The 144,179-nt window shown below is 45.8% G+C and overlaps 1 protein-coding gene across 1 annotated transcript; it reads left to right on the top strand.

Annotated features, from left to right (window-relative positions):
* Window positions 1-25,202: 25,202 nt before the first annotated feature.
* Window positions 25,203-133,174, top strand: PCOLCE2 (procollagen C-endopeptidase enhancer 2). Its single transcript, XM_075338601.1, has 9 exons — window positions 25,203-25,424; window positions 39,933-40,041; window positions 53,194-53,449; window positions 54,560-54,684; window positions 79,833-79,969; window positions 85,874-86,028; window positions 120,168-120,251; window positions 124,059-124,226; window positions 132,568-133,174. The coding sequence occupies exons 1-9, from the start codon at window positions 25,342-25,344 to the stop codon at window positions 132,696-132,698; spliced, it is 1,248 nt and encodes a 415-aa protein (XP_075194716.1). The 5' UTR covers window positions 25,203-25,341; the 3' UTR covers window positions 132,699-133,174.
* Window positions 133,175-144,179: the final 11,005 nt, after the last annotated feature.

Raw genomic sequence — 144,179 nt, 5'->3', positions numbered from 1 at the left:
AGGAGGGGGAATAACGGACGCCAGACAGCCCGCCCCCGTGACCATAAAAACACATTTGCATACAAAAAGGTAAGACTTCATAAAGTATTTTTGTAGGTCTCAAAGGGGGCACAATAACAACAGGAACCTTTCTAGAAGCAGCCCAGGAGCTGCAGAGGGGAATCTATTACTTTCATTGTGAAATTTCTGCTGACAGGTTCCCTTTAACTGGTAGGGGAGCCAGGATAAAGCAGAGCTGAAGCTGTTGGGAAGCTAGGACCCAGCAGCTCTGCTCCACAGGCAGGAGACCACTGATCGGTAATAGAAGTCTGCAGATGTCACTCTGCATAGGTTATTGTCACTGCTATCTGCAGGAGAGATAAGCGCTGATTGCACGGTCTCCTCAGCTTCCTGATTCCCCGCGTGTCTGCAGCAGTGAGAAGCCGCACACGGGGAATCAGAGAACAGCTGCAGACAAACGCAGGCTCCGGGACTGGGGGGGTCGGCTCTGGTGCAGGGGGGGGTGGGGGGGGGCTCTGCTGCAGGGGGGGGTCGCTCTGCTGCAGGGGGGTCGCTCTGCTGCAGGGGGTGATTCATACCTCAGCAGCAGTCACAGGAGTAGGTGCGCGCTCGGCTCTGTAATGAATAGTAGAAGGGAGAAACAGCGAGGCGGGGCTACAGTGGGTGGGTGGAGCCGGGACAAACAGCCTCACGGGCGGGACCCGGGATCAAAGGCTCAGAAGAGGGACTGTCCCGCTGTATCCGGGACGGTTGGGAGGTATGCCTTCCTAGCACTTCTTCTTTCGGATAACCCCCGACTTGAAGTATAGGGGATTCATCTAGGGAAGTCGCATCTGCCTTTTCTCCCCTTTCTGGCCCTTTTGCTGACAGCGTGGACCAAGTAAAGATGGCTTCTTGCCCTATCTCACTTATGGGCCCCCTCGTTGCTGCTGATGCTGCAGACTCTGAGTTGTTTGGTGAGACACCTGGAGTGCCCTCACCAGCAGATTTTAGCAGACCACTAAATGGATGTCTGCCTCTAGGGACCTGTTCCCGTGCGTGCCTGGTCTACCAGGAGTCAATCACCCCGCTTCTTCCTGAGGTGTCTTTCAGGCTGACTGTGTGGCAACCGAACTTCCCCGCAAACAGCCACTACACTTGCAGGGTCTGACTAGCGTGTTTGCGTGCCCGCTCTCCGCTTCAGACTGACATGTGTCCTCCTCCACTGCTCCTCTCTCTTGGACTGCCACTGCATTACTCCTTCCAGCTTCTCCACCACACCACTATGTGAAATGTGGAGGCCATGCCCCCTCCTGGGTCTGCCAAGGGGTCCTCTCTAAGGTGTGTGTGAGCCCTGGTTAAAGTGTGTCTGTGTGTCCACATCCTATTCAGCCTTTGGGATTACCTGTTTGTACTCACCCAGCGTGGGTGCAGTACTCAGTGGTGCCTGACCAGGTCAGGGGTGCCACATTTGCATACAGGAACAATGACCATATAGGAAACTAATATCTTCCAGCAGGGTTGCAGTTAATCAAAGGAATATAGTTTGGTAATTTAGCAATGGTTAATCACAGACATAATAGAAAAGTAAATTGAGTGTGGTGTGTTCCAGCAGAGAAATGTTTAATACCATCAATGTATGCAATCAGTAATGGGTGCGAGGAAATGTTTCACCACCAGATAGCTTTGTAGTATAGACTGGACATCCGCTGAAAGAGATGCCTTAAGCCCGCTTTACACGCTGCAATGTATCTTACAATGTGTCGGCGGGGTCACGTCGTAAGTGACGGACATCCGGCATCGTAAGGTACATTGCAGTGTGTGACAGGTACGTGCGATTGCGATTGAACGGTAAAACATTCATCGCACGCACATCGTTCATTTCTCTAGAATTGAACGTCAGATTGTTCATCGTACCCGTAGTTGCACACATCGCAGTGTGTGACACCCCGGGAACGATGAACAGATCTTACCTGTGTCCTGCGGCTCCCGGCCAGCAATGCGGAAGGAAGGAGGTGGGCGGGATGTTTACGTCCCACTCAGCTCCGCCCCTCCGCTTCTATTGGCCGGCTGCCGCGTGACGTCGCTGTGACGCCGAACGTCCCTCCCACTCCAGGAAGTGGACGTTCGCCGCCTACAGCGAGGTCGTATGGACGGGTAAGTACGTGTGACGAGGGTTAATCGTTTGTGCGGCACATGAAACAAATTGATCATGCCGCACATACGATGGGGGCGGTTACGATCGCATACGATATCGTATGCTGGATTGTAAGGTGTAAAGCAGGCTTTACATTGATACTTTGGTTGCAGGGAGATTGTTATTAACCTTTTAAATAGTGTTGTCAATCACTGATAGCGGTATTTAAGTGCCATTATCTGGCCCGAGCATTTGTTTGGTTACCAATCGGCCATCTTACAATGCAATCAAGAGAGTTCATGGGTTGCTTGGACAGTTTAGATCCTATTAAAGGCCCTGCAATTTCTCCTGTGATATTCAGCCATATGTTGGAAGTCATAGGAGACATTAATTTTTATGATACACAGGAATACTGCATGTATTGTCAGGGGCAGATTACCATTGGTGCAATTTGTGCAGCCGCACAGGGGACTCTAGGGTAAGTGGAACCACCTTCACCTCAAAAAACAGCAAGTGACTTCTGTCTCAGACACATTATTGGACATCAGAGGGCCCTTTCTGTCTCTGTCCATCCCTGTGTATGGCTATATATAGTGATTGCAAATTCAAGTTATCTCTGAGAGCTACACAATAAAGTGAACATTTTAAATAACATTTTTACAAAATATTGAAGCAAAAAAGTGTAAATCAACCGCTTTTTCCTGAGTTTAAAATATAGAAATGTGCTGTCCTCCTATCCTCTCTGGAGGTTATAGACATTTCAGGGACACATATTTAATGTGATATGTCTTGATTTATTCACTTTATCTAGTTATTATAGTGAAAAGTGTTTGTTATACTTTACTGCCATCTACTGGCCATTGTTATAATATGTTTTTCATGTATTGTAGCTGTAATGTCCCATAATGCCTCTCTCTCTGTAACTCCTCCTATTTTGTTTGCTCACATGCTTTCTTTTTGATAAGTTCTATCTTGGCAGCACGTCCATAAGGACTGAAGAGAAGATTCTTCTGTAATCTCTATCCTCCATGTTGTATCCCTGTCACACAATGTTTTGCGCTAAACTCATCGAGTGTAATGGCGGTGTCGCGGGCGGAGGAGGGGACGCTGCGCTCTCCCACTGCTCGGGTCCGGCTGTTGCTGCCGCTGCTCGGTGGTGGCTCGAGCGGTGGGCCGGATCCCGGGGACTCAAGCGGCGTTCCTCGCCCGTGAGTGAAAAGGGGATTTGATTGAGGGAATTGGATATTGTCCGTGACGCCACCCACGGTTGTGGTGATATTGGTGACACCACCGCTGCTCTGGACGGGGATCCCGGGAGCGATGACAGGGAGCAGCTTTGATGTTAGTTCTCCCCTCCGTGGGTAGGGGGTTGGTTGTCCCGGGGCCCGGTGATGGGGTAGAGATGGATGGCAGGCAGGTTACGGGGCCTGGTGAGGTGCAGGGTCGCAGGGGCAGCGCTGTGCCGCACGGCACGGTGGTACTTACTCAGCCAATGATGAGGACACAGTTCTCGGTAAAACACACGGCTGGATGGACGGGTCCCACAGACGGCTGCGGTGTTGTTTCTCCTGGCAGGTTGATGGTGACTGCCTTTCCCTGCACCTATGTAGTATAATGGTTCCAATAGGTTCCCACCGGTAACCCGCTCCTCGGCTTGGATGTGGGCCGGAGGAGCCCCTTTTGCCCGCAGGCTCTGGCCCTGGGAACGGTAGCCTTGGCGGTGGCTGTGTTTCCCTCTCACGGTTGGGCTGTTGCCTTCTGTCGGGACTTGGCTGCTGGGAAACCCAGGAGGTTCCCTTTGCTAACGAATTTGGCAAATTCACGGCGACTCCTAGCCTTGCCGGGGTCCGTAAGCCCCTGCCGGATGGTGCTGGCTTCTCTTTGCGTACCGGTCTGGTACCGCCGGGCCACCGCCCGTCCACGGTCTTTACGGTAAACTCCGATAGGCCACTCCTGCAGACGGTCACCACCGTCTGCCAACCTTGCTGATCCTTCCGGGCCACACACCCGGACCAACTTCAGGCTGCTTAACTGCCACTTTTCTCCTCTCACTTCCACTTCCAAACTACACTCTCTCTACTCCTCAACTCATCTCTTGCTTTTCACGCCTCCAGGACTGTGAACTCCTCGGTGGGCGGGGCCAACCGCCTGGCTCACCCCCCTGGCATAGACATCAGCCCCTGGAGGAAGGCAACAAGGGTTTGTGTCTGACTTCAGTGTGCCTGACCGGGAGTGTGGGGTGTGTAGGTGTTGTTCTCTGTGGCCCCTGGCTTGTCCAGGGCGCCACATTCCCCCTTAGTAAAATGCAGACCGTCCGCGGGCTGCCCGTCCATCACCGGTTTTATTTTCACAACTGAAAAGATAAACAGTAAAACAGAGATTACAATTAAAATAACATCTTCCCACATCGGGAGGTACTCTTACTTTAACGTTGCAAAACGGTTCCGGCTTCCGCTCTCTCCCATTCAAGCAACCTGGCCCTGATGCTGCCCCTAAGCAAACAGGCAGCACCCCTTGACCCCAGTCCAGCACAAGTTGCCCGAGCGGGTTCTGTCCTTTTCAGGGGACCCACGTCCATGGGGAACCCCTGAAACCCCCAGAGGATCGCCACCGGTTCCGGTGGTGGCTGGGCCCCTGTTACGAGGGGGACCCGGGGAAGCGTGCCAAGATGGGAAATGGACAGCTTCCGCCGGTCAAGGTCCACTGTGCGGTGTAAGGGACCGCCGCTATGGTGGGTGAAGAGTGAGCGGGTTGCTGCTAGCGATCGTCTGGAATGTCACAGACGATCTATGTACACCGATCTGCCCTAACCCGTGAGGGTTGTATGGCAGGGATCTCACGGCTCGGTGTACCTGTTGCACGGGGAAGCACAGAGGTGCCCACGCACGTGTGCCAGTGGAAGTCACGAGAATATGGCACGAGGGTAGCACAGAGGTGCCCACGCACGTGTGCTTTCAATAACCAGGTGAGTCCGGTGGAGACTCGAGGAGCTCACCTGGGACAGGAACACGGCCTGTTGAAGGGGATACTGCCGGAGCAGCAAGGCAGGAACACGGCCTGCAAACGAGGTACTGCCGGAGCAGCAAGGGCCAAGCCCACAAGAGACAGTAATGCCTGAGCAGTGGCGTGGCAGCACGCTGCCAGACATCCAAACATAGAAGGACGGTCGCGCGCCGCCATGATGGCAGGGGGAGCTTTTAAGGAGGTGCAGCTCCACCCGGAGGGCGGGCGCGAGGCGGAGATGACGGACTTGACCCAATCAGGGTCCACGACGTCCCAGCCTGGCCAGTCAGGATTCACCACGTCACCAGCCTTGTCATCAAGCCGTGTGACGTCAGTGAGCGAATCAGGACCCACCACGCATTGCACATGCTCACCCTCCTGCCTCTGGGAAATAGAGGCGGGATCCTCGGTCTCACAATGTGCAGAGATAACGGGAATCTCACTGCTTCCCTGAGCAGTAAACCTCTGCACATTGCGCAGCCTCGCAGACCTTCGGGGCCGCTGAGCAGGAGAGTCTGCGGCAGGCCAGGAATGGGAGACCGCTTCACTCCTTGTAACAGGAGAACCACTAGGTGTCACCCTTCTGCTGCCTCTCTGAGAAGGTATCTCCTGCACACTGCGCAGTCTGGCAGACCTTCGGCGCTGCTGAGCAGGAGTGCTCGTGGCAGACAAGGAATGGGAGACTGCCTCAGTCCTTGCCTCAGGAGAGCCACGAGATGTAACAGGCCCCAGCCTGCTCCACTGCGGGTCCTTCCTCCAATCTGCCTCTCCGGAGGCGGCAACGGTGAAAGCCATAAAACAACATTTTTATTTACAAGCCACAAGTTCGTGGTTGCCTTGCTAGTTCTCAGGCTTGTCCATAAGGAGTCCCTTATGCAACACTTGTAACCAGTCCCCACGGGGACAACGGTGCCGGCAACGACCGGTCTCAATCACAGTTTGTCAATCAGGTAAATCTTCGGTTAATCATTTACTTATCATTCTTTTAAACGGTACTTTCAACACACACACAGACACAATTGTTCCCCCTTTACAGAACAGTTTCCCTGTACCTAAGTGGGGGTCTACCTAGGTTGGGCCGAGTGGACCTCCGGGGTCCAGTGTCAGTGGGGACAGGCAGTGGGGCAGAGGGAACAATCAGTTCCTCTTCCCTGCTATCGTGTGGGGCAGGCGGAGGCATAGGGGAGCTGGGTACAGGTTCATCCCTGGGCACTGGCTCATGGTCGACCACTTCCATCACTTCTTCATCCACAGGTTGTGGGAACAGTATCACTGGAAGGATCACCGCACCATTCTGTGTACGCCAGTCTGCTGGAAAGCCACCCATCACGGTGTGGATTACCTCTTTTGCCTTCTCCGCCGGTCTAGGAACCTGAGCTTCAGCCGCTGCCCTCAATGCTGGTGGGCACCTCTTCAGATGGTCCCGGGAAACCGTGGCCAAAGGGCCCCCTTGGTCACGACTGATCTGGTAGGCCTTCCCATCTTCCCATCCTGTGGGCTGTATGACATATGGGGTTTGTTCCCTTTCATCATCCAGCTTGTGGGTCCTCCTTTTTTGCTTCAGCACTACATCTCTAGGCTGGAAAGGACCAGCAGACGCCTTCTGGTTGAAGCGCTGCTCCTGTTGTTCCCGACTCCGACTCAAATTCTTCTCGACATACTCCTGAATTTGTCGGTACTGCACCCTCCGCCGAGTGTCCCATTCAGCTGTCGAAGGGAGTACTTCTGGGGCTTCCAATCCGATGTCCAGATCCACCGGTAGCCGGCCGGGGCGAGTCCTCATCAGGTATGCTGGGGTGCATTTCGTTGAGCTGGAAGGGATATTGTTGTACATGTCGACTAGGTCAGGTAGCTTCTCCGGCCACAGGTCCCGCTCTTCTAGCGGCAACGTCTTGAGGAGGCCCAGGACCAGGTGGTTCATCTTTTCACACATGCCGTTGGTTTGGGCATGGTAAGTCGTGGTCCGGATTTTCTTGCAGCCGTACAACTGGCAAAATTCATGGAATACCTCCGCTTCAAAGGCCGGGCCTTGGTCAGTAAGCACCTTCTCATGGTATCCATGTGGCCTACAAAAATAAGCCTGGAACGCTCTAGCGGCGGTACGGCCAGTTAGGTCTTTGACTGGGACAACCACCATGAACCTTGAATAGTGGTCGACGATGGTTAGAGCGTAGGTGTACCCACTTCGGCTGGGGGTGAGCTTTACATGGTCCAGGGCGACCAGCTCCAGCGGTTGATGTGTAACGATTGGGTGTAGGGGCGCCTTCTGGCTGGCCTCGTCCTTCCTTCTCAGCGTGCAAGGGCCACACTCTCGGCACCAGGCCTCTACAGATTCCCACATTCCACTCCAATAGAACCGCTCTCTCAACAGCATTTCTACTTTCTTCCATCCGAAGTGTCCAGCACCATCATGGTACGCTTGCAGGACGGTGGGCACGTTAGCTTGGGGAATCACCAACTGGCGGATTTTCTCATGGGTCTTCGGGTTAATCAGCTCACGGTACAACTTCCCCTGGTGTAGAAACAGCCGGGTCCGTTCTCGCCACAGGCGTTGGGCTTCAGCTGGGGCGGCAGGGTCTATTCCCGCAGCGCCTTGTTCCACCAAGATCTTGACTAAGCGGACAGCGGGTGCCTGGTCCTGAGCTTCTTGCCACTCCTGGCTGGGCAGCGGGTCCAGGTTAACCCGTTGTTGATAGACATGCACCTTCTCAGTCGGTGGCTGATGGAATGCGGGCAGCTCAATCTCTTCGAGGTCGTCATCCTCAGGCCCTTCTTCCAACAAGTGGGGCATCCGAGAGAGTGCATCGGCATTAACGTTGGCACGGCCGGCCTTGTACTTGATGGTGAAATCGTAGTTGGCTAGGCTAGCCACCCACCGCTGTTCCAACGCGCCCAGCTTGGCGGTGTCCAGGTGAGTCAGCGGGTTATTATCCGGGAAAGCGGTGAACTTAGCCGCTGCCAGGTAATGGCGGAACCGCTCGGTGATAGCCCACACCAGTGCCAGGAGTTCAAGCTTGAAAGAGCTGTAGTTCACGGGGTTCCTCTCAGTCAGTCGAAGCCTTCGGCTAGCATAAGCAATCACTTTTTCTTTTCCGCCTTGGACCTGGGATAGGACTGCTCCTAAGCCTACATTGCTGGCATCGGTGTAAAGGATGAAGGGGTGGTTGTAATCAGGGTATGCTAGGATTTCTTCTCCGGTCAGGGCCACTCTCAGCTGACGGAAGGATTCCTCATGCCTTCCTTCCCACACCAATGGGGCTCCTAGGGGTCTACCACCTTTGGTCTGTCCCACGAGGAGGTCTTTCATGGGGGCAGCCATCTTCGTGTACCCCTTGATGAAGCGACGATAATACCCCACCAGGCCCAGGAACTGCCTCACCTCCTTCACCGTGGTCGGCCTCGGCCAGTCCTGAATGGCGGTGATTTTATCAGGGTCAGGGGCGACACCCTCTGCACCGACCACATGCCCTAGGTACTGCACTTTGGGTTTCAGCAGATGACACTTTGAGGGCTTCAACTTCATCCCATATTTGGCAAGGGACGCGAACACCTCGGTTAGGTGCTCCAGGTGGGCTTCATATGTCTGGGAGTACACAATCATATCATCCAGGTACAGCAGGACGGTCTCAAAGTTTAGATGCCCCAGACAGCATTCCATCAGCCGTTGGAAGGTTCCAGGGGCATTGCACAGCCCGAACGGCATGCTATTAAACTCGCAGAGTCCCATAGGGGTAGCAAATGCAGTCTTCTCTCGGTCTTCTGGTGCCACAGCCACCTGCCAGTACCCACTGGTGAGGTCAAGGGTGGAAAAGTAATTAGCGGTTCTCAGCGCAGCCAGAGATTCCTCAATGCGGGGCAGAGGGTAAGGGCGGCTTTGCACGTTGCAACATTGCACGTGCGATGTCGATGGGGTCAAATCGAAAGTGACGCACATCCGGCGTTGCAGTCGATATCGCAACGTGTAAAACCTTTTTGATACGATGAACGAGCGCAAAAGCGTTGTTTTCGTATCATCGCTGCAGCCTCCGACATTTCCATAATGACGGTGGAGCGACAGGTGTGATGTTGTTCCTCGCTCCTGCGGCAGCGCACATCGCTGTGTATGAAGCCGCAGGAGCGAGGAACTTCACCTTACCTGCCGCCGGCTGCAATGAGAAGGACGGAGGTGGGCGGGATGTTTACATCTTGCTCATCTCCGCCCCTCCACTTCAATTGGCCGCCTGCCGTGTGACGTCGCTGTGACGCCGCACGACCCGCCCCCTTAGGAAGGAGGCGGGTCGCTGGCCAGAGGGACGTCGCACGGCAGGTGAGTGCATGTGAAACTGCCGTAACGATAATAATTTTCCGGTAATCCACACACATCCGCATGGTGCCATCCTTCTTCTTAACCAGTACCAACGGGGCGGCCCAGGGACTACAGCTGTCCCTAATAACCCCTGCCTCCTTCATGTTCCTCAACATGTCCTTGGCACATTGGTAGTGCGCAGGGGGAATAGGCCTGTACCTCTCTTTGATAGGGGGGTGCTCACCGGTGGGGATATGGTGTTGGACCCCTTTAATCTGCCCAAAATCTAGGGGATGTTTGCTAAAAACTCGCTCATACTCCCGTACCACCCGGTATACCCCTTCTTTGTGATGTGTAGAGGTATCGTCAGTGCCTGCGTGTAGCTGTCGACACCACTCGTCTAACTCCCCTTGGGATGGGTGAGTGCTGGCAGTGGGTGGTGAGGTTGGGGGAGTGGCCTCGAGGATGGTGTGAGGATCCAGGGTGAACAGCTTGGCAAGGGTAGCGTACCGAGGAAGCCTGACTTCTTCCTCCCCGCAGTTCAGCACCCTCACGGGCACTCTCCCCTTCTTTACATCTACCACCCCTCGGGCTGCCATTACTGTGGGCCAGTGTTCAGAGGGCATGGGCTCTATCATGGCGGGGTAGTCACACCCCTGGGGCCCTACCGCTGCCCTACACCAAATCATCATCTCGCTCCTGGGAGGTACAATCAAAGGGGTAACATCCATCACTCTCACCCCACCAATCTCTCCTCCTGTCGAGTTCACATGTTGGCGGTACATCAAGGCTTGGATCTCACGCTGCACAGCTCTCTGTCGGCTCCCCGCTGCCGTGGCGGCCAGCTGCTGCAGTAGGGTCAGCACGTCACTCATACAGTGCTCCATCACGTTGGTCCCTAGCACTACCTTCGGGTTATGATCACTGGGTTCATTCATTATAACAATCATACCCTGGTGTTGCAGTTCAGCTCGCCCCACAGTCATGGCCACTTGTTTGTATCCCACCTAGGTCAATGGGAGTCCATCAGCAGCAATCAGTGTCATACTGGCGTCTGGGGGAGCCAGTTCGTTTTTTCCCCAATACCGTTGATACAGTGTGTATGGTATGGTGGTTACCTGTGATCCAGTGTCCAGGAGAGCCATCACCGGTATGCCGTCCACAGCCACGGGGATGATGGGCCGGGCCCCGATGTACCGGTCCCACCAGTCTGGGGGGCCATGGGGTTCTACTCCTGAGGATTGGCCCGTGGCCCCAGGGGTTGCTCGTTTAACGGACACCGTCGGGAGTAGTGGCCGGGTTTGCTGCATCGGTAACAGATTGGGGGTCCATTCCGTGAGTCATTGGTCCTCCTCCACTGCATCCAGGGGACATCCTCAGGGCTGTTGGCGAGCTGCATCTTCACCGGGGCCTGGGATCTGGTCGGAGGCTGGAGTGCGGCGAGGATCTTAGCGAGGTCCCCATCCATGCGGTGAACTTGAGCAGCGAGCTCTTCCATCGCTCCGCTTGGGGCTGCAGGCAATGGAGGTGCTGGTGGGGTAGGGGCCACCACGACAGGAGCAGTCTCAACCGGCCACGGGGCTGGCTCAGGAGCTTCAAATGCGGGGGGTTGCAGAGCTTTGATGGCCCGTTCCTTTAATACGGCAAAGTCCACATCAGGGTGTTCTAGGGCCCACAGCCGAAGCTGTTTGCGGTCCTCTGAGGACCTCATCCCCTGCACAAACTGCTCACTTAACATTTTGTTACTCTCCACACTGTTGATGGTGTCCACCCGCTTCAGTGTGCGGAGTGCGGTTTGCAGGCGCAAGGCATAGTCCCGAATGCTATCTGCGGGCCATTGTCGGCATTGATAGAACTGCATCCGCAACTCTGCCTCAGTACGGGTCTCAAAGGCAGTCTGCAGCTTTTCAAAGATGGTGGCTACAGAGGACCGGTCCCCCTCGGCCCAGGTCTCCGCCTCTTGCTCAGCTGCGCCGGTTAACTGCCCCAGCACTAGCGCTGCACGTTGCTTATCAGTCAGGGGGTACAGTTCTAGTAGCGGACTAAGTTTTTTCCGGAAAACCTGCAAGGCATCAGGTTTCCCATCATACTGCGGTAGCCAGGCAGCTCCGGGCACATAGGGCAAAGAGAACGGCATCACCTGAGCGAGAGCTGGGGCCGCGGCGCCCCCCGCCAGCGCGGCCGAGACCTGGGCAGGCCCATTCCCATCTACGGGTGCTCCCACGGCTGCGTCCACCGCTCTTCCAGCGGCTCCTTCGGGCGCAGACATCTTGTTTCCGTCCCCCTTAGTCTCTTTCCGGCTCCTCCTCTACAGGGGCGGGGTTTTGGCCCTCGCGCCTCCACTACTCGAGGAGACGCTCGAGCGGAAATTCTTCGCGCCCAAGATGGCGGCTTCACAAATTTTTAGGCCGGACACCTCCGGCGGTTACACAAGGCGCACTTCGACCAGTTGCTAGAACGGTAGGATCCTGTTCGTGACGCCAAGTTGTCGTGGGCGGAGGAGGGGACGCTGCGCTCTCCCACTGCTCGGGTCCGGCTGCTGCTGCCGCTGCTCGGTGGTGGCTCGAGCGGTGGGCCGGATCCCGGGGACTCAAGCGGCGTTCCTCGCCCGTGAGTGAAAAGGGGATTTGATTGAGGGAATTGGATATTGTCCGTGACGCCACCCACGGTTGTGGTGATATTGGTGACACCACCGCTGCTCTGGACTGGGATCCCGGGAGCGATGACAGGGAGCAGCTTTGATGTTAGCTCTCCCCTCCGTGGCTAGGGGGTTGGTTGTCCCGGGGCCCGGTGATGGGGTAGAGATGGATGGCAGGCGGGTTACGGGGCCTGGTGAGGTGCAGGGTCGCAGGGGCAGCGCTGTGCCGCACGGCACGGTGGTACTTACTCAGCCAATGATGAGGACACAGTTCTCGGTAAAACACACGGCTGGATGGACGGGTCCCACAGACGGCTGCGGTGTTGTTTCTCCCGGCAGGTTGATGGTGACTGCCTTTCCCTGCACCTATGTAGTATAACGGTTCCAATGGGTTCCCACCGGTAACCCGTTCCCCGGCTTGGATGTGGGCCGGAAGAGCCCCTTTTGCCCGCAGGCTCTGGCCCTGGGAACGGTAGCCTTGGCGGTGGCTGTGTTTCCCTCTCACGGTTGGACTGTTGCCTTCTGTCGGGACTTGGCTGCTGGGAAACCCAGGAGGTTCCCTTCGATACTGAATTTGGCAAATTCACGGCGACTCCTAGCCTTGCCGGGGTCCGTAAGCCCCTGCCGGATGGTGCTGGCTTCTCTTTGCGTACCGGTCCGGTACCGCCGGGCCACCGCCCGTCCACGGTCTTTACGGTAAACTCCAATAGGCCACTCCTGCAGACGGTCACCACCGTCTGCCAACCTTGCTGATCCGTCCGGGCCACACACCCGGACCAACTTCAGGCTACTTAACTGCCACTTTTTTCCTCTCACTTCCACAAACTACATTCTCTCTACTCCTCAACTCATCTCTTGCTTTTCTCGCCTCCAGGACTGTGAACTACTCGGTGGGCGGGGCCAACCGCCTGGCCCACTCCCCTGGCGTGGACATCAGTCCCTGGAGGAAGGCAACAAGGGTTTGTGTCTGACTTCGGTGTGCCTGACCGGGAGTGTGGGGTGTGTAGGTGTTGTTCTCTGTGGCCCCTGGCTTGTCCAGGGCGCCACAGCGGCATCAGAAACTGTTCCGATCACAGACTCTGACACTCCTCACTATGCTTTCTCTGCTGCTTCTGAGTTGCACAGGCAGTCTCAAGTGTCAATCTGCCGTGTGCTCATTAGCAGGGGTTAAGTTCTCCTAGCCTGTTAGTTACTCTTTGGATCATATGTTGTGCTACCCCTGTCACAGTTACTCCCTGCCTTTTTAAGATTGAGGAATTTGTCTTCCTATCCCGACTATAGCTTTTTTCTAAACGGGTCTATGTGCTGTTGTGTTCCTGTAAATGGTGATGTACAGCATGTTGCTTGATGTGCTATAGAATTTCTCCTGTCGTCTGGTTATTGCCTCCCTGCTCTTAGTTTTCCTCCTGATCATTTTGTTGTCTGATAACTCTGCTAGCTTTGGGCTAGAGTTTTGGTTTCCCCTGTTTGTCTATCACTGTTAGTGTTAACACACTCCTGTCCTCTCCCTTCCCCCACGCCCTGGGGTAGGGAGGGAAGGGCGACTAGATTCAGTGCTGGACAGGAGCAGGGTCAGGCTGGCGGCTCAGACATTTTCACCATCAGGGGTAACTTTGAGATAAAGGATAGCCAGGGCTCCACAAGTCCGAGGGCCTGTCTAGAAGCCCCGGTCCCTGCTCTCCCTCGGTCATCGTGACAATCCCTCATCCTTCCCTTCATCTTCCCTGACTTCCTACCTCATCATATCAAGGTTCTGTCAATATAATGCTCATCCAGTGCATCGTCCTTCTTGGATTTACCAAGCGCAGATGGTCAGATATAGGAGGAGAGGATAGCGAGTAACCTATCTACCATTGCTTGTATAGAGATCCGTGCTCACAATCTGCAGACTTATCTCTCTAACAAGCATCGGTGACAGAATAAGAAATCTTAAAAAAACATTCATATTTAGCATCACCGTGTCTATAAAATTTAAAATATACATTTCAATTTTTTTCATCCATATGGTAAATGTCATAAAGAGGGGAAAAAAACAATCAAAACATCAAAATGAATGTTTTTTTTGTCACTGCACCACTGACATAAAATGCAGTAACTATAAATTAAAACACAGTATGTACTCCAAAAATGGTATAAATGAAAACACCAGCTAACCACACAAAACCTAAACCCTCAGTCAGTGCAGGGAGTGCGGTTACAAACACTGCTCACTACATACTAAGCGGTGACTGAACCCGTGACAGCGCCACACTCAAGACTGGAAGCCAACTGATGCCAAGAGGAGTTAAGGTAATTTTCTCCCAGCAGAGGGGCTCTAACTGCAGGCATCGGGTAGGTATAGAATGATATTAATCCACACATTACCATATTATCGTCAGGTTAATAATTTTTTGCAGTCCACTGTTTTAACCCCTTTGGCTGTCTCGGTCTGCACTTTTTCCTGCCATGCTATACAGTGATTAGATAATATCACCATACATTGAATAATACTACAATACAATAACTATACTGTGCTAGACTATAATATATTATACTAGTACAGGATGGTTATAATGATACATGTACTTACACGACATGTAATGTACAACTCATACTATCAATGGCTTTGCACCAATATGTGACTCTCCAGTGGATTTCAATCCACAATTCCCAGCATCACTTAAAGGGGTTATCCAGCTTATTTTGAGTTTTTTCCATTATTACCCTATTGGGCTACATTGGGGCAGGTAAGTAGATAGAGAGCACTTACCTGCCCTGCTGTCAGCCCTTCTCCCCCGGCTCAGAGTGGTCATGTGACCGCTCCTGCCGCGATTTTGCTGCTTCCGGTCATTTCATGTCAACATGGGCAGGACCATGTTGACATGCAAATCTGGAACAGCATGTCACCGCCCTGCTGGGCTGTACAGTGCGTGAGTCCCCGCCCCCCATCCCTGCACCCTCCCACACATTCCCCCGCACCCGTACTCTGCCCACAACCTCCCCCTGCACTTCTGTGGGACCCGTCACCTGGGGGCGGGGCCTGGTGGCGGCTGCTGTGATGTCACCGCCAGCACCGAACCCCCTGCTCAGGATCGCACATTCAAATGTACCGGCATCACAGATCACAGATGCCGGTACATTTGAAAGCCCTGATGAGAAGCAGCGCAGCGCTGCTTCTCATCACTGTCCCTCTGTCTGTGCTCTCTTTAGCACAGCGGTGACGTCACTACTGTGCGGATATGTCCAGAGCACAGACAGCATGCGAACGTGCAGGAGCGGCGGGGACCGAGGACGGGTGAGTATGTACTCCCTACATGTGTTGCCTATGGGGGGGGGGTTGGTGCAGAGTCCGATGTGTGTATGCGGTGCAGAGCCTGATGTGTGTATGCGGTGCAGAGCATGATGTGTGTATGCGGTGCAGAGCCTGATGTGTGTATGCGGTGCAGAGCCTGATATGTGTATGTGTCGCGGGCGGAGGAGGGGACGCCGCGCTCTCCCTACTGCTCGGGTCCGGCTGCCGCTGCGGCCGCTGCGGCCTGCTGCTGCTGCTCGGTGGCTCGAGCGATGGGCCGGATCCCGGGGACTCGAGCGGCGCTCCTCGCCCGTGAGTGAAAGGGGGTTTGGGTGTGGGGATAGTTTATTGTCCGTGACGCCACCCACGGTTGTGGTGATTAGGTGTACACCACCACTGCTCTGGCTGGGGATCCCGGGAGTGATGGTATGGAGCAGCCAGTTGTTGTGTTGCCCCTCCGTGGGTAGGGGTTGGTGATCCCGGGGCCCAGTGATGGGGTTGGATGGTGGACAGGCGGGTATCGGGCCTGTGGAGGTGCAGGGGCGCAGGGGCAGCGCTGTGCCGCACGGCACGGAGGTACTCACTCAGCCAGTAAACACGACACAGTTCTCGGTAAACAAACGGCTGGTTGGACGGGTCCCTCAGACGGTTGCGCTGCTGATATCCTCCAGTTGACGGTGACGGTCTCTTCCCTGCACCTATGTGTTGTTGTTTGGTAGCGATGGGTTCCCACCGGTAACCCGCTCCCCAGCTGAGATATGAGCCGGGGGAGCTCCACTCTTGCCCGCAGGCGCTGGCCCTGGGAAACTGGTGCCTTGGCGGTGGCGGTGTCTCCCCTTAACGGTCGGACTGTTGCCTTCAAACGGGACTTGGTTGTTGGGAGACAGTCGTCCTCTTCACTGACGGATTTGGCAAATTCGGCGACTCCTAGCCTTGCCGGGATCCGAAAGGCCCCTGCCCTGGTGCTGACTAATCTTCATATACCGCTCCGGTACCGCCGGGTCACCACCCGTCCACGGTCCTTTCGGCAACCTCCAATCAGTCTCGCCTGCAAACAGTCACCGCCGTCTGCCAACCTTGCTGTCTCAGTCCGGGGCACACACCCGGACCAACTTCAGGCTTCTTTCTGTCACTTTCTCTGTTGCTCTTACTTTAGCTCCTCTACCACTTCTAACTCTTTCCACCTCCTCCTCAAAACTCTATCTTTACTCCTTCACTTCCCTAGCTCAACTCTACTCTAGCCCTCAGCTAGACTTCAACTCTATTCTAGCCCTCAGCTAGACTTCAACTGCCTGGTTCTCCCGCCTCCAGGGCTGTGAACTCCTTGGTGGGTGGAGCCAACTGCCTGGCCCACCCCCTGGTGTGGACACCAGCCCCTGGAGGAAGGCAACAAGGATTTTAGTTTTGACCTTGTGTGTATCTGCAGGGAATGTGGGGTGCGTGTGGTGTTGTGACCTGTGACCCGTCACAGGGCGTCACATATGCGGTGGAGAGCCTGATGTGTGTATGCGGTGCAGAGCCAGATGTGTGTATGCGGGGCAGAGCCGGATGTGTGTATGCGGTGCAGAGCCCGATGTGTGTATGCGGTGCAGAGCCTGATGTGTGTATGCGGTGCAGAGCCCGATGTGGTGGGGGGTGCAGAGCCCTATGTGTGTGTGTGTAGGGGGAGGGATGCAGAGCCCGATGTGGTGTGGGGTGCAGAGCCCGATGTGGTGTGGGGTGCAGAGCCTGATGTGGGGCCGTTATTTGCAATGCTGTAGTGATAAGAGGTCAGTGCTGGGGCAGAATACTGACAGGGAATGTGTGTGTGCAGTGGGCGGGCAGGGGGCGAGGCTGGACACTGGGGAGGGGCTGGACACTGAGGCCGGGCGGTGCCAGCTCTGACTGAGGTTTTGCACAGGAAGTTATCATGTTTGCTTGTGCTGAATGTAAACAAGGAGCTGCAGAGAATAAAGGAATAATTCAAGAGGAACAAAAGTTAGAAAACAAAAAAGAACAATGTAGGGGTGTTTTATATGACAATACAGCACAGATTAGCTTAAACTCAAAAAATGTTGTTATGTCGGACAACTCCTTTAATAACTGAAGACCTCAGTATGGAGACTGGTTAGAGGCAAATGCTGCTCCTGGTGGTCTTATTTCTTGTCCCTTCCTGATGGGTCTGTTCCTCTCTGCACTGTATTGTGAAAGCCTGAAATGTTGCTTATAACCACTAGATGTCAACGCAGGGGCAAAGATTATTGATTGAAGCTGCTGACCAATAGGAGGTGTTTCAGTGTATGGCCTGGACCACATGGAGTGACTGAGAACTCTGCAAATTTGGGGATTAGGGTCTGTAGGTCCCAGAGAGGCCAGTCAAACTGGGTCAGCCAGAGAGCGATGCTGGAGCCACAGAAGAAGGGTCATCTTCCTTCCTTGGTGCACATTTTTTACATGAATATGCCATTCATAGCAGTGTCACTCTTGAAAGTGACTAGGTCCCAAAGTTCCCTGAAACAAGCATGCTGATATATAGCGGCCCTGCAGAATAGTGCAGAATAGGCCCCCGTGCCAGCAGCTGGCGTTGCTCGGATCCGGATCTACAGTGCGGCTCAAGGGGTTCTCCGGAACGAGGGGTCACGCGGACACTCCGAATAAAAGGGGGACGTATTTATACGGGGTTATTTGTAAAATGTCTGTGACGCCATCCACGGTGTGTGGTGATATGTAGCACCACCGCTGCAGTTGTGGAACTCCGGGGGTGATGGTCTGGCAGCTGGATGTTAACCCCTCCGTGGATAGGGATGGATGCCCCGGGGCCCAGTGTCTCTATGCTGAGGAGGGTGATTGCAGGGGCCGGCGCACCCGGCCAGGCCGGGGATGTTACTCACGGTCAAGTAAAGCACATAAGTCTTGTGGTAAACCAAGTTGATGGTGGCCGGTTGCCGCAGATGGGTGTATCTGATCTCACACCCGGGCTGGTAGTCAAAGTCTCTCTCCTCTGCACTGAGTGTTTTGCAGATAAGACTTCTCGGTTTGAAACACAGGAGTCCGTCCCGGTCCTTTGGTTGGGAGCCGTGCCCGTCTGACGCTGACCCTTGGGATCCATGGGCCCTGGCGGTGACCTTATCCCTTTCGGTGGGTAGTTGTCTACTTTTCGGAACTTAGGTTGAGACAGGACCTAAAATCCTGCCCTCAATTGGTTAATTAGCTAGGCCGTCGGTGCTGGTCCTGGCTTCAGGGTCCAAGTACCCCCTCTGTGCACACGGTTTCCGGGTAAGTTCTCCGGTGTCAGTACCGGCGAGCTCCAACCCTGTCCCGGTCCACCTCGGATCCACCTAGCAGTCTTCCCATCTCCTGCAGACTCTGGCTACCGTCTGCCACCTAGCCAAGGTGTCAGAGTTCCAACCCTGGCACCTGTCAGTGTAGCCTGACCTCCTACTTCAATTTCCAAACTTCAACTCTATCTGACTGTTTTCCCACCCCAGGCTCTCCAGACCCCTAGGTGGGCGTGTTCCAACTGCCTGGTCCCACCCACTGGTGTGTCTGTCCTTCCCTGAGGGGGGCGTCTAGGGTTTCAGGTCGGCTGCCGTAACCCTTTGTGGGATTGGTGTTCTGCGGGGGCCTATTGGTGTATCTACCTGGTTTTCCAGGGCGCTACATTAGCAGACCTGAAGAGCTGCAGGGAATCATAAATGCATCTGGTGTACAAGGACGCCGAACGTAAGTAGAGGTAAAGAATACGGAACTCTGAAAAGCGCCTGTATTCAGTGAAGTTGCCTTCCAATTCAGTTTTAGCAATATTAAAGGTGTATTCCACTACTTGGACAACCCCTTCTTAAATACTATATTCATCTCAAAAGACTCCAGTGATATTGTTATGCCACGAGATGCTGTAGACAACCAGTGGTCACTAGAGATGAGCGAACCCGAGGTTCGGTGTTCGTACCAAACACAGTCTTTAAAAAATAACAAAAACAGAGTTTGGGTTCCGAGTTTGGGTACTTTGCATATGCAAACCACTCGCACAAGCATCGCTGTTCTCAGGTACACTCGGTGCTCAGCCCAGTGCAAGCCGCTTGCAGTGTTTGATTGCCTGTAGTGTACAGCCTCCCACCAAAAAATGGAAAAACTCTGTTTACCTGCCCCCAAAAGTAATCTGTTTATAGCTGGCTGCATGTGAGTGGAGACCCAATAAGTGACTTCCATTGTGGTTGTGGACAAGTCCGGATGCCAAACCAAACTTTATTTGAAGTCCAGCTGAACCGAACTTGCACGGGTCCACTCATCTCTTGTGGTCACTCCTTATTCACACTGCCATTGGACAAGCATCGGAGGTCTGAAGGAAGTGTGAGACCTGATTGGATGCAGCGCTTACAGGGTATTAAAATGTCCTACAAGCCTCGGAAGACCCACACCGACATCGCTGCAATGGAAGGTGAGTGTATGTTATTTTTATTTTACACGGGGAAATATAATATTTAACAAGGGCATTGGAAAGTGCCTCTAAAGGGACCCTTATGATACACAGTGGAGAAGTTGTTCCATTATAGCTCAGAGAAGAGACGCTCGCGGCTGTTATTGAATACAGTTATAAGTTTCACCATAGGTTGCAACTGTCTTAGAAGTATGTGCCAAATTCCTTCAGTAAATAAACTATTAACCGCACTGTGTGTCTGAGCCATTTGTCGCCAGTCCACCAGTTGCAGCTGTTCCAGGAGAATTGGATAACATTGTATTTTGGCCACCGCATGTTTTCAAGCTGGATGACAAAGATAAACTGGCCTGGGGTGGTCGCCTTAACAACCGGCGCACACAACGAGCGCTGCACCTTCCTGTCACCTGACATAAATCTGACAACCTGCGCTCCTTAGTCACATGATCACATCTGTGAGCTTATCTTCCCTCAGCCCCCTGCTGACACTTGTAGTCCACCCCTAACACAGTCCTTCTAGAATCTCAGCAGTTGTATAATCTGAGAGGAACAGGAATGTAAATGTATCAAGTTTCTTACATCTAGTAACCGCAGCAGATACCGTAGTCATGTGATACTATGAAAGCCCAATAAATATTCAGATTCACATGGACCTATTGAATGTACAATATAAGACCGAGAGGCTGCATTAAAGGGATATGTCAGTAGTAGTAATCTGAGGACAGCATGAGGGAGGAGCTGAAACACTGATTTCAGCAATGTTTCATTTATTAGACTGTGTGCTGTAGTTTAAATACAGTGAGTGTTTTATCAGCAGGAGATTATCATGGCTATACTAAGTGCCATGTGCATACTGTTCCAACCACTCCCCCAGCAATTATTAGTAGTACAGTATACTGTCAATATACTATGTACATAGAAAGCTGCCAATCATAGGTGTGAGCGGGGTTATCTTTCTGAGTTCTATTACATGCTACATTTATAAACTCAAATTGTGTCACAACTACTACACCCTGTAACCTAAGTGACACATCGCTGGAATCAGGGTCTCTGCCCCCACATTATGCAGCTCTTAGATGAGGTAACAAAAACCTGGTGACAGAATCCCTTTACGGATCACTCACAGGAGAGTATGCATTGGAGGAGCACTATCTGATGTTTTATCCGATAGCACTCAGATCAATGTTATTCTATGTGACAATGCTGATCAACATTCATTTTGCACATGCTCCATTTGACATGCACCCATTCAAGTCTGTGAGTGTGTGGAAATCTTCAGACTTCACTAGGATGACATTCAAGCACATTCCAATTACCGCGGACTCACACAATGGAGAAGATGGACAAATTTTGCTCTTCTCCTCCTCACAGTATGCTCCAATTCTCTCATGGATCACACTAAGCTGACACTCAGATCAGATAATATAATATAATCATTTTGATTCTCTCATATGTAGGAATCTATGCTTCTGTGACTCCAGTCTAAGGCCCCTTTCACACGTCAGTGATTCTGGTACGTTTGTGCTTTTTTTTAGGCCCCTTTCACACGTCAGTGATTCTGGTACGTTTGTGGTTTTTTTAAAACGTACCAGAATCACTGACATATGCAGACCCATTATAATGAATGGGTCTGCTCACACGTCAGTGATTTTTCACTGCACGTGTCTCCGTGCGGCGTACCCGCGTGTGCGTGATTGCCGCACGGAGACATGTCCATTTTTTTCTGGCATCACTGATGTCCCACGGACCACGCAGTGGTGTGGTCCGTGAAACACGTGCCAGAAAAAAACGTGCTTTTAAAATAAAAATCATTTTTACTCACCCGGCGTCCAGCGTTGTCCTCTGCAGCCCGTTCTCCCTGCTGCTTCTGAGCCGGCTCATTATTGTCGCGCATATTCATTATGCGCGACACAGCCGACCCGGAAGCAGCTGCTGCGGGGGTCACCGCCGGCCGGATGCTGCACCGCGGGAGCGATCAGCACCATGGAGAGCGGGAGCGTGCGCAGGTGAGTTGTATTCTAAGTGCAATCACGGGCCACGGAGAACGGAGCCCAGATTGCACTTAGACAACCCACGTGTGCCGTGAATCACGGCACACGGAGGGACATGTGCGTGTTTTACACGCCAGTGAAAAACGTCAGTGTTTTTCACTGACGTGTGAAACGGGCCTAAGCTGGTATATAGTATACGTCGGTATGAAAGATTATGGCCAAAGTAATTTGGCTAGCAAGAGGTAAAAATTAGCTGGGTATGCACTAGACTAGTGTGATGCTAAGATGTCTGCAGTAAGGCTTAGTCAACATTGGTGAGAAAGCTTTAAATAAAATATAAACATCACATAGTTAACAAATAGTTACTATTCAAGCATCATTTGGTAATGCAAATAAAAGGTATATTTTAGTATAATTTTTTCAGTTAGTGGAAGAAAGATGTCTAAATATCAAATCATTCTCCGTAAATCCATTCTTTTCTACTCTGATATGTAGATTGTTGGATACTACTTTGGTGTAAATGCCACATCCCTCACTAGATATTCAATGGACACCCTTCTTCATCCAGCAGGATAGTGGATCATGTCACAAGGTACGTCGCCTGAAGTTTGTTCCACGATATCAGTCAGTTCTATAACACAGTAAATTATTGTAACTAAGACTAAGTGGGCAACTCCTTTATATAGCTTTCTCAAAAAGTAATGCAGTGTATAATTAAGTGTACGCCCTCCCCAGAGCCTGACAAATAGTAGTAATAAAGCTGTCAGGGCCCAGTTGTTAGTTACATGTTGACTTAGCTGTGCTTGTAGTGATGGTACGGAATATCACAAAGTACCAAAGAAGAATGAGCACGTGGACATGCTCAATGTGCTATGTGCTCTATAGGTAAAACGTAACGAGATGTTACACTGTAAGTAATACATTCTCAGAGAATTTAACCTTGGAAAATATGTATTTTTAATGTACACGTCAGCATAAAATCTAAGCTTTATGGCTACAATGGCATTTCATAGAATAACAAATCGTGATATATTTGCTTACATAGACCGGGATGAATGACTCCAGCTGGAATAAATCTTCATTTTTCACATAACCCCAAGATAGCAATGATTACACTGGTATGAAAAATTTTGGTTTAAGAAAATGATTTCAAATCCAATAACTGATTCTTAGTTTCTTATGCCCTGATTTAAAAAAAAAAATAATAAAATCTATTTTTAACAATCATGTATGGTAGTAAAAAATATTGTAGTAAAAAAATGTACACAATATTATATAAATACCTGCAACTTTATTGGAAATTAATTATTGCACCTTTTCCTTTTTTCTTCAAAGGTTCTCTTGATATATTTTCTCTTATAGAAGGTCTGCGGATCTTCTTTGTGACGCATCCAAGCAGTCGTCCCCATCATGTTCACGTTCCATCTACCTTTGTATAATCTACTATCCTCTTAATATCCTGATTAAATCTTTCTCTTTACTCTTTGATAACCCCATCAAGGTTTTCAGGAAAGTGGTCCAAATGGGAATGTAAAAAATGTAACTTTAGATCTATCAGACAACTCAAGGCTTTGAACCGTTTCCATATGTTCTCCACAATGGACTTAAATTTTGGATCTTTATTGGTAACTGAAAATTTCTTCACAACTTCTTTAAAACAATCTCAAGCCCTTGTCTCCACTGTTTTCATTTTTGTTTAGTACACATCGTCCTTCATGAGTTTCCGCATATCTGGACCCTCAAAAATGCCTTCCTTCAGTTTTGCGTCTGACAGTCCCTGAAACTTGGCACACAGGTACTTAAAAGTCTCTCCTTCTTTCGGTAAAGTTTCACAAACAACTTCATCAGTCCTATCTTAATGTGGAGTGGTGGCAGGAGAACTTTGTGGGATCAACTAAACTTTATACAATTATGTTCTTGAGTCCAGATTGCAAAGATGTTCTCGTTGGCCAAGTTTTTTGGCTCCAGTGATGAGTCCTATCCCAGCTGTCCCTTTCACACAAAAAGCATGGGTACTTTGTGTATTTCAGATCACCACATATTGACCATCCTTGATCCTCATAGTTAGGTTTCTTGAAAATAAAGTCTAAATTCGCATAGCTTTAATTCAAGTGCACAGAATGTCCTACAGGCAGTGAAGCATACTTGTCGCCATTATGCAGTAGCAGCTTTCAGACTTTTTTTTTATGAATCAATATTCTCCACTCGCTCACATTGTACACAGTGTTAAATTTCTCCATCATCCCAGGAACATCACTGCAATACAATAGAGCACCGTCTTAAAAAAAGGACGGAAGGAATTCCCTTTCTCTGCTTCTGTGCCTTGAAAAATAGGTACCAGGAGCTAGCAGGTTATTTTCCATTAGTCTAGAGCCTAAAAGTTCTGCAGAATATATAGGAAGGTACAAATCCCTGACTAAATCATTTCATTCCTGCTGTAAAAAAAGCTGTGGCTCGTTGATTCTAGTGTGAAAGTGTTTGTCAGAATCCTTTAAGTGTCTATTAATTTCTAACCAATCTAATGACACCAAAACCATCCAGCAAAGGTCATGCAAAGGGGTCAAAGAAAAAGCCGATGGATTCAGTGATTATGAAAAAAATGTGTGTGATGGAATTTTTTTAATATTTTTACTGAGTTCAGTGATCAATAGTATATATACAAATCACCTCTTACTTTTCAGACCATTTTACACACTTCTGTTTGGGATTCGATTGTAACCAATCTAGTTGAAAATGTTAAAAAAAAGATGAACAAAACACAAAGAAACAAAGAGCTAAATTACTATTTTGCATGAATCCTTTTTTTGTAGAAGTGTCTCTGAACATCTGTAGAGTTCTGGGCATACAATATTTGCTGTAAATTAGAACTGTTAGCCATGATCCAGGACAGATGGTCATATATTATTATCCATTTTCAATAGACTTTAATATTTAAAAAGAAGGTGTCCATTCTACAAGGAGATGACAGTTTGGAAAAAAAAAATAACTACTACTCAAATTGAGCAAAAAAATGGAAATGCAAACATAAGTGTGAATATTGACTAATATATTTATGTATGTATATATCATGTATATTTATTAGAGCTTTTTATATATATATATATATATATATATATATATATATATATATATATATATATATATATATGTATATATATATATATATATATATATATATATATATATATATATATATATATATATAATCTATCATAGGACACTTCAAATCATCAGTTATTGACTTTGCTTATTACTTGTTCTTCATGTTACTTTTGTTACTATCGGTGTATTACTATTTAGTGCTAGACATAACAATATAGTCTAAATCACACCATTTGTAGAATGTAGAATAAAATATGCATATGCAATGGCAGATGTGAAGGAGTTAATAGTAGCCTTTCCAAAAGAAGCCAAAGGGGAGGATAGGGGAGGATCAGATTTTAGGGAGAACTGGATCCCCTCCTCCTCAGTACTACAGGAACAAATGGGATATTCATCAGAAGCATGTCTATGCCAGAGAACCTCCCAGAGGGAAATGAGTAGAGCCTCAGACTATAGGGCGATCCTCCTTATAAAGCCCCTGCAGCTTTCCAGCTCATACACCTTCCTCTAGTGTTCCAGTCATGATCCCTGGACTCCGAGTGCTGGTTATCTGCCTGCTCCTGGCTGCTCACAGCTCTGCCCAACAGCATCAGCCCAATGAGAGGTAAGGAGCCTGTGCCACACACCGCAGTGCCCTGCTCTGCCAGGCATCACTGACATCTGCTGCTCTCTCTGATCTGTTGCTGCTCTGTGTTTTTGGGGAGGGGGCATATAACACAGTGGGTTATGTTGGTACTATATAATTAGTGAATGATCTTAGTAAATGTATGATGTCTATAGTTTCTTTTATAGTTATGGAATCAGTCTATTATTGGGCAGTGTGTCATTTTGGAATCTGTTGTAGCCTTGAGTGAGCTTGTTACACAAAACAGTCCTGAGAGTTTCTTGCCACAACTTAAAAACAATTAAAATATTATGATCATTTACTTGTAAATACCAGTGGGTAAATTAATACATTATGGTATCTTAAGAGTTACAATGGTGAAGCCATCTTATATATTCATTATCTAATTTATCTGCATTTCAATATATTTACTTTCTTTTTATTTCTTATTTTTGTTCTATTTATCTTAAAAAAAAAAAAAAAAGCCTCACCGGTCAAAGGCTCTGTGTGGCTAAAACATTGCCATTTACATTTATGACTTAAAAGTTTCCCTGGACTTTTGAAAGTTTTGCATTGTTGAGTGTCACCTGCCTTCTTTATTGTTGTATTATCTGGTATTTTGGCTATAACCAGTGGACTGGCAGCTATCTTTAACCCAGAAGTTGGTGCTGTGTCAATTTTTTGTTTATCTATCAATGAACTATCTTACATCATATATACTGATTCATTTACACACATAACTTTCAATCAATATGTTATCTATAATTGCACACACGTTTATCTATCTGTCTTATTTATATCTATCTACCTATCTATCTATCTCTCTTTATCTATCTGTTTGTGTGTGTGTGTATATATATATATATAAATATATATAGTTTTATATATATATATATATATATATATATATATATATATTATTCTTTTATCTATCTATTTATGTATGTCTCATATCTATCTCTTTATCTATCCATTATCTATCTATCCATTGTCTATCTATCTATGTCTCATATCTATCTCTTTATTTATCGTATCTATCTATCTATGTCTCATATCTATCTATTCATCTATCAATCATATCTGTCTTTGTCGCCTATCTATGTCTCATAGCTATCTCTCTAATATATCTCTTATCTATCTATCTATCTATGTCTCATATCTATCTCTTTATCTATCTGTCTAGCTATCTATCTGTGTCTCATATCTACTGTATCTATCTATCTCTCTATGTATCTCTCTAATATATCTCTCTTATCAATCTATCTATCTATCTATGATCTATGCCTCATATCTATCCATTATCTATCTATGTCTCATATCTATCCCTCTATTTATCTATCTGTCTATCTATGTCTCATATCTATCCCTATATTTATCTATCTGTCTATCTATGTCTCTATCTCTCTTATCTATCCCTCTAGCTATATATCTATCTATCTATCCATTATCTATCTATTTATCTATCTATGTCTCTATCTCTCTTATCTCTCTATCTCTCCATCTCTCCATCTTATCTATCCTATCTATCCTGTCTGTCTTGTCTGTCTTGTCTGTCTGTCTATCTTTCTATCTAATATACCTATTCATTAGACACTGTCACAGGGATTTAACTTGCACCTATTTTCCCCATATGTGGGTTGGTTCTGATGCTTTGTTGTATGTATGAAATATTTGCTCTTTGCTCTCGTTCTGTCCATCATGTTTACATCCGGCAGCATCTCCAAACATTCCTTAATCAGTATCTCCACCACTTTCATTGATCTTTCCGCTCATTCTGAGCATCATGCTCTGCACATGTCTGAGTTCTGTCTGCAGAGTGTTTAGGGGGCTGCACAGGAGACTGCTCCCATTTGTAATCCGGTGGTATGCGCTCACCCATCACTGTCATTGGTCAGTGGGCTCCACTCCCTTACCTCTTGCTGAGTAGACCCTAGAATTACATGGCATCCACTGCCCTCAGCATTCAGTGTCTTGATTTGATTTCTTGAGTAATTTCAGCCTTCTTGTGAATGGTAGGAGACAGTCTTTCTGGGTTATATGATCCATTTTGGATGCTGATGTGTGAAAGCTTTTAAGCACTTGCACATTATTGTTCTCAGGCCATTGCAGTTAATGCAGTTATCTCCGCTCTTCCTGAATATCAGGCTCCTTCATGAGTTAAATAAAGGGCTGAAATTCATTTGATCTTATTATACGCATGTGTTCTCCACAAGCTTCATGTAACATGATTAAATAAAGTAGACTTTAATGCTCTGCTAACTTTTAGTATAAATTCTTTTTTGTTTGTATAAAAAGTTAAAAAGTCGATTTTTTTTATTGAGATTCCATAGTGTGATTTACAATTATAGTATTTTCCAGGGCAGCACAATACATCTTCTTTAGGTTGGTATTGTTTGTGTATCAGTTTGGACATACGGTTCTATGGTAAAGTTTTAGGCAGTTATGTGAAAAAATGATTCAAAGTAACAATGCTTCCAAAAATAGAAGTGGTTATTTTTATCAGTTGATAAAAGGGAAAGTGATTGAACAAGAGACATCTAAATCCAGTCAATATTTGGAGTGACCGCCTTTTGCATCGAAAGGATAATTCTTCTAGGTACATTTGCACAAGCCCAGGCGTTGGTAGGATTATAAAGAAGTGTATGATTAAATACTTATACCAAACAGGTTATAATGATCATCATTTTCATACATAAGTGGAAAAACAGTGAAACAGAAACAGCTGTGTAGGAGGCTTAAAACTGGGTAAGGAACAGCTAAACTCTGTTGTAAAATTGAGGTTGTAGACTAGAGTTTAGTGAAACATGATGTAGGTGGCTTCTAAGTTTGAGGCTGCATTTCAGCAAATTGAGTTGGAGATTTGGGGTCCTCAATACTAAGAATTAGGCAAATACCGTATTTTTCGTTTTATAAGACACACCAGATTACAAGACGAACCCCATATTTAGAGGCGGAAAATAGGAAAAAAGAATTTTTAATGTTAAAATGAGGGTTCGTTTTATAATCCTAGTGCGTCTTAATCCTAATGTTCACGAGGGGGAGTGGTGGTGGTGGAGCGACTCAAGAAGGTCACGGGAGACAGGGCGATGTTGCGGGCTCAAAGGAGGGGGGTTGCGGCTCAGGAGGGCCGTCGATACTGTGGGCTTAGGGGTGTTGCACCAGGCGCCATTGATCTGACTTCAGGCTCCATTGAATCCCCCAGATATGGCTTACCATGGCAACGGTGGTGGAGAAGGGGTCATAGGAGGCAGGGTCACAGGACGCGCTCGGGAGTGTCGCAGATGGTCACAGGATGCAGTGTCTCAGCGGCAGGTGCATTGAGCTGACTGCAGCCTCGTTTGACAAGATGGACTTAAAAAAAATGGCCGTGAAAGCGGCATGTGCGCAGGTAGGACTCCGTGGCCATTTTCTTGAAGTCCATTGCGTCAATGTGTGCACGCGCCACCTCCGTCACCATTTATTAAAGTCTATCTCATCAACTGTGGGCGATTCAATGGAGCCCACAGTCAGCTGAATGAACCCGCTGCCGAGACACCCCGTCCTGTGACACTCCCGCAGCCTGTCCGCAGATCAATGGCGCTCGCAGCGACACCCCCGAGTGCATCCTGTGACCCTGCCTCCTCCCCGGTAACCCATATCTATTTTAGTAAGATGCATCCCCATTTTACCCCCAGTTTTGGAGGGAAAAAGTTCGTCCTGCAATCCGGACAATACGGTACTTATCCATCATGTGATAACATCAAAGACGGTCAGATTGGCTCCAAAATTATTCTGTGCAAGGACAATGACCCCAAACATTCAGCCAATGCCATTACAAACTATCATGAAGAAGAACAAGAAGTCTGGAAGTGATTATACGGCCCCACTGAGCACTAATCTCAACATCATCCAGTCTGTGATTACAAGAAGTGAGCATATTTGCACAGATCTGCAGTTATTTCTGCAAGATGTTTGGAACAACCCCCCTGCCGTGTTTATTCAAAAACAGTATGAAAGTGTAAATAGAAGAATTGATGTTGTTTTGAAGGCAAAGGGCGGTCACACCAAAGTTTGATTTTTATTTATTTTTTGTTTATTCAATTTGAATGTATTAATTGATAAAAAATAAACTATGAAGAGTACTGTACGTCTGACAAGTAAATTCGATAGAAAACTAAAAAGCTGAGCCCTGACACTTCAACAACCCACACTGTCCCACATTGTCTTACCTACTTTCACAACTCCACAGACTTCTTCCACAATAGTTACCTGACCCAATGTCCTTTCCAGTGGCTCTCATAGGTTACAGAGGTACCTATTATGCAGTAACCAGTAACGTGAATCACGGAACACGGAGGGACATGTGCGTGTTTTACACGTCAGTGAAGAACGTCCGTCAGTGTTTTTCACTGACGTGTGAAATGGGCCTTAGGCACACGTGGGTTGTTTAAGTGCAATCCGGGCTCTGTTATCCGTGGCCCGTGATTGCACTTAGAAATCAACTCACCTGTGCGCGCTCCCGCTCTCCATGGTGCTGATCGATCCCGCGACGCAGCATCCGGCCGGCGGTGACCCCCGCAGCAGCTGCTTCCGGGTCGGCTATGTCGCGCATAATGAATATGGGCGACAGTAACCAGCCGGCTTAGAAGCAGCAGGGAGGACGGGCTGCAGAGGACTTCGCTGGACGCCGGGTGAGTAAAAATGTTTATTATTTTAAATGCACGTTTTTTTCTGGCACGTGTTTCACGGACCACACCACTGCGTGGTCCGTGGGACATCAGTGATGCCAGAAAAAAATGGACATGTCTCCGTGCAGCAATCACGCACACGCGGGTACGCTGCACGGAGACACGTGCAGGGAAAAATCACTGACGTGTGAGCAGACCCATTCATTATAATGGGTCTGCGTATGTCCGTGATTCTGGTACGTTTAAAAAAAAGCACAAACGTACCAGAATCACTGACGTGTGAAAGGGGCCTTAGGCTGTGTACGGGCTGTGTTTGTATAGGACAATTTAAGTGAGACTTGTCAGACAGCATATGGGCTGTTCCTGGAAAAATACCCCTCTTTCTAATTTTGGACAAACTATTTAGGTTCTATGCAAAATGTTATGTTGCTTGATGCAATTCTCTAGAAGCAGATGTATCTTTTGCCTTGGTTTCTGATCTTTATAGAAAATATTTGCAACTGAAGCAGGATAAATAAATTTCTTCAATTACATACTATACTATATATAAGGAAATACAAATCCAACACTCGTATCCCCCATGTGCAGGGCATATCTATGGTTATGACCACTCATAGAGCGACCGTTAGTTGCTCATGGTTGTATCTAAGCAACTGTAATGCACTGCACATGAGGTAAGTGACAGCGAATCAGGAAAACTATACTATATAATTGGAGGTATTTCCTAATAGTACTATTATTAGTACACCTACTACATATTGGGATAGGATCTTGGAGATGGGAATACCCCTTGAATAAAGGGACACAATCAACAGGATTTTCGTATATAACCTAGTGCCAGTATAGCACTGGCTTTATCAGGCTGATTCTATACATACCTGTAGTGGTCAGCTCGAATGTATAGGTTTTGAAACCCAAGAAAGTAAAGTTTATAAAATCATCAGCTTCTTGAGTGACAGCAACTGAGGAGCAGATAATATCTGGGGGGTATTCATAGTTATCCCCCCCCTTGTTAGAATTAGCATAAATAGCATAAGTGAACAGAAAAAATGTTGCTTCCTGGTATCAGCTTTGTTAGCTGAGGCCCCGTCCCTTCTGGTCACATGGGTATGACCTCACACAGGTCCTGCAAGTCAAAAATTAAATTGATTGTATAATACTTATGCTAATTATAATAGGCCTAATAGGCAGAGGGGATAACTCAGAATACCCCCCCAGCTATTATATGCTCTTCAGCTGCTGTCACTCAACAATCTGAAGATTTTATAAAATTTATTTTCTTGGATTTCAAAACTTAAAAATCTGAGCTGACCACTACAGGTATGTAGAGAATCAGCCTGTTAGTGCCAGTATAGCACTGGCTTTACCTTATATATGAAAATCCTGGTGATTTGTTCCCTTAAAGCTTTGTGACTAAAACAATCACAGCACTTTCTATATATATAAAAGGAAATACAAAAGATTTGCAGCTCCAGTTAAGCCCACTTTACACGCTGCAATGTATCTTACAATGTGTCGGCGGGGTCACGTCGTAAGTGACGCACATCCGGCATCGTAAGTTACATTGTAGTGTGTGACAGGTACGTGCAATTGCGATTGAATGGTAAAACGTTCATCGCACGCACGTCGTTCATTCCTCATGGATTGAACGTCAGATTGTTCATCGTACCCGGGGTAGCACACATCGCAGTGTGTGACACCCTGGGAACGATGAACAGATCTTACCTGCGTCCTGCGGCTCCCGGCCGGTAATGCGGAAGGAAGGAGGTGGGCAGGATGTTTACGTCCCGCTCAGCTCCACCCCTCTGCATCTATTGGCCGCCTGCCGCGTGACGTCGATGTGACGCCGAACGTCCCTCCCACTCCAGGAAGTGGATGTTCGCCGCCCACATTGAGGTCGTATGGGCGCGTAAGTACGTGTGACGGGGGTTAATCGTTTGTGCAGCACATTCAACAAATTGAACATGCCACACATACGATGGGGGCGGTTACAATCGCATACGATATTGTATGCAGAATCGTAACGTGTAAAGCAGGCTTTACAGTTCATTATTGTTAGACATCTGGCAAAATGAATTGAGAAAAATGACACCTGATAGTAACACCATGTGAATGAAAATATATGGGCAGTTTTTGACACAAGCAAAAATCTTAGTTTGGATAATAAAGACGGGACATAACGTCTGCGTGTAATTGGTTTACTGACATTTCGCACCACTTTTGTACACATGAGGGTTCAGTATACAAAGAACAGCCTGATCATATTAGTGGTAAACATAGCACATGGTAATCTAGTTCCGTATCCTTTTATGTGTGTAATAAAAAGTAAATGAAAGTATAAAAGCCACAACTGTTCAAAAAGCAGATATGTTAATATAGGGGGATTTACTGGTGAACACAGACAGAAAAGAGCCCCTGTGCAAAACAGTGCATGGGAGCTTTTCAGTCCAATAACTCATCAAAATGCATAATTCTGTGGCGCCCCTGAGGCTTCCGTCACCACAGGGTACTGCACCTCAGCCAGAGGTGTGGTATCCCATCCTGAGTAGGAAGGGGGTCATCTACCGGTTTACAGACAAAACCTGCACACACCAATTGGTAGGTCACACACCGGGTCAGGGTTTAAGGCAGTCACTCCATTAATGCTGAGAGTAGCGACCAGTATACCTGGTTATGGGGCCTTAAGTCCCATTCTCTGGCCTAAGGGGGGTGGAGCCTAGCGAGGGGGAGTGTGGGAGGAGTCAGGGGAGTGGTGAGAGGAACCAGTTAGTTCAAGTTAAAAGACAGTCAGAGAGAGACGAGGGAGAGAGAAGGAGTCGAGGAGCGTGTGAGGTGGGCTGTCAGGAAAGTGACAGCGGACAGAAAGACCAAATCAGAAGGAGGTTCCTGGTGGAGAACCTGGGGTCTTGCTAGGCCCAGGTGACACCAATAGAAGGGATTCCAGGGTGCCACGGAAATACGAACGTCCTGAGGACCTGTTCCACTAGAAATACCGGGTGGAGGGATCAGGCTGCAACTCAGGGACGGTCCCTAGGCTGAAAGAAGGAAGACATTATTTTTAGCGAAACCGAAGGCCCGGGAGATCGCTTCAGGCGACCGAGACCACAACCTTCCACAGATCACCTGCAAGAGGGACCAATAGAAGACCTAGGTCAGCCACCCTTTGGACAGGCTCGGTGGAGGAGGCGCAGGACAGCCTAGTGTAGTTCGGCGATAGCGAGATAGCTAGAAATGACACATTGAGGGGTGCATCGGTACTGACCTATTGAACTATTCGGGATCGGCGGAGGCCCATGACGGCGGATCCTGGCATACCTCGGGTAACCGGTTAGCTGCAGTGTTGACACTAACAGTGAGTAAACATCTTGATTGAAAGTTCCGTGTCGTCTGCTTTGTCTTGCACCTCGTCAACAAACACCATAGACTTTTCCAAAGGTTGCCCCGGGGTACCCGCTCCACCTGTGGGGAGCAAGAAACACCTCAGCTGCCACAACATCAGCCCCGGAGGTCCCTTCCAGTAGCTGCAGCTCCGTAGCCGCACAATTCCACAGGTGGCGTCACGAATTTCAATAAACTACAACTCCCATCATCATCTCCCCCATCTGCCATTTTAATTGACTCCGCCAGGGTCACGGAGTCGGGCCCCGCCACCGCTGACTACCCCGGACTGGTCCGGCCCGACACCGAGTCACCTAAGGTCCTTGGGCGGGCGAGTCAATTCCACCTGCTTTAAAGGTAATGGGCCCCCTTAGCTCTTGAGCCCCTGTGAAGCCGCACAGGTTGCACCAATGATATGTCCAATGATTCTTGGGTTTTGCATTCATAGTACTGCAAAGATATAAATTTCATCCGTTTGTAATAAAGTATCAAAAGGTCACTTCTCAGAGTTTGTAACTCGCACATACATACTCACTTGTGATTCAGCAAGTGGCAGGGCGGCATCAGATCCCATAATAGTGGCTGAGCAAGAGAAAAGTGCTTTGTGTTGTAGAGCATGAGAACTGTAAATTACTTGTTACCGTATTGAGAACGTTCTGAAGACAGTATGACAGTGACTCGCCTGGTCACCTGAGCATTGTGTGGTGGTATTGACAATTTAAGGACACAGGATGCTTGTGCAAACGTAAAAACCCAAGTGTTACAGGCATAGCAGTAGAAAGCTCTCAAGAGACCTTTGCACATCACCTACAGAAATCAACACGTTGCACTAGTCATGAACCTTGCCATCTGATACAAATTCTGTGCATTTTTTCAAGCAACATTGGAAGATGATATCGCTCAGTGATGAGGCAACCTTCCACTCAAGTGGAAAGGTGAACCATTACAATTTCCAAATATGGAGAATGGAAAATCCAAATGCAAGTGTATAAATCAAAAGAGAATCTCCAAAAGTAAATATTTTCTGTGCAATTTCGAAAACAAAGATGCACGGACCCTTTTTTGAATGAAAAGACTGTGATACGTACAGTTATGGTTTTTTCTGCAACTGATAATTGATACCAGAATCATCATTTTCCAACAAGATGGAGCTCCACCACTGGCATTCAGAGGTGCGTAGCTATCTCAACAAGGAACTCCCAAATTGGTGGATTGGGCGCTGTACTGGTGTTGGCTCTTCAGATGGCTCATCTCCCGATCTGACAGTGAGGGACTTCTTCCTTTGCTATAGACATTGTTTACGTGCCCCCTTTGCCAGCAACACTGGATGAGCTCTGGGACTGCATTACTGCCACTCTAATGACCATTGATGTGGACATGCTGAAGTATTTTTGGGTCAAACTGACTTACTACATAGATGTCTGTTGTGTGACAAAAGGAGGACACAGAACGTTTGCAAACATAATGTGCTAAACTTGGAGAGTTTATGTTCGTTATCATGTGCCATTTACTTTTGTGCATGTACTACATTTTGAAATATACCTCTTTGAAACCCAATGTATCTCTTATACGCACCCTGTACAGTTATGGCCAAAAGTTTTGAGAATGCTACAAATATTAATTTTTACAAAGTCTGCTGCTTAAGTTTTTCTAATGGCAATTTGCATATACTCCAGAATGTCATAAAGAGTGATCAGCTTAACAGCAATTACTTGCAAAGTCAATATTGGCTAAGAAAATGAACTTGAACCCCCAAACACATTTCAACATCATTGCATTCCTGCCTTAAAAGGAGCAGCTAACATTGTTTTAGTGATTGTTCCATTAACACTGGTGTGGATGTTGATGAGGACAGGGCTGGCGATCAATCAGTCATGATTAAGTAAGAATGACACCACTGGACACTTTAAAAGGAGGCTGGTGCTTGGTATCATTGTTTCTCTTCAGTTAACCATGGTTATCTCTAAAGAAACACGTGCAGCCATCATTGCTCTGTGCAAAAATGGCCTAACAGGGAAGAGTATCGCAGCTACAAAGATTGCACCTCAGTCAACAATCTATCGCATCATCAAGAACTTCAAGGAGAGAGCTTCCATTGTTGCCAAAAAGGCTCCAGGGCGCCCAAGAAGGACCAGCAAACGCCAAGACCGTATCTTAAAACTGTTGCAGCTGCGGGATCGGACTACCAGCAGTGCCGAGCTAGCTCAGCAATGGCAGCAGACTGGTGTGAGTGCTTCTGCACGCACTGTGAGGCGGAGACTGCTTGAGCAAGGCCTGGTTTCAAGGAGGGCAGCAAAGAAGCCACTTCTCTCCAGAAAAAACACCAGGTACCGACTGATATTCTGCAAAAGGTACAGGAAGTGGACTGCTGAGGACTAGGGTAAAGTCATTTTCTCAGATGAATCCCCTTTTCGATTGTTTGGGACATCTGGAAAACAGCTTATTAGGATAAGAAGAGGTGAGCACTACCACCACTCTTGTCTCATGCCAACTGTTAAGCATCCTGAAACGATTCATGTGTGGGGTTGCTTCTCAGCCAAGGGAATCGGCTCACTCACAGTCTTGCCTAAAAACACAGCCATGAATAAAGAATGGTACCAGAATGTCCTCCAAGAGCAACTTCTCCCAACTGTCCAAGAGCAGTTTGGTGCCCAACAATGCCTTTTCCAGCATGATGGAGCACCTTGCCATAAAGCAAAGGTGATCACTAAATGTCTCATGGAACAAAACATAGAGATTTTGGGTCCATGGCCTGGAAACTCCCCAGATCTTAATCCCATTGAGAACTTGTGGGCAATCATCAAGAGGCGGGTGGCGAAACAAAAACCAACAAATTCTGGCAAAATGCAAGAATTGTTTATGCAAGAATGGACAGCTATCAGTCAGGATTTGGTCCAGAAGTTGATTGAGAGCATGCCAGGGAGAATTGCAGAGGTCCTGAAGAAGAAGGGTCAACACTGCAAATATTGACTTGCTTCATTAACTCATTCTAACTGTCAATATAACCTTTTGGTACTCATAATATGATTGCAATTATATTTCTGTATGTGATGTAAACATCAGACAAACACAATTAAGAACCAGAGGGCAACAGATCATGTGAAAATATAATTTTGGTGTCATTCTCAAAACTTTTGGCCATGACTGTACTGTTTAGAGTGTTAGATTCCCATGATTTATAATGTTTAATTACATTATAAGCATAGATACATATTGAGTTATTAGAAACATTACCTCTGTTCCTTTTATATCCATTTATATGTAGTATACAATGTCTTTTGTCATTTATAGCTACTTTTTCTTCTAATTAGGATTAAAAGAGTCTTTATGCTACCATATAGAAAGGAGTGGAAAGTTTTCCATCACTTATATGACAAGCATGCGTGGATTTTATGAGATTCTGAGTGAGTCTTACATCCAGTGCGGTGTAAGATGATATATGCTGCCTGTCTATGAGATCTTGTCTTTTTTAGCACTGAGTCACAGTTTGTGGGTTCTGTGATGAGTTGTCTGAATAGTTTTGAAGACTGTGCTGATTGCAAGCGGTTAGGACGGTATACACTGTACCTCACGATATTGTATACCGTACATAGTGTGGCAGAATGCTGATTATTTCTAAGTATAATCCGTTCTATTGAAGAAAGCATTATTCTCAGGAAGTGAATTGTTTTTTTAGCATTTTCTTAAAATCTAATGTATCAGACAATTTGTATCCATGAGCACCTAACTGGGCAGGTATGCGCTACGTGCTGACAATGTCACTGTCGGTTTCAGCTATGGACTTTATTCATTACTCTGTAAAGCATCTCTCTCCTCTGCTCCTATGACTATTATCTCCAAAAATTAACATAATTCAAAATAAATGCATTTAAAATAAGGCAATGGCCTCAAAAAATAAATGGATTCACTCCTAACGGTGATCTGTTTTATGTATAATCTTTCTTTATTAAACAACAAATCAACATATACAAGTCTAGACATGGCTGACTGCAAGACATCTCGACTGTTATCTTACAGTATAGTAATGATTGCCACGGAATGCTTTACAGATTCCAACAAACATCAATGTGCAAGAAAGTCAACATGTAAACAATACAAATTTTAGAATTTTTATGATTTACTCCCACTCAGCAAGTGGAGTGAGACAGGTCTATACCACAGACAGGATAGAGAGAAATATAGAAAAAAAAAAAAGGAAAAAAAGAGGAAAAGAAAAGAAGGGGGGGGAGAAAGGGAGGTAGAGTACAGTAGCGGTTATTGTAGAATACTGGGTCCATCTTATGCAAGCTTGTAGCAAGCTTACAAACCAAACAGATCTTGATAATCACTAGTGTCTTTGAAGAGAATACAGGGGCTGCCAAACCTACAAAAATGTTTCGTTATCCCCCTCTGCTTCAGCTGACAGATCTGCCATGTAATAGATAAATGTTAGTTCCTGTAGCGATTCCCATAAAGAAGGAACTACCAATGTCTGCCGGTATCTAGGTATTACTCAACCTCAACAAATCACTCTTCTGGGAACTAATAGAGTCAGGAAGTATTGATAATAGGGATATCTGAGGAGAAGGACTCACTATCTCTCCAGTGATTTTAGAGTATGTCGAAAAACCACCTCCCAAAAAGGTTGAAGCTTAGGGGTACTTTGTACGCTGTGACATCGCTAGCCGATTGTAGCAATGCTGAGCGCGATAGTCCCCTCCCCCATTGCAGATGCGATATCTTGTGATAGCTGCCGTAGCGAACATTATCGCTACAGCAGCTTCACATGCACTTACCTGCCCTGCGACGTCGCTCTGGCCGGCGACCCGCCTCCTTCCTAAGGGGGCGGGTCGTTCGGCGTCACAGCGACATCACACGGCAGGCAGCCAATAGAAGCGGAGGGGCAGAGATGAGTCGGACGTAAACATCCCGCCCACCTCCTTCCTTTCTCATTGCAGGCGGGACGCAGGTAAGGAGATGTTCCTCGCTCCTGCGGCTTCATACACAGTGTTGTGTGCTGCAGCAACAACATCGTACCTGTCGCTGCAGCGAAATTATGGAAATGACCGACACTACACAAATCACCAATTTTCAACGCTTTTGCGATCGTTTATCGGTGCTTCTAGGCTTTACACGTTGCGACGTTGTTACCGGCGCCGGATGTGCATCACTTTCGATTTGACCCTGACGATATCGCAGTAGAACGTGCAAAGTACCCCTTAGTGCAATCCCACCAGATATGGGTCATAGATCTCACAGCGCCAACTCATCTCCGACATTGTGGGGAAAATTCTGTGAAGTGTCACCAGGCATCGGTACCACCTCACTAGTATCTTATAATTCTTTTCTTTAGCATAACCAGCTGTAGACATTTTATGTGTGAATAAAACCCTTTCTGCTTTTCCTCATCTGTAAAGGTAAAATAAGAGAGATATAGAGGTAAGATAAGAGAGATAACAGATATCAAATGGGGGGTATGGTGTCCTGTAAAGGTGATCCATATTATAAAAGAACGTTTTGCACAAAGCATCTCTTTAAAGAGTCTTTATTTCTTTAATAGTATAATTTGCTATAAAACAGGTGTTTTTTCATCCTTGGATTTGATCATTAGAGCTGGTGTATCCTTCTGTGATTCTCTTGGAACTGAATATCCGTGGGGAATGTTGGGCACATTATCCATAGATCTGTGAAGACTGGATGTGATAATGCTTTTGGAACGCCTAGTTATGGGGGCTTCATCTTTCTGTATTACTGTATTCAGTGTGACTTCTTTGTTACACTTTTGATTTACTTTGTATCTCCTGTAAAGAAAAGGAAAACTGAACAAAGTATTTTGAAAAATCTATTTTTTTTAAACTTTTAAATAAAAAGATATGTTCCCACATATAGATTTATTTCAGTGCTTGAAAAGTAGACAATATACATTTTCCACAATTATGCAATCTTCAGTTACTCTGGCATTGTCTATAAGCTTATTTGAGAATATGTTAAACTCTCTATGAGCTCCCCTCCCCCACAAAAAACCTCTATCAAAACATTTCATCTTAACACATATGGATGATGTTTATTTGTTTGATTTGTTTTCTATTTTCTTCTTGTTGTCTACCCCTAACCATGTCGGTTAGGATTTCCTGGTGATGTCATGAGCGTTGGGTTTGCAAGTTGAAAGTACAATGAGTGCTGTGTCCCTTCTTCATATCCGAGTTATGTTGGGAGGTCTTCCATATTAAACAATCCCTGTGCCACTTTTCTATGACAAAGAAATGTCTCAATGAGGCTTCAGGCACATTCACAGAAGATTTACAAAAAAAAAAATCAATGCCAGGTCCAACATCCAGCCTCGGTGAGAGAACATCTAGACATACTGCCATTTTTAGGTTGTTGACACTGACCAAGCATCCTATAGTTTCACCCAATTTATTGTATTCTTTGGAGCATTAATGTATGTTTTTATAGTAGATGTACTGACTTTTGTTTTGCACAGGTACACATTCAATTGTGGTGGAAATCTAACCGGAGATACAGGAGTACTGGGAAGTGAAGGGTTTCCTGGAGTCTACCCACCTAATAGCAAGTGTACATGGAAGATTACAGTAGGTTAATGTTTCTTCTCACATTCATTTCCTTGATTATTGTAATTTGTTTTGGGAGGGATATTTTTTGGGTACAGAAGCTGTAGTGTCCTCACCCATAGAATAAGGGTTTTTAAATAGAAACTTCCAAAAGAACCACAAAGTTAAGTTGCATCTTCAGTTCTAAGAACCTCAGAGCTACAGTGTCTATACACATTGGGTTAACATTGCTGAAAATGGGCAATTACTAACCAATGTAAGTTGTTTTTTCATAAGATTTTTACTATTATGCCCAGGGGACTGTAATAAAATTATTTTAAGAAAAAATCTATAGTCACCTCCTCGAGGAGCACCCCTCCTCCGCTAGATTTCCAGGATCAACGTACTCCTGGGATGTCACAAGGTTGTTGAGAAGAGTGCCATCTGACTGGCTGCAGCCACAAAGTGATGTCCATCTCTGAATGTTGATGTCAACAGTTCAGTGGTGAATTACATTTTTTTTAAATTTTATTACATCCCCTGGTCTAAATGAGATTTGGTTAACATCCAATGGAAAACCACTTTTACAACAAACTGTTTTAGCCAAGGGCTGACATTTCGTAATCGTCTGGAGAGGAATTGGATAAGTTTACATTTTTCATCAGAAAGTTGATTAACATTAATCTAATGTAAAGGGAACCTGTCATGTCATGCTATTAACCTGCAGATGTCGGGTTAATCTTCAAGTTAAACCGCATGCCATGTAGTGACTGACAGCAGGCTCAGTAAGTACCAGGGACGCGGTTATACCTGCCGCTCACTATGCACAGAGTGGTGACTAAAATTGCACTGGCCCTCCCCCTTATGACTGACAGCAGGCTCCGTCAGTGCCAGCGGTGCAGTTACATCCTCCTTTCACTATGCACAGAGTGATGACTGATATTGCACTGGCCCTCCCCTATAACTGACAGGAGGCTCCGTCAGTGCCAGGGGCACGATTATACCCTCCGCTCACTATGCATAGAGTGGTGACTGAAATTGCGCTGGCCTATTGTTCATGAATGGGTCATGTAACATGAACATGTATATAGTCTTATTAATAAAAGTATAGCAATTATTAGATTATTCATATGTAAATGAGCCAATCAGATCTACAACCCATTTCCAAGAGAAAATAATTATTCATAGAATGCCATAAACAGATATGCATGGAAGAAATGACAGATCGGATGATAACTAGACGCTGACAATAAACAGCTATCAACAGGAGGGTTTTTTTCAGTAACCTACTAAGAATTGAAAGTTTATAAAATAGATATATTTAAGTAAATTATGATATGTTACAGAGAGCACAATGTGCAATGCTTCTGCAGCTTCATTCCTCTTGGTTTGCAGGCTGTTAGTCACAGGAGGGTCACTGATGGCTCGGCTGCCTATTCCACACAGTGTAATGACTACATATTCTACAGATAAGAAAAAATCTGTTTTTGCAATCATGAACCAGTTACTAACATGAACCCCATGAGTCATATCTGTAGGAGAGCGCAGTGCATGTCTCCCTCTGTCTTACCATCTGGCAACATTGTGCAATTGAATGACTTTGTGGATACCGAATTAAACAAAACAACTGCAATATATTGAATTAATATGAAAAAATTAATCTAATTCCCTATGCCACTGAGTGCGTCCGTGGGAATGGGGGATTATTGTAAGATATCTAATGATTCATGAATAGACAATTGGAAACATTATATAGATAATATCACAGATCTGTTTGGCTGGGTGTACACAGTGATGTGTGTCGCACAACGGCACTTAGAGAAGACACGTGACCAAAGACATCTGTGCAACTTGTTTGCCACTTGCTGTTGCACATCTATCTCAGAGATGAGGATTTGCTATAAGAAATGTCCAAATTGCAGACAAGTCGCACATAGGTCGTAGTTGTATGTGACTTGGATCAGGGGTGGACATATCATTGGTGCAACCTGTGCAACCGCACATAGGCCCTAGAGCAGAGGTCCCCAACTCCAGTCCTCAAGGCCCACCAACAGTGCAGGTTTTTGGGATTTCCTTAGTATTGCACAGGTGTTAATGTAATTACCTGCCCAGGTGCTGGTTCCAACAGCAGTGCAATGCTAAGGAAATCCTGAAAACATGCACTGTTGGTGGGCCTTGAGGACTGGAGTTGGGGAACCCTGCCCTAGAGGTACGGGGACCTATTTCTACCTCCAAAGCAGGTGAAATTATGTATTTTGATGAGCTCTTGGGTTGTAAAGGGCCCATATATTGTTCTTGCATAGGGGCTCTCTTCTGTCTGTGTCCACTAGGGACTTGGATTGAAGCATTTTTGGCATGTGGGTCACATGGGGCAACAGAAAATCCAACACAATTGGAATCAAGAGCGACTTCTGTTGTAGTTCACAGTTCACCACCATAGGAAATCATTACAAGCAAAGTCACAATCAAAACTGTGATTTGAGTGTCACATGGCACATCTCACTGTGTGGCCCCAGACTAAATGAACTGATTCTATTCTTATATTGTTCTCTTTATCTCTTGCTAATGCCAACTATAGTTGAAGAAACAGATCAGTTGGTTAAGGTGGTTAAGGTGGGCTTACACTACCTGATTCTGCTGCATTAAATGACCACTGATCGGTTCATAGCCCATTAATACAGTGAGACCTGCGCTTATTAATGCACACTATCTGTAATAGATCATTCAGAGCCCATAAGTTGCTAGTGTTCTCGGCAGCACAAGTCTTGTTTACATAAGATGATGCACTGCCGAGGGTGATGAGCTTTTTCGCAGCACAAAAGATCATTGCTCCTAATCAATGGGTGTTTTGCTCTTTTAATTGGTGATTGACATCCTGTTTACACTGCAATAATATAAACATATCATAGCTGTCGGCTACCTATCCGGACTCTCCCATATACAGGAACCCTCGGCTTACCTTTCCTACGTTCTCTATGAGGGGTCTGGCAGCAGCTTATATCAAGGGAGAATAAAAGGATCATTTATTGACATTCCAAAGATCAGGTCCTTCTTTTCTACATCATGAAATGTCGGGAATTTGTTGGGAGGCCCACACTTATTAGATGGTCAGATTTTATCTAATGTGTGTGAGGGCCTTAAAGAGGTCTTCCACTACTAATGTGATCCCCTTTCTTTTATTGTAACTCTTCCTAACTAACACTTTTCTAATATACTTCTGTCTACTCTGCTCCTGTAAACGTTTCTCTAACAGGCTCGTAAATACCTTTATTGCTGTTGTAGCTTTGAGCCTTCTGGTCTGAAGACTGGAATCAGACCAACTGAGCAGGGCAAGTCACTGAGGAGGGCAGGGATACCTCTCTGTTAGTGACAGCAGTCTGGGCACACATGCCCAGATCACACTTCACTCTCCTCTCTGCCTGCTTTACAGTGCGGTGTTTTGATGTGATAAGCGCAGCAATGCAATGTGCAGATCGTGAGCTGTGATATGCTATCTAATGATCGGCATATCGCAGCGCACTGAAAGCAGGCTGAGAGGGGAATTAATGTGATCTGGGCATGCGCACCCATACTGCTGTTCTTCACAAAGAGGTAACCCCACCAGTGATGTGCCCTGCTCAGTTAGTGCGATTCCAGTCTCCAGATCAGAAAGATCAAAGCCAGAACATTAACCTAGGAATATAGGAACTGCAACGAGATCAGCTTACAGGAGCACGGTAGGTAACAGAAGTATATTAGGAAAGTGTTATTTAGGAATAGTGAGGATAAATGAAAGGGGATCACATTAGTAGTAGAAGACTCCTATAAGGGATAATTAAAATTGTATGTATATGTGTTTCAGTACCCTTAGAATTAATTAGAGATGATCGAATACCTCAAATATTCAGCTTCACGAATATCCGACGAATAGGTCGCCGATATGCGAATATTCGATGCGCAATGTAAGTCTATGGGAAGACCGAATAGTTCCGAATAGTTGTTATTCGGGTTTCCCATAGACTTACATTGCGCATCGAATATTCGCGAATAGTCGAATAACGGCAAGGTATTCGACAAATATTCGCGAAGCCGAATATTTGAGGTATTCGATCATCCCTAGAATTAATTAGTCCATGCATGGCTCACCAAGGGCCAAGGGTGATATTTTTGTGTTGTAACATTGGTGGCATCATAGGCATCATATGGCTAATCAGTCCATGATAGTTAGCAATGTGATGCAAGAGGTAATCAAGGAAGTGGGGGCCAACTACCAGTCTTAGGGTGAAAATGTTTGTTACATCAGGGTATAACTTCTTATTTTTAGGTTCTTTCTCTTATAATACATTACGTTGAGATAACTGTGGTATAGTGCCCTCAGCACTTTCAACACAATATGAGTGGTTTGGGGCTATTAATATGAATATTACATAATATGCTTTTTTTACCAGAGCTTAATTAAGGCGAACAAAAATGAGAAAAATGTCCCTTTCAAAGACTAGAAGGTGTCATGAACTGAGGAGGAAATTAGCCAAGCCAACATGAAATAGAAAGATCCAGGTGTTCCCCTTCGCCCTTGGGATACTTGTTTGGCTGCACAGGTGGTATGTCGGCCTGGTCCTTATCTTTAAAAGTTTCCAGACTTTGAAAATGAAAACCCATGAGAATTTGATGGAGTCATGATTACATTAAACACCTCCTGTTCATAGAAGGATGGAGCTTTACCTTAATAGAAGAAATTCTAATCGACAACGCTATGTGTTCAGGAACGATCAATCCCATTACTCCTCAATGGTTTTTCTAATCCTTGGGTCAAGGTTTTTAAGTAAAAAATGTAAAGAGAATTTCTTTTATATTACTTCTTTCAGTTGGGATTAGAGAAAGTCTTGAAACATACAAAGCAGGCCCACGTATCTCTAAGTATCTGCTTTATGTTTCTCGGAGAATCTGATCGGGATCTGGAAACAATCTCGTCCTATTTACATATCCAACAGTGAAGTAGCATGTTGTGTGACCTGATGCAGCGTTCTGCAGGGCTTCATGGCCCTTCTTACACTAGAATGTCTGGACAGTTCTCTCTTCAGCTTTTCAAAGCTCCATTTGTTATTAGAAATGTGAAGACAGAGGACAGAGAACTTTATAGGGTTTCCGAGTATTGTTTCATGTTATGTCCTGACAGGGTCAGAAGTACACTCAACTGCAAATAAATGTGTTTCTTTTATCTTCACTTCCTTTTTTTTATTGGTATGTAGAAGAAACACGTAGCAGATGGTACATATGACAGGAATGGTCTCAATATGCTTCTTAACAATTCAAAGGAAATTATTTTGACGATACCCCACAGCAGTGTGTGCGTATATATATACTATATATATATATATATATATATATATATATATGTACACAGTATATATATATAGTGCTCTGAAAGGTTTTAGGTAGCCTTTTTTTATATATATATATATATATATATATATATATATATATATATGCACACACGCACAGTACTGGCAAAAGCTGTAGGTAAGCCTGGTAAAAATGGTGTAATGTAAGAGTGCTTTCAATAATTGAAGTGTTAATAGTTTATTTATATCAATTAACAAGATGCAAAGTGTATGACTAAAAGAGACATCTAAATCGATCAATATTTGGTGTGACCACACTTGTCTACAAAGCATGGATTCTTTTAGATTTTAGATACACTTGCACATAATTTTTAAAGAACTAAGCTAAGTAGTGATGGGCGAACCTGAACTGCAAAGTTTGGGGTCCGTACCAAACACATGATGTTCATGCACACAATCCCGAACACGAGCTTTCCTGGGAAGCTCGGGTCCCGTTCATGTCCAGGGGCTGTAAAAACAAGCACATTATTAAAAAACATTATGATTATACTTACAGGTCCCGCGACACGTCCTGCAGAACCGCTTAGCTGCTGTCTCCTGGCTGCTTCTGCTTCCGGGTCCGATCATTAACTTCTGGGGGGATTCACTGCACTGCTGTCACTCGGCAGTCTTCAACTGTTTTCGGCCGTGTTCGCAGTGACATCAGGCTTCACCTGAGTCCATGGCTCATGGATGCGATTGAACTTTGACTTTCACTGTGCGAGTCTCACATTGCATCACCCCGCATGGGGCACAATCACCTGACAGGAGCGGGTCGGCTGCATGTATTTTCATGCAGCTGAGGCGCTCCTGTCAGGAGAGTGTGCACCGTGCGGGGTGATGCAATGCAAGACTCTCACGAGTCATACGCAAGTGGAATCATACCCTCAGTGTCAGTCTGTTTCTTGCTCTGAGAAACACTTGTCTGTACAGAGTGATGAAGCAGAGGTGACATTGCTTTCACTACTTCTCACTCTGTAGAGACACGTGTCTGTACAGAGCTATGAAGCAGAGCTGACATGCCTCTCCCTGCTTCGCGCTCTGGAGAGACACCTGTCTGTACAGAGCGATGGAGCAGAGCTGACATTGCTCTACCTGTGGACTAAGTCGGACTAAGGATTTTTTTATAATAAAGATGGAGACTCTAAATGTTTTTCTGTTTTATTTCTAATAAAAATATTTTTTTGTGTTGTGTTTTTTTTTACTGTTTACTAGAAATTCATGGTGGCCATGTCTAATTTGGCATTGGCATGACACCATGAATTTCGGGCTTAGTACAAGCTGAAAATACAAAGTTGGTATTAACCCCTTTATTACCCAGCGTGCCACCGCCATCAGGGCCGCTGGACGAGTCGGGTAAAGCGCCTGGAAATGGCGCTAAGAAACAATGTGCCATTTCCAGGGGCGGCTGTGGTTTTTAGTGTGGTGGGCCCAGAATGCTTGGGTCTTATCACACTGAGAATCCGAGCCCACAGCTGCCTGGTTTTACCTGACTGGCGATCAAAATACGGCAGGAGCCCACGCATTTTTTTTTTTATTATTTTTTTAAATAATTAAAATAAAATTAATGGGCTTCTTGTATTTTGATTGCCAGCCAAGGTAAAGCAAGTCAGATAGGGATGGCAGCCCGTAGCTTTATATGTGCTGAGAATCAAAAATACTGCTGAGCGCTACATCATTTTTTAAAATTATTTATTTTTATACTACTATATGTGTGAAGGACCCAACAGGCAATCACAGATGCTGTCATGCAAAATGGGCATCTGTGATTGGCTGTTGGAGTAACCTGGATTCTGCCCATACATTCTAGATGCTAGAATGTATGGGCTGATTTCAGGTTACCCCAGCATCCAATCACAGACGCCCACTTTGTGACAGCGTCTGTGATTGTCTGTTATTTTATCAGTAAAATAAAACAACAACACAGAGAAAAAAATATTTTATTAGAAATAAAACAGAAGATGTTTAGGACTCCATCTTTATTGCCCAAAAAAAACCCCTCCAATGTAGTCCAAAGGTGGGCGAGCATCTTCAGCTCTGCTACATCTGTGCAAGGAGACAAACACAGGTCTGCTCACACAGACTCAGCTGAGAGCAGTCAAGAGACTTCACCCAAGTGCATAGCTGAGGCCGGTCAGCTGTTCCGCCAGGTAACCACCGCCTTCGACGCAGAACATGAACTTTATAAAATGTTTGGGTGAGGCTCCCGATCGCTCATCACTACAGCTAAGGCCTCTTTCACACGTACGTGCCTCCGGTACGTGTTTGGCAGTTTTCTCATGTACCGGAGACATGTACACACGTAGACCTATGTATTTCTATGGTTTTGGACACACGTAAGTATTTTCGCACGAAACGTGTGTCCGTTCCGTACTTACGTGTGTCCGTATGTTTCTCATGGCAACATGTCCGTTTTCTCTCCAGCATCACGCATGTCACACGGAACGCAAATGTGTCACACGTAATGCATTTGCATTTGACACGCACCGGAGAAAAGACATGTGTCTGTGAGAAAAAAAAAACTTTACTCACCTTCTCCAGCCCTGCAGTCTCTGCTGCTGCTGTCACTTGCTGCCGACCGCCGCTCATTATGCTCATTGAATATTCACTTCAAGGTGGCCGGAAGCTGCAGCAGCGGGGAGTCGGCAGGACCGGAGACCGAAGATCAGCACCACGGACAGCGACGCCAGGGACAGGTGAGTAGAAAGTTCCCGTTCTCCGTGTGTTATCACGGAAAACACACGGAGAACACACGTGTGCCATACACACAGCACACCGAGGGCAATACGCACCTTTGACACGTCCGTGAAAAATGTGCGTGATTTTCATGGACGTGTAAAAGAGGCCTAAGAGATTATTCCAAACATCTTGGAGAACTAACCACAGATATTTATGGATATAAGCTTTGGAAAATCCTTCTGTCTCTTCATGTAATCCCAAACAGACTTGATGATATTCATATCAGGGCTCTGAGGGGGCCATATGACCACTTCCAAGACTCCTTGTTCTTTTGTATGCTGAAGATAGTTAATGGCTTTGGCTGCATGTTTGGGGTCATTGTCCTGTTGCAGAGTCAATCTGGAGCCAGTCACATTGATGGTATTGAATGATGGATAAGTTTCTGACTCATTTGATTTCAATTCTAAAAAAAAAATAATAAAAAATAAACTACACTTATGTTTTGAAAGTTTTCCTTGCAACATTTGTTCCGCACAAAAACCTGCCTAAAACGTTTACTCTTTAATGTATGTAAATAGAAATATCTGTAGGAACAATTCATTGTGTAAAATAACATGTTTTACATGCTTTAGATGCCTCTTTCACTTAAAAGGAACCGTTCACTTGATTCATGCTGCCCAAATGGTGGTACTACCGGTAGTTGGCTCTCTGGCTATGGTCCTTGGTTGGATCTTTGAAGTGTGCGGCCATTCTCTGCTTCATGAAGCTTGAGGATTGAGTAGCAGGGATCAGGTGACAGGTTCCCTTTTTTATTTTATAAAAATAGATTTTGATAGGATATGCCACCACTTTGTATTTAGTGGGGGTCTGACCTCTCAAAATCCACACGGATTCTGATAATGAAGGGCATAGCAGTACGTAACATCACTATTTTCTCTGTACAGTGCAACCTGATGAGCCAAGGTCCCTTCAGGACCATAGGAAATCTCAGTGGTGAGCCCACAACCAATCATAATGTGATGGCACAATGTATCCTAGTGATATGCCATCAGATTATAAAATGAGAAAACCTCTGTAAATGGAGTTGATTGTTGTATACAATTTCTTTTAGTTAGAAGGGTCGGCATACAATAAGCAGCATTTCTTGCTGCTGCGATCCACAGTGATTGGCAAGAGCCTGGCAGGAAGGCCTTGGTTCCACATGTGTTTTGCACAGACGAGTGCAATCCGATAAAACATGATAATACATCAGATTGCCCTATCACCAATGCAAAACTATGGGACAGTGTCCACCTGCAATTGATTTCTCATGCCATATTTCCATGAGCAATGAATCGCAGCATGCTGAATTTGGCAGCGAATCTTGGCTCGCACGCACCCATACAAGTCTATGGGAGTGTGTGAAACATTAGACTGCACTCGCATGTCATCTGACTGCAGTGCGATATACGCAGAGACAGGCAGCGGAGGAAGGGGAGATGTGATCCGATTGCAAGATCGGCTTACACTCGCAGCAGAAGGTCATTAGCATATCGCTTCCGATGCACTCGCATCGGAAGGTATGCACAAGTGGAACTGAGCCTAAGGCGGGCTTTGCACATTACGACATCGCATGCCGATGCTGCGATGTCGAGTGCGATAGTCTCCACCTCCGTCGTACGTGCGATATCTTGTGATAGCTGCCGTAGCGAACATTATCGCTACGGCAGCTTCACAAGCACTCACCTGTCCTGCAACGTCGCTCTGGCCAGTGAACCGCCTCCTTCCTAAGGGGGCGGGCCGTGCGGCGTCACAGCGACGTCACACGGCAGGCGGCCAATAGCAACGGAGGGGTGGAGATGAGCAGGATGTAAACATCCCGCCCACCTCCTTCCTTCTCATAGCAGCCGGGATGCAGGTAAGGAGATGTTCCTCGCTCCTGCGGCTTTACACACAGCGATGTGTGCTGCCGCAGGAACGAGGAACAACATCGTACCTGTCGCTGCACCGGCATTATGGAAATGTTGGAGACTACACCGATGATACGATAACGACGCTTTTGTGCTCGTTCATCGTATCAAAAAGGTTTTACACACTACGACATCGCAAGTGACGCCGGATGTGCGTCACTTTCGATTTGACCCCACCGACATCGCACCTGCGATGTCGTAGTGTGCAAAGCCGGCCTAAGTGTTCAGCTCACCAGCAGCAATAACATAAGGAAAATAAAGCATTACATGGTGTGTATTTACATCTATGTATTGTATCTGCAGCCCCGGACAAGGCAGGTCCTCCAGCCAGAGACGCTCTTTCTGGCTGCTGCCCACCGCAGATTATAGGTGAAGACGTTCGTGTTCGGTCTTCTACTACCACAGAATTCTCTAATAGGATATTTGACCTAGAATGTATTTTACTTCCAAGTTCAGAGCTCATCTGCCATTACATCAGCATAATCCTTCTGTGCCGCCCCAGTGCTAGCAGTCGGCGCTGCTCGGTTCCGGGGCCTACGGTACAACTCGAGGGGTTCCCCGGACCTGGGGGTCGCGCGGACACTCCGAATAAAAGAGGGACGTATTTGTACGGGATTGATTGTAGAATGTCTGTGACACCACCCACGGTGTGTGGTGAAGTGGGACACCACCGCTGCTGTTGTGGGATACCCGGGGGAGGTGTAATGGCAGCCGGATGTTAACCCCTCCGTGGGTAGGGATGGTTGCCGCGGGGCCCAGTGTCTCTGTGCAGGGTATGGCGACGGCAGGGCCTTGCACGCCCAGGTGAACCAGGGGAAAGTTGGTTACTCACAATTGAATGAATCACACGAGTCTTTTGGTAAACCAAGGTGCTGGTGGCTGGCCGCCGCAGCCGGTTGTACTCTGGTCCACTCACCCAGGCTGGAGTTCTCTGTCCTTTCCTCTGCACTGTTTTGTGTATTGTGGGCTGCCTGGTTTGGAACTCAGGAGTCTGCTCCCGGCTTTCTGTGTGCCTATGGATCCGTGCCCACTGACGCTGACCCGTGGGATCTATGGGCCCTGGCGGTTGCCCTATCCCTCTCTGTGGGTGGTTTTCTGCTTTTGGAACTTTGGTTGGGACAACACCTGTAATCTGTCCCTCAATCGGTTAATTAGTTAGGACGATGGTTTCGGTCCTGGCTTCAGGGTCCGAGTACCCCCTCTGTGCACGGTTTACGGTGTCGGTACCGGTGGGCTCCAACCCTTCTCCGGTCCTCATCGGATCTGCCGAGCCGTCTTCCCATCTCCTGCTGACAGAGACCACCGTCTGCCACCTAGCCAAGGTACCAGGGCTCCGACCCTGCCACCGTTCAACTTGAACTTTCTCTGCTGGAGCTACACCTAGCTCCAGCCCACACTCCTCTCCACTTGAACTCTAAAACTGAACTAAAGCTTAACTGAAACTTAACTTCTTGTTTTCCTGCCCTGGGCTGTCTAGACCCCTAGGTAGGCGTTCCCTAACTACCTGGTCCCGCCCACTGGTGTGCCTGTCTTGCCCTAAGGGGGGGTGACTAGGGTTTCAGGTCGGCTGTATGTCACCTAGGTGAGGGAAGGTGTTGTGCAGGGGCCTATGTGTGACTACCTGGTTTTGCCAGGGCGTCACACTTCTACACAGCGTGCAGACTTATTAGGCAAATGAGTATTTCGATCACATGATACTTTTTATACATGTTGTCCTACTCCAAGCTGTATAGGCTTGAGAGCCAACTACCAATTAAGTAAATCAGGGGATGTGCATCTCTGTAATGAGGAGGGGTGTGGTGTAATGACATCAACACCCTATATAAGGGGTGCATACTTATTAGGCAACTTCCTTTCCTTTGGCAAAATGAGTCAGAAGAGAGATTTGATGGGCTCTGAAAAGTCCAAAATTGTGAGATGTCTTGCAGAGGGATGCAGTAGTCTTGAAATTGCCAAACCTTTGAAGCATGATCACCGAACAATCAAGCGTTTCAAGGCAAATAGCCAACAAGGTCGCAAGAAGCGCGTTGGGCAAAAAAGGCGCAAAATAACTGCCCATGAATTGAGGAAAATCAAGCGTGAAGCTGCCAAGATGCCATTTGCCACCAGTTTGGCCATATTTTAGAGGTGCAACGTTACTAGAGTATCAAAAAGTACAAGGTGTGCCATACTCAAGGACATGGCCAGGGTAAGGAAGGTTGAAAAACGACCACCTTTGAACAAGAAACATAAGATCAAACGTCAAGACTGGGCCAAGAAATATCTGAAGACTGATTTATCAAAGGTTTTATGGACTAATGAAATGAGAGTGACTTTTGATGGACCAGATAGATGGGCCAGAGGCTGATAAAGTAAAGTAAAGGGCAGAGAGCTACACTCCGACTCAGACGCCAGCAAGGTGGAGGTGGGGTACTGGTATGGGCTGATATCATCAAAGATGAACTTATGGGACCTTTTCGGGTTGAGGATGGAGTGAAGCTCAACTCCCAGACCTACTGCCAGTTTCTGGAAGACAACTTCTTCAAGCAGTGGTACAGGAAGAAGTCGGTATCGTTAAAAAAAAAACATGATTTTCATGCAGGACAATGCTCCATCACATGCATCCAACTACTCCACAGCGTGGTTGGCCAGTAAAGGTCTAAAAGATGAAAAAATAATGACATGGCCCCCTTGTTCACCTTATCTGAACCCCAAAGAGAACCTGTGGTCCCTCATAAAATGTAAGATCTACAGGGAGGGAAAACAGTACACCTCTCAGAACAATGTCTGGGAGGCTGTGGTGGCTGCTGCACACAATGTTGATCGTAAACAGATCAAGCAACTGACAGAATCTATGGATGGTAGGCTGTTGAGTGTCATCATAAAGAAAGGTGCCTATATTGGTCACTAATGTTTTTGTGCAGTTATATTGGTTTACGTTGTCAAAATAAACAAGTGAGATGGGAATATATTTGGTTTTTATTAAGTTGCCTAATAAGTCTGCACAGTAATAGTTACCTGCAAAAACAGATATCCTCCAAATCTAAAAAAAAACCATTCCAACTTCCAAAAATATTAAGCTTTGATATTTATGAGTCTTTTGGGTTGATTGAGAACATAGTTGTTGATCAAAAATAAAAAAAATCCGCTAAAATACAACTTGCCTAATAAGTCTGCACATGGTGTATAGTTGATTTCATCCATCAGTGTTTCATTGTTTTTTACAGGTACCCGAGGGTAAGGTTGTTGTCCTTTCCTTCCGCTTTATTGATCTGGAGAATGACAATCTATGCCGATATGACTTTGTGGATGTTTATAGCGGACACAGTAATGGACAACGTATCGGACGATTCTGTGGCACGTTCAGGCCAGGTGCTCTTGTATCAAACAGCAATAAGATGTTGGTTCAGATGGTGTCAGATGCCAACACAGCAGGGAATGGCTTCATAGCAATGTATTCTGCAGCTGCACCCAATGAAAGAGGTATGGTACAATATTCCTGCACTATATGCCTATTTGCCTATAGGTCCTAAATTAGGATGATTATCATGTTTTTAACATATAACATCGATGTTTCCTACATATTTACTTTGGTTGCCAAAAGAAAATGTCCACATAGTTGTCTTTCCTATTGTGATTGCCTGTTAAAACAGGGGAATGGAGAACACAAGCAACAACTAGGACTAGTGTAGCAAGTAAGGTATATAGCTGGGGATGTGACGTCCGTTTTCACACATATGGGAGATACGGACACACATAGACCCATTAAAATCAATTGGTCTGTGGACATATCCGTGTTTTTGACATGGTCTTTCCGTGTGGAGCACATGCGTGTCCATATGCTCCACATGGCGACATGTCCATATTCTGCAGGCAGCACGGGTGACACACAGACCGCACACTGATGTGATCCGTGTCACATCAGTGTGACATGTACCGGAGAAAACAGAGGTCACATAAAAATAAAGACTTTTTATACTTGCCAGTCTCTGGCACTGCTGTCTTTGCCTCTGCTGTTGCTTCCGAGTCGGCTCATTATGCTCATTGCATATTCACTGCACTCACCGCAGACCCAGAAGTAACAGCATCGCGCGAGACAGCAGCACCAGGGACAGGTAAGTATACCAGGTCATGCTGTCCGTGTTCTATCCAGATGTAACATGAATAGCACAGGGCCAGCACATGTAAAACACCCACATGCACACAAGCAAACACATACGCACCTTCACTACGGACCGTGCAAAACATTAGTGGTTTTCACAGACGTGTAAAGGAGGCCTAACAGGTAGTCAAAATCAACTATGAAAGCTGACAAGCAACAAGGCAGCAGGCAAGAGGATAAATAAGCTGGTTCAAGATCAAGTTACATGGGTCAGAGTCAGAGGCCACCAACTAGATAACTATGAGAAGGGAAGTTAGTTTTAACAGCTGTAACAGACGGCCTGTTGCCAAAGGCAAGTGTACGAGAGAGTGTTCACTTCATTCCTTTAAGCTTTGATTGTGTAAGAAGCACAAGATGTCCAGTATTGTAGATGACCAAATAATAGTAGGGTTAATTCAGCCTAAAATCCTAACTGACCAGTATAATTGCAGGTGATCAGTACTGTGGAGGCCGATTAGACAAACCTTCTGGAACTTTTAAAACACCCAACTGGCCCGATCGAGATTATCCTGCTGGGGTTACATGTTCATGGCATATTGTGGCTCCAAAACATCAGGTGAGATAAAAAAGTTATTATGGTATACTTCTTACCATTACCCCATCACCTTCCTTGCCAGTGATTGAGAGGCTATGTTAAAAGCAAGGAGGAGTCCAACATCTGGCACCAGCAATGGAGCTGTGGTGTCCTGCTCTGCTGCACACTTCCAATTACTGAAGCTAGTAACAGCTGATCACTAGACGTGCCGGATGTAAGACTGGGTTGCCATCTGTTTAGAAATTCCAATGCAATTCATAAAAATAGGGACACTTTTTTGACCTGTTCGTAAAAATAATTTAAGGCATCCATGATTTTTTTAAGCTGAAAAAACTTACATAGATTTTCTTCCTTTAATAATCCTTATTTTACAGTTTTCAGTAAATGCAGATATCATCTTCATATCAGTATTATGGGCTGTAGACATGTATCACTTGTAATCATAATGACTTATAGTCTTCTAATAAGTTCATAACAAACATTGTCCATGATTTTTTAATAATCTGGCCAGAAAAAAATAAAAAGTCAAGTTGGCAATTAGATCCGCTTTAGGAAACTGAGATGTGACTATGTAAAGGGAGTGGGTCACCCCCAAAACTCAAAGCACATGGTAATATAGGGGAGATAGCCAAATTAAAATGCATACCTGACTCTCTCTCCGCTTCCCTATAGGTTATGTGACAGAGCTCATTGTGTCTGCATGCTTGACCCCTGCGCTTGGCAGTATGTGTGTGCACTCCGGAGATTTCTCTTCCGGCAGTGCTCGATCTGGGCAAACAAGTGCTGTCAATTAACGTATGGGAAGGCTTGAAGGCATGCTAATTCAGGGGAGGAATGGTGTGCTGAGTGCTTGACAATACTAAGTCAAAACACAAAACGTATGCTTTTTTATACGGGCTACATCTTCTATATGACTGATGTGCTTAGTTTAATTTACTTTGGAGTGGAGAGAGAATGAAAATAAGTAGGTGTGAGGGTGCACTGAGCTGTTTTTCATATCAAGGGTGCACCAAAGTGGCTAATTCTGGAGGATAAATTCATTAGACTGGCGTTTTGCATTCCAGTTTTGACCTTTTAATGTCTTGCAATACATATTAAAACGAATAACGGCGTGCATGAGACCACTGAGCAAAGTAAAAAATATTCATGTCCCACAGTGGGACTAGGTAAAAAAGTGAAAAAAGTGAGATAAAATATATAAAAAAAAGTAAAAAGAACAAAAATTCCCCAAAACCCGTTTTACCACTAAAACTTGCAGAGTTTGCATAAGGACAAAAATAAACAAAAAAGTACACGTAATTAATATCACTGCGTCGCAACGAACCGATTGATAAAAATGTCACGTTAATTATTCCATACAGTGAACAATCTAAAAAAAATTAAAAACAATCCAAAAATGTCACTCATACTGTCGAACAAAAACATTGAATAAAAAGCGATCAAAAAAAGTCATATGCAAAAAAAAACTGGTATGAATGTATGCCTCCCCCGTGCCAGCAGCCGGGCTGCTCAGATCCGGATCCGCAGTGTGGCTCGAGGGATTCTACCGGACCCGGGGGTCGCGCGGACACTTCAAATAAAAGGGGACGTATTTGTACGGGATTTGCCGTAAACTGTCTGTGACGCCACCCACGGTGTGTGGTGAAGTGTGGCACCACTGCTGCTGTTGTCGGATACCTGGGGGCGATGGGATGGCAGCTGGATGTTAACTCCTCCGTGGGTAGGGATGGATGCCCCAGGGCCCAGTGTCTCTGTGGTGAGGGTGGTGATTGCAGGGGCCGACATACCCGGTCAGACCGGGGGATGTTAGTTTACTCACGATTAAATAAATCAGACAAGTCCAATTGTAAACCAAGGTGATGGTGGCTGGCCGCCACGACCGGGTGTATTCGGGTCCCACACCCGGGCTGATGGTCTGTGTCACTTTCCTCTGCACTACTGTGAGTTCTCTTTGGGCTCTCCGGTATGGAACACGGAAGCCCGCTCCCAGAACTACGGGTGGGAGCCTTGCTCGCTGATGCTGGCCCTTGGGATCTACCGGGCCCTGGCGGATGCCCTATCCCCCGCGGTGGGTGGTTGTCTGCTTTTGGGACTTTGGTTGGGACAGGACCTATAATCCTGCCCTCAATTGGTTAATTAGCTAGGCCATTGGTTCCGGTCCTGGCTTCAGGGTCCAAGTACCCCCTCAGTGCACGGTTTCCGGGTCGGTTCTCCGGTGTCGGTACCGGCAGGCTCCTACCCTGTCCCGGTCCACCTCGGATCTCCGGCAGCTGTCTTCCCGTCTCCTGTTTGACACTGAACACCGTATGCCACCTAGCCAGCACGCCGGGGCTCCAACCCCAACAACTTTCCACTCTGGTTTGAACTTGGACTTCCACTCCTCTCAACTACTCCACTCAAGACAAGACTCACTGACTGACTTTTCCCGCCCTTGGTTCTCCTGACCCCTAGGTGAGCGTTCTCCATCCGCCTGGTCCCGCCCATTGGTGTGCCTGTCCTACTCTGGGGGGGTGACTAGGGTTTCAGGTCGGCTGTATGTAACCCTTTGTGGGATGGTGTTATGCAGGGGCCTTTACTGTGTGACTACTAGGTGTGCCAGGGCGTCACAAATGAAAACCCCAAGTCGTCTCAGAAAAAACAAGTCCCCTAATGTGCCTCATTCTGAAAATTTTGGGGAAAAATTACAGCTCTCAGAATATGGCAGTGCAAAAACAAATTCAGTTTTGTAAAATATAGTTTTTAGTGTGCAAAATAGCAAAGCATAAAAAACCTAAATAAATCCGGTTCTGCAATAATCATACTGACTCAAAGAATAAATTGGTCTTATCACTTTTACCGCACTGTGAACCTCGTAAAAAAAACAAACAAACAATAAGTGAATAGCTGCTTTTTGTTCACTCTGTGTCTGAAAAATCTGAATAAATAGCGATCAAAAGATGTTATGTGCCCAAAATGGTACCAAAAAAATCTCCAACTCATCGCACAAAAAAAACAGCTATGTTCACCAAAAAATAAAACTTACACCTCTCAGAACATTGCAACAATTTAAAAAACAAAACAAAAACAAAACAATCTGTTATTGCTGTAATCGCACCGATCTGAAGCATAAAGCCGCGTTACCACAAATTCCTCACAGTAAACAACGCAAAAATATATATACGGTTTATATTTTGTTTAACTGCTGTCTATTTGATCATTCTACCTCCCAAAAATCGGAATAAACCTCAGTTCAAATTTTTCCTTTGCTCTCCGCTGAACACTTACATGGGGGTTTCCATGTAAATCCACAAAACTGCAATTCAGACAAATCCTCCGATGGAACCATGAGGCCAATGGAGTCACTTTCGACTCCGTCTAGTCTCTGTTTCAGCAGTGTACCATCATTTTAGGCGCCTTTTTAGCACACAAGTGTGGACAACAACAGCTCTGTTCACGCCTAAAAAGATGGATACCACTGGTCCAGACAATGGGGTCACTTTTTTTTAAGTTTTGTGAATCACCTGTAGGTTAAAAATTCCCATAACACCACTAGATGAATTGAGGGTCTAGTTTTCAAAAAGGCAGTACTTGTAGGGGATTTCTGCTATTTAGGCACCTTAGAGCCCTGCAAATGGAACATGGTCCCCACAACCAGACAAATTTACTCCCCAAAAATGATATAGCAATCTTTCCTTTCTGAGCCGTGCCATAAACCCAAACAGAAGTTTTTGACCACACATATGGTATTATCAAATTTGGGAGAAATTGTGTAACAAATTATGTAGTCTGTTTTCTCCTACTATCTGTTGTGAAAATGACAAATTTAGGACTAAAGCAACATTTAAAAAATGAAAATTTACAATATGACGACCTAAAATTATCAAATTGTGTGGAGTACCTGTGTTATCAAAATACTCATTATACCCCTGAATAAAATCCTTGAGGGGTGTAGTTTCCAAAATGGGGTCTCTTGTAGGTGATTTCTGCTGTTTAGGTCCCTGCAAATGTGACAAGTGATCGCAATCTATTTCAGGCCTCCGACACACATCCGTTAAAAACGTGCGTGTTTTGTCCGTTTCCGTATATACTGGAGACACGGACAAACGTGCACCAATGTTAATCTATGTCTGTGGTCAAACTTACGTTTTTCATCATGTCCGTGTGTCCGTGTCCATGATCCGTATGTGTTTCCGTTTTTCACGGCAGCATGTCCATTTCCTGCACAGAACACGCACACACGGACACCATGAAAGTCAATGGTTTGGTGCGCACAAGTACGTGACTTGGATGCATCTCTGTATGCTCCTTGTACGTTTTGTGCTTTTTTGTAGCGATGTCGGCTATTCTTTCTTTTTCTGTCTATGTCGGTCAATCTCCCTCAGTCTGTCAGTCGGTCTCTCTCTGTCAGTCGGTCTCTCTCTCGGTCTTGTCTGTCCCTCTCTCTGTCTGTCTTCAGTCTCCCCCCTCTCTCATACTTACCGATCCCCGATCACCGGCACGGTGCTGCACGGCGTTCACACTGCTCCGGCGGCTTTTACTATTTTGAAAAAGCCGGCCGCTCATTAATCAATCTCGTATTCCCTGCTTTCCCCGCCCACCAGCGCCTATGATTGGTTGCAGTGAGACATGCCCCCATGCTGAGTGACAGCTGTCTCACTGCAACCAATCACAGCCGCCGGTGGACGGGTCTATACTGTGCAGTAAAATAAATAAATAATTAAAAAAAAATGAGCTTGGTGCGCTTCCCCACCATTTTGATACCAGCCAGGGTTAAGTCACATGGCTGAAGGCTGCTATTCTCAGGATGGGGAGCTCCACGTTATGGGGAGCCCCCCACCCTAACAATATCAGCCAGCAGCCGCCCAGAAATGCCGCATCCATTAGATGCAACAGTTCTGGGACTCTACCTGGCTCTTCCTGAATTGCCCTGGTGTGTTGGCAATCGGGGTAATAAAGAGTTAATGGCAGCCCATAGCTGCCACTAAGTCCAAGATTAATCATGTCCGGCGTCTCCCCGAGATACCTTCCATGATTAATCTGTAAGTTACAGTAAATAAACACACACAGCGAAAAATCCTTTATTTGAAATAATAAACACTAACGTTGAATTGTAACGTTCACCAATTTATTAAGCCCCAAATACCCATCCATGTCCGGCGTAATCCACGGAGGTCCCGCGTCGCTTCCAGCTCTGCTACATGAAGGTGACAGGAGCGGCAGAAGAACACCACCGCTCCTGTCAGCTCCACGCAGCAACTGAGGTATCGCGATCAGCTGTGCTGTCACTCAGGTTACTCGCAGCCACCGCTGGTTCCTCCAACTGTGACAACAAGTCTCCCGAGTTACAGCGATGAAGTCACAGGTGAGTTACGGTCACGGGGGTGGACTCCAGCTAGCCGCGGGTAACCTGAGTGACGGCAGTGAGTGCTCACTTTAGTCACTCAGGGGATTAGCGGTCACCTGTGAGTCCTTCACGGGTGACCGCTAATAAGTACGCGACACAGACAGAGCTGCAGTATGACAATGAAGTCGGGTGAAGTTCACCCGAGTTCATTCTCAGCGCGCGACTCTGTCTGCTGTCTGCGGGTAAGCATCAACGACATTTTACATCACACACACAGACATTTCACATGGAAAACACACACGTCAGTTACAAATCTCACACACACGGGCATTACACACGCACACACGGCTAGCATACGCTGGTCACACAGATGCCACACGGACCATAAAAACGGACACAAAAACGGGACACGGACCCGAAAAACGGACCATAACACACATGCGTGCATTTTCACAGATGTGTGTCGGAGGCCTCAGCCAAATTTGTGTTCCAAAATTCCAATGGTGCTGCTTCCCTTTCAAGCCCGGCTGTGTGTCCAAACAGAAGTTTCTGACCAAATGTACAGTATAAATATGCTCTGCAGAAACTGGGTAAAAAACTCGGGGTCCAGTTTGCTATTTTTCATGCTATCCCTTGTAAAAGTGAAAAAAATGGGGCTAAAGCAACATTTCAGAGAAAGAAATACAATTTTTCTTTTTCATTCCACTTTGCATTAATTCCTGTGTAGCACCTGACAGCAGCTTTAGGCCGGTTTCAGGTACGTGTGACAAACGTTTTTAACACGGATGCCACACATGCCCATGTTATTCTATACTGTTACTCACACGGCCGTGTTTTCACAAGGACCGTGTGAACCCTCATGGCCCCGCACGCACACACGGAGACATGTCCATTTTTTTTCCGGCACCACGGGTGTCACACGGATCACATACTGATGTGATCCATGTGACATCAGTGTGACACATACCAGAGAAAACTTGGGTCTCTTAAATAAAAAGATTTTCTATATTCACCTGTATCCAGCGATGCTGTTTTCGGCTTTGCTGCCTCCTGCTTCTGACCCCCGCTCATTAAATAATTGATTATTCACTGCACTGAGGAGCTGGAAGCCTGAGTATCGCGGGGACAGTGCCAGGGACAGCATCGCCATCATCGGTGACAAGTGAGTATTCAGCAAGCAAGCAGTGTGTGTGCAGTGACATCTAGGAGGTCATTGGAGCTCCCAATGAACTCTGATGAACCCATGAAGTCACTGTCCTGACACCCGCTGTAGCTCGTGTTGTGGGGGTGTCATCAGGATGTCATCAGAGTTCATTGGGAACTCCAATGCCCTCCTGGACGTCACTGCAAACACACTGCTTGCTTTGTGAATACTCACCTGTCCCTGCGATGCTATCTTCGGCGGTGCTGTACCAGCGCTGTCCTCGTGATGCTCCGGCTTCCAGCTTCTCAGTGCAGTTAATAATCAATGAATATAATGAGCGGCGGTCAGAAGCAGGAGGCAGCAGAGCCGAAGAAAACAGTGCCAGATACAGGTGAATATAGAATATCATTTTATTTCAAAGACCCGTGTTTTCACCGGTATGTGTCACACGTATGCAAACACAGATGTCACACATGTGACATACGTATGATACATGTATGACCATAACCATGCATATGGCTTGTACCTGATTAAACATGGACATCCGAAACCGGCCTTAATGTATTTGAGGGGTGTGGTTTCTAAAATGGTATCACTTTTGGTGGAGTTTCCTATATATAGGCACCTCAAAGTCCATTCCAATCCATTAACTTGAGCAGCAAGGTGGCTCAGTTGTTATCACTGCAGTCATGCAGTGCTGGAGTCCTGGGTTCAAATCCCACCAAGGACAACATCTGCAAGGAGTTTGTATGTTCTCCCCATGCTTGCATGAGTTTCCTCTGGGTACTCCAGTTTTCTCCCACACAACATAGTGATAGGGAATTTAGGTTGTGATCCCCGATGGGGACAGTGTTGCTGATGTATGTAAAGTGCTGTGGAATTAATAGCGCTATGTAAGTGAATAAATATTATTAAATCTGAATAGGTCCCTAAAAAAACAGGTTTTGTAAATTGAGCTAAACTTTTAACCCTTATAACATCCTAACAATATAAAATGACGTTTCAAAAATGGTGCAGATGCAAAGTAGACATATGGATAATGTTATTTATTAATTATTTTGTACAGCATGACTACCTCGTTTAAGAATATAAAAACTGAAAGTTTGAAAATTGTACCACTTTCAAACTTTTCGGCAAAATTCCGATATTTTCACAAATAAACACTAAAAATATCAACCTAAATTTACCACTAACCTAAAGTACAATTTGTCACAAAAAAAAATTCCCAGGAACGCTGGAATCCGTTGAAACGTTCCAGAGTTATTACAACATAAAGGGACACTGGTCAGATGTAAAAAATTTGACCTGGTCATTAAGGTCAAAATTGTTTCATTCACTAAGGGGTTAATGGAGGGAAGTCTCGCATCGCATCACCTGGCACGACCGCACACTCTCCTGACAGGAGCGGGTCGGCTGCATGTATTTCTATGCAGCTGAGACGCTCCTGTCCAGAGGGCGGCAGGTCGTGCCAGGTGATGTGATGCGAGACTCGCGTGAGATACGCACAAGTGTGACTTCGGCCTAAGTTAGTAAGAGATGCATATCTTTTAATAAAAAAAAGTAGAAGTCACGGGGCATTCAGCCTTCAGTCCAAGATTTATTGTTCAAAATGAGGTAACATGAACAAGTAACAGCAAGGGAGAGGGAGCGGTGGCGGAGAGCTCAACGGACGACGGCCGTTTCACGCCGACTAGGCACTTCTACCGGTCCACTTAGCTAAGTGTCATGTTGTATTTTGAGAGCCCCTGATGTGCTTAAATAGTAGAGCTCCCCCACAAGTGACCCCATTTTGGAAACTGGACCCCTCAGGGAATTTATCTAGATGGCTGCTGAGTATCTTGAACCCCCAGGTGCTTCACAGAATTTTATAACGTGAAAATAAAAAAATAAATTTTTACCAAAAAATTGTTAATTAATTCAACTTGAAATCTTTTATTTTCCTAAGGGTAACAGGAAGAAATGTGCCATACTATTAGTTGTGCCATTTCTCTTGAGTACACTGATAACTCATGTGTGGTGGAAATCTACTATTTTGGTTCACGGCAGGGATTGGAAGGGAAAGAGTGCATTTGACTTTTTGAACGCTAAATTAGCTGCAGTCGATAGTGGATGCCATGTCGTGTTTGGAGAGCCCCTGATGTGTCTAGACAGTGGCGCACTGGCACAAGTGACCCAATTTTGGAAACTTTACTTCTCAAGAAATGTATCTAAATAGTTGGTGAGCACCTTTAACCGTTGGGTGCTTAACAGATTTTAAAACGTTGAGCCGGTAAAATGAAAAAAATTTTAAAAAAATGTTATCACAAAAATGTGCTTTAACTCCAAAGCTTTCATTTTCACAAAGGTAACAGGAGATAATGGACCTTACAATTTGTTATGCAATTGTTCCTGAGTACGCCAGTACCCCATATTTTTGACTTACAGTACAAAGTGAAGAAGGGAAAGAGCGCCATATTTGAGTTCAAATTTAGTTGGAATGGTTTGCGGGTACATTGTCACATTGGCAAAGCCCCTGAGGTGCCTAAACATTGAAATCCCCCACAAGTGACCCCATTTTGGGAACTACACCCCTCATGGAATTTGTCTGGATGTTTAGTGAGCACCTGGAACCCACAGGTGCTTTGCGGAATTTTAAAACGTTGAGCCGTAAAAATGAAAAAATACATTTTTAGCCACAATAATGTTGCTTTAACCCCAATTTTTTCAATTGCACTAGAGTAACACAAGATAATAAATGATACAATTTGTTGTGCAATTTCTGCTGATTATTCCAATATCCCATATGTGGTCAAAAGCTACTTTTGAAGCACAGTACAAAGTGAAGAAGGGAAGGACCACCATATTTGAATTCAGATTTAGTTGGATTGGTTTGCGACTGCTATGTCAAATTGGCAGCACCACTGAGGTGCCAGAACAGCAAAAATCCTCCACTAGTGACCACATTTTGGACCCAATTTCTGAAATACACCCCTCTGGGAATTCATCTACAGGTATAGTGACTATTTAGTCTCTGGAAAACACCCACGGTGTCTAACGCAGTGAATGTTGCAGAATTAAGAATTGCAAATAAGTACTTGTCGTAGCCTTGTCGTAGCCTTGTCATAGTACTTGTCGTAGCCTTGTCGTAGCATTGTAGTGCTCCTACATTGTGCCTGGATCGTGCTCCTGGAGGCCTGCATCCAGGGGCGTAACGATCGCGGTCACAGAGGTCGCCACTGCGACCGGGCCCGCAGGGTTATAGGGGCCCGGCAGCCGCTCTGCAGAGCCGGCTGCCGGGCCCCTATGTGTAGTGCCACTATGTAGTGGCCGACTGCGCGACCGTTAGGGGGCCGGCCTGTGAGTCAGGGGGGCCCAGTGTCTGCAGGGGGGCAGAGGGGCCCCTGACCTGGAGAGGCCACCAGGCGTTCCTGACCTGCTGCAGAGGAGATGTGCTCCTGCACGGCAGACGGAAACCATCCCTACCAGGACCTGCGATGATGTCACGCCCATGTGACTGTGTGGGAGGAGACACAGGATGCCGGGGAGAAAGCAGGAGAAGATACTTCGAACACATGAGTGGTAATGAGAAAAGAGGGGACATGAGGGGAGGGGCTGCAGGGTGAGTGGGATATGAGGGCTGCAGACTGTGACAGAAGCATGTGAAGGGTGCAGAGTGTTTGAGAGGGGTAAGTTGGGGTACGGGCAGGGTGAGATATGTGGGTCAGGGTGTGTGTGTGATATGGGGGTGCAGGCTGTATAGGGAGCAGGGTGTGTGACATATGGGGGCAGGGGCATAACTACCGCAGTCGCAGGGGTCAGAAGGAGCTGAGAGGTACTTGTTTTTTTATTTTGCTGGCTGCATGACACATATAGGCCCGGGGAAGCTGCCTGCATGATACATGGAGGCCCTGGTGGGGCTGGCTGGCAGGCTGCATTACACATAGAAGCCCTGGGGGCTGGCTGCATGACACATGGAGGCCCTGGGGGGGCTGGCTGCATGACACATGGAGGCCCTGGGGGGGGGCGGCTGCATGACACATGGAGGTCCTGGGAAGCTGGCTGCATGACACATGGAGGCCCTGGGGGGGCTGGCTGCATGACACATGGAGACCCTGGGGGGGCTGGCTGCATGACACATAGAGACCCTGGGGGGGGCTGGCTGCATGACGCATAGAGGCCCTGGGGGGGCTGGCTGCATGACGCATAGAGGCCCTGGGGGGCTGGCTGCATGACACATATAGGCCCGGGGGAAGCTGGCTGCATTACACATGGAGGCCCTGGTGGGGCTGGCTGCATGACACCTGGTGGGGCTGGCTGCATGACACATGGAGGCCCTGGTGGGACTGGCTGCATAATACATGGAGGCCTGGGGGTGCTGGCTGCATGATACATGGAGGTCTATGGGACTGCATAATAAACATGAAGGACACCTTATACATAGACTATAGCAGTGTCGCGGGCGGGGAGGAGGGTGTCAGCACACTATGCTCACCCCTTCTGCTCGGGTCCGGCGGCTGCTGCTCAGTGGTGGCTCGAGCTGTGGGCCGGATCCCGGGGGTTTCTCGAGCGGCACTCCTCGCCCGTGAGTGAAAGGGGATTTGTTGGGTGTGGGGATGATTATTGTCCGTGACGCCACCCACGGTTGTGGTGATTCCACCACCGCTGCTCTATATGATTTACGTCCCCTTCACTGACGGATTCGGCAAATTATGGTGACTCCAAGCCTTGCCGGGGTCCGAGAGGCCCCTGCCCTGGTGCTGACTGTCCTTCGGAACACTGCTCCAGACCGCCGGGCACACAGCCTACGGGGTCCTTCCAGGAACTTCCAAACGGTCCCCCTCCAGACAGTCACCGCCGTTGCTGACCTTGCTGACCTGGTCCTACACACAGCTGGACCCTTCAGGCTTTCTTTCTTTCCTGTCACCTCACTTGCTTTCCTCCTTTACCACTTTTCTACTTTCACTACTTGTTTACTCCTCCACTTAGCTCCTCACTCCTGCTCCTCCCTGAGCTATCTGCTGTTTACTCAAGCTCGTCCCTGAGCTGACTGCCTGGTTTCTCCCGCCTCCAGAGCTGTGTCCTCCTCGGTGGGCGGAGCCAACTGCCTGGCCCACCCCCTGGTGTGAATCATCAGCCTCTGGAGGAAGGCAACAAGGATTTTTGGTTAGCTTTGGTGTTCCTAACTGGGATGTAGGGTGTGGTGGTGTGTGACCTGTGTCCCCTGGCTTGCCCAGGGCGACACATTCCCCCTTAGCAAAATGCAGACCGTCCGCGGGCTGCCGTCCAACATCGGTTTTATTTTTCTGAAAAAGAGATAACATAGTAAAATATAACATTTTTACATTTTTAATAATAACTCTTCCCAAGACGGGAGGCACATTTCTTTTAACGTTGCATAACGGTTTACGGTTTTGGTTTTCCGCTCTCTCCCACCCAAGCAACCTGGCCCTGATGCTGCCCCTAAAGCCCAGGCAGCACCCCTTGACCCACAGTCCAGCACACGGTACCCGAGCGGGATCTGTCCTTGCCCTCCAGAGGGTAGCCACCGGTTCCTTTGGTGGCTGGGCCCCAGCCTGCTCTGCTCAGGGCCCTCCCTCCAACCTGCCTCTCCGGAGGCGGCCTTGCAGAAAACGGTAACGGTAAACAACTTATTTACAAGCCACTAACGTTTGTGGTTGCCCTGCAAGTTCACAGGCTTGTCCATGGATAGTTCCCATGCAAAACAACTTTTAAACGGTCCCCACTGGGACAACGGTGCCGGCTCCGGCCGGTTGCAAATCAAGCAGACAATCAGGTTACTGTTCGGTAATCATTTTTCTTATCATCAGCAGAACTTTCAAACAAACAAACAACTCTTTGGTGGTCCCAACGGGGACAACTTTTAGGCGGAGGACCTCCGGCTTAGCAGTCCATCCTCAATCGCGGGGCTCTAGTGCCACCTTCACATGGTGCACCGCCGTGGACCCCGATGGTAGCTAGCTGCGGATCATCTTCCTCCATATTCATGCGGGCATGCACAGCCGCTCTACACCCCTCTCGGGCATCGATCTCCCTGCGCAGCTGCTGTTGCCGTCGCTCCCAGCCGGGAGCACTTTCTGTTTGCTCCGGTTCAGCGTGTGCGGGGGACGGGCCCAGCCAGAGTCCCTCCGTGTCGGCTACGACCGGCACCTTCAGTAATGAGGGACCCCGCTGTGACATGGCCTGCTCTGCCTCCTGGCAGCCGCATCCCCGCCATGCCTCCGGTGCATCTTTGCTGACGGCTTCAGCCTTCGGCTTCTTCCATGGAAGCGGATCAGGGCGGTCACAAGCTTCTGCTGCAGGTCGGTCCGCCAGGGCGGATTGGCAGGGTACCGCTACCGGTGGTGGTGGTAGCGGGCCTAGTGGCGGGGCAGCAGCAGCTAACACGCGGGTAGCGGGAGAGGCAGCAGGGTGAACGGGTGTAGGCCGGGCCCCTCAGCTGCAGCGGCCGATCCCTCGGGAATACAGGGACGTGGGTCTCTTACCCGTTCCTCCAAATCTTCCTCCACCTCGCATCTCCGCATAGCAGCCACTGCTTCCACCATGTCGGCCTCCCACTCCTCCAGGAGGAGCTGCATGCGGACCTGCAGACGGCTGCTTAGTTGGCCGGTCCGGACTTCCACCCACGCCGCCATGCCGGGCGCGGGGACCACGGTGTTGTTGGTCGGACTCAGCATCTTTAGCAGCGGCCTCTTCCAGGAACCAATAAATGGCCGCAGGGTCCTGGCGTCCCTGCTTCTATCGCTGCACTCACATGCAGCCAGCCGCCATCGCGTCCCCCTTAGCTCTTTCCGGCCCCTCCTCTCTCGGGGCGGGGTTTTGGCCTTCGCGCCTTCACTACTCGAGAAGACGCTCGAGCGGGAACTTTTCGCGCCAAAGATGGCGGCTTTTGAAATTTTTCTGCCGGATACCTCCGGCGGTAACAAGGCGCACCTCTACCTGACGGCAGAGCGGTAAGATCCTGTTCGTGACGCCAAGTTGTCGCGGGCGGGGAGGAGGGTGTCAGCACACTACGCTCACCCCTTCTGCTCGGGTCCGGCGGCTGCTGCTCAGTGGTGGCTCGAGCTGTGGGCCAGATCCCGGGGGTTTCTCGAGCGGCACTCCTCGCCCGTGAGTGAAAGGAGATTTGTTGGGTGTGAGGATGATTATTGTCCGTGACGCCACCCACGGTTGTGGTGATTCCACCACCGCTGCTCTATACGGGGATCCCAGGGATGGTGATGCGGAGCAGCCAGGTGTTGTGTTGCCCCTCCGTGGGTAGGGGTTGGTGATCCCGGGGCCCGGTGATGGTGAGGGAGGTGCAGGGCCTGGTGGGCGCAGGGACGCGGGGGCAGCGCTGTGCCTTGCGGCACTGTGGTACTCACTCAGCCTGAGACGTTGACACAGTTTTTACGGTAAATCAAACGGCGGGATAGACGGTCCCACGGACGGCTGCACTTGCTCTTCCAGTAGGTGACGGTGATGTCCCTTTTCCTTGCACCTTGGTGTACTTGTTGGTTGCGATGGGTCCCCACCGGTAACCCGCTCCCCGGCTTCAAGCTGGACCGGGGGAGCTCTACTCTTTGCCCGCAGGCGCTGGCCCTAAGAAACGGGTGCCTTGGCGGTGGCGGTGTCTCTTCTATACTGGCTGGGCTGTTGCCTTCAATCGGGACTTGGTTGTTGGGGGATTTACGTCCCCTTCACTGACGGATTCGGCAAATTATGGCGACTCCAAGCCTTGCCGGGGTCCGAGAGGCCCCTGCCCTGGTGCTGACTGTCCTTCGGAACACTGCTCCAGACCGCCGGGCACACAGCCTACGGGGTCCTTCCAGGAACTTCCAAACGGTCCCCCCTCCAGACAGTCACCGCCGTTGCTGACCTTGCTGACCTGGTCCTACACACAGCTGGACCCTTCAGGCTTTCTTTCTTTCCTGTCACCTCACTTGCTTTCCTCCTTTACCACTTTTCTACTTTCACTACTTGTTTACTCCTCCACTTAGCTCCTCACTCCTGCTCCTCCCTGAGCTATCTGCTGTTTACTCAAGCTCATCCCTGAGCTGACTGCCTGGTTTCTCCCGCCTCCAGAGCTGTGTCCTCCTCGGTGGGCGGAGCCAACCGCCTGGCCCACCCCCTGGTGTGAATCATCAGCCTCTGGAGGAAGGCAACAAGGATTTTTGGTTAGCTTTGGTGTTCCTAACTGGGATGTAGGGTGTGGTGGCGTGTGACCTGTGTCCCCTGGCTTGCCCAGGGCGACACAGCAGCGCATTATACATGGAGGTCTATGGGGCTGCATTATAATACATATAGGACTATGGGGGCTACATTATAATATATGGAGGACTATGGAGGCTACCTTACACATGGTCTGTGGGGGTGCATTATAAAGCATGGGGGACTGTGGTGCAGTATAAAATATGGAGAACTATGGGAAATGCATTATAATACATGGAGGACTATGGGGGTGCATTCTAATATATAAAGGGTTATGTGGGACCCTTTATACTATATGGAAGGCTATGTGGGGGCCATTATAGTATTTGGAGAACTATATATGAGGGAGGAAAAAGATACAAGTATGGGATGGGAATGTTTTGTGCTGAGGGAAAAGGGCTCTTTCCCATGCTCTGCTATACATCTCTCAGCACCCAGCTTTCCCATGCTCTGCTATACATCTCTCAGCACCCAGCTTTCCCATGCTCTGCTATACATCTCTCAGCACCCAGCTTTCCCATGATCTGCTATACATCTCTCAGTACCCAGCTTTCCCATGCTCTGATATGGGAAAGCTGGGTGCTGAGGGAAAGATGTATGACAGAGCATGGGAAAGCAGGGTGCTGATAGAGGGATTTTAGATCATGGGAAACCTGGGTGCTGTGGGTAAAAGCCAAGTGTCAGCATCATTATCCCGTACCCTAAGTGTTGTGTACATGGAGGGGGGCCCCGGTCCAAAGTTTGCACCAGGGCCCATCAAACTCTAGTTACGCCACTGCCTGCATCCCATTTATTAAGTGGGCTCTCCTCACTACAATGCAAAATGTAGACACTAACTGTGGTTTAGGCATATTATGGTGCTCAGAAGGGAGGGGGCATTTGCATCTCGGAGTGCAGATTTTGCTGGATTTCTTTTTTGAGGAGGGGCCATGGTGATTTTCCAGAGCCTTTGTGTTACCGGTAACGTGGATGCCTCCTATATTTCCGTTAAGAAATAACAGACCTGAGTCCAAAATGGCCGCCGCCAGAGGCAGACGTGGATGTGGGAGCTCCTGAAAATCTGCATCCATCCAGCTCCCTGGCGGATAATATACACGTCTGGCCCCCTCTTCCAGGTCCTGGGGACACCCCGAGAGAGAAAAGACCCCTATTTGACCGCTACATTTTGCAGGACACCTTCTGGGGACCCTCCAACGTTGTGGCTGGTGAGGGCAACGGGGGTGACGAGGCCCAAGTGGTGTGGACCTGGTGAGCTGCGGACACCCGCTAGAAGGCAGCGGGAGACAACCGGGGGCTCGGGGGGCGCGGATTGAGAAGGAGAGACAAGGCGTCCCTCACCCTTCCCCTCGGCCCGGACCCGGCTTTCCTGACGTCCCGGACGGCTGCGGGTGGAGAGCGGCCGCCATCTTAAGTGAGCTCCGGGAAGACTGCAGGCGGCCTTGAGGCCCCGAAGCCCTCGGGACTAAGCGGAAGATCAGCTGGGCCCCGGAGTCCCGACACTTACCACTCGTCAGTCGGGTGAGCGAAGGGATCTGACCGCGGACACTGCAGGCTGCCGGGATCCCTGAGAGGCCGCGTGGAGCCGCGAGGACGCGGCGGGAGTTCTCGCGACGACCAGGTGTGGAGTCTCGGGAGCCTCGGCGGGCCACAGGGAGAAGAACGGGCGGTGAAGTGAGTCCTTTCCTCCTATCCGTCGGCGTGTCGGCAGCTTCCCCATGCAGAGGCCCTGAACCCGCCCTAAGGTAACGACCGGGCCCAGCCGCGTGCAGCCGGAGTCCTGCGCCCCCCCCACACAGATTGCCCACGCAGCTCAGTGTCAGGACACGCTGCTGGGGGTTACTGCTGAGGGAGCTAGGAGGCCAGAGACTGGTGCTGAGTGCGAGGTGCCGGGAAGCATTCCCCTGAGCTGGGGGTCAGCCTGGTGGAGAGTGAGGTTAGAAGAGGGGATCGGGCTGAAGGGGACCTCTCTCCTAGCCTGCAAGGAGGCTTCAGGAGTCATAGGAGGTTACTGTGCTCCCCACCCCTCCCCCCTCTCCACACACTGCAGGGAACCCATCGGCCCAGATCTGGACTTTCCCTGAGTGGCGGGCTAGCTGGCGGCAGAAAAAGTTCTCAAATACTGGCCCCATACACCAGCACGGGCACTGAGGCTAAAGGAGTGGCCTTTTGAGGATGATGGTATAGAGAGAGGCCACGTAATCGTACCGCCATCATAAAGTCTTTCTCTCCTCGCCTATTTCCACCTCCTTGAGGTTATATAATGTTCTAAAGTTTGTGCTAACTGGAGGGAGCGGAGTGACCTAACCCATACTATACACTCTTTCAAGCATAAAATCATATATGTCTGGCTCTAACATGGTCAAAATCGGCAATGCACGGGCCAGCTCTTTGCCCAGACCAGTCAAGTCTACCACCCAGGCTGATGTCGATAAATTTCTCAAAAAACACCTTCACTCAGATGACACCAAAACAGGCAGCCCTCTGAGTACGTCTACTAAGGACATACAAGATATGGAGGATGAGGACAGTGACATTGAAGGTGCGGATACTAGCCAGAGTCTCCCCATCTCAAGATCTTTCATAAAACGGATCCTTAAAAATGCGTTGGAACCGGTAGCAAAGGAGCTTTCAGATATCAAACAAGAAATTGGACAAATTGGACACAGGGTGGAATCCCTTGAAGCGGCCCAAGCCACAATAACCTCCACCTCCAACACTGTCATCTCCTGTCTTCGTCAGCAGGAGGATAATATCAATCAAATCCACACCATTCTGGAAGACCATGAAAATAGAGAAAGGCGAAACAACCTCAGGCTAAAGGGTCTGCCAGAATCGGTAGCGAATGAGGCTTTGATCCCGACCCTACAGGGCATTTTTTCTGATTTGATGGATTCTGACCCTGCTCCAACATTGGAGCTAATAAGAGCCCATAGATCTTTGAGACCTCGACCTAAACAAGGGGAACCACCAAGGGATGTCATATGCCGCTTCCTGGATTATCGAGTTAAAGAACTTATTCTTAAAAAAGCCAGAGAAGCGGATTCTATAAGTCATGAAGGCTCTAATATTATGATTTTTCAAGACCTCGCTTCCTCCACCCTGACCAAAAGAAGGCTACTACAACCCTTCACAACGGTGTTACGCCAACGCCAGTTTCCGTACCGCTGGTTATTTCCGTTCGGCATCGCCATAACTGCTAATGGAAAGCACTACCAAGCCAAAACCTCTGCGGACATAAGAAAGGTCTGTGAAGATTTGGGGATCACTTTGGATAAATACCCGGAGCTGGAAATTCATCGTTCGGCGGCTACACTACAAATGCTCCCAGATCCGGTTCCATGGCATAGCCTCACCCCAAAGACCCACAGATCCCGGCGCAAAGCAGCGAAGAAACTGCAGATGAACTTTGAGGGCGAGCCCCCTTGAAGGGGGCTCCTGATTGGGTCTCCTGTTATATATAACGGTTTATGCTAGCCTAAAATATGAAGTTTTTACAGGGTTTTGCACTTTTTGCTCCCTCTTGAGGCACACTCTTTTATTTGAATTTCAAATAGTTGAAAATGTTGATATTGCTACCTTGTTCATCTTCTTTAAACCTTTCTCTATTCCCCAGTCTCTCTGTCCTCTTCTCTCTCTCATTGGTCATAGGTCCGATCCATCCATCCCGATGGGAAAAGAACAGACTGTTCTCCCGATTGTACCAACATGGCATCACAACATAAGGTATTTACGGTAATAAGCCTTAATGCACATGGACTGAACTCTCCTGTACAAAGGTCACAGACCTTGCATAGCCTAAAAAAGAGGCATGCTGATATGATATTCTTCCAAGAAACACATTTTCGTGAGGGCAAAATCCCAAGCTTTACCAAAGCACACTACAACACTTGGTTTCACGCCCCTTCCACACGCAAAGGCTCTAGAGGAGTTTCCATAGCACTCGCTAAAGATATACCCTTTTTAGCTCAAGATGTCGCTACGGACCCAGAGGGTCGGTATATATTCGTCAAGGGTATGTTGGCGGGCTCTATGGTAACCCTAGGGAATGTATATGCTCCAAATGTCAGACAGATTCGATGGTTGTTGTCCACGCTCAAAAAATTCCGCCATTTTTCTGAAGGTACTCCAATATTGTGCGGTGACTTTAATGTAGCTTTGGAGCCTAAACTAGACTCTACTGCAAAAAAAAGTCACCTCTCTTTAAAGGACCTATCTCGGATTAAATGCTCTCTCCAATCCCTCTCTCTAATAGACATCTGGCGCTATCAACATCCCACAGCGAAAGACTTCACATTCTTCTCTAATCCTCATAAATCATACCACAGACTAGACTACATTTTTCTACCCAGACACCTACTGCCCAATGTTAACGACTCAGAGATCCAATCAACACCCTACTCTGACCATGCTTATGTTGCAGCTAGCTTCTCACTTCTGAGGCCGTATTGGCTACATCGTACGTGGAGATTGAATGAGTCAATTCTCTCCTCGGAAGAAAATAAGAAACGCATATCTGAATGTCTCCGTAATTATTTTGCAGAGAACAAGGCACCAGATATTGCGGCCCCATTGCTGTGGGAAGCACATAAGTCGGTCATCAGGGGAGAACTGATTTCCATCTCCTCACATCTCAACAAGCAGAGGAATTTGTTCTTGCAGACTCTGTATGCTGAGATAGCCACGCTGGAGGCCCAACATAAGAAGTCCCTCTCCCAACAGATATTAGAACAGCTGACTGCGAAGCGCATTGAACTGAGAGATATACTCAATAAACAGTCGGCTAAGTTCTATCTCTGTTGGAGGAATCGGATGTTCCTACATGGGGACAAGGCCTCTAAACTTATGATGTCCATGATAAAAAAGAGACAGGCTCGTACGTTCATACATGCAATTAAAACCTCACAGGGTCACCGTACGCAAGACTATTCTCAAATTTCGGATGAATTCCTTCGCTATTATAAAAACCTATACCAAATCCGACCGGAAGAGTCGGTATTGGAGAGAGACAAGAGGAAATGTGATATACAAAACTACTTAACTAAATTAAATCTCCCGAAACTTTCTGAAACACAACAGGCGTCCCTAGGACAACCGTTCTCCCGGGCGGAGGTTCAGTCCATCCTGACCAAGAGCCCCGTGGGGAAGGCTCCAGGTCCAGATGGCCTTCCCATTATATATTATAAGAAATTCTTTGATATTTTGGGGGAACACCTCTTAGCTTCATGCAACGCTCTTCTACTTGGCGATCCTATACCCAAACAAGCACTAGAGGCACACATATCACTAATACATAAAGAGGGGAAAGACCCAGAGTGTTGTGGAAACTACAGGCCCATCTCACTCTTGAATGTGGATCTAAAGATATATGCTAGTTTAATAGCCAACCGAGTGGCAGATATTCTTCCAGATCTCATCTCCCCAGAACAATCAGGTTTTGTCAGGGGTAGAGAGGGGAAGGATAACGCACTGAGAGTAATAAACCTAATGCAATACGCCAGGATACATAAGTTGCCTCTAGTGCTGCTGGGGACAGACGCCGAGAAGGCGTTTGACAGGGTGGACTGGACCTTTTTGCGGGGGACGTTGGAGGCCTTCCACTTTCCACCAGATACCATACGCGCAATCCTTCAGATGTATACATCCCCCACAGCCAGGATTAAAATAAATAATACCCTCACCGACCCTCTTGACATTAAAAATGGTACAAGGCAGGGTTGCCCCTTATCCCCCCTACTCTTTGTCCTGGTCATGGAGCCATTGCTAGCCTCCATTCAACAGGACCGGGACATTGAGGGGTTCAATCTACAGGGAGTCCACCACAAGTCCGCCGCCTTTGCTGACGACTTGTTGGTGGTAATGTCCAGACCGGAGAGGGGTTTCCCTGCCTTCATGAAATTATTAGAGGAGTATGGCCGTTGGTCTAACTTCAAAATTAACCTATCGAAATCAGAAGCATTAAGCATCAATATCGCCAGCAAAGTTACTAATTCTCTTCAAAACACATTCCCTTTTAGGTGGCCAAATAGTCACATAACATACTTAGGCATTAAGCTGGGGAAAACCTTCAAATCCCTATTTGATCTCAATTACAAGCCCCTTCTTCCCACACTTACCGCACATATAGCCTCTTGGAAGGCTCCCTTCCTCTCGTGGATAGGTCGGAAAAATTTAATTAAAAGTATTATACTTCCAAAGTTTATTTACCTTTTTCAAATGTTACCCATACCAATTCCCACATCCTTTCTCTCTCAATGTAACTCTTTAATCTCCAATTATGTCTGGCACAAACATAAACCGAGAATAAACTATCAAACACTGAGTCTCCCAAGGGACAGGGGGGGCATGGGATTACCCAATATATTGTTATACTATAATGCCGCCGTCCTTTCTAGAACGATAGACTGGATCAGACGTCCTCCGACTAAATTGTGGATATCTATAGAAGAATATCTAGCCCCCACATCCCTGCGAGCTATGCTACTTTTCCCTACTACCCAGAGGGATAAAAGATCCTTCACAAATGCGCTCACAAGAACTCTCGTGCACAAATGGAAGGAAAACAGAGAGATATTGGCCCCGCCTCTCTCCCCTTTAACTCAAGTTTCCGACATATTAGACGCCGATGTAAATCAAGCCGCTTCCACGAAGTCCTCATTCCTGACCAAGGTGCATGTTCCGATTGCGGATCTTCTGGTAGATGGCTCTCTGATTTCTAAACAGGAGATGGGAATGAATCCAGGCCTCTCTAAGCTCACATTTCTTCATCATACAAAGCTAAAACATGTGATTCAGCCACTATTACCTCATACTCATCTCGACAGACCTTTAACTGTATTTGAATCTTCTTGCATGCAAACCCGGGCACCCAGGAAAATTCTTTCAAACCTGTACCAGACCCTGCTTACAAAAAAACTGGTGGCAAAGAGAGCATACATCCTACGATGGGAGAGGGACCTGAGTACTATATTTACTGATTTACAAACAAACCAAATTTACAAGGCCTCACACGGTCCGTCTTGTTGTGTGAGAGTTCAAGAGAATTCATTTAAAGTGCTTACGAGATGGTACATTGTCCCCACCTCGTCTAGTACATGGAGCTCTTCCAACTCGGATCATTGTTGGCGCTGTGAGAGGGACAAGGGCACTTATTTACATATGTGGTGGACTTGTCCGATTGTCCAGACCTTCTGGCGGATGGCATCTCAGTTAATATTAGACCTCACAGGCAAACAGGGGGTTCTGGAACCTGGTCAAATGCTTCTGAACTTTCCGATGTGGCCTAAAGATAAAGCGTCTTCTAAACTGGCGTCATTTGTAAGCTCAGCTTGTAAGCTTCTCATAGCCCAACTGTGGCGCACAACGAAAATTCCTACTCTCACACAGCTCTTGCTGAAGATCGATCAATTATATCACGTCGAGGAACTCTCAGCCCTCTCACGTCAAAACATGCTCTCTTTCCTCCAGGTCTGGGAGGCTTGGCAGGCCTACAAATCTAAACCTCAATTTTCAGTAGTGGCGTCGCAGACAGCAGCATAGGGGAATGTAAGCCACCCCTCCCCCCTTCCATTGAGATGAGTGATAGATATCTAAACATTTTTGCCACGGACTGAACGGATCTAAGACCAATATCCTCTCCTTTCTCCTCTTCTTTCTTTCTATCTCCCCTTTTCTCATGTCTCTTAATCTCTCTAACTCTAATCTTGGAACTGAATCTCATGCAATAAAAATTCGCTCTACTAGATTCTGACTCCCCCCTACTTCTTGTTCCTTTGATACTTGTTGTTAAAAATTGTTGCATTTTTATACAGAAACCAGGCTACTAATTAATTTGGGCTTTCCCAGTACCCGATGGTTCAACTTATTATCTGGAAAGCCTAGACAACGCATAAGTAACTAGAATTATAGAGTTAAGATGAGAAACAGCTGATGCAAATGTAATTGTATAAGTTAAGACTGTGATTTCTGATATACATGTAGTTTTATTTTCCTTTGCTTCAATAAACAAAACATTAAAACAAAAAGAAATAACAGACCTGAGTGGGGACTTGTGTTTTTGTGGGTTGAGTTGAATGCTATTTGGAGGTGATGACTTTTTTTATCTGTACCATTGTTATTTATATATGACATTTTGATTGTGCTTTATTACACTTCTTTTCAGCTCTATGATATAAAAGACATCGTTTTTGCAACTTTCTTTTTAACAGCATTCACTGAAGGGGTTAACTTGTGTGACAGTATTATAGATTGGGTTGTTATGGACATGGCGATATCAAATATGTGTTTTTTGTGAGGGGGTTTAAACAAATATAATTATTTATTGTAATAACTTTTTTTGTTCTTTATTTTCTGATTTTTTTTTAGATTTTTTTTTCACTTTTTCATTTAGTCCCTATATGGAACACTAACTTTTTTTTAACTGTTCTGATCACAGCTGCATTGTACTGCAGTGCTCAATCACTGCAGTACATCACAGCTACCAGAGCTGCACTTAGAAAGTGTGAGTGATCATGCTGCAGGCATGACCACTCAGGCTTTTTGTAGCCAGACAACCTGGGGTCACTATGACGGTGATAGGGCCCTCATGATTACATCGTGGGAGCACCTATCAGAGGGGAAAGCGAGCACAATCCCTCTTCCAATCCCCAAAGTGCTGCGTTCGATATCGATTTTCACATTTAGGGGGTTAGACAGTCAGGGACGGCGCGGAAAAGCCACGTCCCCGGCGGCAATCACAGCGGGCACAGCCTTATTGCCCTTGAGATTGCCAGGACGTACCCATACGTCCTTGCTCGGGAAGGACGTCCCGTCCAAGATGTATGGATATATCCTTGTTCATGAAGGCGTTAAATATTAATTAAATAAATAATGATAAAAAAAATGGTGTGTGCTCTGTCCTATTTTTGATAACCTGCCAAGGTAAAGCAGACAGCTAAAGGCTGGTATTATCAGGTTGGGAGAGCACTTAGTTATTTGGCTCCTCCCAGCCTAAAAATAGCAGCCTGCATATGCCCCAGAAGTGGCGCATCCATTAGATTTCCTCGGCTCTTCCCAATTTCCATGGTGCAGTGGCAATCGGTGTAAAACATTTGGGGTTGATGTCAGCTGTGAATTGACAGGTGGTGCAAAGCCCAGGGTTTAGTAATGGATAGGCATCTATGAGACACCCTCATTACTAACCCAGTAAGTATAGAGATAAAAAAAAACACATCGGAAAAAAATTGTTATTTGAATAAACACTCCCCGACATGGCCTTTTTCATCAACTTTTTGAATAAATAAAATCCTTGATGTTCCGACGTAATCCAATTGGGGAATAAACACTCTTCCACACTCTCTAATTCAATTGATTAATTTAAAAATAATCCTGACAGTTCCAATGTAATAAAGTGGAGTAATGTCCCACAATGTTCATCTATTCTTATGGAGCCTTGTTCTGAGAACGTTCTTCATATATCACTGCAAGTTCTCGGTGCCTGCTGCTAGTGATCTATGGACCTCGTTCGGGGAATGTTCTCAAAACGACTCTCCATAGGATTTGAAGGATGTTGTGGGACATTGCAAAAATTGATTATATTGGAAATTACAGGATTTTTCAAATTAATAAATTGGTGAACGAGGTACTGTAAGGGAGTCTTTATTCATCATTGGATTACGTCGGAACTTTGAGAATTTTTTAAAATTAATAAATTGATGACCTAGGAAGTGTGAGGGGGTGTTTATGGAAATAAACTATATTTTCCAGTGTGTGTGTGTGTTTTTTTTAACTGTACACTTACCAGGTTAGTAATGGGGGTGTCTGGGCTAGATGCCAGCTGTCAATTCACAGCTGACATCAGCCACCCACCGCACTGGGGCAATGGGCAAGAGCAGGCCAAAGCACCAGAATTGGCTGGAGTAGATGAAGGCTGCTATTTCAAGGCTGGGAAGGGCCAAATAACCATGAGTCTTTCTAGCCTGATACTACCAGCCCTCAGCTGTCTGCTCTACATTGGCTGGTTATTATCAAAAAATAGTGGCGCCCTCACGCCATTTAAAGTTATTTATTTAAATATTTTTTTATTTTATTTTTTAAAAAAAGAATAAGATCCCCTCTATTTTTTTGTAACCAGTCAAGGTAAAGCTGACAGCTTTAGGTTGCAGCCCTCAGCTGTCTGCTTTACCTGTGCTAGTTATCAAAAATAGGTGAGAGCCCATATCAGTTTTCTTTTTTCTTTATTGTTCACAGCAGAGTACAGGCAACTACTGCATGCAATAAAGCTTGTTGATTGGCTGCGCTCCAGCCTTTCAGCAGACTTTATTAACAAGCAAACATTACCTGAACTCGGACACAGACTTTGTTTAATATTCCGCGTTCAAGTCTGAGAGCCGGCTACCAGAACCGGTATGAACCCTGAACTTTACTGTTCAGGTTTTCTCATCCCTAGTAATGAAGTGTTTCTAGCTGATGTAATTATAGAAGAAATGCCGGATAAGTTACCTTAGAGGGTCTCATTCATTTTCTTGCCTCCTATTGCAGGTAATTGAAGTAAGGTTTGAGAAATTTGATGTGGAGAGGGACAATTACTGCAGATATGATTACGTGGCAGTGTTTAATGGAGGAGAGATGAATGACGCCAAGAGGATTGGGAAGTTCTGTGGGGACAGTCCGCCAGCGTAAGTAACTACAAATCACACAGTTCAATAGAAATTTCATATTATGGCATTCAATATCTGGGACCCCACTATTCTGGCCACTTTCTGTGCATGGAATTACAATAATGGCTTTATTCAGGTATGATGTTGTGTTGCAATCTTTGCAGAGCTGATAATCAGAAAAGCCACTGTGTAGAGTAAGGCTACATTCACACATCCATTTCTATTTTTACATGGGCCATGTTTCATGTAAACAGTTGTAAACATTTTGTAACTGTTTTGATTTCACATCCATGCTTAAAAACTGAGGGGAGGGGCTAGATTTTTTTTCTATCGACGCTTTGCAATGGATCAGTTAAAGAGAACCTGTCAGCACAATTTTGTATTACAAAGTAAAGACATGGCTGTAATACTGATTCAATTGCTACCTTTCTTGAAGAAATGTACTTTGTTTTTCTTATTTGATCGTTTGACGTTTCCTCCTAATTAGATTTCGGTGCACAGGGGCTGGAATGTACTCTAGGTCTTCCCTTCCCTGTCTGTGGTTCAATTGCCCCTTTGTTGCCTCCTGTTTTTGAATGACAGGTCACTACTGAGATTTCAAACAACATAAGCTGGCCATTCACAGACTGGAGGCAGGCGTAGGGGCTGGGAAATCACAGACAGAGAGGAGAAGATCCACTCTACAGTCCAGCCCATGTGCACCAAAATATAAGTAGCAGAAAATGTCAAATGGGTATTAAACAAGAACAACAAAGTGTATTTCTTCATCAAAGATTTTATTTTAGCATGCTCACCCGACATGTCACCCATTGAAAGTGTTTGGGATGCTCTGGATCGGTATTTACAAAACTGTAAAACTGCACATTTTGGAGTGGCCTTTTCATGTGGCCAGCCTAAGGCACACCTGTGCAATAATCTTTCTGTCTAATAAGCATCCTGATATGCCACACCTGTGAGGTGGATTGGTTATATCAACTAAAATTAAGAGCTCACTAATACAGGTTTACTCAAATTTGTGAACATTTGAGAGAAAAAGGCTTTTTGTCTTAGATCTCTGAGTTCAGCTCATGAAAAATGGGAGCAAAAACAAAGTGTTGAATTTATATTTTTGTTTAATGTTTAAATTATTCTTTTAAACTCTGAGACAGTGTGCAGTCCATCTTAGGCCTCTTTCACAAATCGTGGTGTGGGTGCGTATGTGTGTGTTCAGCGTGTGCTGTCAGTGTGCTCTCCATGTGCTATTTGTGATAGCACACGAACAGCTGGAACTTCTATACTCATCTGTCCCCGGCGCTTCTGTCTCCGGCACTGCTGCTGCTTTTGGGGCCCCGGTGCAGGGAATATTCATGAGCATAATGAGCGGACCCGAAAGCAAGTGACAGCATCGCCGAAGACTGCAGGGCTGGAGACAGGTAAGCATAGAAAATTATTTTATTTCAAAGACACGTGTTTTCTCCGGTACATGTCACACAAATCACATCAATATGTGGTCTGTGTGACACCAATGGTGCGGGAGAAAAGCGGACTTGTTTCCATCCGGGACACACGGACACACGTCCGTAAGAAAACATGGATGTTTGCGCAGACCTATTGATTTTAATGGGTCTGCATATGTCCGTGTCTCCGATACGTATGAAAACAAACATCATATGTATCAGAATCACTGACGTATGAAGGGGCCTTACAAACAGGCAGCATTGAACCAGGGCTGCGGTCTCTTAATTCTATGGACCCCAACAACCCATGACTTCCAATGTCCCTTTAAGCTTGGTTCACAACTTTGTGAGGAATCTGTATTAGATTTACATGTTGTACTCTTGCAGTCTTGAGTAGCAAAGTGAAAGCAATGCTTTAAAAGGGCTTTCCCGAGAATACACATTGATGACCAATTCAATACTTCTAGTGATTTGTGGGGGGCCATCTGCAAAACCCTAACTCAGCTCACTGAACTGCAGCCTCTACATTAGTTATGAACACAATAATACATCAGTATATACAGCTGTTCATGGTAATGCAGCTTAAAGCCATAGATCATGGGTGGTACTGGATATCAGACCCTGACTAGTCACACATTCACAGTCTATCAAAGCATTTATATTTCTGCAAAACATTTTTATTTCAATAGAAGTTTATGTTGTTATAAATAGTGGACTTGAATTTGTATTTGTGAATCTAGATATTAAATTTATGTTATTGAGATTAATTCTTGTTATGGAATGAATAGTATTAGCACCATGCATGTTTACGTGGCACGAGTATGTTCCTTTCACCTTTTACAATTGGTATAGACTGTAATCTGCTCTTTTCAACACTTTTGCTGCACACACATACATTTATTGCTCAAAACCAAGGACCAGTGGGTGCGGTTCATTTAGTTTCTGCATCCCTTCCAAATGGCACATGTTCTAGGAACAAAAAGTGAAAAACAAGGCTTGGTGTCCAACAAGATTTAGACACTGGAGTTTCTGAGACTGACATTGCCTTCAGTTAATGTGCCACAGGAGATTATGATGGTTGCATTCACATTTGCAAAACAAAAATATTAAATGGCATCCCCAATTATAAAACAAGTTTCATAACTCAATAGATAGAGATAAGAAATGGTGTCATTTACATTATTATTGTAACATGCCTCTACATCTTATATTCCTTTCCTGCCTTCTTATGCGTTACTCACAGTTCACTTGAGACCAGGCAATGGCAGCTTCTCATAAAACTCTATAGAGAGGGAAGGAGAAAGTAGGCACAACATCAGAGAGATAAGGGGGCTTTAAACGCAATGACGTCGCTAATGATGCCGGATGTGCGTCATGGAATCCGTGACCCCGGCGATATATCGTTAGATACGTCGCTGCATGTAACGGGGCCTATAGAGTCAGGGGTACACACAGATACGGCTACATATTTTACAAAGTTTTCCATCCACCTCGGTGCTAGATATACAGCAGCACTGCTTATTACTGTTATACAATGGCCACTATGTATGTGACGGATAGCGATAGGAGAGCTGGATCTCCTCTTATATCTGCGGGCATGTATGTGAGACCTAATGGCAGATGAACCCCCCGACGAGAATGAGAGTCTGAATAGTGGAGAAAAAGACATTTTTCTGTAAAGATATAAAAGGTTTTTTACCTTTGTACTTTTGAATTATAGAAATTTCTTTTAGAATTAGAGGTACTGAAAATTTTAAATATTTGACTATAAATATAATTTATGTATCCCGTCATAATACTTGGTTGCGTTGTGTGCTATGTCTGTAAGTTTTCTTTTCGACCCTCTTACTACATGAGAATACAGTGTATGACATAACCATCAATTGTTATCATTTATTGGCAGCTTGAAAGGCAGTGATTTAATGTATATTTTACCTAGTAAAAGATTTTGGCAAGTAATAGAGTCTATATTTCCATATTGATTAATCCACAGAGGAGTTCTGCATGTCTCCGTGAACTAGTTATATCATCCTCAAGTCATGTATATGCTGCTAATTTGATACTATTAAGTTATAGGGCACAAGGTGGAGTGTCTAAAACTATGGTTCCCACGTAAAGATTAGTGATTACACAATTAGGGAGAGAAGAGTGAGATACTTGGCTGCAGATCGCTTCATGCTGTTCACCGCCTACTGATTCAGTGATTCATCTCAATATTTAGTTTTATCTGTGTTTTCTATATTTATGGATATTTAGTAAACCTCATTTACCAAAATTAAAGCATCCCTCCAGCGTTTTTTGGGGGGGTTTCAGTGCTGGAGTGGCGCTTTAAATGTACGCCCATTGCCCTTTGTGATTTACTCACCTTCCGGTGGCTTCACCTTTTACCGACGCCTCTACGACTCCAAAGCGCCATCTTGTGACTGTAACTTTTCACTGTCCGGAAGACAGAAGTTACACCACAAGCTACCAACACATCTCTATAAGAGCCAGAACAAGGCTCTCATAAAGATGTATTGAGTTGTGACTTCTGGCGCGCACCAGCAATCATTGGAGCTGCCAGCAGGTCACAAATCACCGGAGACTGACTGCAACGAACAGCTGCGATAAAAGATGAAGCCTCCGTAAAGTGAGTAGGGGCAGGGGACTTACATTTCAAACGCCACTCCAGTGGGACAATAAAACAAAATATGTTGGATTGGTGCTTTAAAAAATTCTGTATTTTGTAGTGTTTGCCCCACGTGTGAAAAGAACCATGAATACAATTTTTTTTTTATTGGGTAATTTCTTTTTGTAGTCTATGTGGGGAGTTCATATAGGCTTGTAAAGAGATAAATTAATGATCAAAAAGTTGTCTGCAATCTATGCGAATGTCAATCAAATGGAATAAAGAACATTTTATTGAGAAACTTGTGTTGGCACAGTGGCTTTCTCTACTGGATATGTAGCATCCAGGGGGCAGGGGTCGTCAGGCACTGGGTCTCACATACCTGCATTATTCGTCACTGGCCTGGTGTGATGATCTGGGATGTTGCGATGGCCTGCACGGCTTTGTGCCCCAAGGATTACACCAATAAGGAGGGAAGATGATGGGGGGTAATAGTAGGATGAATGTCATGACGCCACCTGTGGTATGCGGCCAGGGAATAGCTGCCGCTATTGTCGCTGTCCTCCGGGGCAGATGATAGTGGCAGCCAGAGATGGTATCACTTCACACAGGTGGAGCGGGCCCTGGGGAGGAAGATGAAAGAAGTAGTGATGGCGGTTGGCGTCGAGGAGCGGGGCGACGGTGCCGTTAATAAAGAGTCTGAGTTTGCTGCTGCGGTTCCAGGTGTCTTTACTCATAGTTGGTGCCGCTCGACCGGGTAATACCGGTGACCCTCCAGGTGGTTGTCTTAATGACCGGGACATTCCCAAGCTTTGTATTGGGCAACCCCCTGCCTACCCTAGTCCAGCTTCCCCGAGAGAAGGCTCCTAAGCTTTATGTAAAGTGTGAATGTGGAACACCGGTGAATAACCCCCTTCTTACCTCGAGGCAAATACCACAGCTTAAATGAGCTGCAATACTCTGTGGCAACTGGAGCCTCAGGGGCGCCACAGATATAGCTTCCACCAAGTACCAGAGCCTGAAGGCATACATTCACAGCCTTTTCCATTGATGGTTTTGAGAATCATCTCTACACACTAGGTTAACCTCATGTCAGAGATCCCATTGAGGTCATTGAAATATGTCATCTCTTTATCTTGTGAAACAAATTGTTTCATGATAAACAAACTAAAAACAGATTTTTGGTGGTGATAATATAGGTGAATATTTTTGGAATATGTTCTCACACTAATTATATGATATTCATCGAAAGACTGAAGGTGAAATGTGAATATTCCTATATCTCATCACTAAACAGCTAAATATTGATTGATTAACGTACCACTCCAGCATTTTGGGGGTTTCACCGCTGAAGTGGTGCTTTTTATCTTACTTAGTTTAATGGTGACATCAGTGAAAAAGGGATGTAGCTAACTTCTCCTCCCACTTGTGTTACAATAGAAACAACATACCAGGCTGTCCATACAGGATCCTTACAAAGCAAATGAAGTAGTTTACTATAAACCCAGAAATCTATATTCTGATCATTTTTTATTCTACATATGTTTGATATATAATTTACTGGTATCATTGATCCTTATTGATAAGATTTGTCACCCTACTCCACTGTTCAATTGTCTGGTAAATGTGTATTTGGTGATATGACTATTCCAATGTGAAAGCTCTCCAGGTGACTATGGTGGTGGTCATTGCTCTCAGGGACAAGAATAACATGTAAAGAGATGATTTGAATTGATGGGAGATTTTGGGATATTTTGTGGTCTTCTATACTAACACTATACCAAGCTAGATACAAACATAATATGTTTTATATAGCTCAATGTAACGTTTTATATTATTCACTTGTAAAGTGACACACTTTTTCTGTTTTCTCTACAGACCCATTGTATCTGAGAAAAATGAGCTCCTCATTCAGTTCTTATCTGACTTAAGCCTAACAGCCGACGGCTTTATTGGCCATTATAAATTCAGGCCAAAAAAGTTACTGACCACCACGTCCTCTCCGGTCACAACGGCTGCTCCGACAACTGCAAGTAAGTCTGCCATTCATTGAGTACAGGACGCCTTTGCCAATAGATACCAACTAAGGTTTTTTGTGGAAAGTTTGTACCTGTCACAAATTCTTCTCCTAATAGTTGAGATGCTAATCTGTGAATACCAAATTCTGCTAAACATTGATAAGAAAATGGCATTTTAATGGAATAGCTCTGATGCTTAACAATACAGGGTCTTTGATGTTTGAGAAAAACTTAATGTGAACATGTGAGGTTCCCAGGAATTACAGTGCGATTAGCCAAGTCAGTAATAGATGCCACTCAGCACCGCCTCATAAACATAATGAGAGCATTTCGGCATTAGCTCAGTATCCTATGAGGCTACTCCAGAATACTCTGTGATGTTTTCCTTTCTTAAAGTATACTTTCTTCTCGTACATAACTTTGGAAGGTATTAAAGAAAAGGTTTCTGAAAGGGTTTTTCCCAAAATCAATGGTTATCCCCTATGATTAAAATAAGGGATAACTTTCTGAGAACTGGGACCCCCAGCAATCATGAGAACTTTGATCAGTGAAATTTGGTTCTTGATAGTGGATAATTTACAATTTTGGGAAATTTATACTTTTATAGCGTAAGCATGAAATATGTTTTTGGTATTTGACGCAATGTTCACACATCAAAGGGCTTTACTAACATATAGGCACGGGAACGCTGGCTCAGTTTAGACCAAATAACTGGGATACATGAGATTTGCACCATACTTCTTATGTGCTTTATGTCCATTTGCACCTCACTAGATTGTTGTAAGTGTTCAAAAAAGGCGGTGTCATGATCTGTGCCAGGCTCAGGCACCGCTGAGCCATTGTATATATCTCTCCCCTGGGTTACAGCTCATGGGAGGGTTTATTTCAATCTGCCTCATCTCGGTGGTCAGGCCGCTATAACTTTGTGCTGCTGTTACTGGAACACCGCCAGTAATAGTTCCTGCTCTGCAGCAGGTGAGACTGGCTGGCTCCCATGAGTGTTCCCTGATCCGTCCTACCTCCTAGCTACCGTCCTGACCTGAGCCCTCCCCGTACAATCTGTCTGCCCAGCTCCTCCTGACTTCCCAGTCCTGTCCTGTGTTGCTACTGTTCCTGCATCTCCCCGTACTGTCTGTCTGCTCAACTCCTCCTGACTTCCCAGGCCCGTATCTCTCCTGTTCCTGCATCTCCCCATACTGTCTGTCTGCTCAGCTCCTCCTGACTTCCCAGTCCCGTCCTGTGTCGCTACTGTTCCTGCATCTCCCCATACTGTCTGTCTGCTCAACTCCTCCTGACTTCCCAGTCCCATATCTCTCCTGTTCCTGCATCTCCCCGTACTGTCTGTCTGCTCAACTCCTCCTGACTTCCCAGTCCCGTATCTCTCCTGTTCCTGCATCTCCCTGTTCTGTTTATCTGCCCACATCCTCCTGACTCTTATAAGATTATCTCAGCACAGAAACATCTTTTTTAAACACATCCAATTGTGTAAATTATTATTTATTCTAAGATTTATTGATTAAAATCAACTGTAAAATTAACTTTGTTCATGGGAAAACTCATTTAAGGATTGGGCGATTTCTTTTTTTTGCGTTTCATTTTTTTCCCTCCTTTTCTTTCAAGAGCCATAACTTTCTTATTTTTCAGTAGACACAGCCTGATGAGGGATTAGTTGCTTTGTGGGACAAGTTGTAGTTTTGAATGACACCATTTATTTATTTTACAATATAATATATTAAAGAACAGGAAAACAAATTCCAAATGCTGTAAAATGGTGAAAAATAGTAATTCCGCAACGTTTTTTGGGGGTTATATTTATGGCATTCATTGTGTTGTAAAAAATGACCTGCCAGCAGGATTTTCAAAGTCAATGAGATTTTCAAACACAAACTACTTCAGGAAATGCCAACGTTTCTCTTCTGAAGCATTTTTTTAACACTTTTTTGATATTTTCATTGTGGGGGGGTTGGAGGGCATTTTCTGTTATTTTTGTTTAGCATTTTTGGGGGCAGATTCCTGTCTTTTTTTTATTTCATTAAAGCAATGAATAAAATGCTTACAAAACATTCAAAAAGACATCCAGGTGTCTTTGGGCTTTTTTTACTCTTCCAATTGACTGCAATTATAAAGTATGGTGCATCTTTCGTAGTGAAAAACATCTGAAGAATGATCTGGCCAGAATAGTTTAACCCCTTCACGACCGGCCGATTTTTCACTTTCCGTTTTTTTTTTCGCCATTCTTTTTCTGAGAGACGTAACTTTTTTATTTTTCAGTCAATATGGTCATGTGAGGGCTCATTTTTTGAAGAACGAGCTGTACTTTTAAATGAAACCATCAGTTTTACCATATAGTGTACTGGAAAACGGCAAAAAAATTCCAAATGCAGAAAAATTGCAAAAAAAGTGCGATAGCACTATGGTTTTTGAGATATTTTATTCACTGTGTTCACTATATGGTAAAACTGATGTGTGGGTGTGATGCCTCAGGTCAGTGTGAGTTCGTAGACACCAAACATGTATAGGTTTACTTTTATATAAGGGGTTAAAAAAAAATCGGAAGTTTGTCCGAAAAAAGTGGCGCGCGTTTTACGCCATATTCCGTGATCCGTAGAGTTCTTATTTTTCGGGATCTATGGCTCAGTGACGGCTTATTTTTTGCGTCTCGAGCTGACGTTTTTTACGGTACAATTTTTGCGCAGATGCTACGTTTTGATCGCTTCTTATTGCATTTTGCGCAAAAGTTGTGGCGACAAAAAAACGTCGTTTTGGCGTTTGGAATTTTTTTGCCGCTACGCCGTATACTGATCAGATTAATTGATTTTAGATTTTGATAGATCGGGCGTTTCTGAACACGGCAATACCAAATGTGTGTATATTTTTTTATTTTTTTAACCCTTTAATTTTCAATGGGGCGAATGGGGGGTGATTTCAACTTTTAGTCAGTGCGAGTTTGTAGACACCAAACATGTATATGTTTACTTGTATCTAAGGGGTTAAAAAAAATTCACAAACTTGTCCAAAAAACGTGGTGCACGTTTTGCACCATTTCCAAAACCCATAGCGTTCTCATTTTTCAGGATCTGAGGATCAGTGATGGCTTATTTTTTCATCTCGACCTGACGTTTTTAACGGTACCATTTTTGCGCAGATGCTATGTTTTGATCGCCTGTTATTGCATTTTGTGCAAAATTTGCGGCGACCAAAAAACATCATTTTGGCGTTTGGAATTTTTTTGCCGCTACGCCGTTTACTGATCAGATTCATTGATTTTATATTTTGATAGATCGGGCATTTCTGAACGTGGCGATACCAAATATGTGTGTATTTTGTATTATTTTAACCCTTTAATTTTCAATGGGTTGAAAGGGGGTGATTTAAACTTTTAGGTTTTTTTTATTTTTTTTAATTTTTTAAAACTTTTTTTTTTACTTTTTTTTTTTATTTTACTAGTCCCCCTAGGGGGCTATTGCGATCAGCATTCCGATCGCTCTGCAGTATCTGCTGATCACAGCTACAAGGCTGTAAACAGCAGATACGCTCTCTTTCTCTTTTGCTGTGCCCCGGGCACAGTGAAAGTGAAAGCAAGTCAGGAGTAGTACAGGAGTCATCACATGACCCTGTGCTACCATGACAACTATCGGAAGTCACGTGATCGCGTCACGTGACTTCCGGTATTGGGCGGTAAGTAAAACTTTACCGCGATCGCGCTTATAATGGCGCTGTCACATATTGACAGCGCCATATAAGGGGTTAATCGTCACAAGCAAATAACGATTCTGCTCGTGCCTAGCAGGCACACATCTCAGCTGTGAAAATCAGCTGAGATGTGTGCCGATCGCGGCATGCTGCCGCCGGAGGACCGCGGGCAGTAACATTGTCATTTAGGACGTAATTTTACTGCCCGCGGTCGTTAAGGGGTTAAAAGACTCTCAAAAGTCTGAACTTTTGAACAGTAAGTCATTTTTCCATAGACATTTATTAGGAATATTCTTTTGAGCATTTTTTCCGGCCCTCTTCAGTCTAGATTCGCTCAGAAAACACCACCCAAAAATTGTAGTGTTAACTTAACCCGTGAACACAAAGTAGTTCCAAAGCAGTTACAGTCATATGAAAAAGTTTGGGCACGTCTATTAATGTTAACCTTTTTTCTTTATAACAATTTGGGTTTTTGCAACAGCTATTTCAGTTTCATATATCTAATAACTGATGGACTGAGTAATATTGCTGGATTGAAATGAGGTTTATTGTACTAACAGAAAATGTGCAATCCGCATTTAAACAAAATTTGACCGGTGCAAAAGTATGGGCACCCTTATCAATTTCTTGATTTGAACACTCCTAACTACTTTTTACTGACTTACTAAAGCACTAAATTGGTTGCGTAACCTCATTGAGCTTTGAACTTCGTAGGCAGGTGTATCCAGTCATGAGAAAAGGTATTTAAGGTGGCCATTTGCAAGTTGTTCTCCTATTTGAATCTCCTATGAAGAGTGGCATCATGGGCTCCTCAAAACAACTCTCAAATGATCTGAAAACAAAGATTATTCAACATAGTTGTTCAGGGGAAGGATACAAAAAGTTGTCTCAGAGATTTAAACTGTCAGTTTCCACTGTGAGGAACATAGTAAGGAAATGGAAGAACACAGGTACAGTTCTTGTTAAGCCCAGAAGTGGCAGGCCAAGAAAAATATCAGAAATGCAGAAAACAAGAATGGTGAGAACAGTCAAGGACAATCCACGGACCACCTCCAAAGACCTGCAGCATCATCTTGCTGCAGATGTTGTCACTGTGCATCGGTCAACAATACAGCACACGTTGCAGAAGGAGAAGCTGTATGGGAGAGTGATGCAAAAGAAGCCGTTTCTGCAAGCACGCCACAAACAGAGCCGCCTGAGGTATGCAAAAGCACATTTGGACAAGCCAGTTACATTTTGGAAGAAGGTCCTGTGGACTAATGAAACAAAGATTGAGTTGTTTGGTCATACAAAAAGGCGTTATGCATGGAGGTAAAAAAAACACAGCATTCCAAGAAAAGCACTTGCTACCCACAGTAAAATTTGGTGGAGGTTCCATGATGCTTTGGGGCTGTGTGGCCAATGCCGGCACCGGGAATCTTGTTAAAGTTGAGGGTCGCATGGATTCAACTCAGTATCAGCAGATTCTTGACAATAATGTGCAAGAATCAGTGACGAAGTTGAAGTTACGCAGGGGATGGATATTTCAGTAAGACAATGATCCAAAACACTGCTCCAAATCTACTCAGGCATTCATGCAGAGGAACAATTACAATGTTCTGGAATGGCCATCCCAGTCCCCAGACCTGAATATCACTGAACATCTGTGGGATGATTTGAAGCGTGCTGTCCATGCTCGGCGACCATCAAACTTAACTGAACTGGAATTGTTTTGTAAACAGGAATGGTCAAATATACCTTCATCCGGATCCAGGAACTCATTAAAAGCTACAGGAAGCGACTAGAGGCTGTTATTTTTGCAAAATGAGGTTCTACAAAATATTAATGTTACTTTTATGTTGAGGTGCCCATACTTATGCACCTGTCAAATTTAGTTTAAATGCGGATTGCACATTTTCTGTTAGTACAATAAACCTCATTTCAATCCAGAAATATTACTCCATCATTTATTAGATATATGAAACTGAAATAGCTGTTGCAAAAACCCAAATTGTTATAAAGAAAAAAGGTTAACATTAATAGGGGTGCCAAAACTTTTTCATATGACTGTAAATATGAAAAGTTCTCTAGTGGAGACTGCTTCTGGAAAAGCTCCTTCTTTGGGGGAGTTTTGAAGGCGTTGGATATTTCCTGATACACTTTTGAATTTTTTTTTATTGTTTTGTGAGTGTTTTCCTGCAGCCTTTTAATTGAACAGTTCCTAAATTGGTTTCCCATCAGGAGACATTTCAAAGAGGTGACTGAAGTGACATGCGCTTTCTTTTCTCATACAAGGTTTTTTTCAAAAGCTGGAGCAGAAGAGACGCTCAAAAAAATGACTGAATATATGAGCAGCAAAGTGTTTTTTTTAATAGAAATGAACGGGAAGAATCTTTTAAATGTCTTATTAGTGGTTTTCAGGCGTCTTTTGGAGCAGACCTGTTCTAAAAGACTCCTTGAAAAAAATCTGTGTGTACATAGCTTTAAAGCAGGGGTGGGGAACCTTTTTTCTGTCGGGGGCCATTTGGAAATTTCTACCAACCTTCGGGGGCCGCACAAAATTATCAATGTTTAAATGACCCTGCTATATTGGGTGAAGCAATTAATTAACTGGGGGCATGGGGCTGGGGGCACAGACACCACACGCGGGGCTGGGGGCACAGACACCACACGCGGGGCTGGGGGCACAGACACCACACGCGGGGCTGGGGGCACAGACACCACACGCGGGGCTGGGGGCACAGACACCACACGCGGGGCTGGGGCACAGACACCACACGCGGGGCTGGGGGCACAGACACCACACGCGGGGCTGGGGGCACAGACACCACACGCGGGGCTGGGGGCACAGACATCACTGTGGGGAAGGCACAGACATCACTGTGGGGAAGGCACAGACATCACTGTGGGGAAGGCACAGACATCACTGTGGGGAAGGCACAGACATCACTGTGGGGAAGGCACAGACATCACTGTGGGGAAGGCACAGACATCACTGTGGGGAAGGCACAGACATCACTGTGGGGAAGGCACAGACATCACTGTGGGGGAAGGCACAGACATCACTGTGGGGGAAGGCACAGACATCACTGTGGGGGAGGCACAGACATCACTGTGGGGGAGGCACAGACATCACTGTGGGGGAGGCACAGACATCACTGTGGGGGAGGCACAGACATCACTGTGGGGGAGGCACAGACATCACTGTGGGGGAGGCACAGACATCACTGTGGGGGAGGCACAGACATCACTGTGGGGGGCTGCACACACAACTGGGGGGGGCTGCACACACGACTGGGGGGGGGCTGCACACACGACTGGGGGGGGCTGCACACACGACTGGGGGGGGCTGCACACACGACTGGGGGGGCTGCACACACGACTGGGGGGGGCTGCACACACGACTGGGGGGGGCTGCACACACGACTGGGGGGGGCTGCACACACGACTGGGGGGGCTGCACACACGACTGGGGGGGCTGCACACACGACTGGGGGGGCTGCACACACGACTGGGGGGGCTGCACACACGACTGGGGGGGGTGCACACACGACTGGGGGGGGTGCACACACGACTGGGGGGGGTGCACACACGACTGGGGGGGGTGCACACAGGACTGGGGGGTGCACACAGGACTGGGTGATGGGCTGCACATAGGATTGTGTGGGGGTGCACACAGGACATTGGGGGGCTGCACACAGGACTGGGGGAGGGGTGCACACAGGATTGGGGGGGTGCAAACAGGACTACTGGGTGATGGGCTGCACACAGGACATTGGGGGGCTGCACACAGGACTGGGGGAGGGGTGCACACAGGACATTGGGGGCCACACTGCGCTGAGAGTTTCATGCAACTCTAGGGGAGAGGGTTTACAGAACTGGTGTGGGGAGGCACAAAGCATTGGGCAGGGCACATAGCAGCAGAGGGTCGGCGCTGGACTCACAGCAGCATTGCACTCACATCACCGGAGTGCAGGAGCCGGACACACTGCATCAGAAGGAGAAGGCAGGCACTGATCTCCGGAGGGCAGGGGGCGGACACACAAGGCTAGAAGTTGTGAGGCTGCTGTGGACCCGCCCACAATTGGCACTGGCCGACGGGAGAACACATTGCAGCACAAACAGCAATGTGTGGATTTAAAGGGCCGGCGGCAGCAAACCGCGGTGACAGCACGAGCACTGCCTCCCCCGGGAATGTGCCCGGGGGCCACATAAAAGGTCATGGCGGGCCGCATGCGGCCCGCGGGCCGGAGGTTCCCCACCCCTGCTTTAAAGCATTACTCCAGCAATTCTTTTTATTGCACCACTGGAGTGGTGCTTTATATTTAAAGGGAACCAATCACCAGGATTTTCGTATATAAGGTAAAACCAGTGCTATCCAGCACTATCAGGCTGAGTCTATACATACCTGTAGTGGTCAGCTCGGATGTTTAGGTTTTGAAATCTAAAAAAGTAAAGTTTATAAAATTAGCTGCTTGTTGAGTGACAGTTGCAATGGAGCAGATAATATATTCATAGTTATCCCCTCCCTCTGTTACAATTAGCATAAGTATTATACAAATTATTCACTTTGTCTGCTGCAGGACCTGTGTGAGGCGATATCTATGTGACCAGAAGGGGTGGGGCATCAGCCACCAAAGCTGATTACCAGGTCACATGGGTATGACCTCACACAGGTCCTGCAACAAAGTGAATTGTTTGTATAATACTTATCCTAATTCTAAGGGAGGGGATAACTATGAATATATTATCTGCTCCATTGCAACTGCCACTCAAGCAGCTGCCGATTTTTTTAAACTTTCTTGGATTTGAAAGCCTAAACATCTGAGCTGACCACTAATAGTATGTAGAGAATCAGCCTTATAGGGCCAGTATAGCTCTGGCTTTAGCTTATATAATAATAATAATTTTATTCATTTATATAGCGCTGTTAATTCCACAGCGCTTTACATGCATTGGCAACACTGTCCCCATTGGGGCTCACAATCTAGAGTCCCTATCTGTATGTCTTTGGAGTGTGGGAGGAAACCAGAGTACCCAGAGGAAACCCACGCAAACACAGGGAGAAACATACAAACTCCTTGCAGATAGTGTCCTTGGTGGGATTTGAACCCAGGACCCCAGCGCTGCAAGGCTGCAGTGCTAACCACTGAGCCACCGTGCCATCAACCAGACCCTAGAGGTAAAGGATGTAGATCCGACGCCCGCCAGTCAGTCGGTTCCTTTCAAAAGGGTCAAAAAACCACCAAGGGTCTTTGGCAACCACAGGGAATTTGATGACATTTTCTCTAGACAGTGGGAACATCCTGACAAGCGTTTCCAGAAGCAAAAGCGAGCACAGATTCTTTACCCCTTTGCACCGGAACTTCTTCAGAAGTGGGCAGCATCTCCTTCAGTGGACCCTCCAATCTCCCGACTTTCTTCTAGTACCACCTTACCACTCTGACGGTTCCTCCCTTAAAGACCCCTCTGACAGGACAATAGAATCCCTAGCCAGCCAAGTCGATCTTTGAAGCCTCTGGTTCTGCCATCTGTTCAGCCTTTGCATCCACCTGGGTCTCCAAGGCTATCTCTGCCTGGGCAAAGCTACTTCAACGTGGTATACTGTCTGAAGCTCCCGGCCCTGATCTGGCGGACCTACCACATCAGATCGCCCATGCCGGAAAGTATCTGGTTACCGCGTCCCTCGACTCCGCTGCTTCCGCAGCACTGGCAGCTGGTAACATTACCGCAATCCGCAGAGCCTTGTGGCTTAAGGCGTGGAACGCGGGCTCAACATCCAAAAAGTCCCTCACCAGTCCCCCCTTTTTCGGGGCCAGACTCTTCGGAGAAAAACTGGACAAGATCATTTCAGAGGCAACAGGGGGTAAGAGTACCTTCCTTCCTCAGCGAAAGGTCCCTCAAGCCCCTCCTAAAAGACGGTCTTTTCCCTTTCGTCCCTTTCGCCAATTTTCTGAAAACCACAGCATCCATCGACAGCTGTCGCCAGCACGTCAAGAGAGACGGAATCCCTCTTTTAAAGCAACAGCCTCCTGGCGTTCCTGGCGTTCCCGCGGCCAGCAGTCCAAGACCTCCAACTCCAGATGCAATATGGAATGCTTCTATATGAAAATCCTGGTGATTGGTTCCCTTTAAGTCCCCTGACTCCTGTCTGATACTTACCTTCAGCCTCTATTGCCAATGCTCCAGTCTGTTCTATGGCGATTTATAACCTGAAGGCAGCTCTAGTATTTCATGAGCGTGCTTGAGGTCACAAATCAATACATCTGTATGAGAGCCTATTTCTTGCATTGAAAGGTTGTCAATAACTTCTGACATCCAGCCAGATAGCAGGTATGGGCCCAAGATGGGACCCGAGCGTTGTTGGTTAAAGGTAAAGCTGCCGCAAGATGAGTATATGAAGGGATGACAGATTTAAAGCACCACTCCAGCACTGAAAAAACTCCCTGCTGGAGTGGTGCTGTTACGGTTGCTGCGAGCGCTGGAGACTAAGTCCAGATTTCTTCCTACTGCACATGTGCGAGCGCTGGAGACTAAGTCCAGATTTCTTGCTACTGCACATGTGCGAGCGCCGGAGACTAAGTCCTATCTTGGAGCCATTGCACATGTGCGGGTGACATCATCGCTGACACGAGGTCACATGCCTCTGCCAAATTGAGTTGAATCTCTCTTCGGCATACCATCCGGAGACCAATGGTTTGGTTGAGCGTACCAATCAATCTATGATTATATACCTTCGACACTTTGTTGCTGAGAACCACGATAACTGGTCCTCCCTCCTACCCTGGGCAGAATTTGCCCTTAACAATTCGCTGGCTGAGGCCACTGGGCAGACACCGTTTGTACTCAATAATGGGCAACACCCTAGGGTACCGGTACCGTTTCCCGCTGCTGCACCCACTCCTCTTGTGGCCGACTGGGCAACTAATGCCAGAGAGGTTTGGGATCGGACTCAAGAGTCGATCCAAGCAGCTAAGGACCGTATGAAGACGGTGTCCGATCGGTTTCGTCGCCCGGCTCCTGTCTTTTCTCCAGGGGACTTTGTGTGGCTCTCTGCAAAACACGTGAGACTTAGAGTGAGCTCTGTCAAATTTGCTCCTCGCTTCCTGGGTCCTTATGAGGTTCTTCGACAGGTAAATCCTGTAGTCTACCAATTGAAGTTACCCGTCCATCTCAGGATTCATGACAAATTCCATGTCTCACTGCTAAAGCCGGCTATTTTACCTCACGCTCGTGAAGTGCACTCTCCTGCCTCTGATTCCTCTCGCTCTAGCTATGAGGTACGAGCCATAGTTGGTTCTAAGATGGTTAGAGGGCGCAGGTTCTTCTTGATAGATTGGGAGGGTTACGGCCCGGAACATCGCTCTTGGGAGCCTGAGGAGGCTGTCCATGCTCCCGACTTAGTTGCCGATTACCTGCGTCGCCGGGAGGGGGGCCCTTGAGGGGGAGGTACTGTTATGGTTGCTGCGAGCACTGGAGACTAAGTCCAGATTTCTTCCTACTGCACATGTGCGAGCGCTGGAGACTAAGTCCAGATTTCTTGCTACTGCACATGTGCGAGCGCCGGAGACTAAGTCCAGATTTCTTGCTACTGCACATGTGCGAGCGCCGGAGACTAAGTCCTATCTTGGAGCCATTGCACATGTGCGGGTGACATCATCGCTGACACGAGGTCACATGCCTCTGACACCTTCTATGCCGATTGGTCGCTGGTCATGTGCTTGTGATGCCTTGCTCGGTGATAGGCCAGCATGATGTCACTCCTGTCGTTCTGGCAGCGGATTGGCTCTGGTGTCCTCCATCTTGGATGAGGCACAGAGTCTATATAAGACCCTGACACACGCCGCATGGCGCTCAGTCCTCTTGGTTCATGCATAAGAGTAGACGCTCTGTGCGCGTTCCTCTAGGCATTCCTCTGTCTATGCTAGGTGAGCGCTACCGGCAGGGTAGCGTTCTTATACCTTACAGCTTCGGCTGCTGTCCGTATCCTTACCTCTTAGGGGAGCGGACATAGGCAGGTGCCTGAGGCACATGGTCTGGCTGGGCCTTGTGGTTCGACTCGTAGGTGGACGTTGCCGCTAGGGTAACGTTCCTTATACTGCGACTAGCAGTTGTTCGTATCCTCGCACACTAGGGGAGTGAACAGAGGTAGGAGCTTTGTGCGGCTTACGCTGCTGTTCGTCTCTTTTGCACCACTAGAAGAGCGGACCTAGGCAGGTGCCATATCTAGTGGTTCGTGTCCTCGCACACTAGTGGAGCGAACGCAGGTAGGAGCTTTGTGCGGCTTACGCTGCTGTTCGTCTCTTTTGCACCACTAGAAGAGCGGACCTAGGTAGGTGCCATTTCGCACACATTGCCTTTGTCTCTGTGATTATTAACAGAGATCATTCCACACACCCTCCAAGTAAGGGAGGAATTGCTTTACTTTCTTATTATATCCTTCTGTGAGTTAACAGAGGTATTGCACTCTGCCATAGTCTGCAGCAGAGTCTTTGCACGGTGGACCCTGACTGTCTGATACTCCTTTAGGTTATCAGACAGCCCCCCGTAACAGGTGCTTTAAGCTATGGATGAAAGACTTATTGTAAGATTTTTTGAAAGGGAGAACATAGGGTAAAATTAGTTGCAGTAGTTTTTTCACTGCATAGGTTAATTAATTAATTAAAATTGTCATGTATTGTTTGTCCCTTATAAACCTTGTAGGGAGTTAAGTTGTAGTAATAGGTCACATACATAAGACATAACATCTTGACACACGTACTGTATGGCACCTCATCTTACCTTCTGTTCTATAAGAAAAAACTGTGGACAAGAGCGCAAATAGGGTCTTACCCCAATAAGGAAGGAGTAGTAAATAAAATCCCACTCACCTATAGAAGTTGTGCCAGTCACAACTCCTATAAAGGCACGTACACTCAGGTCAAAAGTTGCAGCCCCGGGTATTGCAGATAACAGAGAACAGTAGAAACGAGTTTTCAAAGCCGCGCTATTGACCAGATCGGACCGATGATAGAATTTGTTTCTTTATTTTCATGCACTTGTCAACGCGTTTTAGGATTTCTCAGCTCCCTCATCAGGACAACAGGCAAAAAACATCAAATCTGCTGTTAGCATGGACAAGTTAGCATTATATCCCACTACAGTGACATAACAGAAACACCCACATCGAAAAAAACTTGGCGGGATCTTTCACATTTAAAATAAATGTGCCATACATCATCCATTTCATCGAAAATTAAAAGTTGTCAATGTTGAAACAATTTCACATACATTTTGCAGGTTACAAACCCATATAAAAATTGTTATGAGTAAACTAAAAAAGGAAGAGAAAATAAGAAAAAGGTGCAAAAAATAACTGCATTGCGCATACCTCAATAGAGTTCATAGAAGTTCAGTTCAGAGCTGGCAAATGAAAAAGGTAAAACATGTTGAATAGCTATGGAACTTGTTTCACCTCTTCAATTGCCGGCTCTGAACTGATCTATGAACTCTTTTGAGGTATGCGCAATGCAGTTTAGTCTGGCACCCGCTTCTTTTTTTATTTTTGCTCTCACCAGAATACATACACGATTTTTTATGTACAATTGTTATTTTTCATACCTGTTGAGCCTCACATTTAAAAAGTTTTTTTAAAAAATTAATTATATTCAATTTATTTATACAGTATATAACATATGATGTTTTTACTAATCTTGTAAATTCCATCCATCACTGGTGATGGTCCAGTGGTTAACACACTTCTTTGACACTCCTTCAGCCACATCCCCTGACACAATGATTGAGTTCTAGACAAAGTTATTTTTTGCACTTTTTTATTGTTTTATCTTCCTTTTAAGTAGACATAAATGCTTTCTAGCCAAAGAGAACGTAAATTGATCTGTAAACTTTTGAATGCACATGTTTAACTATTCAATGTTTCAGTAACTTTTGGACAACTTGCTGTTCTCTAACAAGGAACGTAGTGGCAAAATTCACAACAGTTGTTTGATCCATGAATCATCCAATAAATTTCGGGGTTCAATTAGAATTGATATTTAACTCCTTTACCCCGGGCAATTTTCCATTTTTCATTTTTGTTTTTTCCGCTCTTTCTTCTGAGAGCTATAACGTTTTTATTTGTCCGTCAATATTGCCATATGAAAGCTTATTTTTTGCAGGACGAATTGTACTTTTAAGAGAAACCATTAGTTTTTACTGTATAGTGTATTGGAAAATAGGAAAAAAAAAATTCCAAGTGCGGTGAGATTGCAAAAAAATTGCAATTGCACATTTCTTTTTGGGATTATTTTATTCACTGTGTTCACTATATGGTAAAACCGATGTATCGGCATGATGCTTCAGCTTGGTATGAGTTTGAACATCCCAAATATGTATAACTTTAATATTCTCTAAGGGGTTAAAAAAAATTCAGACGTTTGTGTCGAGGGTGGAGGAGGGGACGCTGCGCTCTCCCACTGCTCGGGTCCGGCTGCCGCTGCTGCCACGGCCTGCTGCTGCTCGGTGGCTTGAGCGATGGGCCAGATCCCGGGGACTCGAGCGGCGCTCCTCGCCCGTGAGTGAAAAGGGATTGGTTTTTGGGATAGTTTATTGTCCGTGACGCCACCCACGGTTGTGGTGATTGTGTTGACACCACCGCTGCTCTGTATGGGGATCCCGGGAGCGGTGACAGGGAGCAGCAAAGTTGTTGGTTCTCCCCTCTGTGGGTAGGGGGTAGTTGTCCCAGGGCCCAGTGATGAGGTGGGTGATGAGGGATGGTGGGGCCGGTGCAGGGCTTGACAGGGTGCAGGGACGCGGGGGCAGCGCTGTGCCTTGCGGCACTGTGGTACTCACTCAGCCTGAGACAGAGACACAGTTCTCGGTAAAACACACGGCTGGAAAGACGGTTCCCACGGACGGCTGCACTTGCTTTTCCCCAGTAGTTGACGGTGACGGTCCCTTTTCTTGCACCTAAGATGATATTGGTAGCAATGGGTTCCCACCGGTAACCCGCTCCCCGACTTGGATATGGGCCGGAGGAGCCCTACTTTGCCCGCAGGCGCTGGCCCTGAGAAACTGGTGCCCTGGCGGTGGCGGTGTCTCTCTCTAACGGTTGGACTGTTGCCTTCAATCGGGACTTGGTTGTTGGGAGACCCAGAGGTTCCCTTCACTGACGGATTTGGCAAATTCACGGCGACTCCTAGCCTTGCCGGGATCCGAAAGGCCCCTGCCAATGGTGCTGACTGCTCTTCGTATACCACTCCGGTACCGCCGGGCCACCACCCATCCACGGTCCTTTCGGCAACCTCCAAGCAGCCTCTCCTGCAGACAGTCACCGCCATCTGCTGACCTTGCTGTTCTCAGTCCGGGGCACACACCCGGACCAACTTCAGGCTTTAACTGTTACTTTTTCTGTCACTACTCTCACTGTCCTCCTTCTCCTTTACCACTTCACTTCCACTTCCTCCTCCACACTCTCCCTAAACTCATCTGCCTGGTTCTCCCGCCTCCAGGGAGGTGAACTCCTCGGTGGGCGGAGCCAACCGCCTGGTCCACCCCCTGGTGTGGACATCAGCCCCTGGAGGAAGGCAACAAGGATTTTTGGTAAGCTTTGGTGTACCTATCTGGGGTGTAGGGTGTGGTGGTGTTATGACCTGTGACCCCTGGCTTGCCCAGGGCGTCACATTCCCCCTTAGCAAAATGCAGACCGTCCGCGGGCTGCCCGTCCAACACCTTTTTTATTTTCTGAAAAGATATAAAACATGAACATGTAGAAAAACATCATCCCACATCGGGAGGTTCATTTCTTAAACGTTACTAACATTTTCAACGGTTGCGGCTGCCGCTCTCTCCCACCCAAGTAACCTGGCCCTGATGCTGCCCCTAAATCCCAGGCAGCACCCCTTGACCCCAGTCCTGAACCAGTTACCCGAGCGGGATCTGTCCTTCCCCTCCAGAGGGTAGCCACCGGTTCCTGTGGTGGCTGGGCCCCAGCCTGCTCCACTGCGGGCCCTCCCTCCAACCTGCCTCTCTGGAGGCAACAAGGATTTTTGGTTAGCTTTGGTGTACCTATCTGGAGTGTAGGGTGTGGTGGTGGTATGACCTGTGACCCCTGGCTTGACCAGGGCGTCACATTTGTCCAATAAAAGAATGGCCCTTTTTGCACCATATTTTGAGACCTCTAGCGTTCTCATTTTTTGAGATCTGGGGCTCAGTGTGCCTTATTTTTTGTCTTGAGCTGGTATTTGTAATGATTCCATACTTGTGCGGATGCTACTTTTTGATCGCCTGTTATTGCATTTTAAAACATTTATGTGGCGACCAAAAAACATAATTTTGGCATTTGGAATGTTTTTCTCCCCACATTATGTACCGATTAGATTAATTGATTTCATATTTTGATATATTGAGCATTTCTGAATGCAGCGATATTAAATAGGTGTATATTTTTCTTTTTTTAACTGTTTTATTTTTAATGGGGCGAATGGGGGGATTTGAACTTTTATTTTTTTTATTTTTTCATATTTTTAAAACCTTTTTTTGTTACATTTTTCATTTATTCTACTAGTCCCGCAGGGGACTTTATCACTGCAGAGTCTGATTGCTTGATCATTTCTGCAGATCAGAGCTGCACACCTGTGATCAGCAGAAATGCAGCGTTCCTGTCGGCTCTAATAGGAAATATGTCATGATATCGACAGGAGTCATAACGTGACCCGTTGCTACCATGGCAGCCATCAGCTCCCCATGATCATGCCATGGGGCCTTCGATGACGGCGGGGAATGTAGCAATTTAAATTGCGCTGTCACATTTTGACAGCGTGATCTAAGGGGTTAACAGGTGTGAGTGGAACGTGGATCTTCCAGCACCTGTTCGCCCCACGTCTGCTGTTCACATCAGCAGACATGTGCAGGGATTACCACCAGCTCACTGCACCAGCCAGCAGTGATTACCCAACATGACCAAGGACGTATCATTACATTCTTGATCGCAAAGGGGTTAAACAGTCCTCCTCATCATGCTGTTCACATTTTGACATCATGAAACCAAGATGACACCTAACAATTGATCAACAGTATCTTAACATTGCGAGGCTTCAAGCAGGGTGTTCTCAGACAGAAGTGGTCAGTGAGCTTAAAGTATCACAGAGTGTCATCAGCATGTTGCAAAACAGATACAGAGAGACTGGAAGAGTCACAGAAAGTTATAGCGGAGGACATTCTTTGGCCACATGCCACACTGATGACCAATCCATTGTGAAAGATGCCCTTCGGAATTGGATAATGAATGCCACACAACTCCAAATTAGTCATTGCTGGTGGTGTTATTATAGTGTGGGTAGGTACAGTACAGACCAAAAGTTTGTACACACCTTCTCATTCAGTTTTCTTTATTTTCATGACTCTGAAAATTGTAGATTCAAATTGAAGGCATCAAAACTATGAATTAACACATGTGGAATGAAATACTTAACAAACAAGTGTGAAACAACTGAAAATATGTCATATTCTAGGTTCTTCAAAGTAGCCACCTTTTGCTTTGATTACTGCTTTGTACACTCTTGGCATTTTCTTGATGAGCTTCAAGAGGTAGTCACCGGAAATGGTTTTCACTTCACAGGTGTGCCCTGTCAGGTTTAATAGGTGGGATTTCTTGCCTTATAAATGGGGTTGGGACCATTAGTTGTGTGTGTTGTGCAGACGTCTGGTGGATACACAACTAAAGTCTGGTGGATACACAACTAATGAGGAGGTGTGATGGTGTGTGGGTGCTTTGCTGGTGACACTGTTGGGGATTTATTGAAGGCATACTGAACCAGCATGGCTATCACAGCATCTTGCAGCGGCATGCTATTCCATCCGGTTTGCGTTTAGTTCGACCATCATTTATTTTTCAACAGGACAATGACCCCAAACACACCTCCAGGCTGTGTAAGGGCTATTTGCCTAAGAAGGAGATTGATCGGGTGCTACGCCAGATGACCTGGCCTTCACAGTCACCAGACCTGAACCCAGAACCCAATCGAGATGGTTTGGGGTGAGCTGGACCGCAGAGTGAAGGCAAAAGGGCCAACAAGTGCTAAACATCTCTGGGAACTCCTTCAAGACTGTTGGAAGACCATTTCCGGTAACTACCTCTTGAAGCTCATCAAGAGAATGCCAAGAGTGTGCAAAGCAGTAATCAAAGCAAAAGGTGGCTACTTTGAAGAATCTAGAATATAAGACATATTTTCACTTGTTTCACACTTTTTTGTTAAGTATTTCATTCCACATGTGTTAATTCATAGTTTTGATGCCTTCAATGTGAATCTACAATTTTCAGAGTCATGAAAAAATACAACTCTTTCAATGAGAAGGTGTGTCCAAACTTTTGGTCTGTACTGTATGTCTAGTCAATACAGCATTGCCCTATACTTTGTGAATGGTACAGTGACAAGCCCCTACTACTTGAATAACATAATTAATCCAGTCACTGTGCCACTGCATGAACAACACAGACCTAATTTCATCTTTATGAATGACAATGCTCCAACTCATTCAAGTCACATCATTAGGGAATGGCTGATGGAGACTGAGGTATCTCAAAGGGAGTGTTCTATAGGGATAAGCGAGCCCATGGAAGTTTGGTTCGGCGAGTGCGGCAGGTCTTTTTAAAAAGTTTGGTTTGGGACCTGGACTTGACCCGAATCCCTATGGAGGTTACTAATTCAGCAATTCTGGTCTCTGCGCACATGCAGCCAGCCATAAACAGATCAATTCTATTGGAGGGTTTTTTCCATTTTTTTTGGGGGGTGCACACTACATCCCATCATGCTGTTGTTATCTACAGTGCGACCAGACCTGAATTCCATAGAAAACTTATGGGATCATCTGAGTCACCGTGTAGAGGTTCGTAACTCTGTACCTCAGAACCTCAATAACATTAAGTCATGGCATCCCACAAAGTCATGGGATGCCATGACTCACCAGACAATAACTCGATTTGTGAACAGCATGGGACATTGTTGTCAAGCTGTAATTGATGCTCAAGGGCCAAGGCCACATGACAAGTTATTGACATGTTGACTTTTTGGGGGGATATACCCACCACTGATGTTGACTTTTGTTTCAATAAATTGTTTGAGATGAGGAAATCACATTGCATGTTTCTACTTCAATGCCCTGTTTCATGATAAACTATCACTGTAGAGTGAACTTTTTCCGTTTTCCATAAATTTCACCCAAAAACCATATATTCCAAATTTTTTGTGAGCAGGGTAATTTGGAAAATGCGTCGGGGTATTTAGTAAGCAGCAGCAAGTTTAATCATCTAGGAGCCAAGATTATGATCTCTAAACAAGATCCTAATGGATTTAAGTCATCCACATCAAAAGCTTTTATATGTCTAATTAAGTGATGATACTTAACTTATGTCTATGTGATATTTTATTGGCTCATAAATGTAATGGGTCTTGAAGATGTTGTAATATCAGAGTCTGCTGACCTTTACCATGCTTGATCCTGGTGTGCTTGTGATTTTCTATAATTTTAGAAGCATTACATTTTTTGCATTGCTTCCAGAAGTTATTTTAAGCTCCCATACAACTGAAGTCTGTCTTGTTTCAATTGTCTGTAAGTTTTCTTTGGAGGTTTTGAGTGGCACTGGAAATTCTATGTTTAAGCACTATAAATAAAGCTGGCTGGGTCAGATGAATTAAAGGCTTGTAATATCTGACGATTACCTCTGTTATTCACACATTCCAATGTGGCTGACCACATAGCAAACACATGGCAAGAAAATGTGTGTAGCACTTGGTCCTTACCGTGTCCATTACAGCAGCATTGAAGGAATTGTTCATCATTGGAACATAATCAGTTCAATGTAAAAGATCAGTAAAAGATCAGTAAAAGATCAGTTTTCCATGTAGATAGTTTCAAAATTTCCAGAAAGTTTTGTGATTCTCTTACCTCACCGTCTGTTCTTCATGTTTCCTATCATGTTTTTTTCTTTGCTTGCCCAAAACATATTTTTCTATATTTGGCAAAGCGATCTACAACATATCAAATTTGTTCCAAGTTTCCTGCACATATTGTGGTTCTGTAGGTATGAAGAATAAAGGGAACTTTACACGCTACGATATCGTTAATGTTTTATCGTCGGGGTCACGTTGTTAGTGACGCACATCCGGCGTCATTAACGATATCGCAGCGTGTGATACTTACCAGCGACCTTAAGAGACCTCAAAAATGGTGAAAATCATTCACCATGGAGAGGTCGTCCCACAACCAAAAATCGGTAATGGTTGATTATCGATGTGGTTCGTCGCTCCTGCAGCAGCACACATCGCTGTGTGTGACACCGCAGGAGCGAGGAACATCTCCTTACCTGCCATCGACCGCAATGTGGAAGGAAGGAGGTGGGCGGGATGTTACGTCCCGCTCATCTCCGCCCCTCCGCGTTGATTGGCCGGCCGCTTAGTGACGTCGTGGTGACGTCGCTGTGATGTCGAACATCCCTCCCCTTGAGGGAGGGATTGTTCGTCAGTCACAGCGACGACGCCAACCAGGTAAGTGCATGTGACGCTGCCGTAGTGATAATGTTTGCTGCGGCAGCGATCACACGATATCGCATCCACAACGGGGGCGGGTGCTTACACGCTCGATATCACTAGCAATTGCTAGCAATGACGTAGCGTGTAAAGCAGGGCTGTGGAGTCGGAGTCGTGGAGTCGGAGTCGGAGTCGGAGCTCATTTTGGTGGAGTCGGAGTCGGAGTCGGAGTCGGTATAAAATGCACCGACTCCGACTCCTAAAATATATAATAAATTGGGGACAGGAGTGCAATGCAGAATGTGCTGAATATTTTACTAAATAACAACATTTAGTATAATGCTTATATTTAAGTGAAAAATTTATTGTAGTACAATGTGAACATCAGACATTTAATTGTTTTTATGATACAATAATCAAGATATTTGGATAGAACATAAAATATTTATTGGAATACAACTTTAGAACACAAAAAAACTAATAAATTGTAAATATGTAATATATATAATATATATATATATATACAGTGTATATACACACACACAAGATATATATGTAATCTACTGTATATTACATAGTGTATTACATATTTACAATTTATTACAGTTTTTTGTGTTCTAAAGTTGTATTCCAATAAATATATTTTATGTTCTATCCAAATATCTTGATTATTGTATCATAAAAATTATTAAATGTCTGATGTTCACATACACATATTCATGTACTACAATAAATTTTTCACCTAACTATAAGCAATATATGTAGGAGTCGGAGTCGGAGCCGGAGTCGGAGCCGGAGTCGGAGTCGGTGCAAGAGAATTTGAGGAGTCGGAGTCGGAGTCGAAGGTTTGGCTTACCGACTCCACAGCCCTGGTGTAAAGCCCACTTAAGAATTTTTGTGGGATGGGCTCTTCATGAATCCAGAAAAATAGCGGCCAGCCGGCTGCCATTTATCTACACTTTTTTGAGAGCCAGGATGGGATAATAATAAAATACATTATACTGACCTATTTTAGGACCTCATCTTCCTCACATAGCCTATGTCACTAACACCACAGCTTTCCGGTGGTATGCCCTGGTGTTTAGTTCTTCCATCATTTTATCTTTGAAAGTAAGCCCACTGATTGGCCTCCTTCAGTCACAGAACAGCCAATGAATGTCATGATGTGCACTGGGTGAGGCCAAGCATTAGCTCAGTGCGAAAGACTGTCATAGAGGATCGGGAATTTCCGGTGCAGGATGCAACGTAAGACAGATGAGGGCATAAGAGTGTAGCATATAATGTATTTTTTTGTTTTGTTATTTTTAACCAACCATCCTTCACTTTAACATATTTTGTGGCTTATAAAGACATTAGAACAGAATTCGCCTTACCAAAACAAATTTCAGGAGATGCGCTCATCTCTACTACGGAGTATGAATGACCACTAGGACAAGAATTTAATAGGAATATCTACACACAGAAACATATTTTGAAAATGATTAAAATTGTAAAATGTTCTCTTGGCTATAATCTAATATAATATATCATTGTGGGATCACATTTTTTGGCCTTGCCCAATTGTCTCTCCAATAATACGCTAAAACGAGGGCGTCCTACTTCAGAGACCTCCAACAGTCTGCTCTCATCTTTGGGGGAACTTTGCAGGTCAGTATCCCTGCAGCTGCATCACAGATGAAACAAAGAAATACACAATTTCTACATATAGTAATGGGCTGACTGTGGAGATCATGAATATACAAGCTCCCACAAAGTCAGTGTTTGTAGCTTTTTTTCCAGATGACACACAGACCAATCATATAGTTATATGGGGCGAATCATTTTTTTCTGAAAAAGTCTGAGGCTTATTCTACAAAAGTCTGATTTGTAAACTGAACACACCCATTTCATTAAAGTCCTCCTAACCAAGGAGAGCACACATGTGCCATCCATTTTTTCACAGAGACATTTAGGGAAACTCCTCTTGAATCATCTAATGGAAAAGACTGAAGATGAGTAGACGACCATTACACAAATGAGAAAAAAAAAAAAGGTCTTTTTGTGCTGATGCAAAATGCACATGCAGATAAGTATAGAGCCTGGGAAAGCTGATTGTTCCCAGTCTACATTCTGAATAAAAGACTCGCTCTATACCTATTTCTGGGTATTTGAACACTATTTAACTTCAGTATGACTTAATTCAGCCTTAAATAAAGCTAGATATACCAGATGCACTTTTTCTACTCTATTATTTCATTTGGCTTTTTTTATACCCGTAGCAGGGGCAAAGCTATAATGGGTGGGTGCAGGGGTTGCAGTCACACAAGGCCCTAGGCCCACAAAGACCAATCACATTAAAGGGAACCTGTCACCGGATTTGGTGACTATAAGCTTTGGCCACCACCACTGAGCTCTTATATACAGCGTTCTAGAATACTGTATACAGTATAAGAGCCCAGGCCGCTGTGTAGAATGTAGAAAAACACTTTTATAATGCTCACCTAAGTGGCAGTCCAGTCCAATGGGTTTCGCTGCTCTCCAGTACAGCGCCTCCTCTCTCCGGTCCGGCGCTTCTTCTCTGCTGCAATCACCATCCTCCTTTTTGAGAGGCCCATATGCATGACGCATCCTACGTCATTCACACTGGCTAGCATTGAGGTCCTACTCAGGTGCACTTTGATCTGCCCTGCTCAGGACAGATCAAAGTATTGTAGTGCACATGCACCAGTGGTCTTTAACCTTTCTTTGTGCCTGCGCATTACAGTACTTTGATCTGCCCTCAGCAAGGCAGATCAAAGTGTACCTGCGCAGGACCACAATGTATGCTTGTATGGATGACGTAGACATGTCATCCACACTGGACTAGGAAGAATAAGAACGGAGATCACAGCAGAGAGGAGGCACCGGACTGCAGAGCAGCAACTCCCATCGGACTGGACCGTTCCCCTAGGTGCGTATTATAAAGGTGTTTTTTTTTTACATTATACAGCGCAGTCTGATTGAAATAATTCTAATTAAAGAATTTTCATACAAACAATCAATGCAAAACAAACAGTAACTTAATACAGGATACTCAATACATAGCAATATATGTAGACATTAACGTATCAAGTTAGTAAACCATCATACCTAAGGGAAAGGGTAGGGAGAAAAGGGAGGGATGAGATGAAAGAAAGAACATTTTATTGGGCAGGAAGGAAAAGAGGGAAGGGAGTGTGAAAGGGTAAGAAACAATTGAGAACTTTTATAATAATTCAAGTATATATACATAAAAAAGATAAAATGCAGAATAAAGAAGTCAAATTCCAGGTATAAAAGTCTCAATTTTCAAGGATTGTGGAATCTAAAATTCAGACATTAAGCACATGGACCAGACTCTATTAAGAATTTTGTTGGTAAGAAAGCCAAGGGCTCCATTTTTATGATATGCAGCAAATGAATTATTAGAAATTGCATAACTTTGTTCGAGATCGTTATGTAAGGTAACTTTGTCAATCACCTCGGTGATTGTGGGAATCAAAACTTGTCTCCAGTATGATGCTATTAGATTTTTAGCTACCACGCATATGTGAATTATAATTGGTCTAACAATTGGGTCGATGTGCTCCATATCCAAAGATAAAACAGCTATTTGTGGCGTAAGGTTAATAGAAATGTGAGTTATCCGGGTTATCAGAGCGGATATTCCTGACCAAAAGCCCTTTAATTTCGGGCAGCTCCAGAAGGTATGAAGGAGATTTCCCTCACTTCCACGTTCTCTCCAACAAAGTGGCGATGGAGTTAATGCTGCTCTATTTAAAAGCACCAGTGTATCTTGTGATGGTCTTGTAAAATGATTCATGCAAAGTCGCACAAGCAATAGAATTATATGTTGTTTTAAGGCAGCGTTGCCATTGTTCCAAGGAGAAGATCTTATTTAGATCTTTTTCCCATTTGACCATATAAGGACTCTTATCGAATGAGTGGTCATTGTTAATAAAATCATAAATTTTCCTTGTTTTCCAAATTGTTACAAAGGCTGAGTTGCAGTATTGTAGTGCACATGCACCAGTGGTCTTTAACCTTTCCTTGTGCCTGCGCATTACAGTACTTTGATCTGCCCTCAGCAAGGCAGATCAAAGTGTACCTGCGCAGGACCGCAATGTCGGCTTGTATGGATGACGTAGACATGTCATCCACACTGGACTAGGAAGAATAAGAACGGAGATTGCAGCAGAGAGGAGGCACCGGACTGCAGAGCAGCAACTCCCATCGGACTGGACCGTTCCCCTAGGTGCGTATTATAAAGGTGTGTTTTTTTTACATTATACAGCACAGTTTGGGCTCTATTGCATAGTATTTTAGAATGCTGTATATAAATGCTCATTGGTGGTGGATGCAGCTTATAGTCGCCAAATATGGTGACAGGTTCTTTTTAAAGACCTATAATAAATGGGGGCCCTGTTGAACATTTTGATCGGGACCCATGAGCTTCCCGTTACACATATTGCACAAAGCTACATTTTCCGCAGCTCCTTTGCGCCGTGTGAACCTTTTTTGGTGCATATTTTACATGTGTTGTGTTCTTTGAATATCACAACGGTCACTAGATATTACTAAAAACACACAAATATTACTTTATTTTAGAAGCAGTACTGGAGCTGCTTTATTATCGTGTGATTATTCTCAGCATACAGTAAATGTGTCACGTCGAGTCTTTCCTTGCGGCTGGTGAAGTGATGTAATGGGGAAAGTATGGAAAACTGTGTTAGGAAGGAGAGTGTATTATATCCAATATGTTGTCTGCCTCCTACATTCCTGGCTGCTAATGTTAAGGGACATTAACCCTTGCCTTGTTAGATAATCCAACAGTTTACTGAAAAGTAAATTCAAGAGCCCTCTATAAAATGAACAGAAGGATGACATTTTCCAGTATGTGACTGTTGTCTCTGGACTTATAAAACTAATTTTTCCATTTGTGTAAACCATTCCCAGCAACATTAAAATTCATAGATTCATAGATTTTGCTCATGAATACACTGCTAGAGGATCTGTGAATATACAGCCTGATAATGCCTAAGGTGCATTCATTGTATATTTAATGGAAAGTTGGTAGAATCTTGAGATAGTGAATTATTATTACAATCAAATGTATATTCTAAACATATTTTTAAATATTTGTTCTGTGAATATCCACATGTAGAATTATTTTGTAAATTGTTTCGCTTTCACACTGGCCTGCAGAGCAGCCACAATAGGCTTGTTTGTCAGTTTTGCTGTGTAGACTGGGGCAGAGTAGTTATGTCATTATGAATAGAGGGTGAAGCATTTAACGACAGCTGTTTTTCACGGTTTGAGGCTGAGATAGAATAGAAACACTATACTTAAAGACAACCCTTTGAGCATTTACCTTTTCACTCCCTGGTCTCTGTTAGGCCTGTGACACACATCCATGCCGCCGGTACGTGTTTGTCATTTTTTACACGTACCGGCGGCACGGAGACACGTTAAGCAATGCTACCCTATTGTAGCAGGCACACACACGTAAAACCACACGGAACGTGTGTCCGTGTGCGTTTGTACGTGTGTGCGGTTTTCAAAGCGCTGACATGTCAGTGTTTTCTCCCGCAGCACGGGTGTCACACGGCCCGCACCCGTACCACACGGGTGTAGTGTGGATGCGGTCCCGTGTGACACGCGCCGGAGAAAACACACGTGTCAGTGAAAAAAAACCAAAAACATTTACTCACCTTCTCCTGCTCTCCTGTCTCTGCCGTTGCTGCCTCTTGCCGCCGACCGCCGCTCATTATTCTCATAGAATATTCACTTCACTGCCTGGCAGCAGCAGCAGCGGGGAGACGGGAGGGCTGGAGACCGAGGATCAGCACCACGGACAGCAGCGCGGACAGCAGGAAGGATGTTAATTACCGGTTCTACGTGTGCTATTGCGGATAGCACACGTAGAACACACGTGTCCCGCACATACCAGAGACACGTACTTACCTGCACGCAACACGCAGGGGAAATACGTGTCTCTCGGCATGTGCGTGATTTTCACGTGACTGTGGCAGAGGCCTTAAAAGAGAAGGCAATACTCTCTTTTTGGAAATTGTAAAAATCTATGAAATTTCTTCCCCATTCATTGAATCTGTTACATATCATACACAAGCTGCTTACATGACATACAGGAAGAAATAAAAGAAGGAAATCTGAGAACATTAATTAAGATTGGTATTTAATATGCCAGTTTCAAACAGAAAGGTGCTGGTATAAAACTCACCAAATTTATTAGAAGGCGCATGTCCCCCAATAAAATTGGCACACCTTTAGACTATTAGTATGCCACACATTACAGTATATGCTGGATGTAAACCTATATATTTCTGTTATAATTCACCCCAGTTTCAGGCCTAAGTTATAGAAGATCTGTGACGCCCTGGGCAAGCCAGGGGTCACAGGTCATCACACCACCACACCCTACACCCCAGTTAGAAACACCAAAGCTACCAAAATCCTTGTTGCCTTCCTCCAGGGGCTGATGTTCACACCAGGGGGTGGGCCAGGCGGTTGGCTCCGCCCACCGAGGAGTTCACAGCCCTGGAGGCGGGAGGAACCAGGCAGAAGAGGTTAGGGGAGTAAAGTAGAAGGAAGTAGTAGTGGAGCTAAAGAGAAAAGCTGAAGTGACAGGAAAGTGACAGTAGTAACGCCTGAAGTCGGTCCGGGTGTGTGCCCCGGACAGTGACAGCAAGGTCAGCAGACGGCGGTGATAGTCTGCAGGGGGACTATAAGGACCGCGGACGGGTAGTGACCCGGCGGTCTGGAGCAGTTTACAAAGAACAGTCAGCACCAGGGCAGGGGCCTTTCGGATCCCGGCAAGGCTAGGAGTCGCCATAATTTGCCAAATACGTCAGTGAAGGGGACGTCTGTCTCCCAACAACCAAGTCCCGATTGAAGGCAACAGTCCAACCGCAATGGAGAGACACCGCCACCGCCAGGGCACCAGTTTCTCAGGGCCAGCGCCTGCGGGCAAAGTAGGGCTCCTCCGGCCCATATCCAAGCCGGGGAGCGGGTTACCGGTGGGAACCCATCGCAACCATTATCATCATAGGTGCAGGAAAAAGGGACCGTCACCGTCACCTACTGGGGAAGGCAAGTGCAGCCGTCCGTGGGAACCGTCTTTCCAGCCATGTGTTTTACCGAGAACTGTGTCATCGTCTCAGGCTGAGTGAGTACCACAGTGCCGCAAGGCACAGAGCTGCCCCCGCGTCCCTGCACCCCACCGAGCCCTGCATCACCCACCTCATCACTGGGCCCCGGGACAACATCCCCCTACCCACAGAGGGGAGAACCAACAACTTTGCTGCTCCCTGTCATCAGTGCCCGGGATCCCCATACAGAGCAGCGGTGGTGTCAACAAATCACCACAACCGTGGGTGGCGTCACGGACAATAAACAATCCCCAGACCCAAAAACCCCCTTTCACTCACGGGCGAGGAGCGCCGCTCGAGTCCCCTGGATCCGGCCCATTGCTCGAGCCACCGAGCAGCAGCAGCAGGCCGCAGCAGCTGCAGCGGCAGCCGGACCCGAGCAGTGGGAGAGCGCGGCATCCCCTCCTCCGCCCACGACAACTTGGCATCACAAACAGGATCTTACCGCTCTGCCGTTGGGTAGAGGTGCGCCTTGTGACTGCCGGAGGTATCCGGCTGAAAAATTTCGGAAGTCGCCATCTTTGGTGCGAAAAGTTCCCGCTCGAGCGTCTTCTCGAGTAGCAGAGGCGCGAAGGCCAAAACCCTGCCCCAATAGAGGAGGGGCCGGAAAGAAGCTAAGGGGGACGCAATGGCGGCTGGCCGCATGTAGCCGCGGCTATACAGATAAGGACGCTGGGGCCCCACGAACAACCGACCCCTGCAAAGAATGGCCGCTCCCCCTAGCTATGCGGAGGCTACCGAACCGGTGCCCGGGACAGTGGCATGGCTGAGGGCCCGGACGGCAGGGATCTGCCGACACTACCGGAGCCAGATCTGCAGGCTGATGGAACAGTGGACCGCGGAGGTGGAGAATGTAGCTGCGGTTGCACGAGTATATGGAATGGAGGCCATGATGGAGGAGCTGGTGAGTGACCCACGCCACTGTGTCCCCGAGGGACCGGCCGCTGCGGCTGAGGGACCCGGTCTGCCCTTGGCCCCCACGCCACCTCCGTCCTCCTTACCCGTACACCGTACTGCGCCTGGCCCGTCGGGCGTACACCCCTCCGTGACCGTGGCCGAGAGAGTAGCCCGCCTAGAGGCTACGGCAGCTGGTAGCCACCCGTCTGGTGCCGAGGCCGACGATAGTGATTTCGGGCCTGACACCGAGCCCGTGTCGGAAGAGGATGAAGGGGTCGTCGCTCTGCATGGCACGGAAGCCACCTATATTCCCCGGAGTGGAAGTAATGGGTATCGGGCGGCCCTTCCTCGCCGTGCTTGCTATGCCTTGGAGGGGCTGGTGCCCGTGTTCTTCCACCCAGAGCCGGGTGAGGAGGACGAAAGTGCAGAGTAGGGCAGCGGAGCACCGTTGTCCAGTCCCCGTTGGGACCACCACTGAGTTTGTCTGAGTTGTGTTTGAAAGTTGAAAATGAAATGATAAGCAAAAATGAAACCGAAGCTTCATCTGATTAACTGTGATTGAGAAAACCGGCCGTTGCCGGCACCGTTGTCCCCGTGGGGACCGTTTAAAAAGTTTTGCATGGAGAACTTTCCATGGACAAGCCCGTGAACTTGCAGGGCAACCACAAACGTTAGTGGCTTGTAAATAAGTTGTTTTACCGTTACCGTTTCCGCTGTTGCCGCCTCCGGAGAGGCAGGTTGGAGGGAGGGCCCTCAGCAGAGCAGGCTGGGGCCCAGCCACCACAGGAACCGATGGCTACCCTCTGGAGGGGAAGGACAGATCCCGCTCGGGTAACTTGGTGCAGGACTGGGGTCAAGGGGTGCTGCCTGGTCTTTAGGGGCAGCATCAGGGCCAGGTTACTTGGGTGGGAGAGAGCGGAGACCGTAACCGTAAACCGTTTGCAACGTTTAAGTACTGAGCCTCCCGATGTGGAATGATGTCATGAATTGTTATGTTACCGTTTTACCTTTTTATATATTTTTCAGAAAATAAAACCGGTGTTGGACGGGCAGCCCGCGGACGGTCTGCATTTTGCTAAGGGGGAATGTGACGCACTGGGCAAGCCAGGGGTCACAGGTCATCACACCACCACACCCTACACCCCAGTTAGGAACACCAAAGCTACCAAAATCCTTGTTGCCTTCCTCCAGAGGCTGATGTTCACACCAGGGGGTGGGCCAGGCGGTTGGCTCCGCCCACCGAGGAGTTCACAGCCCTGGAGGCGGGAGGAACCAGGCAGAAGAGGTTAGGGGAGTAAAGTAGAAGGAAGTAGTAGTGGAGCTAAAGAGAAAAGCTGAAGTGACAGGAAAGTGACAGTAGTAAAGCCTGAAGTCGATCCGGGTGTGTGCCCCGGACAGTGACAGCAAGGTCAGCAGACGGCGGTGATAGTCTTCAGGGGGACTGCTCGGAGGTTGCTGGAAGGACCGCGGACGGGTGGTGACCCGGCGGTCTGGAGCAGTATACGAAGAACAGTCAGCACCAGGGCAGGGGCCTTTCGGATCCCGGCAAGGCTAGGAGTCGCCATAATTTGCCAAATCCGTCAGTGAAGGGGACGTCTGTCTCCCAACAACCAAGTCCCAATTGAAGGCAACAGTCCAACCGCAACGGAGAGACACCGCCACCGCCAGGGCACCAGTTTCTCAGGGCCAGCGTCTGCGGGCAAAGTAGGGCTCCTCCGGCCCATATCCAAGCCAGGGAGCGGGTTACCGGTGGGAACCCATCGCAACCATTATCATCATAGGTGCAGGAAAAAGGGACCGTCACCGTCACCTACTGGGGAAGGCAAGTGCAGCCGTCCGTGGGAACCGTCTTTCCAGCCGTGTGTTTTACCGAGAACTGTGTCATCGTCTCAGGCTGAGTGAGTACCACAGTGCCGCAAGGCACAGAGCTGCCCCCGCGTCCCTGCACCCCACCGAGCCCTGCATCACCCACCTCATCACTGGGCCCCGGGACAACAACCCCCTACCCACGGAGGGGAGAACCAACAACTTTGCTGCTCCCTGTCATCAGTGCCCGGGATCCCCATACAGAGCAGCAGTGGTGTCAACAAATCACCACAACCGTGGGTGGCGTCACGGACAATAAACAATCCCCACACCCAAAAACCCCCTTTCACTCACGGGCGAGGAGCGCCGCTCGAGTCCCCGGGATCCGGCCCATCGCTCGAGCCACTGAGCAGCAGCAGCAGGCTGCAGCAGCTGCAGCGGCAGCCGGACCCGAGCAGTGGGAGAGCGCGGCGTCCCCTCCTCCGCCCGCGACAGATCCGATGAGAAGTTGCCTTCCCTACCTAAGCCTACCTACTTTTAGAAAAGTGCCGAGAATTATGTAAATCAATAAATATTGGCGCAAAACATGAATCTGTCAATATTTACAACTTTTATTCTGGTAAAAAAACAAGCATTGTTAATTTTCCCCAATTGTCTCCAATATGGCCTCCCCCCAAACAAAAAAAAAAAAAACAAGCCTAGAAACATAATTTTGAATAAATAACAAACCCATTATTCCTCTTCAACCAACTTATGTCTAATTCATTGCACTAATATTGAATGAGCTGTATAGTTATCATGTCAGAGATAATACTGTTTTAACTATGATGAATGGGGAGGTCCTTGCAACACACAAAGTGTATGATAGTGTTAGCTGAGGTGGTAGCATGGATTACAGGTAACTCTGATATTTAAAGGGTTATTCCCATCTCCAAGATCCTATCCCAATATGTCGTAGGTGTAATAATAATATTGTTAGCAAATACCTCCAATTAAAAATGTAGTATAGTTCTCCTGATTTACTATGTTGCTTACCTCATGTTTAGGGCATTGCAGGACCTTAGGTATCCATGGTTACCACCATGCATATAGGGACAGAAAGTTGGTAGTAGTCATAACCATAGATACCTAAGCCACACCTGGCGCTTCATACATATGTGGTGGATCCTTTGCAGCACATGCTGCCATACACCCACCTAGTGCTACTCCTGAACGCTATTGGACATTTCCACAGACTGGCTACCTCTACACAGACATCCTTGACAAAGACCTTGATTAGGTCGAAAGTTGGATTTGGATTTTTTTCTGTGGTGCCGAATCGGAATTAAAATGTCACTTTTTGAATCATTCATGAATTTAACTCGTCTTAGGCTGCTTTCACACTACATTTTTTTAACATGCGTCCTGAACGTTTTTTAACGCAAAAATGGATCCAGTGCAAATGCGTTTTTATTTCAATGCATTTGCAATGGACTCACGTCAACATGCGTTCACATGCGTTTGCGTGCGTTATAGTGAGGATCCAGCGACTTGCAGTATTTTAACATTTTTCAAAAACGCTACTTGTAGCGTTTTTGAGCTGCGTCCAAATCCTGCACATTGCTGGATCCTGACTAAACAGCACGCAAACGCATGTGAACGCTGGCATGCTGATAGACAGGATCCTACTTGCTCTACTGAGCATGCCCAGAAACCAGCCTCGGGTGATCAGTCTCTCCCTCTCCCTCCCTCTCTGTCTCTCTCCCTCTCTGTCTCTCTCCCTCCCTCTCTGTCTCTCCCTCCCTCTCTGTCTCTCTCCTGCTCCCTCTCTGTCTCTCTCCCTCTCTGTCTCTCTCCCTCCCTCTCTGTCTCTCCCCCCCTCTCTGTCTCTCTCCTCCTCCCTCTCTGTCTCTCTCCTCCTCCCTCTCTGTCTCTCCCTCTCCTCTCTCTCTCCGCCTGAGAGCTGCTGACACTCGTAACCAAGATAAATATCGGGTAACCAAGCAAAGCACTTCTCTTAGTTACCCGATGTTTACGTTGGTTGCGTGTGCAGGGAGCCCGACTCCTAGCAGCTGCAGATGTTCGTAACCAAGATAAATATCGGGTATGCAAGCAAGTTACCCGAAGTTTACCTTGGTTACAAGCTTCTGCAGCTGTCAGAAGCCGTCTCCCAGTCTATCACGTTCAGTTCCACTGACTCACGATCACATGACTCCATTGCCCGTCCATAAACTTAGGCTACTTTCACACATCCGGTTTTTGCTCTGTGGCACAATACGGCACTCTGCAGAAAAACCGCAACCGTTTTTTTTGCCGCCGGTTGCGGGGTTTTTTTGCATAGACTTACATTAGTGCCGTATTGTGCCACATGGGCTTGCGTTCGGTCCGGTTTTTGCCGCATGCGGCAGATTTAGCCGATGCCGCGGCCGGATAGAACGTTGCCTGCAACGTTTTTTGCTCCAGCAAAAAAAAACGCATTGCGCCGCATCCGGCCGCTGCGGCGCATTTTCAATGCATGCCTATGGACGCCGGATGCGGCGCGATGCGGAAAAAAACGCATCCGGACGCCGCATGCGGTTTCTTCCACTGCGCATGCTCAGTAGCGTGCCGCAACCGGAAAAAAACGGACCGGCCGCATGTAAAAACTTATGCAAAGGATGCGGTGTTTTCGCGCATCCGTTGCATAGGTTTCACAGCCGGATTGAGCCGCAGTGCTCAAACCGGATGTGTGAAAGTAGCCTTAGGCAGGCTTTGCACGTTGCAACATCAGTAACAATGTGTTACCGATGCTGCAGCGATAGTCCCGCCCCCGTCGCACGTTTGATATCTAGTGAAAGCTGCCGTAGCGATTATTATCGCTACGGCAGCTTTACACGCACATACCTGCCGTGCGACGTCCCTCTGGCCGGCGACCCGCCTCCTTCCTTAGGGGGCGGGTCGTGCGGCGTCACAGTGACGTCACACGGCAGGCGGCCAATTGAAGCGGAGAGGCGGAGATGAGCAGGATGTAAACATCCCGCCCACCTCCGTCCTTCTCATTGCAGCCGGCGGCAGGTAAAGTGAAGTTCCTCGCTCCTGCGGCTTCATACACAGCGATGTGTGCTGCCGCAGGAGCGAGGAACAACATCGTACCTGTCACTGCACCGGCATTATGGAAATGTCGGAGGCTGCAGCGATGATACGATAACGCCGCTTTTGCGCTCGTTCATCGTATCAAAAAGGTTTTACACGTTGCGATATCGACTGCGACGCCGGATGTGCGTCACTTTCGATTTGACCCCACCGACATCGCACGTGCAATATCGCAACGTGCAAAGCCGCCCTTAGAGTGACAGGATCCTGCAAAATAACACGCGTTTTTTTGCTGTAAAAGCAGGATCAGCTTTTACAGCAAAAAAACGTTCATGACACATGTTAAAAAAGCGTAGTGTGAAAGCTTATTTGGTGCTGAGGTTATATTCTGTGACATGGATACCTAAGGTCCTCAAATGCCCTGAACATGAGGTAAGCAACGTAGTAAATCAGGAGAACTATACTACATTTCTTATTGGAGGTATGTGATAATATTATACAATACATATTGGAATAGGATCTTTGGAGATGGGAATACCCCTTTAATGGGGAACTTCCTATACATTATTATTTTTTATTTAATCTCCTTTTCTCTTCATTCCTGGCTAAAATGAAAAACAGAAGGGGCAAAAAATGATCTTTGAAGTTACGATGAGTGTAGGAGTGAAATACTGCAGATAATTGTTAACTCACGTTGCTATTATTTTGTTGTTTTCTCCTTTTTGCTGAATGATTATTCATAACAATAAATTAGAGTAATTGACAAAATAATCCATGATTGATTGGTTAAATAATGTGAAAAAGGGAGGAGGAGTGCAGCACATCCTTTTGGTTAAATGATGCTTTTAATGGAGAATACGGAATCCACATTGCAGTATCCAATAACCCATTCTATGATTAATTTTCTGATGGATTTGAATGAAATCCAACATAAAGAAAATCTAGGTAAGGTTCTGCATCAATCTGGAGACACTCTAATCGCTTTCATTTTGTAAAACTATTACTCCATTGTCTAATTTAATCATGATACTCATGTCTTTCATTGTTTTTTTCTTAGATCTGAAACCAACAGTTGCGCTGTGCCAGCAAAAATGTAAAAGAAGCGGGACCCTGGAGAGCAATTACTGCTCAAGTAACTTCGGTATGAGAAAATCGCCAACTCTTACTCCTTAATCATTTACTACTGTGCATTTTAACCAACTGAGTGGCAGAAAATCCTTGTGAGTCAGCTCATTGCTCAGCCGATGTCTTATGTTACTGTCTGCAACTCAAAGGATTCCTTCAGACATTTAGAAAACTGTAAACATCTGTCCTCGCAAACAGCGTAAACACAAATGGCCAGACAGAAGGTGAACTGTTACTATATAAAGGTCTTTATTCAGACATCTTGTTCCTACATGTTGTATTTCTGGAACATGCTGTGTATTTTTGGACTACAAGGACAAGTTTGTCATTTTGGTATCAAACCTTCTTAAATGTTATATTTTATCTTAAGTGTAGCAAAAATGGAAAATATTCCACATTGAAAGAGTTCCGTAGGAGAGAATCAACAATTTATACATCTCAAATGTCAGACTTCATACAATCTATTTGGCTTCATGTATCTTGTTATGCCGGTAAATTTCAGAATATTATTCTTTCCTTTCATTTAAAAAACTAAGGCTTCGATTCATCAAAGCAATTATGTTGGATTTCTTTGGAAAGGCACAACATTTTGGTGCAATTCAGGGTTGCGCCAACATTTTGCAACTTTTGGAATCTTCATGCCAGTTTTTCCCAATTCCACCAGAACAGGGGTGAAGCCGGGACATGACACCATAGCTCATCTACTTTAGCAAGAGTTTATGGTGAGCTGTGGCGGTCCCTACACCAGAAATCTTATTCTGGTTAAGGACTGGAGTAAGATTTCTTGTATGGTGGACGGAGACGCAGCCCACTCATCTGACTCCAGATTCATGAAGAGGCATGCACCTATATTATGAATCAGGAACGTCTGACTCCACCACACTCCCTCATTAAGACTGGCATGAAAGTCGCCGGTCTTGATGAATCATGACCTTAAAGGGAATCTGTCAGCAGGTTTTTGCTCCCCTTACCTGAGAGTAACATAATGTATTGAGTGAATTCAAATTCTTACTTGTCGCTGTCTTCTGTAATTTCCAACACTGCATTGGTGCTATACTGTATCATGTGAATGCAGTTTTGATCTGTCGACTCACAAAGCATTATCTATGTGGACTGGAGGGCACTTTCTCAATATAAGTCTATGAGACTCAAAACAAGGCTATGACCCCAGGTCACCACTGTGGTCACATGATACAGGAGGGGACTAGAGCAGTGCTGGAAATGGCAAAAGACCGCAACGGTAATACAATCACTGCTGAAACAAGAAGAAATTATCTAGCTTACAGATTTCTTTTGTTTATAATAAAATTTACCTTTATTGGTTAATTATTTAAAATCATCCAAGAAAAGGCGCTCCATAGGAGTCGTAAGGCTCACACTAGACGCGTTTCGAGCATAACACTCTTAGACTTGGTGGTGTGAGCCTTACGACTCCAATGGACCTGCTATATTACTCATGGGTCATGCGATATTTTCTTGTATGCTGGATCTCTTCTTCTTGTTTCACTTGTGCCTGATGTTGAAGCAGTAGCGGGATCCTTTGCTTTCTATTACCGACAAACCTGAGCGGTCTCCGGGCTGAGCTCGATTCTTTTCCTCCAAAATACGATCACTGCACAGACTACTTATTGGTAATAGGAGAGTTGGAAGGGTAATTAAAAAAACAAAAACAAAAAAAACCACGGAGTGCTCCTTTAAGTGTGATATTTTAATAAACGAGGATCTGTTTCTAGCTTTCACAATACAAACTGAATATATTGTTGTACTTACTTTGAAAATCAATGTCAGAATAGCTGTGTAATCCTATTTAAAAAGTCTAGTAGGACCCAAAAATAGTTATTTAAATATCGGGTGGAAAGTTTTCACTTGCAAGTACACTGAGGTTTATGTGCAGATATTCACCCATAGACTATTGGATGCAGGAAATCCACGGGAAAAAAAACATATATGCATTTTGTAGTGCGTTTCCACTATGGAAACGCATCAAAAACATGTCTAATCCACACATGACTTTATTGACTGTAATAAAATACCAGGAAATATAAAACTCAAAGCAGCTTTATTTAACAGGTTATTCCCATCTCCAAGATCTTATCCCTATATGTAGTAGGTGTTATAATAAGAATATTATAAATACCTCCAATTAGAAATGTAGTATAGTTCTCCTGATTAGCTATGTCGCTTACCTCATCTGCAGGGCATTACTGTAGCTTAGGTATTCATTGTTATGACTAATCATATAGGGACAGTTAGTTACTTGCTAGTGGTTGTAACCCTAGATACCTAATCTGCTGCAATGACTTGCACATGAAGTAAGTGACATAACTAATCAAGAAACCTATACTACATTTCTAATTGGAGGTATTTGCTAATATTAATATTATTATTATTATACCTACTACATATTAGGATAGGATCTTGGAGATAGGAATATCCCTTTAAAGAATGACATACCAACAAGAGACAAAAAATGCAGAAATAAAAACTCAATGGAAAAAATACAAGTATTTCTTGTTGGAGTATAACCTAAGGTCACAGCCCTACTAGGAAAAAAGAAGCACAGTGGGCAGGAGATTTCTACAAATCCCACCCACTTTGCAAGTACTGTAAGGTGTACGTTGCACGTTGTGACATCGCTACTGCGATATCGCCGGGGTCAATTCAAAAGTGACGCACATCCGGCGCCGGTAACGTGTAAAGCCTAGGAGAGAAGATGAACGAGCGTCAAAAATCGGTGATCTGTGTCACGTCATTCATTTTCATAATGTCGGTGCGTCCGCAGGTACAATGTTGTTTGTCGTTCCTGCAGCTCCACACATCGATGTGTGTGAAGCCGCAGGACCGACAAACATCACCTTATCTGCGCCCGCCGTCCACCGGTAATGCGGAAGGGAGAAGGTGGGCGGGATGTTCTATTGGCCGCCTGCCGTGTGACGTCGCTGTGACGCTGCACGACCCGCCCCCTTAGGAAGGAGGCGGGTCGCCGGCCAGAGTGACGTTGCAGGGCAGGTAAGTGCGTGTGAAGCTGACGTAGTGATAATGTTCTCTACAGAAGCTATCACAAGATATCGCATGTGCGAAGGGGGCGGGTACTATCGCGCTCGACATCGCTACCATCGGCTAGCGTTGTCGCAGCGTGCAAAGTACCCCTAAGATGCTGTATTTGTTTAAGCAGCAAAAATGGGCAGCACCAAAAATTCACCAAAAATCATCATGGGCACAAAGCCTAATTTTTTTTATATGTAAACGCTACAGAACCTACAGAGTTATGTTTTCAAGTTGTGTTTTACAGCATTTTTTTGGGGGGGGGTTGCGTTAAATTTTAGTGGAAATTAAAATCTGCCTTTTACAGTACTAGCAAAAGCTATGAGGTTTCACAAATCTAATGCACAAGATTAGTTTTTTTTTCCTGACTGAATTGGAAAACTGCAGCATGTCACTTCTTTCAGATTTTTTCGTTTTTTCACTATGGAAAGCAATAAGAAAGTGCAAAAATGCAACCATTTTGCTGCATTTTTGTTGCATGTTTGCTGTGTTTTTGGTGAATAAAACTAACTTTATTAAACATATACTGAAAAGAAATAATTTATAATCTGCACCAAAATACACAACCAAAATGCAACAAACAAAATCAGCTAAACCTGCTTTTGGAAGCAGCTTCTTTACTGCCAAAAGAACAGGTTGTACCTGCAGGAAAAAAGCAAAGTATGAACATAGCCTAATGCTGGCTTTATAAAATTCTTATTACATACTTCATATTTCTTTGAATGAAGATACATCACTGAGGCTTCATGTTGTATAATTGATGATCATTTCTTTTAAGTGATTACAGGCACGATCATAACCACCGTGAGCAGAGGAGGAAGTGTCTACGCCACAGTGTCCATTATCAATGTGTATAAAGAAGGGACACTCGCTATTCAGCAAGCTGGGAAGTCCATGAGTGCCAAAGTTATTGTGGTGTGTAAACAGTGCCCCATGATTAGAAGAGGTAAGTCAATATTCAGAGCCAACAGAAATGTGCAAAATGTTTTGGGAAACTGTCAATCAACAGTGTGACACTGAGGAGAGCCAGACGTTTCCATTGCTGATTTTAGAAATGTAGTATTACTTGGCAGCCATTCAGATTAATGGGCATCCATACAACGCAAGGACAGCGGGAGTGTACCAGAAAGTGAGCTGCTCATACAGAACAGCTTGGAAAAGGGTAGAGGTCTACTGTGTCCATATGACCCAATAGGTAAGGCAGATACTGGGCATTTAGGTCTGGACTTGTGCCTGCATTATTGATGGGGTGCCCTGAAGTATCACTTAGTAGAACTCAGAAAATGCATCCAAACACATGTTCAATGGCAGGAAATTTCAAAAACAACGCAGCTTTATTTAAAGTATGACACAACCGACAAAAAATGCAGCATCAAAAACGTGATATAAAAGCGTCAAAAATGCACACAAGGGAATGAAAAACAAGTTATCTAAAGTCCCTGTCACACACAGAGATAAATCTTTGTCAGATCTGTGGTTGCAGTGAAATCATGGACATATTGTTCCATTTGTACACAGCCATAAACCTGGCACTAATTGTCCACAATTTCACTGCAACCACAGATCTGCCAAAGATTTATCTCTGTGTGTGACAGGGCCTTAAGGGTCAGAAGTTCTGCAACGTCAAAAACACAACAATAACTGATCATGGGAACTTAGCCTTAATGTAACTTCTTAAGAGTTACTATTAAAGCGGTAGTTCGGTGATATAAAACTATCTTTTCTTGTTGTGCAAATGTAAATAAAAGTTACTGAGGTGCTACAGTTTTACATATCTCATCATGACCCCTGTTTGAGGCTCCGTTTGGTGGTCCTGGATGTTTTCCTTTGTTATGTAGAAAGCTTATCATAGTATCATAGTTTTTAAGATTGAAGGGAGACTCTAAGGCGGGCTTTGCACATTGCGACATCGCAAGCCGATGCTGCGATGTCGCACGCGATAGTCCCCGCCCCCGTCGCAGGTACGATATCTTGTAATAGCTGGCGTAGCGAAAATTATCGCTACGCCAGCTTCACATGCACTCACCTGCCCTGCAACCGTCGCTCTGGCCGGCGACCCGCCTCCTTCCTAAGGGGGCGGGTCATGCGGCGTCATAGCGACGGCAGGCGGCCAATAGCAGCGGAGGGGCGGAGATGAGCAGGATGTAAACATCCCGCCCACTTTCTTCCTTCCATATAGCCGCCAGCGGCAGGTAAGGAGATGTTCCTCGCTCCTGCGGCTTTACACACAGCCATGTGTGCTGCCGCAGGAACGAGGAACAGCATTGTACCTGTCGCGGCAGCGTAATTATGAAAAAGTCGGAGCATGGACCGATGATACGATAATGACGCTTTTGCGCTCGTAAATCGTATCATCTAGGATTTACACACAACGATGTCGAAAGTGACGCCGGCTATGCGTCACTTTCGATTTGACCCTACCGACATCGCACGTGCGATGTTGCAACGTGCAAAGCCGCCCTAAGTTCATCTACTTCAACCAACATGTTGATCCAGAGGAAGGCAAAAAAAACCCCAATGTGGCAAACAAGCTCCAATAGGGAAAAAAATTCCTTCCTGACTCCACATACGACAATCAGACTAGTTCCATGGATCAACACCCTGTCATAAAATCTAATATACATAACTGGTAATATTACATTTTTCAAGAAAGGCGTCCAGGCTCTCCTTAAATGTTAGTAGTGAATCACTCATTACAACATCATGCGGCAGAGAGTTCCATAGTCTCACTGCTCGTACAGTAAAGAATCCTCGTCTGTGATTATGATTAAACCTTCTTTCCTCAAGACGTAGCGGATGCTCCCATGTTCCAGTCGCAGGCCTAGGTGTAAAAAGATCTTTGGAAAGGTCTCTGTACTGTCCCCTCATATATTTATACATTGTGATTAGATCCCCCCTAAGCCTTTGTTTTTCCAAACTAAATAACCCCAAGTTTAATAACCTGTCTTGGTATTGCAGCCCACCCATTCCTCTAATAATCTTGGTCGCTCTTCTCTGCACCCTCTCCAGTTCAGCTATGTCCTTCTTATATATCGGTGACCAGAATTGTACACAGTATTCTAAGTGCGGTCGCACTAGTGACTTGTACAGAGGTAGAACTATATTTTTTTCATGAACACTTATACCTCTTTTAATACATCCCATTATTTTATTAGCCCTGGCAGCAGTTGCCTGACACTGTCCACTAAAGTGAAGTTTACCATCCACCCATACACCCAAGTCTTTTTCTGTGTCTGTTTTACCCAGTGTTCTACAATTAAGTACATAATTATAAATTTTATTTCCTCTACCCAAGTGCATGACCTTACATTTATCTACATTAAACTTCAATTGCCACTTCTCAGCCCAATCCTCTAATTTACATAAATCTCCCTGTAATATAAAATTATCCTCCTCTGTATTGATTACCCTGCAGAGTTTAGTATCATCTGCAAATATTGAAATTCTACTCCGCATGCCCCCAACAAGGTCATTAATAAATATGTTGAAAAGAAGCGGGCCCAATACTGACCCCTGTGGTACCCCACTATGAACTGAGACCCAGTCCGAGTACGTACCATTAATAACCACCCTTTGTTTCCTATCACTGAGCCAGTTTTTAACCCAGTTACACATATTTTCCCCTATCCCCATTATTCTCATTTTATGTACCAACCTTTTGAGTGGCACCGTATCAAAAGCTTTTGAAAAGTCCATATACACAACATCCACTGCATTTCCCTGGTCCAGGCTTGAACTTACCTCTTCATAGAAGCCGATCAAATTAGTTTGACAGGATCGATCCCTCATAAACCCATGTTGATACTCTGTCATAAGGTTATTTTTCTTGAGATACTCCAGTATAGCATCTCTCAAGAAACCCTCAAGGATTTTACCAACCGTAGAGGTTAAACTTACCGGCCTATAATTTCCCGGCTCCGTTTTTGTCCCCTTTTTGAATATTGGCACCACATTTGTTATGCGCCAGTCCTGCGGTACCGACCCTGTTATTAAGGAATCTGTGAAGATTAAAAATAATGGTCTATCTATCACAGAACTCAATTCCTGTAGTACTCTGGGGTGTATGCCATCCGGGCCCGGAGATTTGTCAACCTTAGTGATTTCGAGGCGGCGGCGTACTTCCTGCTGGGTTAAGCAGGTAATACTCATGGGTGAATTTATGGTATCACTGGTCATGTCATCTGCCATGGAATTTTCTTGTATAAAAACCGTAGAAAAAAAGTCATTCAGCAGGTTGGCTTTACCCTCATCCCCCTCCACCGTTTCACCAAGACTATTTGTAAGGGGGCCAACACTATCGCTTTTCAGTTTTTTACTGTTTATGTAGTTAAAGAATATTTTAGGATTATTTTTTACTTTCTCTCGCAATGAGTCTCTCTGTCTCAAACTTAGCTAACTTAATTTGCTTTTTACATATTTTATTTAATTTTCTATAATTATATAATGCCTCATCACTACCTACCCTCTTTAATTCTTTTAAGGCTTTCTGTTTTTCTTTTATTACTTCCCTTACAGCTCTATTTAGCCATAGGGGTCTCCTCCTATTTCTAGCATGTTTGTTCCCATAGGGTATATTTTCTGCACAAGCCCTATTCAGGATGCTCATAAAAGTCTCCCATTTGCTTTGTGTACTTATATTACTTAGTACATCATCCCAGTTTATTGCACTAAGATCATCTCTCAACCATTTAAAATTTGCTTTCCTGAAGTTTAGTGTCTTTGTAGCCCCTCTACTATACATCTTACTAAAGAATACATGAAAACTTATTATTTTGTGATCATTATTCCCCAAGTAACCCCCAACTTGTATATTTGATATGCGGTCTGGCCTATTGGTTAGTACAAGGTCTAGTAGTGCTCCCCCTCTTGTGGGGTCCTGTACCATTTGTGAAAGGTAATTATCTTTCATTGTTATCAAAAATCTATTTCCTTTGCTGGAACTGCAAGTTTCTGTTCCCCAATTTATATCAGGATAGTTAAAGTCCCCCATAATAATTACCTCTCCGAGACTCGCTGCTTTATCAATTTGCTTTATGAGGAGATTCTCTACCTCTTCCGTAATATTCGGCGTCTTATAACACACCCCTATCAGTATTTTATTATTCATTCTCCCCCCTTGATCTCCACCCATAGGGACCCTACATTCTCAGTACCCTCACATATGTTGTCACGCAGGATGGGTTTTAAGGATGATTTTACATATAGACACACACCTCCCCCTCGCTTATTTGTACGGTCATTACTGAATAGGCTATAACCCTGTAAATTAACAGCCCAGTCATAGCTCTCATCCAGCCATGTCTCTGATATCCCCACTATATCATAATTTTTTTCCAACAATATTAATTCTAATTCCTCCACCTTATTTGTGAGGCTTCGGGCATTAGTGTTCATGCACGTTACATATGACTCTGTACCTGTATTCCTGCTTACTGTATTAACTGTCCTAACCCTTCCCCCCGTACCACCCCCAATCTCATTACTTGTGCCCTGGTTACTATCTGCACTACATTTCCGTTCTATAAAGTGAATACCCTCGCCCCCCATTCCTAGTTTAAACACTCCTCCAACCTTCTAGCCATCTTCTGCCCCAGCACAGCTGCACCCTCCCCATTAAGATGCAGCCCATCCCTAGCATAGAATCTGTAGCCAACTGAAAAGTCAGCCCAATTTTCCAGGAACCCAAAACCCTCTTTCCTACACCAATTCCTGAGCCACCTGTTAACCTCCCTGATTTCCCTTTGCCTCTCTGGTGTGACTCGTGGCACAGGTAGTATTTCCGAAAATACCACCTTTGAGGTCCTTGCTTTAAGCTTACAACCTAATTCCCTGGAATCATCTTTAAGGACCTTCCACCTACCTCTAACTTTGTCATTTGTGCCAATGTGTACAATGACCGCTGGGTCCTCCCCAGCCCCTCCCAATAATCTGTCATCCCGATCAGCGATGTGCCGAACTCGAGCGCCAGGAAGACAACACACTGTTCGGCGATCCCTGTCTTTGTGACAGATTGCCCTATCTGTCCCCCTAATAATTGTGTCCCCCACTACCAGTACCTGTCTTGCCTGCCCTGCACTCCTATTACCCCCCTTACTGGAGCAGACACTCCTCTGGCGTTCAGAGGTCATGCCTTGTTGCAGCAATGCTACCCCTGTAATGACCTCCCCCTCATCTGCCAAGTTTGCAAACCTATTGGGGTGTGTCAGTTCAGGACTAGCCTTCCTAGCACTTTTCCCTTTATCCCCCTTTCTAACTGTCACCCAGCTACCTACCTCTTCTTCCCTCTCCATGTGTCCTGACTCCTGACATGAATGGCTAGCAGTCTGGCTCAAGTTATTAACTAGCCAGTCCCTTCTCTGTCAATGATTCATCAATTTGAGGGACGTGAGCTGGCTTCACTAATACATTGAGCTAGAGAGGAGCCAACCCATTCATGCATGTCATGACACATGGAGGAAGCTCCCTGCTATCAGAGCCTATTTTGGAACGTCACAGAGGCTCAGAATGTCAAGAACCACTTAAGACCATATCCACACGCTGTATCTTTGTAACCACAAAGATGCACATTTTTAGCCCCAAAAAGCGCACCCGCACATCAGGTGTTTTTTTATGTGTTTTGATGCTTTTTGATGCGTTTTTCTCCAATGCTTTTTTGAGTTGAAATCTACGCCTGGAAGGGCTCAAAATCGCTGACAAAAAATGTTTAAAGAATTCACATGCTGCATCTTTATGGTCACCACAAAGATACAGCAACTTGCGCATAGCAAAAATGAAATATCAGACTTTGCTAGGGAAGGAAATGCATACAGTTTTGGTACCAAAACTGCACCCAAAAATCGAGACAAAAACACAGCAAAAAATGCAGGTTGCACATGAAGCCTAGGGCTCCATGCGCACGCTGTGTGTTTTGGTGAAGTTTGGTGCCTAAATCTGCATCTCTTTCCGTCTCCCAGCAAAGTCTATGAGAATTCTGAAATGCTGTGCACACTTTGTTTCTTTTTTGCTTGCAGTTTTGGGCTAACAAAAAAACTGCAGCATGTCAATTCTGTGTCTATGTCCTGCAGTTTTTAACCCTTCCACCCATTGATTTCACTTAGAAAACATATAGGACATAAACGCAGCAAAAACACACTGAAAACACATGCGTTTTTTTGCTCCAAGGTACATTTTTGGCCAAAAGGTGCAGTTTTGTTGTTAACTTTTCTGCAGCGTGCGCACTGAGCCTTACAGAGATGGAAATCAGGTGATCTGTGCAGTTTAGAAAATGAAACTATATTCCGGGGACACCAGAATGTCAGAGATTCGCAGTCCTCCCCTCTAGCTGCCAGGTGCCACTCACTTGGACACTGGAATTTCTGGTGTCCCCGATGTAACTTTTGATTAGCCAATGTTGGCATGACGTCATCTGTGCATCACGTTGTGCAGAAGTCCCACCAGCCCTGAAAAATCAAATGCTGCACCAGAGAAGCCAGAAGGTAAGACATTTACAGGCCTCCCCTCTAGCTGCTAGTGATGGGCAGTCCGGCTCTTTTTGGTGATCCGGTTTCCATGGCTCCACTCACCAAAAAGGGCCAACTCTTTTGGATTGTTAATGGAACCCCATTAAATATATGTTCACCGCAGGTGAACACATATTTAAGCTAGTGTTAACGTTGCAGAAACCACACCCACCCATGACTAAACCCCACCCACTCACAACTTTCCAATTAAATTGTTGAGTGAGCGGGGTTTTGTTCAGGTGGGCGGGGTTTCACCCACCAAACACCAAAAGTTTACGCCCAGTTAGAGCCGTTAAGAGAACTTAGTCGCTCTCACTGGGGTGCCTGTTCCTGTGAGTCACAGCAGGGAGCCGGATCTTTGTGTCAGATCGTTTGCAATGGACACATCACTACTAGCTGGCAGGTTCCACTAACCTGGACACTAGAATTTCTGGTGTCCTCGATGTAACTTTTCATTAGCCAAGGCTGGCACAACGTCATCTGTGCATCACATTGTGCAGAAGTTCCACCAGCCCTGATAAATAAAATGCTGCACCAGAGAAGCCAGAAGGTAAGAGATTTACAGGCCTCCCCTCTAGCTACCAGGTGTTACTGTCCTGGACACTAGAATTTCGGGTGTCCTCGATGTAACTTTTCCTTAGCCAAGGCTGGGACGACGTCATTTGTGCATCACATTGTGCAGAAGTCCCACGAGCCCTAAAAAATCAAATGCTGCACATGAAGCCAGAAGGGAAGAGATTTGCGGTCATTTTGTCTATCCGCCAGGTACCACTGACCTGGACACTAGACCAGAGTTCCGCAAATCAAGCGATTCATCTTTACTCATGACATAGACTCTCTTCTGGGTTTTCTTTGAATTTTGTTGTCATGCACCACCTTAAGTCCAGAGGTAGCCGTAATATACAGTCCTGCTCATCGTTTATGGGCATCCATGAAGTTTAAGTACATAATGTGGAATATCTCCTGAAAAAAAATGAATCAAGTGAAACAGCTTTTTTGTATAGAGCAATTGGGTTAAATACGAAAGAGCAAATGATAAACAACAATTAAAAAAAACAATGGGAGGGAAAAATAGAAAAACCTAAAGCTGCTGTGACTCTAGTATTGGCATCCTTTACATCGAGTAAGTATGGAAACACATTTTGATTGTTTTTGCCGTTTTTGGGGCTTGCTTATAAAAATGAATGAAGAAAGTCACTTTATGCGGTCACCTGTCCATTCTTTATAGCATGTTTTTGTAGAGATGCCCCCTGTCCATAACTATTACAAATATGACAACCTCTTTTCGGCTAGGGCTAGAAGGCGACATGTGTCACATGACACTGAAATCATAGTGTGACATCGCATCTAATGCTTTTTTATTTACTGTGACCTCTTGCAACTGGAACACAGAGTCACAAATCTCTCCATATGTGTTGGATTGTCTGTCACTGGTCATAAGTCGCATGAAAATCACTCGCTATACATTTCAGTTAAATTCACATGCAACATTGTGACTTGATTGCAACTTGGCCATTTTTTTTCAGCAAAATTACAGCTAACAGCAAGTTGTGAATAAGTTGCAAATATGATGCTGGTCACGCGACTTAGCTGAAAATTATTGCCATGTGACACTTGTTGTCCATGTAGCCCCAGCCTAAAGTTTCAGTCTTGGAGAAAACATATGTGTTTACTCAGGTTCTGTGTTCCTAAAATGATATGGATGTGTATAAGACGTTGCTCTATGAAAGCCAACAATCCATTCAACACATAAAGAGCTTATATAACAGCTTGATCTCCTTCCTACAGGTTTGAATTATATCATCATGGGACAAGTCGATGAAGAGGGCCGAGCAAAAATCTTCCCAAGCAACTTTGTCATGAGTTTTAAAACAAAGAATCAAAAAATGTTGAACTCACTGAAAAACAAAAGATGTTAGATGACGGTTATCCTTTTTTTAACTTATGTGACTGTGCATCTCCTGATGGAGTAGGATGATCATATGAATTTAGGAATTCTGTAACTTAGTCGGTTTTCAACATCTTTTGGCAGTGCTCATACCTTCACTGCTAGACCGGGTTGACCATCATTAACCATTGTAACTCCTTGCACCTTCGGTCAGGGTAGCTCGAAAATATAAGCTTCTCCCATTGAGATTCCATTGACGTATGAATTGAACTGTTCTAGGTTCTGACTACTTTTATCTGTTTTATTTATACAATTCTGAAAATTATGAAAAGTATATTTTTAGGAGTTAAATGTTTGGTGATGTAACATATGAAACAAAAATTTTTGTGCAATATTTATATTTTTGTTCTTTTTTTTTATTTTCAAACATTTTTTTTTCCAGTGTAATAAATAATTTTAAATGCATTTTTGTGTTTTAATCTATGCTTAATAAAATCTATCCACTAATTATTTTAAAGTCTATTTATTCTACATATATGACAAGAGTAAACATTGGGGTAAATACATTTACAGAATGACCACATTCAGCTGCTTCAATGAAGTCTATAGTGAACCATCTCTGTTCTGTTTCTTCATGCACTTTATAACTACAAAACACATACAGCTGAACTCTAGAATGCTATTAATGAATAAGGGAACTCTGGTATTGCGTTACTGCTATAAGAGTATTTGAAAAAAACAGATATTTAGCATATGTATTGGCCAATGCATGTGAGCTGGGTAACCAACGGCAAAGTATATCTCTATATACCGGGAACCTAACCCGGTTTTTCAAATATTCTTATCGCAGTAATGCAATACCAGAGTTCCCTTATTCATTGTTAGCATTGTAGAGTGCAACTGTATATGTTTTGTAGTTATAATGTATTTTGAGCTGGCACCTGTTCACACATGTTGGATGTGCTGGTCAGTCTTTTTGATATATTTGTAGTGCATTTATTTCTGATTGAGCACTCCGCCCTGTAACCAGGCTGTGTTCATTCCTCTATAGAGTCGTAGTCTAGCTGCCCAGACATGTAGGTTTTTAACCCCATTCACCCCCGGCCACTAAAACACCCTAATGACCGGGCAATTTTTTGCAATTCTGACCAGTGTCACTTTGACAGGTTATAACTCTGGAACGCTTCAACGGATCCTGGCGATTCTGATGATATGTCAAACAAAATACTTACTCAATAAAATTTCCCACATGTCTACTTTACATCAGCGCAATTTTCAAAACAATTTTTTTCCGTTAGGGTGTTAGAAGGGATCAAAGTTCATCAGCAATATCTCATTTTTCCAACAAAATTTACAAAAGAAATTTTTTTAGGGACCACATCACATTTGAAGTGACTTTGAGACGCCGAGGTGACAGAAAATACCCAAAAGTGACCCCATTCTAAAAACTGCACCCCTCACACTGCTCAAAACCACATCCAAGAAGTTTATTAACCCTTTAGGTGCTTCACAGGAACCAAAGCAATGTGGAAATGAAAATGTTACATTTTAACACAAAAATGTTACTTTAGCCATAAAATTTCCATTTTCACAAGGGAGAAAAGAGAAAGTACACCATACAATTTATTGTGCATTTTCTCGTGAGTACGCTGATAGCCCATATGTGGTAAAAATCAATTGTTTGGGCACATGGCAAAGGTCGGAAGGGAAGGAGCGCCATTTGAATTTTTGAACGCAAAATTAGCTGCACTCATTAGCGGACGCCATGTCGGGTTTGAAGACTCCCTGAGGTGCCTAAACAATGGAGCTCCTCTACAAGTGACCCCATTTTGGAAACTAGAGCCCTAAATAAGTTTTCTAGATGTTTGATGTGCACTTTGAACCCCTTGGGGCTTGACAGAAGTTTATAACGTTGAGCCGTGAAAAGAAAAAAAAAAAGTGTTACCACAAAACTATTGCTTCAACTAGGTAGCTTTTTTTTTCACAAGGGTATCAGGAAAATATGAACCATAAAATTTATAGTGCATTTTTTCCTGAGTACGACGATACCTCATATGTGGTGGAAAGTAATTGTTTGGGCGCATGGCGGAGCTCAGAAGAGAAGGAGCGCCATTTAACAGCAAAATTGGTTGTAATCATTAGCTGACGTAATGTTGCATTTGGAGACCCCCTGAGGTGCCTAAACAATGGAGCTCCCCCACAAGTGACCCCATTTTGGAAACTAGACCCCTCAAGGAGTTTATCTAGATGTTTAGCGAGCCCCAAGGGGCTCCACAGCAGTTGATAATGTTGAGCCATGAATACAATTTTTGTAGCTTTTTTTTCACAAGGGTATCAGGAACAAATGCACCATAAAATGTATTGTGCAATTTCTCCTGAGTACGCAGATACCTCATATGTGGTGGAAAGTAATTGTTTGGGCGCATGGCGGGGCTCAGAAGAGAAGGTGTGCAGCAAAATTGGTTGGAATCATTAGCGGACGCCATGTCATGTTTGGAGACCCCCTATGGTGCCTAAACAGTGGAGCTCCCCCAAAAATGACCCCATTTTGGAACTAGACCTCTCAAGGAATGTATCTAGATGTTTGGTGAGCCCCTTGTATCCCCAGAGCTCCACAGAAGTTGATAACGTTGAACCGTGAAAATTATTTTTTTTTTTTATCACAAAATTTTTGCTTCAACCAGGTAGCTTTTTTTTTTTTTTTCCCCGAGTATGACGATACCTCATATGTGGTGGAAAGTAATTGTTTGGGTTCATGGCGGGGCTCAGAAGAGAAGGAACGCCATTTGACTTTTCAAACACACAGACGCGGTACACTGATCGGCCGCTGCAGGACGCACGGTCGGATAAGATATAAAAAGCGTCGGGGATACGGGAAAAAAAAAAGTCCCGCCAAAAATTGAGCAAGGATGCTGATCTGTTATGTGCATCCCTAATCAGCGCTCGGCGGGACGAACGGACAGATGCGATACAAAGCGTCGGGATATGGAAAAAAAGTCACGCCAAAAATTGAACAGGGATGCCGATCTGTTATCTGCATCCCTGATCAGGGCTTGGCGGGACACACGGACGGATGTGATACACAAAGCATCGGGGATATGGAAAAAAAAGTCACGCCAAAACTTGACCACGGATGCAGATATGATCAGCGCTCGGTGGGATGCACGGACGGATGAGGTGTAAAAATGGACAGGAGATACAGGAAAAAAAAAGTTATACTCACAGTACCCAGAGGATTAGCAGGAGGATCACTGACCAGAGGAACTGCAGGAGGAACAGAAGGCAGCAAGATGGACAGCTTTACAGCAGCAGAAGGCAGGAAGTTGGACAGCTCTGCAGAATACCCAGGAAGGACGCAGCAATGGAGACAGATGTGATCGGGTCAGTGAAGACCTCGGACGACCCGGTGAAGACAGGTAAGAGGACGTCGGGGGGGAGAGCAGAGGGGGAGGGGGTGGGGGTGGGGGAGACCGGAGAAGCAGAGGCACAAGGAAGGAAGCAGAATAGAGATCACGAAGGAGGCAGGCAGATCGCAAGGGGAGCAGATCGGGATGTCGGAGGGCAGATCGGGGCGTGGGGGGGCAGATCGCGGGGGGGCACAGGCAGGGGCCATCATGGGATTGCACAGGGGACATCACGGGAGCGCGCAGGGGCTGCAAGGGGAACACAATACTCACGTGGAGCAGGAGCGGTGACATCAACGGCGGCGGCAGCAGCAGCAGCGTTGGCGTGGTACTACAAGTACCAGCCAGTGCACGCTGCAGACATGCAGGGGTAGGCTCCTCAGACCAACACAAGCCAGGGGAGTGCGGTCACCTGCAGATCAGACCGCCCCACTGCTCACTGATTGGAGCGATTGCGCGTCATAGCACGATCGCTCCAATCAGTGCTGCAGGAGCTGGGGGGCGCCGTGTTTAAGCTCCAGCTATGATCTGCTGTAGCTGCTGTGGAACCTCATAGCCGGATCTCACAGTATCGCATTGATTTAGGAATTGTTTTAGCCAAAATCAATGCGAACGATGTGGTTGGCGGTTCAGATTTGAACAGCCAATCACAGCGATCGTAGATGGGGGGTGGCGATGCCACCCCCCCTGGGGTCAAGCAAAGATCCCTTGCTGTAAGAAACAGCAGGGGACATAATTTGAATGCCGTTGCTATGGTCACGGCAATCAAATGAATTTTAGGCAGTAAACTTACGTCCCTGGTCGTTAAGTCACGTTAAAATAGGACGTAACGTTACTGCCCGCGGTTGTGAAGGGGTTAACCCAGATAGAGGCATTTGAGTTAGGTTCCCCGTATATAGAGATATACCTTGCCGCTGGTTACCAGGCTCACATACATTGGGCAATACATAAGCTAAATATCTCTTCTTTCAAATATTCCTATAGCAGTAATGCAATACCAGAGTTCCCTTATTCATTGTTAGCATTCTAGAGTGCAGCTGTATGTATTTTGTAGTTATAATGTGTTTTCAGCTAGCACCTGTATACACCTGTTGGATGTATTGATTAGTCTTTTTAATATACTTGTACTTCATGTCATCTTTATGTCATCTAGACCTGTTCTTTAAGGTTAATATTCCCCACAATCCAATGCTTGTGCTATAGGTTAGCTTGACTTCTATTAGAGGGTAAAGTTGCTATTCTGCTCTTCTGGTGAAGAACTCCATCTCATGGTTCGATACAGTGAACTGGAGAATCTACACCAGAGGCAGTGACCTCCATCTTTAGAAACCCAAATAATCCACTACCCAGGAATGCTGTTTGCTTATGAGACATATATATTGAAATTTTAACAGTAAAACTGAGGCTATTGACTTAACAGATGGAAGAAATCAACATGTTTAGTTGGCACATTGAGAACACGCTTGGTTATGTCAATTCTTTGACAGGTTGTGTCATTTACTGTACAGTTTATATAGATATTTTGATCACACTGTAATAGAGCTATGACTTTATAAACTATATTTTCATCTGCTTTCTTCTAATGACTAATTGAATGTGACAGAAGCCTCCAGCCTAATTAATTGTGTGACTAATTAGCTGAGGCAAGGAAAAAATGGTTACATAACTAATGACTAACAGGCAGCAATGGGGTAGCGTGGGAGGGTGATAGGTAAACCTGCCTGTCTCTCCTCCCCTGAACTGATGTAAATTATATTTCCCTCTAGTTATCTCAGACCTGGAGAGAAATCAAATTATTCAAACTGAATTGTTGTTTTGATCATAATTGACATGTGTACTGTACCATCATATATGTTACTTTATTGGTCAAATTAACAGATGGGGGACATATACCATTTTTACTTGACAGAAATATGTTGCTTGTATCCATCATAAGTGATTCCAACATTTATTACTTGTTAATCTGCTTATCATTATATACCACTGCCCTTTACTGTTATCACCATCACTGACCCCATTCGGGCTCACAATTTATACTCCTTATTAGTGATGAGCATGCATGGTCGGCACTGCTCATTACTCGATCAAGCATCGGGATGCTCAAGTACCGTGGAGCTCGGCCGAGTATCCTTGGGTGCTTGGATATTTCATCCTTGAAACAACGACCACAAAGCACAGGCTTGCTTCACTGCATGATGTTAGCAGACACCCCAGGAAGAGCCAGTCAGAGTCTCTGAATGGCTCTGCCGAAAGATGAAACAACATTTTTGGACATAGTGTGACAAAAAAAAAATCCCTGCATCTCCCTGGAAGTGCTCTATTTATGGCTGGCTGTATGTGGGCAGAGACCTGAACAGGCCAATCATTGACTTCCTATAATGCTCGTTACTCGCGTTGCGCTCGTCTGAGTGTCTGACCAGCTCAAATCGAGTAGCAAGGATTCAAGCATTTTAGTGCTCGCCCATCACTACTCTTTATCAAAATGTCTCTGAATTGTGGGAAGAAACTGGAGTAAAATTAAACCAACTCCTTGAAGATGTTTTCTTTTGTGGGACTTGAACTCAGACAACATTGTTAACCAATGAGCCTCCGTGCTGTCCATACAACCGCTGAAAATAACGAGACTGGTCTTGACACTTTTATTGAAAACTGATTACAAGAACTGAAAGATGTGAGCTGTGCCTATCTTGTAAAAATATTCTTAAAAGATTTAACCCCTTCACGACCATGGACGGATATATCCGTCATGGAGCGTGTCCCATTAAGCCCCGCCCCCTGCCGCAGGCAGGCGGCGGTCGGCACACATATCAGCTGTTTTCAACAGCTGACATGTGTGCCTGCTAGCCGCGGGTGGAATCGCTTCCACCCGCGGCCATTAACCCCTTAAATCTTGCTGCCAAAGTCTGGCAGCAAGATCTATATGTGCGCGGCCATGTTTTTTACTTACCGCCGCCCCCACCAAAAGTCACGTGCGTGATCACGTGATCACGTGACTATCGGTGGTTGCCATCGTAGCACAGGGTCATGTGATGACGCCTGCAGCTATGATGTTTCACTTTCGTTTTCCCTCGGCACGGAGCAAAGGGAAACAGAAAGTGACTGTATCTGCTGTTTACAGCTGTATAAGAGCGATCGGATTGCTGATCGCTATAGCCCCCTAGGGGGACTAGTAACAATAAAAAAAAGTAAAAAAAAAAGTTTTAAAAAATAAAAAAATAAAAAAATCCTAAAAGTTCAAATCACCCCCCTTTCCCCCCATTGATAATTAAAGGGTTAAAAAATAAATAAATAAACACATATTTGGTATCGCCGCGTTCAGAAATGCTCGATCTATCAAAATATAAAATCAATTAATCTGATTGGTAAACGGCGTAGTGGCAAAAAATTCCAAACGCAAAAATTACGGGGTTTTTTTGTCGCCACAAGTTTTACGCAAAATGCAATAACAGGCAATCAAAACGTAGCATCTGCGCAAAAATGGTACCATTAGAAACGTCAGCTCGAGATGCAAAAAATAAGCTGTCACTGAGCCATAGATCCCAAAAAATAAGAACGCTACGTGTTTCGGAAAATGGCGCAAAACGTGCACCACTTTTATTGGACAAACTTGTGAATTATTTTTAACCCCTTAGATACAAGTAAACCTATACATGTTTGGTGTCTACAAACTCGCACCGAACTCAGGCATCATACCCACACATCAGTTTTACCATATAGTGAACACCGTGAATAAAACATCCCAAAAACTATTGTGCCATCACACTTTTTTTGCAATTTTTCCACATTTCCACATTTGGAATTTTTTTGCTGTTTTCCAGTACACCATATGGTAAAACGTATGGTTTAATTTAAAAGTACAACTTGTCCCGCAAAAAACAAGCCCTCATATGGCAAGATTTACGGAAAAATAAAAAAGTTTCATAGTTTTTAAGGTTGAAGGGAGACTCTAAGGCGGGCTTTGCACGTTGCGACATCGCAAGCCGATGCTACGATGTCGCACGCGATAGTCCCCGCCCCCGTCACAGGTACGATATCGTGTGATAGCTGGTGTAGTGAAAATTATCGCTACGCCAGCTTCACATGCACTCACCTGCCCTGCGACCGTCGCTCTGGCCGGCGACCCGCCTCCTTCCTAAGGGGGCGGGTCGTGCGGCGTCATAGCGACGTCACATGGCAGGCGGTCAATAGCAGCGGAGGGGCGGAGATGAGCAGGATGTAAACATCCCGCCCACCTCCTTCCTTCCGCATATCCTACGGAAGCCGCGGTGACGATGGTAGGAGATGTTCCTCGCTCCTGCGACTTCACACACAGCGATGTGTGCTGCCGCAGGAACGAGGAACAACATCGGACCGTCGCGTCAGCGTAATTATGGATTACGCCGACGCTGCACCGATGATACGATTACGACGATTTTGCGCTCGTTAATCGTATCATCTAGGCTTTACACACTACGATGTCGCATGTGATTCCGGATGTGCGTCACTTTCAATTTGACCCCACCGACATCGCACCTGCGATGTCGTAGTGTGCAAAGCCGCCCTAAGTCCATCTAGTTCAACCCGTAGCCTAACATGTTGATCCAGAGGAAGGCAAAAAAACCCCAATGTGTCAAATAAGCTCCAATGGGGAAAAAAATTCCTTCCTGACTCCACATACGGCAATCAGACTAGTTCCCTGGATCAACACCCTGTCATAAAATCTAATATACATAACTGGTAATATTATATTTTTCAAGAAAGGCGTCTAGGCTCTGCTTAAATGTTAGTAGTGAGTCACTCATTACAACACCATGCGGCAGAGAGTTCCATAGTCTCACTGCTCGTACAGTAAAGAATCCTCCTCTGTGATTATGACTAAACCTTCTTTCCTCGAGACGTAGCGGATGCTCCCGTGTTCCAGTCGCAGGCCTAGGTGTAAAGAGATCTTTGGAAAGGTCTCTGTACTGTCCCCTCATATGTTTATACATTGTGATTAGATCCCCCCTAAGCCTTTGTTTTTCTAAACTAAATAACCCCAAGTTTAATAACCTGTCTTGGTGTTGCAGCCCACCCATTCCTCTAATAATCTTGGTCGCTCTTCTATCTACCTGTAAGATTATGCTATTTATAACCTTCTATACTTTTGCTATCAAGAAAAGCATCCATTCCTCTCTTAAATTCATTCAGTGAGTTGGCCATCACCACTTCCTCAGGAAGAGAGTTCCAGAGCCTCACTGCTCTTACCGTGAAGAATCCTCTTCTATGCTGATGTAGGAATTTTCTTTCCTCCAATCGAAGAGAATGCCCCCTTGTTCTTGTCATAGTCCTTGGTACAAACAGATCATGGGAGAGATCTCTATATGGCCCTCTGATATATTTGTACATATTTATTAGGTCTCCCCTAAGTCTTCTCTTTTCTAGAGTAAATAGACCTAATTTTGATAACCTTTCCGTGTATTGTAATGCACCCACTCCATTTATTATTTTAGTAGCCCGCCTCTGAACCCTTTCAAGTTCAGTAATGTCTTTCTTGAGCACCGGTGCCCAAAATTGCACACAGTACTCCAAGTGTGGTCTGACGAGTGATTTGTACAGAGGGAGAATGATGTTTTCATCTCGTGCCCCCAGACCTCTTCTAATGCATCCCATCACCCTATTTGCTTTGGTGGCTGCTGCCTGACACTGGGCACTCCAATTTAGATTCTTATTGACTAAGATGCCTAAGTCTTTTTCCATGTCTGATTTCCCCAGCGGTTTCCCATTTAGTAAGTAATCGTAGCATCTGTTTCTCCTTCCTATGTGCATAACCTTACACTTATCTGTGTTAAACCTCATTTGCCATTTTTCAGCCCAATTCTCCAATTTACTCAAATCCATCTGTAGTTGCAAACTGTCCTCCTTTGTGTTAACTACCTTACATAGTTTTGTATCATCTGCAAATACTGATATTTTACTCTGTAAACCATCCACCAGATCATTAATAAATATATTAAATAGTAGGGGGCCCAATACAGACCCCTGTGGCACCCCACTTGTAACTCTGGCCCAATCTGAGTATGCGCCATTAATAACCACTCTTTGTTTTCTACCACTAAGCCAGCTACCTACCCATCTACACACATTTTCCCCGAGCCCAAGCTTTCTCATTTTACTTAGCAGTCTTTTATGTGGGACAGTGTCAAATGCTTTACCGAAGTCGAGATAAATGACATCCAATGATTCTCCTTGGTCCATGTGAGAGCTTACATCCTCATAGAAGCTGATCAGGTTAGTTTGACAGCAGCGATCCTTCATAAATCCATGTTGATATGGAGTTAAACAATTATTAACATTGAGACATTCCATAATTGTATCCCTTACAAAACCTTCAAACATTTTACCCACAACAGATGTTAAGCTTACCGGCCTATAGTTTCCAGGTTCCCTTTTACACCCTTTTTTGAATATTGGTACCACATTTGCTAGCCGCCAATCCAGTGGAACAGACCCAGTTTCTATAGAGTCTTTAAATATAAGGAATAGAGGCCTGTCTATCACATTACTTAACTCCCTTAATACCCGAGGGTGAATGCCATCAGGGCCTGGTGATTTGTCAATTTTAATGTTACTAAGTCGGTTCTGCACTTCTTCCTGGGTTAAGCAGGTCATACTTAATGAAGCGTTTACATGATCACTCTGCATTTCCCATGGCATATGCTTTTCCTGTGTGAACACAGTTGAGAAAAAAGTATTTAAAACATTTGCTTTTCCCACATTGCTTTCTATGATTTTACCCTCATTATTCTTTAAAGGGCCAACACCATCAATTTTAATCTTTTTTCTGTTTATATAATTAAAGAATAGTTTGGGATTTGTTTTGCTTTCCTTAGCAATGAGTCTCTCAGTTTCTACTTTTGCTAAATGTATTTGTTTTTTACACATTTTATTTTTTTCTCTACATATTTTTAATGCTTCCTCACTGCCTTCTTGTTCTAGCTTTTTAAATGCCTTTTTCTTATTATTCATTGCCCCTTTTCAATCCTTATTTAGCCACAATGGTTTTCTCCTGTTCCTAGCCCTTTTATTTCCATATGGTATGGCTCGCTCGCAGTGGGTGTTTAATACCGATTTAAAAATGTCCCACTTATTTTCTGTGCTCCCATTTTTGGGGCAAGTTACGGCTCTCGGAAGAAGGGGAGCAAAAAACAAAAACGCAAAAACGGAAAGTGCCCCGGGGCTGAAGGGCTTAACTAAGGTTTATTTCTGTGTACTCTGCCAATTAACATAGACAAGCTGTGCTCCATACAAATATACCATATTTTTTTTTATAAGACGCAACAGATTATAACACACCCCAAATTTAGAGGAAAAAAAGGTAATAAAAAAGGGGGCCGACTGCAGGTGGGGCCGACCGCAGTGGTGGTGGATCGGGGGTCATAAGAGGCAGGGGCGGTCGTAGAGCAGGGTGATGCTGTGGTGTGTGTCCTACATGTTCAACGGCGCCATGAGGCAGAGAATACATCCAGGAATGTAGCTTACCAGGGAGTAAGAAGGGTTGAGAAGTGTGACAGGAGGCAGGAGCAATAATGCACCTGCAGCGCTGCTCTGTGCTGCAGGCTGTGCGTTGCTCTATGCTGTGGGCTTTGCTGGCTGTGCGCTGTGTGTTACGGGAGGTGAGGCAGTGGACATCCTGAAGACATCGGCGATGCGGGCGTCAAAGAAATGGTGCGATGGACTTTAGGAAAATGGCTGCAGAGGTGGCGCATGCGCAGATAGAGATCTTGGCTCTCTGAGATCTCAATCTGCACCTCGGCCACCTTCGCAGCCATTTTCCTGAAATCCATCATGTCGGAGGCAGCAAAGGCGCAGTTAGAGATCTCGGTTCTGAGATCTATGGTGCCTGCCTCCGTAGCCATTTACCGGGAATTCCACGGCACCTGCCTCCACAGCTGTTTGCTGGGGGATCCATGGTGGCCGTCTCCACAGCCATTTGCTGGGAGATTCATGGCGCCCTCCTCCCTTCACAGTGACACCCAAGCTACGGGCCCACAGCAATGACACCATCACTTTACTGGTGCCGCCGCTGCAGGAAGTCAGCGACAGCACCAACAGACTCCTGTGACTCCGCTACACAGGTATGGCGCTCTCTG

Source organism: Anomaloglossus baeobatrachus, chromosome 3, assembly GCF_048569485.1.
Source record: "Anomaloglossus baeobatrachus isolate aAnoBae1 chromosome 3, aAnoBae1.hap1, whole genome shotgun sequence".
Taxonomy (NCBI): Eukaryota; Metazoa; Chordata; class Amphibia; order Anura; family Aromobatidae; genus Anomaloglossus; species Anomaloglossus baeobatrachus.
This window is presented reverse-complemented; position numbering and strand designations above follow the sequence as displayed.

Coding starts and splice junctions, on each gene's coding strand:
- PCOLCE2 (XM_075338601.1), top strand. CDS start 25,342: ATGATCCCTGGACTCCGAGTGCTGGTTATCTGCCTGCTCCTGGCTGCT. Junction 53,450..54,559: donor AGCTGCACCCAATGAAAGAG/GTATGGTACAAT, acceptor GTATAATTGCAG/GTGATCAGTACTGTGGAGGC. Junction 124,227..132,567: donor GTGCCCCATGATTAGAAGAG/GTAAGTCAATAT, acceptor TCCTTCCTACAG/GTTTGAATTATATCATCATG.